General features: G+C 46.0%; 1 protein-coding gene across 1 annotated transcript; it reads left to right on the forward strand.

The window, feature by feature from the left end:
• Nucleotides 1-12357: 12357 nt before the first annotated feature.
• On the forward strand, nucleotides 12358-54115 carry LOC139268372 (di-N-acetylchitobiase-like). Its single transcript, XM_070886442.1, has 6 exons — nucleotides 12358-12403; nucleotides 16162-16310; nucleotides 17876-18014; nucleotides 22008-22216; nucleotides 31928-32089; nucleotides 53810-54115. Exons 1-6 carry the CDS (start codon nucleotides 12358-12360, stop codon nucleotides 54020-54022), a joined length of 918 nt encoding a protein of 305 aa, XP_070742543.1. The 3' UTR covers nucleotides 54023-54115.
• The last annotated feature ends 90064 nt before the right edge of the window (nucleotides 54116-144179 follow it).

Consider the following 144179-nt stretch of genomic DNA (forward strand, 5'->3'; position numbering starts at 1 on the left):
TACTAGTTACATCCTCAAAAAATTCCAGAAGATTTGTCAAGCATGATTTCCCTTTCACAAATCCATGCTGACGTGGACCAATCCAGTCACTGCTTTCCAAATGCGCTGCTATTTCATCCTTAATAATTGATTCTAACATTTTCCCCACTACTGATGTCAGGCTAACCGGTCTATAATTACCCATTTTCTCTCTCCCTCCTTTTTTAAAAATTGGTGTTACATTAGCTACCCTCCAGTCCATAGGAACTGATCCAGAATCGATAGACTGTTGGAAAATGATCACCAATGCATCCACTATTTCTAGTGCCACCTCCTTAAGTACTCTGGGATGCAGACAATCAGGTCCCGGGGATTTGTCGGCCTTCAATTTCCCCAACACAATTTCCCACCGAATAAGGATATCCTTCAGTTCCTCATTCTCACTAGACCCTCGGTCCCCCAGTACATCCGAAAGGTCATTTGTGTCTTCCTTCGTGAAGACAGAACCAAAACATTTGTTCAATTGGTCTGCCATTTCTTTGTTCCCCATTATTAATTCACCTGAGTCTGACTGCAAGGGACCTACATTTGTCTTCACGAATCTTTTTCTCTTATCTATAGAAGCTTTTGCAGTCAGTTTTTATGTTCCCAGCAAGCTTCCTCTCATACTCTATTTTCCCCCGCCTAATTAAACCCTTTGTCCTCCTCTGCTGAATTCTAAATTTCTCCCAGTCCTCAGGTTCGCTGCTTTTTCTGGCCAATTTCTATACCTCTTCCTTGGATCTAACACTATCCTTAATTTCTCTTGTTAGCCACGGTTGTGCCACCTTCCCTGTTTTATTTTTACTCCAGACAGGGATATACAGCTGTTGAAGTTCATCCATGTGATCTATAAATGTTTGCCATTGCCTATCTACCGTCAACCCTTTAAGTATCATTTGCCAGTCTATTCTAGCCAATTGACGCCTCATGCCATCGAAGTTAGCTTTCCCCAAGTTTCGGACCCTAGTTTCTGAATTGACTGTGTCACTCTCCATCTTAATAAAGAATTCTACCATATTATGGTCACTCTTCCCCAAGGGGCCTCACACAACAAGATTGCTAATTAGTCCCTTCTCATTACACATCACCCAGTCTCGGATGGCCAGCTCTCTAGTTGATTCCTCGACATATTGGTCAAAAAAACCATCCCTAATACACTCCAGGAAATCCTCCTCTACCGTACTGCTACTAGTTTGGTTAGCCCAATCTATATGTAAATTAAAGTCGCCCATGATAACTGCTGTACCTTTATTGCACACATCCCTTATTTCTTGTTTGATGCTGTCCCCAACCTCACTACTACTGTTTGGTGGCCTGTACACAACTCCCACCAGTGTTTTGTGCTCTTTGGTATTTCGCAGCTGCACCCATACCGATTCCACGTCATCCAAGCTAATGTCCTTCCTTACTATAGCATTAATTTCCTCTTTAACCAGCAATGCCATCCCACCTCCTTTTCCTCTCTGTCTATCCTTCCTCAATGTTGAATACCCCTGGATGTTGCATTCTCAGCCTTGGTCAACCTGGAGCCATGTCTCTGTGATTCAGGAAGGATAGAATAAAAGGAAAAGGAGGTGGGGTAGCATAGCTGGTTAAAGAGGAGATTAATGCAATAGTTAGGAAGGACATTAGCTTGGATGATGTGGAATCTATATGGGTAGAGCTGCAGAACACCAAAGTGCAAAAAACGTTAGTGGGAGTTGTGCACAGACCTCCAAACAGTAGTAGTGATGTTGGGGAGGGCATCAAACAGGAAATTAGGGGTGCATGCAATAAAGGTGCAGCAGTTATAATGGGTGACTTTAATATGCACATAGCTTGGGCGAGCCAAACTGGAAGCAATACGGTAGAGGAGGATTTCCTGGAGTGCATAAGGGATGGTTTTCTAGACCAATATGTCGAGGAACCAACCAGGGGGGAGGCAATCTTAGACTGCGTGTTGTGTAATGAGAGAGGATTAATTAGCAATCTCATTGTGCGAGGCCCCTTGGGGAAGAGTGACCATAATGTGGTGGAATTCTACATTAGGATGGAAAATGAAACAGTTAATTCAGAGACCATGGTCCAGAACTTAAAGAAGGGTAACTTTGAAGGTATGAGGTGTGAATTGGCTAGGATAGATTGGCGAATGATACTTAAGGGGTTGACTGTGGATGGGCAATGGCAGACATTTAGAGACCGCATGGATGAAATACAACAATTGTACATTCCTGTCTGGCATAAAAATAAAAAAGGGAAGGTGGCTCAACCGTGGCTATCAAGCGAAATCAAGGATAGTATTAAAGTCAAGGAAGTGGCATACAAATTGGCCAGAAATAGCAGCGAACCCGGGGACTGGGAGAAATTTAGAACTCAGCAGAGGAGGACAAAGGGTTTGATTAGGGCAGGGAAAATGGAGTACGAGAAGAAGCTTGCAGGGAACATTAAGACGGATTGCAAAAGTTTCTACAGATATGTAAAGAGAAAAAGGTTAGTAAAGACAAACAAAGTCAGAATCAGGGGAAGTCATAACGGGGAACAAAGAAATAGCAGACCAATTGAACAAGTACTTTGGTTCGGTATTCACTAAAGAGGACAAACAACGTTCCGGATATAAAAGGGGTCAGAGGGTCTAGTAAGGAGGAGGAACTGAGGGAGATCTTTATTAGTCGGAAAATTGTGTTGGGGAAATTGATGGGATTAAAGGCCGATAAATCCCCAGGGCCTGATGGACTGCATCCCAGAGTACTTGAGGAGGTGGCCTTGGAAATAGCGGATGCATTGACAGTGATTTTCCAACATTCCATTGATTCTGGATCAGTTCCTATCGAATGGAGGGTAGCCAATGTAACCCCACTTTTTAAAAAATGAGGGAGAGAGAAAACAGGGAATTATAGACCGGTCAGCCTGACCTCAGTAGTGGGTAAAATGATGGAATCAATTATTAAGGATGTCATAGCAGCGCATTTGGAAAGAGGTGACATGATAGGTCCAAGTCAGCATGGATTTGTGAAAGGGAAATCATGCTTGACAAATCTTCTGGAATTTTCTGAGGATGTTTCCAGTAGAGTGGACAAGGGAGAACCAGTTGATGTGGTATATTTGGACTTTCAGAAGGCTTTCGACAAGGTCCCACACAAGAGATTAATGTGCAAAGTTAAAGCACATGGGATTGGGGGTAGTGTGCTGACATGGATTGAGAACTAGTTGTCAGACAGGAAGCAAAGAGTAGGAGTAAATGGGTACTTTTCAGAATGGCAGGCAGTGACTAGTGGGGTACCGCAAGGTTCTGTGTTGGGGCCTCAGCTGTTTACACTGAACATTAATGATTTAGACAAGGGGATTAAATGTAGTATCTCCAAATTTGCGGATGACACTAAGTTGGGTGGCAGTGTGAGCTGCGCCGAGGATGCTATGAGGCTGCAGTGTGACTTGGATAGGTTAGGTGAGTGGGCAAATGCGTGGCAGATGAAGTATAATGTGGATAAATGTGAGGTTATTCACTTCGGTGGTAAAAATAGAGAGACAGACTATTATCTGAATGGTGACAGATTAGGAAAAGGAGAGGTGCAATGAGACCTGGGTGTCATGGTACATCAGTCATTGAACGTTGGCATGCAGGTACAGCAGGCGGTTAAGAAAGCAAATGGCATGTTGGCCTTTATAGCGAGGGGATTTGAGTACAGGGCCAGGGAGGTGTTGCTGCAGTTGTACAGGGCCTTGGTGAGGCCACACCTGGAGTATTGTGTACAGTTTTTGTCTCCTAACTTGCGGAAGGACATTCTTGCTATTGAGGGAGTGCAGCGAAGGTTCACCAGACTGATTCCCAGGATGGTGGGACTGACCTATCAAGAAAGATTGGATCAACTGGGCTTGTATTCACTGGAGTTCAGAAGAATGAGAGGGGACCTCATAGAAACGTTTAAAATTCTGACGGGTTTAAACAGGTTAGATGCAGGAAGAATGTTCCCAATGTTGGGGAAGTCCAGAACCAGGGGTCACATTCTAAGGATAAGGTGTAAGCCATTTAGGACTGAGATGAGGGAACTTTTTCACCCAGAGAGTGGTGAACCTGTGGAAGTCTCTACCACAGAAAGTAGTTAAGGCCAATTCACTAAATATATTCAAAAGGGAGTTAGATGAAGTCCTTACTGCTAGGGGGATCAAGGGGTATGGCGAGAAAGCAGGAAGGGGGTACTGAAGTTGCATGTTCAGCCATGAACTCATTGAATGGCGGTGCAGGCTAGAAGGGCCGAATGGCCTACTCCTGCACCTATTGTTCTATGTTTCTATGTTTCTATGTGATGCCAATTACATCATATCCATTAACAGCTATCTGCGCAGTTAATTCGTCAACCTTATTTCGAATACTCTTCGCATGGAGGCACAGAGCCTTCAGGCTTGACTTTTTAACACACCTTGCCCCTTTAGAATTTTACTGTAATGTGGCCCTTTTTGTTTTTTGCCTTGGGATTCCCTGCCCTCCACTTTTACTATTCTCCTTTCTGTCTTTTGCCTCTTTCTCCCTTTTTAATTTCCGTCTGCCCCCCTACATAGGTTCCCCTCCCTCTGCCATATTATTTTAACTCCTCCCCAACAGCACTAGCAAACACTCCCCCTAGGACATTGGTTCCGGTCCTGCCCAGGTGCAGACCGTCCGGTTTGTACTGGTCCCACCTCCCCCAGAACTGGTTCCAATGCACCAGCAATTTCAATCCCTCCCTTCTGCACCACTCCTCAAGCCACGTATTCATCTGAGCTATCCTGTGATTCCTACTCTGACTAGCACGTGGCACTGGTAGCAATCCTGAGATTACTACTTTTGAGGTCCTAAGTTTTAATTTAGCTCCTAGCTTCCTAAATTCATCTCGTAGGAACTCATTCTGTTTTTTGCCTCTATCATTGGTACCTATATGCACCACGACAACTGGCTGTTCATCCTCCCTTTTCAGAATGTCCTGCACCCGCTCCGAGACATCCTTGACCCTTGCACCAGGGAGGCAACATACCATACTGGAGTCTCGGTTGCTATCGCAGAAACGCCTATCTATTCCCCTTACAATTGAATCCCCTACCACTATAGCGCTCCCACTCTTTTTCCTGCCCTCCTGTGCAGCAGAGCCGCCCACAGTGCCATGAACTTGGCTGCTGCTGCCCTCTCCTGATGAGTCATCCCCCTCAACAGTACCAAAAGTGAGGTATCTGTTTTGCAGGGGGATGTCCGCAGGGGACCTCTGCACTACCTTCCTTGCACTGCTCTTCCTGTTGGTCACCCATTTACTATCTGGCTGTGTACCCTTTACCTGCGGTGAGACCAACTCGCTAAATGTGCTAGTCACGTCATTCTCAGCATCGTGGCTGCTCCAGAGTGAATCCACCCGCAGCTCCAGTGCCGCAATGCATTCCGTCAGGAGCTGGAGGCGGACACACTTCCTGCACACATAGTCGTCAGGGAGACCAGAAGCGTCCCTGACTTCCCACATAGTACAGGAGGAGCACAACACATGTCCGAGCTCTCCTGCCATGACTTAATCCTTAGATAAACTTAATTGGGCAACAACGATGCTAAATGTTACTTACTGATAAAGAAAGAGAAAGAAAAACTACTGACCAATCACCAGCCAATCACTTACCCCCTTGGTTGTGACGTCACCTTTCGTTTTCTTTCTACTTCTTTTTTGCCTCCCTGATGCAAGCTGGGCCTTTATAGGCCCCGGCCGGATTCCCCAGACTCACGCCTCAGCGACTACGAACTCCCGCTGTCTCTCGCGGCCTTTATAGGCCTTGCCCGGATTCCCCGGACTCACACCTCAGCGACTACGAACTCCACCTGGCTCTCGCGGCCTTGATAGGCCTCGGACGCTCCCCGGACTCACGACTCAGCAACTCATGCCACGTTTAGAATTAGTCTCTGCAAACACTTTGCAGACTTTGGATAATCATTTCCCACATTCTTTAGTTAATCATTTCCCCTTTTGGACTTGGTCTCTGGTTAATGGTTTCCTATTCTTCCAGTATTTTTTTCATTCACCGTTTCACCTTCCCTTGCTTTCCTATGAGCCATCCCCGGATGAATTCGGACACGGGACTCTGGAGCAAAACGCATCCGACCAGACCGCCCCAATAGCGCCGATCACACAACGGAAAACTAACCACCGAGGCAAGGTGACTTTTCCACCCGCAGACAGCAGGCTCCATCCCCACGGTTTTAACAGGTCCGCCTCCATAGGTTTCCGGGACTCGTGCTATGCATCCCGGTGTGCGACCCGCCTGGTTCCTGTACCGCTGGACACACCTTCGTTGTCAGAGGCTGACCTGTGTATTTATCAGTTGGAAATCAGTCTGCCGCTTTACTGCTGTCACTCCTTCCAGCCAAGGCGCGGCCACACATGCTCAGTACTGCCCTGTTCAGCCCCACAAGCCCTTTCACCGACCATTGATATGGATCAGATCCGATGTTCCCTCCCGAAGTTTTCCCCGACATCCTACTCCGGTTATTGCCCGACGGGAGCAGAAGTGCCCTTTCAGCACCTTCCCTTGCTCGCTCGGGACCGGTGCACCGATATAGTTAGCGCCAGCGCCGGGGCTTTCCAACGGCGATAATGCTCGAGCGCACCGTTAGTGATATCCGCTGTCGCTAAGGTTTGGAATTTCCTGCCCATAATGTTTTAACCATTTTATTCAGTAAAAAGAAACCAAAGACTTTAATCACGACGAGGGTATCTTACACCCATGGAGCTTGAATCTCTGTGTTCTGCATCTGTACCATAATTGTTAAGTATATTACATTTCTGTTCTGTCAGGGTCAGTAGAGCACTGTTCTTTATTGGTTGGATGGTTGACAATGTCAGTAAGGGAGTGAAGGGGATGGGAGAGAAGAACTTATGCATGTGGCTCAAGGTCTAAGTAATTCATACTCTTATCTGCTGCCGTCACTGAAGCTTTTCACAAACATTTCATTCATTATGCTAGATACAGAATATACCAGTACACTTTTCATTCAGTATCTAATGCCTTTTTGCATCAATGTGAAACATTTTCAAGTACAAATCAACAAGATATTACATGCTTAGAATGTACGGCACAGAAAGAGGCCGATCGGCCCATCGGGTCCATGTCACTATCTATGTTCCACATGAGCCTCAACGCACCCCTCTTCATCTAACCCTATCAACATATTCATATATTCTTTCTCCTTCATGCCCTTATCTAGCTTCCCCTTAAATTAATCTGTTATTGGCCTCAACTACTCCTTGTGGTAGGAGTCTCGCAGAAGTAGCCGTATAACTCCGATGTCAGGCCAGCAATCTAACTGGCAATGGTACTAAAGACAAGTAACGTGAGACACTGTGTTCCCCTCTTCCCCAGTCCTGGAGGCTGTTCCGCACCAGCTTGAGATCGTACCGGCTGCACTATCATATCCGCCTGATGCAAAGCAACATTTTAAAATCCCCGAGAACTATACAAACTTGCTCTGAAATGTTTTTATTGTTAGGTGAAGTCAGGTGCTCCCATTCTCTCTCTCATTGTCATTAAATAATAGCTGGCAGAAAGTGTAGCTCTGCACCAGCATCCATCCAGACATGCACAGTATTCATTCGCCACTGATCTCAGTATAACTTTGGGGTGCCCACTCTGTATCAGACACGGCAGAGACTGGGAGCTCCAGCATCATTGCAGCCTGAGAAATGTGATGTAAAGTAAATTTAACACTGATATCGGGGAATTGGGCTAGTAATTCGGTACCGCCCATTTTGAGAGGTTAATCCTGCCGGGGCGGTAACTATAGCAACCCCTGAAAGTTTGCGCCGCCTGCCACAAAATTAGGTTTCAGCGCCCCAAGTGGGAAAGGGAGCGTTAAATCAGTCATTGCACAATTCTCTAACGGTGGTGGAACCGAAAATCTCAACAATAAATTTCCAGAGCGAATGCAAATGCTGCGAAAGCCGCTATACATCCTGTGGACAGTCAATTCTTAAAGACGTGGTAAGATAAGTATGCGCATGCGCAGTTCCAACTTCTCCGTTTGCTCAGAGTGGGAAAATGGAGCAGGAAACAGGTCGCCAGCGTGACCACCGCATCTCGCCCACGGTCGTCGAGGCATTCGTGGAGGGAGTGGAGAGGCGGTGGATTCTGCTGCAACCTTCCAGTGGAAAGAGGCCTGCTCCCAGAGTCTTCAGGAGACTATGGAGGGAGGTGGCCCAGCACGTCTCCGCCAGGAACACAGTCGCCAGAACTGCGACGCCATGTCACAAGAAGTTCAACAACCTCACTAGGGCAGTCAGGGTGAGTACCCTTTCTATTCACGTTGCAATGCCTTAATGTGAAGCTCACTGTCTCACACAATGTCAAGACTTTGCAGTACCTGCTCCTGCACTATGTGTACCGAGGCGATGGTCTTCATTGGTGAAGACACCATTAAAGTTCAGGCTCAGTTCATCAGCCATGGCCTGGCCATCCAATCGTCGCTGACCTTCGTATTCCCTACTCAGCCTGACTCCAATTCGCACTACCGTTTCACTCTTGATATGCGTTCACAACACTTCAACCTTATCCTTCATCTTAGGTGGTAATCACCTAATCCCACTGTTCACCCAGCCACTCTGTACAGCCACACAGATTCAAATGGAGATCTGCACACTTCCACACAGTAGCCACTATTCAACGAAGGTAGGCACATGTGGCACACGATGAGCTGCACACTCACTCACACCTTCTTGTGTTTGTTATTGCAGTCGAAACTAACACAACAGGCACGAGCAGAGGTGCACCAGAGGAGGGGAGCCTGACATCGAGGACCTCACGGAGGTGTAGGAGTGAGTGTCCGCCCTCGTGGGCAAACCAGTTGGTGCAGTAGCAATTAGTGAAGACGAGCCCCCTGGCAGTATGTTAATGCCCTTTCTTTTTTATGTGAGGCCCTTTACCCTTGAGACCACACGCCCTACCCCCTTTACATATAAATATCCAATGCCAGCTCTTTCTTCCCTTCCTGCCCCTCACCTGCTGCTAACCACAATTCTGTTGCTTTGTGCTTACAGATGATGAGCCAGAAGCACAGCAGCCTCACCGTGAGCCCTCCACATCGAACAGTGGGGGAGACGAGGAGGAAGGGGACGAAAATGTTGCGGCAGAATGAGACCCTCCATCAGCTGCACCAAGTGGGGACACCAGCTCGGTGGAAGACACGCCATTATTGGGCTTTGAAGAGCCTGAGGCTCCTGGCCCGAGTGGCCTGCAACAACGCACAGCACGAGGGGTATCTCAAGGCAAGCTCCCCGGAGGGTGAGTCTGTCCATGAGTCCTGCTCGGAGACACTCAGATGTGGACATGGACTTGGAGGCTATGTCAAGAGAGTCCATGGTAATTCACCGTCAGCTTATGGGTGCATTGGAAAGCATCCCGCAGAGCATGGATGCACTTGCTCTGAGGTTGGAGGAGGCCGCCTCAAGCATTGGCCGAGTCTCCCAGCAGCCTGTCGAGTCCATCCTTGACTGGCTCCAGAGGGAGATAGGTTTAACGAGTGACAGTGGAATCCCAGAGGTGTGCCATGGCTGGCATGGCAGTAGCTATCACATCACAGGCCGAAGCCACGCAAGGCCTTCGTGATGTGACGCAGTCATTGGTGACTGGCATCAACTCTCAGACTGCAGCGTTTCAGACTCTGTGATCTGTGAGTCAGTCTCAGATTGATGCCATGCAAACACCAACTGCTTCCATCCTCTCTGGGGAAGTGATGGTGCCGAAGCAGGTCAGCAATCTAGCTCCGGATGCTGAGGCTCTGCTGGAAATGGAAGGCGCTGTCCTTGCTCAGGATGACAGCATTCCGGCTCCCACCACTGCCACTCCACCTTTGCACCTGCCGCGGTCTATACCCCAGCCATCCAAGACTGCTGCCGCCGATACTGAGGCAGTGCAGTCCGCTGCAGGTCCTTCCGGTCTCAGAGCTGGTCCAGGGCATCCTGCTAGGCCGTCTGTAGTGTCTGCCTTACAGACACAGCAGCCTTAAAGCAGTCTTGCTGAGGCACTGTGCCCCATTAAGGAGGAGCAGTAGGCGTGGGAGGAGGGGTTAAGGAAAGGGTGGGAAATAAAGATTTTGACCACCATGGACAGATGTCTTCATCCTGTAAATATCATTGTAAATATATTGTTGCTGTTGTTTGATGCCTGCTATTGGTGTATGGGTCTGGTCCTAATATGGCACATTGAAGCTGGTGTGGAATTACAAATGGCAGGGGCGTTTGAACACATATTGCTCAAGTTGATTGTGTGTTATGCTGTTTCAAGGAGCATTTGTTACATTTTTTTTATTCGTTGCTGGAGAGGGTTTGTTTGGTGTGCTGTTTGAGGCAAAACTTTTGACCAAGTTATTAAAATAATAATTTGAACATTTGCATTCCCCTCTTGTCTATTAATGTGGAATTTCACTGAGCCATTATCATAGTGCACAGCACGGTCAATATTAGCTGCATCTGTCAGCTTCCTCCATTGAAGAGAAACGATGCATTATGAGCCGCTGATGATTGGCTCTTGCAGTGGCAGCATTGCCACGGTGCTTCCTCTATGGCTGCTGTTCCTCCTCCTCGTCTAGTTGGCCATTCGGAGCCTTGGCAGGCTCCTCTTCCTCTTTGTCCATCTCCTGAGGTGGGGTTGCAATCCCCACTGCCAATGCCTGCACTTTCATTATAGCCAAGTTGTGCAGCCTGCAGCACACCACAATGAATCACCTCAGAGACGAGGTGGAGTGTTGTCTGAGGCATTCTGCATCGTTTCCAAGGCCCTCCCGGGGCAGTAACAGGGCTTGCAGCTCTGCACCATGCTGATTACATCAATGCTACATGGCCTTTCCGCGTAGTGCTGACACGACACAACGCCCCTCCCCTTCATTTACAGGGGAGGGCCGTTGTGAACACTGCAGCCCCTTTGGTGGGCACCACCGGAGAAGTTTTAGGCTGGGACAGCGGCCCGGCCCCTAAGAGGGGGTGGTGGGCTTCATGATGGCAGACCGGCCGCCATTGTTGGGCCGACTGTAAAACATGGCGGCCGTGGCACAAAGGCCTTCCCCTTCAAGTAACGACCCGGCGGCTCCTGTACGGCAGCATCGCGCCCCACAAAGCTGGTGTTGGCATTGCCCCACGCCAGCCTCGCGTCCCGCAGACCAATTTCCCCCACGGGGCTCAAAGCGGTCAGCCTGGGACGATAAGAGGTCGGTGCGCACAGCAATGGCATCATCACCGTGTACACCCCGACCCGAGGCTGATCGGGAGGTGCAGCACAAAGCCACTATAGTCCCCACAATAATGGGTGCAATTCCGGGGGTGGCGTTTCTGCCGCCCGCCCCGGGGTGAGAAGGGGTTTGCAATTTTATGCTCAACGTCTTGGAGTGCAGTCACCATCATTATGTGGGCAAACTAATCTGAAGATGTGAGTTCAAATCCCACCACGGCATCTGTGGAATTTAATTTCAGTTAATTAAATAAATTGGCAATAAAAGGCTAGTATCAGTTACGATGACCATTAAAGTACCGGGTTTTCTTTAAAATCCATCTGGTCCTTTGGGGAAGGAAATCTGCCGCCCTTACCTGGTCTGCACGATATGTGACTCCAGACCCACAGCAATGTGGTTGACTCTTACTGCCCTCTATAATGGTCGAGGAAGTTACTCAGTTGTAATAACCAGCTACAACAAACAATCATCAGAATAAAACCGGATGGACCACTTGGCACCAACCTCGGCACCGGCATCGGACAAGACAAAGGCACACCCAGCCCAGTCGACCCTGCAATGTCCTCCACACTAACATCTGGGGACTTGCACTAAAATTGGGAGAGCTGTCCTACACACTAGTCAGGCAAAAGCCTGATATAGTCATACCAACAGAATCATGCCTTTTTGCCAATGTCCCCGACTCCTCCATCACCATCACTGTCCTGTCCTGTCCTGTCCCACCGGCAGGAGAGAGCCACCAAATGTGTCATCCTAGTGGTCTACAGTTGGGAGGGAGTGGCTCTGGGAGTGCTCAACATTGACGCCATGAAGTCTCATGGCTTCAGGTCAAGCATGAGCAAGTAAACCTCATGCTGGTTATCACCTATCTCCCTCCCTCAGCTGCCGAATCAGTATTCCTTCGTGTTGAACACCACTTGAAAGAAGCACTGAGGGTAGCAAGGGCACAGAATGTACGCAACATGAGGGAAAAACTGATCTGGCCTCATTCTCACCAATCTACCTGTTGCAGATGCATCTGTCCATGATAGTATTGGTAGCTGTGACCACCGCACAGTCTTTGTAGAGCTGAAGGTCTATCTTCACACTGAGGGCATCCTCCATCGTGTTGTGCAGCACTACCAGTGTGCTAAATGGGAGAGATTCAGAATGGATCTAGCAGCTCAAAGCCGGGCATCCGTGAGGAGCTGTGGGCCATCAGCAGCAGGAGAATTTTATTCTACCACAATTTATAACCTCATGGCCCGGCATATCCCTCACTCTACCATTATCATCAAGCCAGGCGTTGATGCCAGTTCATTGGATGTATTCAAGAGGGAGTTAAAGGTGGCCCTCACGGCTAAAGGGATCAAGCGGTATGGAGAGAAAGCAGGAAAGGGGTACTGAGAGAATGATCAGCCATGATCTTATTGAATGGCGGTGCAGGCTCAAAGGGCCGAATGGCCTACTCCTGCACCTATTTTCTATGTTTCTATGTTTCTATGTAACCATGATTCAATGAGAAGTTTAAAAGAGCAGACCAGGAGCAGCATCAGGATACTGAAAAATGAGCTGCCAACCAGGGGAAGCTGCAACACAGGACTGCATGTATGCTAAACAATGGAAGCAGCATGGGAGTCAGGGGAACGGCTCTCCACTGGCTGGAGCCATACCTAGTACAAAGGAAGATGGATGTGGTTGGCAGAGGCCAATCATCTCAGCCCCAGGACACCACTGCATGTGTTCCTCAGGGCAGTGTCCGAGGCCCACTCATCTTCAGCTGCTTCATCAATGAACTTCCCTCCATCAAATTCCTGGAATTCCCTCTCGAACAGCACTATGGGACTACCATTACCATGTGGAAAGCAGTGGTTCAGGAAGGTGGCTCACCACCACCTTCTCAAGGGCAATTAGGGATGGGCAATAAATACTGGCCTTGTCAACACGCCCACATCCCAGGAACGAATGAAAAAAAAGACATGGAAATAGTGGGAAGAGAGGTTTGAGGGTGACAGTTGAACAAAACATGAAGGAAGTGTGGTAAAGATTCGAAGATAAATGTTGGTCCCAACAGAGAGGAAGGTGGGAGTGTAGGGGATGGTGTGGGGCATCAGTTTACCTTCCCTGACCCAGAGCGGTTGTGAGTTGCTCCCACTCCCTGGTTTTTTGAGCCTGGATTTATTAATCAGGGTGTGATAAAGTACAGCAGACAACTGCTTTGTACAAAGAAATGTATGGTTTTTATTCAAGAAGAATGAATACACCTTTTATTAAAACTGAGAAAACTTATCACTCTAAAGGAGGGAAAACTTATCACTCTAATGGGGAATCCTTTATTCAAACACAAGGGAATACACCGCAGTACAAGACCTCCCACCTCCCAATTCCCCGATCTAACTAGGTTAGGTTCTGGAGCTTCAGGGACTATGCTCACCAATCCTTCCTTGACAGTCGGTAATGGGTCGCGGTTTCGGGGTGCGTTAGATTTTGTTGATTCTGCTAGCCGTACCCTGAACGTAGGAGAGGACTTCTTGCTGTGTGTTCCTCAGTTGGGTGGTGTCCGCTGATGCGGTAGGGCACGTATTGGATTTATGGGGTAAATACCCACTTTCTTCCTTCAGCAGTAGGTTTTAAAGTTCTTTTAGGTCATGTTTTACCCGTTGGTAGCTCAGGGATAGCTTGTAGAGTAGCTTGCGAATCTTCAGGTTTTCGTCGAGTTGACTTCGGTTTGGAAATCGTTGGTCGCGGTGGCTCAATATTACCAATTTGGTTGCTGGTAATATCTTGGTGGTTGTTCCGTGAGCCTCTTGCTGCCGCGGCATGTTTGGTGTCCTGGTCGTTTGCAATGATGTCTTGGTTGATGTTCTGAAGAACCAGGTTAACAACGCTGGTGTGCTGATCTTGAAGTCTGTCAGGTCTGAAGCATACGAAGTTGGTGTAGAAGCAAAGTGTTTCCCTGGCTGTAAAAACAGGCCTTAATTATACTTTGAGAGACTTCCTTATCTGTGCCCCAAATCAACCTTTGTTCTTTTTTAAGTTTTGCAGCCCAGCTAACTGAAACTTGATTAAGTTTTATTCTGGCATTGATAGACTTTCCTGAGTTGGTGAGATCTTGTCCATTGTGATAGCACCGTTTTTTCTTGCTTCCGGAAGTCTGGCCTGAGCCAGATATTTCGATGCCTGTTGAAAGGTGTTGGAATAAGTATGTGACATTTGGGTCCTCTGGGTGGGGTGGATAATGTTTCTACCGTGGTCGGTTATAAAATGTAAATGTCTTCTCGGGGCAGGTTACTGGGGTAAACAGTTCCCAGACAATTTGATTAGCTCCAATGTCCAAACTGGCCTTTTAAAGATTGACCCCACCCCTTTTCTTGCAGACCCAACATTCACCTTTTAAAAATCCCAAACTTGGTTAAAACTCGTAGATTTTTTCCATAAGCATTTTAGGATCCCAAACTTTCTGATTGATAGTCCCAAATCGAATTTCCTTTTCAATGAGTCCAAACACTGAGGGGTTTCCACGAATTTTGCAATCCTATAGGAGAGAGATTTAGAGATAAATGTTGATAAAGACACACAATAAGTGCAGGATAGGGGTTCAGCGATGAATATTGGTCAAGGCAGGGAGGATGAGGGGATGGGGGATAGAGGTGCAGGGTTGAATAGTGTTAAAGTTAAGGAGGAAAGAGGAGGGAATGGAGAGAGTTTCAGGAATGAATTTTGCCCATATTAGGGAGAAAGTGAGGGACATCGGTTCAGGAATGAAGGTTTCTCAATGTTAAGGAGGAAGTGGGTGGAGACAGGTTCAGGGATTAATGTTGGCCAATGTTAGTTGGAGTACTGCGTGCAATTCTAATCACCGTATTATAGGAAGGACGAGATTGCACTAGAGAGGGTGCAGAGGAGATTTACTAGGATGCTGCCTGGAATGGAGAATCTTAGCTATGAGGACAGAGCGGATAGGCTGGGTTTGTTCTCATTGGAACAGAGGAGGTTGAGAGGAGACCTCATTGAGGTGTACAAAATTTTGAGGGGCCTGGATAGAGTGGATAGCATGGGCCTATTTCCCTTTGTGGAGGGGAAAATTACGAGGGGGCATAGTTTTAAGGTGGTTGGTAGAAGGTTCAGAGGGGATCTGAGGGGAGACTTCTTCAAGCAGAGTGTTGTGGGGATCTGAAACTCACTGCCTGGAAGGGTGATGGATGCAGAAACCCTCACCACATTTAAAAGGTGCTTGGATGGGCACTTAAAGTGCCGTAACCTGAAGGGTTACAGAACTAGAGCAGGTAAATGGGATTAGACTGGAGAAACTCTTGTTGGCTGGCGCAGATATGATGGTAAGTACTGCAGAGAATCGAATATGTCCAATGTGATTTACTGGACTAGTTTTGATCGCCTGGATAGGTCAGAGAGGAATCTTCCCAGATTTTTTTTCCCCAATTGGCCTGGGTTTTTATCTGGGTCTTGCCTCTCCCAGGAGATCACATGGCTCCGGTTGGGGTGGTGTACAGAATGTTTCGGTGCAAGGAGTGTAGCAGTTGTGTGGGGCGGACTGGTTGGGCAGTGGTTACCTTTCCGCTGTTGTTCATTGTTCATAGGTTTATATGTAACCTTCAGGGCTGCTGACCGAGAGCCATGTGGCTCTTTGTTGGCCGGTGCAGAGACGATGGGCCGAAATGGCCTCCTTCTGCACTGTATATTTCTTTGTTTCTATGTTTCGATGTTAAGGAGGAAGTAGGGGAGACGGGTTCAGGGATGAATCTTGCCCAAGAGAGGTAGGGAGGGAGAGAAGAGAACGTCCCAACAAAGTTACATTTGACAGTATGAAGCTTGCGTCAACATTTCACGATTACCACACATACCAAGAGATAGAGAGATCCAGGAGGTGTCATCAGTCACATGCCGGTCAGTATAAATACATTGTCGCACAGTGTCTGATAAGTTTTCATCTCTGGCAGAGAGGATGCGATCGAGTTTGGCATTGGCGCAGGTTCTGGCCCTGGCCGCGCTGTGGGTCGCCGGTGAATCTGACACCAGTATCGAGTGTCAATGCTCGAATCCGTCTCTGTGCCAACCCGTGGCCGCACACATTCAGCACCAAGTCGAGGTGGGTGTCGAGGGCCATTAAATTCCCTCGTGTAAAAGTTATTTTACTTTAAGTTGTCTGTTGAAGTGTATTGAGCAACAGCCCTTGGAATGGACATTGGGATGTGAGCTCCTCCCTTTTTCATTTTGTTCCTCTCACCTGCACTGTTGTGGAAGATTTGAGAGATCCTCCTCTTTAGGTTGTTCTTCCCGGGGTCGGGGGTCGTTCTTCACCCCCTGGCACTTTCCCCCTAGGGAACCGAGATGAGGGGCTCGGGCTGGGTTGTACTGGGGACTCAGGCTCTGCTGGGTTATGACAGAGGGCACTGGTTGGGTTTGTTTGGGAGGCTCGGGCTGGGTTGAATTGGGTTGGGGGCACAGGCTGCAATAGGTTGAGTTGGGTGGGTCGGGCTGGGAGGGGTTAGGTTGGGGGGCATTGGGTTAGTTTGTTTCGGGGGGCTTGGGATGAGTTGTGTTGGGGGACACAGGCTGTACCGGGTTGAGTTGGGGGCATTAGCTGGGTTAGTTTGGTTTGGGGGACTCGGGCAGGGTGTGGCTGGGTGGAGACACTCGGACTTGGCTGGGTTAGGTTGGGGGCATGGCTGGTTTGGGCTGAAGCTGACAGGTTCGGGCTGGGCTGGGCTGGGTGAGCTTGGGCTGGGCTGGGTTGGGGGGGCTCGGGCTGGGCTGGGTTGCTGGGCTGGGTTGGGGGGGCTCGGGCTGGGCTGGGTTGGTGGGTTCGGGCTGGGCTGGGTTGGGGATCTCAGGCTGAACTGTGCTGAGCTGGATGGCAGTCACGGGCTGGGGACAACATGCACGTGCTGGGATTGGGTGCACGGGCTGGATTGGGGCAGAGAAAGAGATGGCACCGGTCAAGCTCCAGCCTATGTCACGGGGGAGAGGGATCGCTGGCCAAGTATCCGGAAAAGGCTGAGGGGTGTGTGTTGGGATCGGGAACTGGTGAAGCTCGTGGAATAGTGCAAGGGTCAAGCTCGAATATGATAGAAATGCAGAGTATCATATTATAATTCGTCTGTTAAAATGTTAATGTTGGTATAGTTGCAGCCTGTATAAAATAGGACAATCGATTGAACTGTACAAAGATATTTTCGCATGTGCAACATCAATAAAATGTGTTTTTTTTTAACGTGAAATGTCTTAAATGACGTGATCTCCCTCTTACTGCCTAATGCCATGGTTAAGGTTTGCGGTTTGCACAGAATCTTGACCCCAAAACACCTGTTTAAAAATTCTGGAATCTCATGTAATAAAAATGGGATTTGACTTAATCAGTCAATGTAAAGTGTGACCCTGGCCATGATTAAACTGCATATAACTTATCATATCTTTGAAAACAAAACATTGGTGGCAAATGACTATGTAACTTATGTAGCTGATGAGGTTAGCATTTACTCCAGAGTAATGTTACTAAGTGGGCAGTGTGACAGCAACAAGAGCACCACCAATATAACCTGCAGGATAGATGTGTTCACCAGCCCTCCCTGATCACACAGCCTGGGGACAGTTATATTGATTGGGAAAATCTATATTTTTAAACAGCGGTTGACAGCTTTATTTTTGTACTAGGTTGTTGTCTTTGATATTGGTGGAAAGGATTGGAAGCATTATGACTGGTCTAAGGTCACGACTATTATACCCGTGAGAGCGTATGACCCTGAGATTTTGTGTCGCGCTCATGCAAATGACGTTCGAGTTCTCCTGATAGGTAACTAATTTTATCACCGACAAAACCACAACGATATATTGGTAGATCAAGGGCTAAAAATTGATTACCGCCCCGTTTGGCGGCGGAACACTCGCTCGGCAGGATATTTTGCAGCGAGCACAGAAGTCCCGACCCGCTCTCTAAATTGGGGTTACCGCCCCCGAAAGGAAGTGGAGCATTAAATCCAGCACTCCACTTGCTTTTTGGGGCAGTATTGGGGCACATGCACTGGGCCGCATAGCTCTGCCATGTAGGTGGGGCTCATCTCTAAAGTAAAGAGAAGGACCAAAGCTGCAAAGTCTGCAGTAAAAAAATAGTCCTACCTTGAACACCGGGTTGCAGGAGCCCCACGCTAATAGCCCGGCACTCAAACAGAATGCCTGAATGACCAATCACGGTGTGGACCCACGTCCAAAGTGGCAAAGGGCTGCACAAGACAATTGGATAATTTTAATTGACCCACCCACCACCTCCCTTTTAACTCGTGCCCCGCTAGCGGCAGGCCGCCCGGTATGTATCCTCTGTCGCTGTCATCGCTTGAGGGCTCGAGATAGAGTGCGTGGGAAGGACCTATTTCCCTTAGCAGAGAGATCAATAACCAGGGAGCATAGATTTAAATTAATTGGTAGAATGATTAGAGGGGAATTGAAGAGAAACGTCTTCAGCCAGAGAGTGGTGGGGGTCTGGAACTCACTGCCTGAAAGGATGGTAGAGGCAGAAACCTTCATCACATTTACAAAGTACTTAGATATTCGCTTGAAGTGCCATAACCTACAAGGCTATGGGCCAAGAGCTGGTCTTTTTCGGCAGGCACAGACATGATGGGCCAAATGGTCTCCTTCTCTGGCATGAACTTCTCTAATTCTAGGATTATGTGCAAACTCCTGTTAATAAGATGACAGGACAGGCATTACTAGATTTGAACACATTAGAATTGGTAAATTGGTAAATTGGTAAATCGTTGACACAGAACTTTGAATAGAAAGCTGAAAGGACATACGTGGATTTTAAAGTCTTATAAATAGATAGTTGGTACATTTATTCCCTGGCACTGCAGCAGTATGCCACGTATTCTGAAATTAGGATGCAGTTAAATGAAAGCCCTCCCCAATTGTGTCCCGAGCCTTGGCCCAGCACACACGTTACACTCTACTGTCTCTGGCCGACTGAGATTTCTCCTCATGCACCATCAATGGCAGAGACTTCAGCTGTTATTGACTTCAACGCTATCTGAACCTCTGTGCCTTGGTATTTCTCTATCTTCGCAAGCCCCCTTAAAACCTAGCTCATTGACTGTGCTTTTGGTTACTTCCCTCAAGTGTCTGCCTGGCTCCGTGGCAGAACTCTCTCGCTCTCCTCTGGCTCAGGAGGTTTTGCTGTTCTTCAGGACTTGACACATTTGGGCAGTACTGAGAGAGGGCTGCATTTCCAGAGCTGCTGTGTTTCAGATGATACATTAAACAAAGGCTCCACTTGCCTATTCAGGTGAATGTAAAATACCCCATTGTCACAATTCGAAGGATAATGGTCAGTTCTCGTGGTGTCCTTGGCAACATTTATTCCTCAATCAACATTATCTGGCCATTTGATAGTATCATAGAATGATAGAATGATTACAACATGAAAGGCCATTCAGCCCGTCGACCCCATGCCGGCTCTCTGCAAGACCACCTCAGCTATGTCACTTTTGATTATTTTGCCATTCACCTAAAATCTGTGTTCTCTGGTTCTCGACCCTTCTGCCAGTGGGAACAGTTTCTCTGTATCTATTCAGTCTAGACCTCTCATGATTTTGAACATCTTTAATAAATCTCCTCTCAATCTTCTCTGCTCAAAGGAGAACAGCTCCAGTTTTTCCAGTCTATCCACGTAACTGGAGTCCCTCATTCCTGGAATTATTCTCATAAATCTTTTCTGCACCCTCTCTAAGGCCTTCACATCCTTCCTAAAGTATGTTACCCTGAATTGGACACAATACTTAAGTTGGGGCCGAACTAGTGATTTATACAGGTAGATCATAATCTCCACGCTTTTGAACTCTACGCCTCTATTCAGGAAGCTCAGTATCCTGTAAGCTTTTCTAACTGCCTTTTCAACCTTCAACAAATTATGCACATATACCCCTAGATCTCTCTGTTCATGCACCCCCTTTAGGATTGTACCATTTAGTTTGTATTTCCTCTCCTCATTCTTTTGACAAAAAGAATCACTTCACACCTTTCTGCTTTAAATTTCATCTGACACGTGTCCGTCCATTCCACCAGCCTGCCTATGTCATCTTGAAGTCTATCTTTAGTCTCCACACTGTTCACTATACTTCCAAGTTTTGTATCATCTTCAAATTTTGGAATTGTGCCCCGTACACCCACATCCAAGTCGTTAATATATATATAAAAAAAGCAGTGGTCCTAGAACCGACGCCAAGGGAACACCACTGTATACCTTAACGTCCAGTTCACTAAACAAATGTTCACCACTACTCTCTGTTTCCTGACTCTTAGCCAATTTCATATCCATACTGCCACTTCCCTTTTATTCCATGGGTTTCAACTTTGCTCACAAGCCTATTATGTGGCACTTTGTCACACGCTTTTTAGAAATCTGTGTACACCACATCAACAGCATCAGCATAGGCAGTCCCTCGAAAGCAAGGAAGACTTGCTTCCACTCTAAAAGTGAGTTCTTAGGTGACTGAACAGTCCAATATGGGAACCACAGTTTCTGTCACAGGTTGAAGGAAAGGGTGGGTGGGGAGGCTGGTTTGTCGCACGCTCCTTCCGCTGCCTGTGCCTGTTTTCTGCATGCTCTCGGTGATGAGACTCGAGGCGCTTAGCGCCCTCCCGGATACACCTCCTCCACCAAGGGTGGCCTTTGGCCAGGGACTCCCAAATGTCGTTGGGGATGTTGCATTTTATCAAGGATGCTTTGAATATGTCCTTGAAATGTTTCCTCTGCCCATCTTGGGCTCACTTGCTGTGTAGGAGTTCGGGGTAAAGTGCTTGCTTTGGGAATCTTGTGTCAGGCATGCGAACAATGTGGCCCGCCCATTGGAGCTGGTCGAGTGTGGTCAGTGCTTCGATGCTGGGGATGTTGGCCTGATCAGCATTGCCCTCATCAAAAAAACTCGATCAAGTTGGTTAAACATAATTTGTTTTCAACAAATCCACGCAGGCTTTACTTAATTAATCAACACTTGTCCAAGTGACTGTTAATTTTGTCTCTGATTATTGTTTCTCAAATCTTCCCCAGTACCAAGGTTAAACTGACTGCCCTATAGTTGCTGGCTTTATCATTACACCCTTTTTTGAACAAGGGTGTATCATTTGCAATTCTCCAGTCCTGGAGCTCCAACCCAATTTCTAAGGAGGGTTGGAAGATTATGACTAATACCTCTGCGATTTCTTCCTTCACTTCCCTCAGTGTTCTAGCATCCATCCCATCCCATCCTGGTGACTTATTTACTTTACGTACAGCTAGCCTTTCTAGTACCTCATCTTAATCAATTTATATCCCATTCATTATCTCTTTTACCCCCTCTTTCATTATGTCTATGGCAGCATCTTGTTCCTTGGACAGATGCACTGTATTCATTTAGTAACTCAGCCATACCTTCTGCCTCCATGCGTAGGTCTCCTTTTGGATCCCTAAATGCCCCCACCCCTCCTCTTACTATCAGTTTACTATTTATATGCCTATAGAAGACTTTAGAATTACCTTTTATGTTCATTTCCTATTTATGGTTCATTAATTGGGTACAAATTAGCGACCACCTCTGCTTATACAACAGTGATTTCACTTCAAACATAATTATTTGGCTCTGAGTCACTTAAGGACATCCTGAGGATGTGAAAGGCACTATGTAAATGCAAGTTCCAGCTAAATCTTCCTCTCCTACTTACTACTTGTTGCACTTCTGTCCTGTAAAATGCCTTGGGCTCGATGTTCTACAAATGATGCTGTAAAGATGTCAGTTGTTTCTTCTTTCTTCATTAGGACGTATAACACAACCGCTTTTACGCAGCCCTGCAAAGCGAGCAGCTTGGATGAATGAACAAATACAGGTGGCAAAAAGGCAATTTATGGATGGAATCTCTTTGAATTACCAGCAAAGTTTATCAGATCAATCAATGTATCATACCGGACTAATTGAGCTGATTCGCAATACCGCACAAATCTTCCACCGTGAAATACCTGGATCTCAGGTAAACAACAACAACTTGTATTTATATAGCGTCTTTAACGTAGTAAAATATCCCAAGGTACTTCACAGCAGTGTTATAAGAAAAAACAAATAAATTTGACACCAAGCCACGTAAGAAGAAATTACAGCAGATGACCAAAAGCTTGGTCAAAGAGTTAAGTTTTAAGGAGCGTTCTGAAGGAGGAAAGAGTGGAGAGAGGGGGAGAGGTTAGCTTGGATTATAATCAGGGTTGCTCAAGAGGGCTGAATTTGAGGAGCACAGACATCTCGGGGGGGTGTGCCTGAAGAAGATTGCAGAGATAGGGAGGGGTGAGGACATGGAGAGAATAGTAAACAAGGATGAGAATTTTGAAATCAAGGCATTGCTTAACCGGGGGACAATTTAGGTCAGCGAGCACAGGGGTGATGGGTGAGTGGGACTTGGTGCGACTTAGGATACGGGCTGCCGTGTTTTTGATGACCTCTAGTTTACGTAGGGTAGAATGTGGGAGGCCATCCAGGAGTGCCTTGGAGTAATCAAGTCTAGAGGTAACAAAGGCATGGATGAGGGTTTCAGCAGCAGATGAGCTGAGGCAGGGGCGGAGATAAGCGATGTTACGGAGGTGGAAATAGGCGATTGAAGTTATGCTGTGGATATGTGGCCGGAAGCTGAGTTCAGGATCAAATATGACACCTAGGTTGTGAACATTCTGGTTCAGCCTCGGACACATGCTAGGGAGAGGGATGGAGTCGGTGGCTAGGGAACGTAGTTTGCAGCAGGGACCAAAGACAATGCCTTAGTTCTTACCAATATTTAACTGGAGAACATTTCTTCTCATCCAGTACTGGATGTCGCACAAGCAGTCTGACAATTTACAGACCATGGAAGGGTCGAGAGAGGTGGTGGTCAGGTAGAGCTGGGTGTAATCAGCGTACATGTGGAAACTGATGGCGTGTTTTCGGAAGATGTCGCCGAGGGGCAGCTTATAAATGAGAAATAGGAAGGTCAAGGATAGATCCTTGGGGGACACCAGAGGAAATGATGTGGGAGTGGGAAGAGAAACCATTGCAGGTGATTTTCTGACTATGATTAGATAGATAAAATGGAACCAGGCGAATGTCCCACCCAGCTGGACGGTGACAGAGAGGCATTGGAGGAGGGTGGAATGGTCAACCGTGTCACAGGCTGCAGACAGGTCGAGAAGGATGAGGAGGGATAGTTTGCCTTTGTCACAGTCACAAAGGATGTCATTTATGACTTTGATGTGAGCTATTTCGGTCCTGTGGCGGGGGAGTAACCAGATTGAAGGGATTCAAACAAGGTTTTGGAGGCGACAACACGCTTAAGGAATTTGGAGAGGAAAGGGAAGTTAGGTGATCAGCAGTTTAGTGGGAATAGGGTCAAAGGAGCAGGAAGTGGGGCTCATGTACAATATGAGCATGGAGGGGTCAAGAGGGGCTATCAGAGAGAAACTGGGGAGAGATGTGAATTCAGGGCTAGGGCAGGGGGGAACCTCAGAGGAAATTTGGCCCGGTGGGTCAGGGGAAGGAAGGGAAGTGGCAGAGGCAGCTGATCGGATGGTCTCCAAAGAACAAATTGCAGAGGCTTTGACGATCGTTTTCCAATCCTTCCCCCGGCTTCAGGTGTGGTGACAGAGGACGGGAGGACTGCTAATGTGGTACCTATGTTTAAGAAGGGAGAAAGGGACAGGCCAAGTAATTGCAGGCCAGTCAGCCTAACCTCAGTGGTGGGAAAATTATTGGAACAATACTGAAGGACAGGATAAATCTTCATAGGCCGTCCCTCGAAGCGAGGATGACTTGCTTCCACGCCAAAAATGGATGAGTTCACAGGTGTTTCAATGAAGGACCTAATATTCCAGGTCCCGAACTACATGTTGAAGGGTGGAAGATGCCTGTGCGTGGATTTTTTTAATGTGTGGTGGCCATTGCACCCCAGCCACCACACGGGCTTGACAGAGGTCTTGGTCCAGTGGCAAGGATTACCCAAGATGACTGGAGACCAGCTCTGCTGCACGGACCTAGTACGCACACATATCGCAATGTGGGCTGGCCCGTGCTGCCCCTGGGCACCTTGTCTCTCCTGGGCCACGAACTCACGCCTCTCCTACACTACACTGGGTCTTTCTTTAATATTCTTTTTAGGGATGGACCTGGTGTAGGATACGGACAGGACCATTTAACCTATGATATGTCGGATTCTTTGTCTCAACTCTTGGGTGAAACCCCCCTCTTCACATCCTCCCAAGGTTGGAGTCAGACATTCCATTCTTGGCCTTCAGATGTTTGGAGCTGCCTGTTATCAGTTATTGATGTTCACGCTGTTCAAGTCGCTTGGCTATTGAACCAGGGAATGAATCCTTTATTCTAACACCAGTCTGAAGGGACATCTTGGTCTCAAGTTATTTCTTCCAATTCACAATTTCTTACTTCACTTTGATCAGGTATTGGAGCGTGGCCGGTAGTTTTGCAATTGCAATTTGCTCACAACTTGCCGCATTTAGGAGAGGAGGAGAGAAAATTGACAGAAAAATTGGAGGAAGGAGTTGGGGGAACGATGAGGTTTTCAACATGATTAATATTTTGTTAACCTAAAGTGCAACTAATTAACTTCTTTGTGTTATTCTTTGGCCTTTAGATCACATTTACTGTGCCTTGGGCTCCAAACTGCATAGAGGGCCAATGCTATGACTTTGCTACAATTGCAAAACATTGTGACTTTTTGTTTGTGAGATCCTATAATATGCATGATCAAACGATGAACGAGTGTTTTGCAATGTCAAATGCTCCTTATCACCAGGTTGTATCAGGTATGTACAATAGAAACATAGAAACATAGAAAATAGGTGCAGGAGCAGGCCATTCGGCCCTTCTAGCCTGCACCGCCATTCAATGAGTTCATGGCTGAACATACAACTTCAGTACCCCATTCCTGCTTTCTCGCCATACCCCTTGATCTCCCTAGTAGTAAGGACTTCATCTAACTCCCTTTTGAATATATTTAGTGAATTGGCCTCAACAACTTTCTGTGGTAGAGAATTCCACAGGTTCACCACTCTCTGGGTGAAGAAGTTTCTCCTCCTCTCGGTCCTAAATGGCTTACCCCTTATCCTTAGACTGTGACCGCTGGTTCTGGACTTCCCCAACATTGGGAACATTCTTCCTGCATCTAACCTGTCTAAACCCGTCAGAATTTTAAACGTTTCTATGAGGTCCCCTCTCATTCTTCTGAACTCCAGTGAATACAAGCCCAGTTGATCCAGTCTTTCTTGATAGGTCAGTCCCACCATCCCGGGAATCAGTCTGGTGAACCTTCGCTGCACTCCCTCAATAGCAAGAATGTCCTTCCTCTGAACATAACAGCCCCCAGCAGATTCAATAAGATGTTTAGGTTCAAGGTCGACCTGCCCTATATCAATGTTAATCTCAGAACCTCATTGTTGTTTTTTGCCCATTTAGGTCTGTCCACTTATATCAATCTGGGTATTGAATCCAGAAAGCTCGTGTTGGGACTTGCATGGTCTGGTTATGACTATACTTGCAAGCACTTGTTTGAGGTAAGGCAAAATGGTCAGTTTGCATTGCACAAGAAATGGGAGTAGAATCAATTCACCTGGAACTCATCCATCTGGTACATTAATTGTCTGATCAGGATATCGAATTGTGTTTTTGTCTCTGTTAGTTTACTTTGTAGACAATTTCAAAAACTCTTTTTGAACAAAAGGTTTTTAATTTCTGTTCCATGTTTACTTTTCACCAATTTCCATTTACATTCATTGGCTTAGTCTCTGGGCTGATCTTATCCATGTTATTTAATATTGTATTCCATTGAAGCCGCCCCTAAGTGCATTGTTCACGACTTCACCCTCCAGTGCAATTACTTTCTCTCTATCTAACCAATCAACTCCTTTGATCATGTTAAACTCATCAATTAGATCAGCCCTTAATCTGCTACATTCAGTCACCAGGAGTATCTGACGAACGTCTTTGTGGCCTTCTGTGCATGCTCGCGGTATCCCAATGTGCACTCGATCCCCTTCTGTACATGCACGCTGTTAACCGAAACCGCGAAAGCACAGTACCCAATCGTTGCGGCCTGCACTGTGGGCCGTTTTTTACTTCACTCCTCAAGGAGAAGGTCGCTGTATCCGTTGGTGGCCAGGGGCAAGGTGGGGGCAGCGGCTGAAAGACAGAGAGAGAGAGAGAGAGGGTAAGTGAGAGAGAAGGAGAAGGTCATTGGATCTGTTAGGGGCTGTTATATTCAGAATAACTCCACAAGACTGCATATTGTACGCTCAAACTGTTGTGACCTTGGTCTCTTTAATGTAACTCCAGAATGAGAAAGCAGTATGGTAGACTGCCTTTTATACCTACTTTTCACGAGTGTGCAGATGGCCATTGGGTCTCCCACAGGTGCGCCCCCTGGTGGTAAGTCTTACACATTGGTAATGTTTACATATATAACATCATTACCCCCCCAAAGTCTAAGATACAAGTTATTTACAAGCTGAGGCGATCCGGGGCTCTGCACTCCTGGGTTGATCACCTGAGTTGAAGTCCTGGCATGGGTGAGTCGGTCAGATCATTGCTGCACTGCGGTGTGGCTGGTCTGATTGGACTGTTGGGCATGGTGGGTTCATCCTCTTGGTTGACCACAAGGTCGATTGCTGGTTGGGTGTGTGTTTGGATCATTGCTGGTAATGTCCTCTTTAAACTGTTCTTGGTTGTCAGTGAACTGCAATTTTGTCCATTCAAAAGTTTGACAACAAACACTCTATTCCCCTCCTTGGCTAACACAGTGCCAGCAACTTGGGTCTCCTAGAGGTGCGCCCCCTGGTGGCAAGTCTTACACATTGGTAATGTTTACATACATAACAGGGGCAGGATGGGGGGATGTCGGTGGAAGAGAGAGAGAGGGGGAGGGGGAGAGGGAGAAAGAGAGAGCGAGAGGGGGGAGCGAAGAGTGATAGGGCAAAAGGGAGCGAGAGAGGGTAAAGATAGGGAGAGGGAGATGGGGAGAGAGAGAGGGGGAGAGATAGAGAGGGACAGATGGAGAGAGTGGGGAAGGGTAGAGAGAGGGAGAGAGAGAGGGAGGGAGAGTGAGAGGAAGAGAGAAGGGGAGACAGGAAGAGGGGAGTGAAGAGAGAGAGGGATGTAGAGAGAGAGGGAAGAGAGATGGGTGTAGGGAGAGAGAGAGGGGAGGAGAGAGAGAGGGGAGAGAGAATGGTAGAGTGGGAGAGAGAGAGGGAGAGAGAGAGAGGGTAGAGGATTTAAGGGGAGGAGAGAGGATTGGAGCGAAGGAAGTGGGTTCTGAAATTTGGCGGGGAGAGGAGATCAGGACCTCAATGATGAGAGCAGTTCAGGAATTCGGGGACGGGGAGGTTAAATAGCACGGAGAGCACAGTGGGGATGGGGGAAGAATGTGATTCAGGTCGAAAGCTGAGGGGGACTTATTTTCTGTTTTTATATTTCTTGCTATTTACTCTCATAATCTATCTTCCCTCTCTTTATTACTTTTTAAGTCGTCCTTTGCTGTTTTTTTCAAAATTCCCAATCCTCTGGCCTCCCACTAATCTTGACAACTTTGTATGCCATTGTTTTCAATTTAATACCATCCTTTACTTCCTTAATAAGCCATGGATGGTTCTCCCTTCTGGTAAAGTCTTTCCTTCTCACTGGAATATATTTTTGTTGAGAGTTATGAAATATCTCCTAAATTATCTGCCACTACTTATAAATGTCTTACATTTTAATCTATTTTCCCAGTCCACGTTAGCCAACTCTGCTTTCATACCTTTCTAATCACCTTTATTTACGACACTGGTTTGAGATCTGACTTTCTCATCCTCCAACTGAATTTGAAATTCAATCATGATATGATTACTCTTTCCTAGAGGATCCTTTACTAGGAGACCACTTATTAATCCTGCCTCATTACACAGTACCAGATCTAAGATAGCCTGCTCCCTGGTTGTTTCCGCAAGGTATTGTTCAAGGAAACCATCCCGGGTAAACTCTGTGAACTCTTCCTCAATTTGATTTGTCCAATCAATGTGAAGATTAAAATTATCCATGATTATTGCCATACCTTTCTTACAAGCCTCCATTATTTCTTGAATTATACTCCATCCAACAATGTAGCTACTGTTAGGGTGTCTATAGACTACCCCCACCAGTGACTTCTTCCCCTTATTATTTCTTATCTCCACCCAAACTGATTCTATATCTTGATCTTCTGAGCCAATATAATTTATCTCTACTGCACTGAACTCATCCTTTATTAATGGAGCTACCCCATCTCCTTTTCCTTTCAGTCTATCCTTCTCAATTGTCAAATACACCTGAATATTCAGTTCCCAGCCTTGGTCACCTTGCAACCTTGTCTCTGTAATGGCTATCAAATCATACCCATTTACATTTATTTGCGCCGTTAACTCATCTATCTTCTTACGAATGCTGCGTGCATTCAGATAAAAAGCTTTTCATTTTGTCTTTTTGGCCAAGAGGAAAGATTGGAGATGCAGGGTCTGTTTTCTTTGGAAAGGGTGTTAAGGGGAGGCCTGATTGAGGTGTATAAAATTATGAGAGGCCTGGACAGAGTGGATAGGAAGGACCTGTTTCCCTTGGCAGAGGGTCAACAGCCAAGTGGCATAGGTTTAAATTACAGGCAACTCTCGATTATCCGGGGCACTCGGGGATCGGGCTATTCCGGGTGAACGATTTTGCTGCTCGGACGAGTACAATAGAGTACATTTTCTATCAGTCTTGCTTGCTTCCTGCAATCTTTTTTCTTTCTTATTTCCTTTCTGCACAACCAACATGTTATGACTGGTGTTATCAACTTGTATAGATGTGTATCTCTGTAAATGCATTTTATGAAAAAGTGAGACCATCATCGATCGGCGGAGAAAGAGCACAGACAAGCCGGACGGTGCCAGCATGCAGGGTCCCCACCCGAGCCATGCATGTTTATTTAGCAACACAACAGAAACAGCAACGGCCCCATTCCTGTCCCGTTGACTACTATTAAGAAATATTCCTTTAACATTTCAATGCATTTCATTTAAACTTTGGCGAGAGTGCAAACAGGATCGCTTCTGGTGTCCGAAAATCGGGAGAGATGTGTAACAGCCGTTCGACCACGCATTGTCTGACTTACACTCTGGCCAAGAGTTAAAATATCCCCGATAAGCACACGGTTTCAGATGTGCAAAGATGAGATAAACACAAGTCAATAAAATTCAACTTGGGTGCGGGGGGAACGGGAGGTGGGGAGGGGGGTTGGGGGGGTTTGTGGGGGGCAGGGTTGGGGGGGGGAATGGTCAATAAAACGGGCAGTATCAGACTTCAGTGGAAAAACAAATCCGGCTGGGTCGGGCGTGTGGTCGGACGTGTGCCGTTGAAGCGGGTTCTCCGTTGGATCTGTGTACGGATAATCGAGAGTTGCCTGTAATTGGGGGGAGGTTTTGGGAAGATATGAGTGGAAATTTCTTCACCCAGAGGGTAGTGGTGGTCTGGAACTGCCTGAAAGGGTGGTAGAGACAGGAACCCTCACCAAATTTAAAACATTCTTGGGTGTGCACTTAAAGTGCCGTAACCTACAGGGCTACGAACCAAGAGCTGGAAAGTGGGATTAGGCTGGAGAGCTCTTGGTTGGCTGGCACAGACTCGATGCACCAAAATGGCCTCCTTCCGTGCTGTAAATTTCTGTGTTACTATGAGTCTATGATTTTTCCATTTTGTCCTGCTTTGACCACACTTTCTGATACACTCTGATTTTTATACATTCTGTCCCTTCCTGTCACACTTTGGTTATCATTTCCCCCACCGCTGCCTTGCCCTATTACCTTCACAGAGGAAGTTATTACTTCAATGGAGAAAGATTGCAAAGTGCCGCAGTACAGCGGGACCTGGAGGTACATGTGAATGAAACACAAAAGAATAGTATACAAGTACAGCAAGTGATCAGGAAGGCCAATGGTATCTTGGCTTTTATTGCAAAGGGGATGGAGTATAAAAGCAGGGAAGTCTTGCTACAGCTACATTAGGTCTTGGTGAGGCCACACCTGGAGGCCACTGTGTGCAGTTATGTTTTCCATATTTACAAAAGGATATACTTGCTTTGGAGGCAGTTCAGAGAAGGTTCATTAGGTTGATTTCGAGGAAGAGGGGGTTGACTTATGAGGAAAGGTTGAGTAAGTTGGGCCTCCACTCATTGCAATTCAGAAGAATGAGAGGTGATCTTATCGAAACATATAAGATTATGAGGGGGCTTGACAAGATGGATGCAGAGAGGATGTTTCCACTGATGGGGGAGACTAGAACTAGAGGGCATAATCTTAGAATAAGGGACCATCCATTTAAAACAGAGATGAGGAGAAATTTCTTCTGTCAGAGTTGTAAATCTGTGGAATTTGCTGCCTCAGAGAGCTGTGGAAGCTGGGACATTGAATAAATTTAAGACAGAAATAGACAGTTTCTTAGACGATAAGGGCTAAGGGGTGATGGGGAGCGGGCGGGGAAGTGGAGCTGAGTCCATGATCAGATCAGCCATGATCTTATTGAATGGCGGAGCAGGCTCGAGGGGCCATATGGCCTACTCCTGTTCCTATTTCTTATGTTCTTATGTTCATCTTGCTCTTTGACTTTTATAAATTTCTGCTCACCTGAGCCCTCCCCTCTCTACAGCCCTAGTTATTCAATTCCCCAGGACACTAGCCCCAGCATGGTTCAAGTGAAACCTGTCCCAACGGAACAGTTCCCTCTTACCCCTGTACTGGTACCCGTGCCCCATGAATTGAAACCCATTTCTTCCACACCAGTCTTTGAGCCATGCTGGGTTACTGTTCACTTCATAGCCAATAAACCTGTTAACAATCTGTGACCCACACACAATGCCCCATCTGAAGGGGGCAAAATTTGTTGGAAACCCCCCCCCGCCAAGTGTTTGGACTAATTGGAAAGGAAATTTAATTTGGCATATCTACCAGAAAGTTTGAGATTCTAAAGTGCACATGGAAGAAACTATGAACTTTAATCGAATTTGGGATTTTATAAAGCGGATTGAACCTGTGGGGCAGGGCTAAAGAACGAGACCACCCCTTACACACCTATGGGTGGTGGGGGCTGGGAAGGAACTAGTTGGGGGGAGAAGGTAAAGAGCCCAGAGGGGTAAAGAAGGTCAGGAACTTGGGCATTAGGTGAAGGTCAGGACCTTTGGTGGGGGGAGGTCAGATATTTGGGTGGGGGGTGGTGCTGCTCAGGAACCTGGGTAGGGAGAGAAAATGTCAGGATTTCGGGGGGAAGGGGGGAGGGTGAAAGGCAGGAAATTGAGTGGGGAGAGGATGACAGAAACGTGGAGGGGAAGGTCAGGAACTTGTTGATTGGCAAAAATCAGAAACTCAGGGGGTGAACTGAATGTTAGAAACATGTTTGGGGGGTAGGAGTAGGTCTTCAGACACAAGGGTGAGCCCAATCTCTTCGATGTGAGCTCTGTTCCGACTGGAGCCTGGCAGTCAGAATCGCTCAAATTACAATTTGTAAAGTACTTGATTACTTAGGCAGGCAGGATCTAGTTACGCATTCCAGATAAACCACTGGGTGTGTCTTGTCCTTTATAATTGGAGATCATTCAGGCTGTTCTTGTGTTTTTGAAGTTAACAATTAAATATATTCACAAGTATTATTTTCTCATCCTTTTTGTACTTTCCAGCCTGGTAGATGTGAATTGGAACAGAACGATTTGATACGTGCCCCTTGCAGTTATCACGCGGCAAGACCGGTCCCATACAAAGATATCATGAAGCTCTTGCCTAAATCGTTTACCGGCAAATATTGGGATGAAGTTTCGAGAGTTCCATATTTTAACTATATGGTAAGATTATCAATCAAAGCATAATAGCGATTGGTGCATTTAATGTTCTTTACACAATGTGAATATTACAGCCTTTCATGATTCAATATTCTCTGTGTACAGGATTTGGCAATTGAGATTTGTTATATATGTGGACTTGTATTTACTCTGTACTGCCACCAGAGGGCTCATCCCGTGGAGTCCCAAGGGATCCCATAATCCCTGAGGAGCACAGATATTTAAGGTGGCTTCACAGGTTGGAGAAGCACTCTGGAGACCTGCAATAAAAGACTAAGTTCACACTTTACTTTGAGCTTACAGTGTTCAGTCTGACTCTTTCTCCATACACAACAACTGGCGACGAGATACAGATAGCGAGTCCAAAGATGCAGAGAACAGTGGGCATCCTGGAGAAATTTTCGGTGGGGGATGATTGGGAAACTTTTGTGGAGCGACTCGACCAATACTTTGTGGCCAATGAGCTCGATGGGGAAGAGAGAGCTGCCAAATGAAGGGCAATCCTCCTCACCCTCTGTGGGGCACCAAGGTATGGCCTCATGAAGAATCTGCTCACTCCAGCGAAACCCACGGAGAAATCGTATGACGATTTGTGCACGCTGGTCCAAGAGCATTTGAACCCGAAGGAAAGCGTTCTGATGGCAAAGTACCAGTTCTACACCTACAAAAGGTCTGAAGGTCAGGAAGTGGCGAGTTATGTCGCTGAGCTAAGATGCCTTGCAGGACATTGCAAATTTGAAGGACATTTGGAGCACATGCTCAGAGACTTTTTCGTACTTGGCATTGGCCACGAAACCATACTTCACAAACTTTTGACTGTGGAGACCCCAACCTTGTGTAAGGCAATAACGACAGCCCAGGTGTTCATTGCCACCAGTGACAAAACGAAGCAAATCTCTCAGCACACAAGTGCAGCTACAAGTACTGTGAACAAAGTGATGTTGTGTTCGAATCATAACATACAGGGCAGGTCACATAATTGCAGCCGCAGGTCCGCAGATGACTCAGAGTCCACCATCAAGGGTGATGAATGCAAGGCCATTAACATCTTGTTGGCGCTGCGGGGGTGATCATCGTTTCCGTTCATGCTGATTCAAAGAGTACGTTTGCAAGGGCTATGGAACAATGGGGCACCTCCAATGAGTGTGCAGGCGAGCTGCTTAGCTTGTTAAACCTGCAATCCACCATGTTGCAGACGAGGACAGATCCACGAAGGATCACGACGAACCAGAGCCTCAGGTAGAGGAGACAGAGGTACATGAGGTACACACATTCACCACGAATTGTCCCCCGATAATGCTGAATGTTGAACTAAATGGACTCCTGGTGTTAATGGAGATGGACACGGGCACAAGCCAGTCCATCATGGGCAAAAAGACTTTCGAAAGGTTGTGATTGCAACAAGGCCTCAAGGCCAGTCTTAACTCCAGTTCACACGAAACGAAGAACTTACACAAAACAACAGATTCCTGTAATCGGCAGTGCTACCGTAAAGGTCTCCTATGATGAAACGGTAAACAAGCTAACACTCTGGGTGGTACCGGGCGATGGTCCCACGCTGCTCGGCAGGAGCTGGCTGGGAAAGATACGCTGAAACTGGGATGACGTCCGAGTTCTATCACTCGCTGACGACACTTCATGTGCCCAGGTCTTAAACAAATTTCCTTCGCTGTTCGAACCAGGCATCGGGAAATTCCAAGAAGCAAAAGTGCAGATCCACCTAATTCCGGGGGCACGAGCCGTCCATCACAAGGCGAGAGCAGTACCGTACATGATGGGAGAAAGGGTAGAGATCGAGCTAGACCAGCTGCAAAGAGAGGGCATCATTTCACCAATCGAGTTCAACGAGAGGGCCAGTCCTATTGTCCCAATCCTCAAGGGCGAAGGCACAGTCAGAATCTGTGGCAATTACAAAGTAACTATCAATCGTTTCTCCCTGCATCACCCCTTCTATCAACGACTGTCTGTTCCACCTGTAACAGGATCTGTGGCTCTCGTATCGGACTGTTCAGCCATCAAAGAACTCACATTGGGAGTGGAAGCAAGTCCTCCTCGATTCCGAGGGACTGCCTATGATGATGAGGACCAATACCCACTACCAAAGGCCGGCGAACTCTTTGCAACGCTGGCGGGAGGAAAGATGTTAACGAAGCTGGATCTGACTTCAGCCTACATGACGTAGGAACTGGAGGAATCATCGAAGGCCCTCAACTGCCTCAACTTTCACAAAGGTCTTTTTGTTTATAACAGATGCCTGTTTGGAATCCGATCAGCGGCGGCGATATTCCAGAGAAACATGGAAAGTTTACTGAAGTCGGTCCTGCACACCGTGGTCTTCCAGGACAACATCTTGGTCACAGGTCGGAACACAGTCAAGCACCTGCAGAACCTGGAGGAGATTCTTCGTCGACTCAAACGCATGGGGCTCAGGTTAAAACGCTCGAAGTGCGTTTTCCTGGCGCCTGAAGTGGAGTTCCTGGGAAGGAGGATTGCAGCGGACGGCATCAGGCCCACCAACGCGAAGACGGAGGCAATCGAGAACGCACCAAGGCCACAGAACGTGCCGGAGCTGCGGTCGTTTCTGGGACTCTTGAACAACTTTGGTAACTTCTTACCGGGTCTCAGCACAATGCTAGAACTACGAAAAGGGGGAGAATGGGTTTGGGGCAAAAGCCAAGAAAATGTCTTTGTAAAAGCGAGACAATTGTTATGCTCAAACAAATTGCTTGCGTTGTATGATCCATTATAAGCGTTTTGTACTAGCATGTGATGCGTTGTCATATAGTGTCGGGTGTGTATTGCAACAAGCTAATGATTTTGGGAAACTGCAACCGGTTGCTTATGCATCCAGGAGTCTGTCTAAGGCTGAGAGAGCCTACAGCATGATTGAAAAAGAAGCGTTAGCGTGTGTCTATGGGGTAAAGAAAATGCATCAATACCTGTTTGGGCTAAAATTCAAATTGGAAACTGACCATAAGCCAGTTATATCCCTGTTTTCCGAGAGTAATGGGATAAATACCAACGCATCGGCCCGCATCCAGAGATGGGCGCTCACCTTGTCTGCATACAACTACGCCATCCGCCACAGAAAACTACGCCGAAGCTCTCAGCCGGCTGCCATTGCCCACCACAGGGATAGAAATGGCGCAGCCCACAGATCTAGCAATGGTTATGGAAGCATTTAAGAGTGAGCAATCACCTGTCACTGCCCGGCAGACCAAAATCTGGACAAGCCAGGACCCCTTATTATCTCTAGTCAAACGCTGTGTGCTTCACAGGAGCTGGTCCAGTGTCCCAGTGGAAATGCAGGAAGAGATAAAGCCGTTCCAACGGCGCAAAGATGAAATGTCTATACAGGCAGACTACCTTCTGTGGGGCAATTGAGCAGTGGTCCCCAAGAAGGGCAGAGACACCTTCATTAATGACCTCCACAGTACCCACCCAGGCATCGTAATGATGAAAGCGATAGCCAGATCCCACGTGTGGTGGCCTGGTATCGATGCGGACTTAGAGTCCTGCATTCACAGATGCTCGCAGTTAAGCAATGTACCCAGGATGGCGCCGCTAAGTTTATGGTCTTGGCCCTCCAAACCGTGGTCTTGGGTACACGTCAACTATGCAGGCCCGTTCTTTGGTAAAATGTTCCTTGTGATTGTAGACGCATACTCCAAGTGGATTGAATGTGAGATAATGTCGGCTAGTACGTCCGCTGCCATTACTGAAAGCCTGCGGGCCATGTTTGCCACACACGGCTTACCCGTCGTCCTGGTGAGCGACAACGGGCCATATTTTACTAGTGCTGAGTTCAAAGAATTCATGACCCGTAATGGGATCAAACGTGTCAGATCTGCCCCATTTAAACCAGCGTCCAATGGTCAGACAGAGAGAGCAGTGCAAACCATCAAGCAAGGCTTGAAGAGGGCAACTGAAGGCTCACTGCAGACTCGCCTATGCCAAGTCCTGCTTTGCTACCGCACAAGACCCCACTCACTCACTGGGATCCCACCTGCTGAACTGCTCATGAAAAGAGCACTTAAGACAAGGCTCTCGTTAGTTCACTCTGATCTACATGAACAGGTAGAGAGCAGGCGGCTTCAACAAAGTGCATACCATGATAGCGCAAATGTGTCACGCAAGTTTGAAATCAATGATCCTGTATTTGTATTAAATTATGGACAAGGTTCCAGTGGCTTCCCGGCACTGTCGTGGCCAAAGAAGGGAGCAGGGTGTTTCGGATCAAACTTTCAAATGGACTCATTCACCGGAAACACTTGGACCAAATCAAACTCAGATTCACGGACTATCCTGAGCAACCCACCTTTTTTGATCCCCCAACATACACACCAGTGGCAACCGGCACCGCGGTTGACCACGAAGCAGAACCCATCATCCACAGCAGCCCTGCAGGGCCCAACAAATCATTCAACAATACCAGCTTTCACACCGAGACGATCAACCAGGCAAAAAGGGCCCCAGATTGACTCACATTGTAGATAGTTACACTATTGACTTTGGGGGCGGGGGGGAGATGTTGTTATATATGTGGACTTGCATTTACTCTGTACAGCCACCCTGGAGTCCACGGGGATCGCATAATCCCTTGGGAGCACAGGTATTTAAGGAGGCTTCACAGGTCAGACATGCACTCTGGAGATCTGCAATAAAAGACTAAGGTCACACTTTACTTTGCGCTCACAGCGTTCAGTCTGACTCTTTCTCCATACACAACAAGATTCATATTTGATTCCTTACCCGATCTGACCTCTATGTAACCTCGGTCACACACCAATGTGGCTGATCATTAACTGCCCTCTGAAATACCTCGCAAGACACGCAGTCGCTTTGGGCAACTCGAGATGGGCAGCAACACACACATTCCAACAATTATTTTTTTAGAGAGATGAAACTGAAACAAAATGATATTAGATTTGAAAGTTTGTTCCATATTGTTGATCCCGATATTAATCTGAAGGCAGGTTGTGTGCTCCGGTGTGGAGTTACATGGGGGAAACACGGAAATCAACTGAGCGGGCTGAATTTTGCAATCTGAACTCAATTGTAGCAATTCATTTTGACTTCAAGGTTTTGTGTCTCCAAGCTGCACAGTGGGCGTGATGTACATCCACATGACATAATCTCAGCTGTATTTAAAGCGACAGTGCCCTCGTGTAAATTGGAGATGTTCAGTATGGATGGTGGACATAGAGCAAGGGCAGCACCCAGATTCAATGATGCCTCACTGGAATTACTGCTGGGTGCAGTCAGGAGGTGGAGGAGAGACATATTTTCCCCCAGCCATTGGAGGAAGAAACCTGCTGCTCTCATCAAGGAGGTGCAGTTGGAGTTAGTTCAGGAGGAGAGCAGCAGGAGCATTGTGCCCAGGTCATGGATGCAATGCAGAAAGCAGTTTAATTATCTCACTGGATCAGGAAAAATGAGTACTTTTGCTGATTCAACTACATTCTATGCTTTAAGCCAAACCGTTTTCACTCTGTCTTACTAAGTATTCTTCACCACACACCTAACACCAACTCAACTTTGAACAGCACCCTACCCTCACTTTCTGTGCACTGCATCACCTTCCCACATATCCATACTCATCCCAATCAGGTAATATGATGCATGTGTCTCATAGTCACGCTTATCATATGTACCTTCATCTGCACCTGCATCTCAGAATAAACTGAGATGAGGAGAAATTTCTTCTCTCAGAAGGTTGTAAATCTAAGGAAATCTCTGCCCCAGAGAGCTGTGGAGGCTGGGTCTTTGAATATACCTAAGGTTGAGATAGACAGATTTTTGAGTGATAAGAGAGTAAGGAGTGATGGGGAGCGGGCAGGAAAGTGGAACTGAGTCCCTGATCAGATCAGCGATGATCTTTTGAATGGCGGAGCAGGCTCGAAGGGCCAAATGGCCTCATCCTGTTCCTATTTCTTATGTTCTTATGTCTTATGTTCTTCACTCACTCACAGGTCTGTTTTTGCACCTATTGTTGGAGAAGAGAGCGCAAAACACAAGGGAGAGAAATAGGACTGGAATTGGGGCGCCATAAATAGTGCAGCTCACAGATAGAAAAGAGGATGCACTGGAGATATGTGGCACATCTGTGCCCTCTCAGTTGAAGATGGAGACACAGGGAGCTCACAGATAGCTGGTGACAGAATTACAAATATCTCTGACACATATATTGTTGTCTTAAAACAAACTTCCGTTTGTTCACTTAAGTAGTATGAATTCAGTTCTCTGGTTATAATCATTTTATTCTTTAATTTCAACATAAAATGCGATTTGCAAGTGAAGTGTAGTCACAGATGGAGCAAGGTATACCTCGGCCTGGGTATCACCGTGCTCTCGAACAAGGGAAAATACTTACATTGATACACTATTTTCTTATCAAACTGGAGCTTACATTACCTAATATGGTAGTTTCTGGCGACTGCATAATCCAGAGACACAAGTCTACATCAACAAAACACAGAGAAACATTTTGGACTTGCTGTGTAAGCATAAACCCCAAGTCTCTTAACTTTTCTGATCCGAACATAATATTTCTAATCTAGAAACATATTCTATTATGAATATCGACGGCTGGTTGGTGGCAAAACACCAGCGGTTGCTCAGTGAAATCTGTTTGTCTCTCTCTCTCTCTCATGATGCAAATCATATTTATCCCTCTATCGAATGAATTAATCATGAACCCCTTTCAGAAGCTGAATTACCTGGGTCCATACGCTGGCTTCTTTTCATTGATGGCTGAACTATGAGAAGACTGAGTATGGATTGTCAACATTGTGACTTTGTCACAACTAAATCCTATCTCTTTCTTTTGTCTTCCAGGGACTTCACGTGTACAGCAAGTGTGACAGGACATCCATGAGCACATTTCCTCAGAGGACCTCACTCCTTCTGAGGGTGCACTGTCACAGGATCTACAGCCATGCACCAGCACAGAGACTCACACTTAAATGGGTTCACTTCGAGAGTTAGTTGTATTTTCACCTGGTGACTCACATCTCACGAGTGAGCACAAGCAGACACTGGTGGTAGAGACAGCTATGTGGAGGTCACGTTGAGGGGCGCAGTACTTTCCAAGCTCTAATCAGCTGGATACAGATACTAAACTCCGGGGCTGATTGTTGAGAACGAGATTGCAAGAGGTGCATCGGCAACTTAGGCAGGTACTGAGAGAAGTGCCACACACACTCTCCATAATAGCAGAGAGGATGGAGGAGACCAACTTGTTCGCTAGTGGATTGGTACTGCAGCGAATTGTAAGAATGTCTTCAATGGAGACAGAGTCTGTCTCTATGGAGCTTGAAGCAAGGATCTCAAATGAGTCCATGCAGGGACCACTGCGGCCTTTGAAAAAAACTGTATGCATACAAGAACATTTTCTATGTTTCTATAGGAATGGGGTACTGAAATTGCACGTTCAGCCATGAACTCATTGAATGGCGGTGCAGACTCCTGCACCTATTTTCTATGTTTCTATGATTCGAAGAACTTTCTGCCAAACATTTGCCAGAGAAACCAGAGAAAGCAGCTGTAATAAGTGAGGTTTTATTGGGGCTGAAATTGCGGTTGGAGGTTTCCCGCGGGCAATTGCCTCCGACCTGAAATATTTCTACGGATTTGCCTGGTGGTCCGAGAGCAGCCTGCGATTCCGGTGGGGAGGCATTCTCTTGCTGCACTGCGAAGCCTGCTCCCATCCATAGATTCCCACACAGAAGATGCAGTCATGTATGACTGCTCAGCCAATCAGGTACAGTATTCTCAATTAACAGCAATGGGAACCCCGTATCTACAAGTTCTCATTGCTATTAATTGAGAAAAATACCCAAACACAATAACACCAAATTAAAAAATAAAAACCACACCTAACATAATTAAAATTGATTGAAATTAAAATTAATAAATATCTTAGAGAAAAAAACATTTCTGAGTTTTTAAAGGTATTTTAATTATGGTTTTAAATAAACTTAAAGTAGTAGGCAGGGTTTTAAAAAATAAAATGTGTATTTTTAATTTTATTTTTTATGTTTTATGTGTGTTTTAAGATTCTTACGCCTGGTACAAGAGTTTTGAGGAAATTTGCTGGGCAAGATATGGGAAAATACCTCAATCTTGCCCTTGAAAATGTCCTCGCTCCCGATATGCGGATGATGTGTCAAGCTGGAGCTTGACAGATCGGCAAAGCCAGTTTTCAGCGCACACGCATTGTGCGATGCCTTCCCTGGTCTGTCGAACCTCCATATGGACCCGGAATTTCTGGGCCAATGCTCCCCAATGTGACTGAATGTCAGGTGGAGTTCAATTTCTTTCACCCGGATGAAGCTGGAGGAATACTTCAATCATTTTATATCTAATGTTTCAAACAAGTTTTTCTTTGTAACATTTTATTGTGAGTGTACAGCACAAATGTATTGTAAATTGTACAAGGTTTGCGACTGTTTTGGGTTTTCTACCTACTGGACAAACTGAACTGAAGTTCATGCCCTGGAAAGTTGCAAGTGATGAGAGCAGTTGAGGAGTTATCTTTTTGTCTGAAGGATGCTGAGTAATGGTTCATTGTAATGTTCTCATTTCTGGTTCAAACAAAAGTTCCAAGACCGTAAACATTTGTTACTTGGGTCTCAAATTTATAGTATCTGGAAAGTGCAACATTATCTTGTTTTATTTAAAATCAGATATTTTATATTGAGACCAAGTATGACTTGCTCTGAAAGAATTTATCTTGGGCACAGCAAGGATTACACTTGCTAAACTATGAGCAGTGTGAAAATCTCTTCAACCAGCGCTCCACTTCGTTCCGGGGGTGGTAACCCAGATTTTGTGAGATGAGCAAAACATAGAAACATAGAAACATAGAAACATAGAAACAGGTGCAGGAGTAGGCCATTCGGCCCTTCGAGCCTGCACTGCCATTCAATGAGTTCATGGCTGAACATTCAACTTCAGTACCCCATTCCTGCTTTCTCGCCATACCCCTTGATCCCCCTAGTAGTAAGGACTACATCTAACTCCTTTTTGAATATATTTAGTGAATTGGCCTCAACAACTTTCTGTGGTAGAGAATTCCACAGGTTCACCACTCTCTGGGTGAAGAAGTTTCTCCTCATCTCAGTCCTAAATGGCTTACCCCTTATCCTTAGACTGTGACCCCTGGTTCTGGACTTCCCCAACATTGGGAACATTCTTCCTGCATCTCACCTGCCTGAACCCATCAGAATTTTAAACGTTTCGATGAGGTCCTCTCTCATTCTTCAGAACGCCAGTGAATACAAGCCCAGTTGATCCAGTCTTTCTTGATATGTCCGTCCCGCCATCCCGGGAATCAGTCTGGTGAACCTTCGCTGCACTCCCTCAATAGCAGTGTGTCCTTCCTCAAGTTAGGAGACCAAAACTGTACACAATACTCCAGGTGTGGCCTCACCAAGGCCCTGTTCAATTTAGTAACACCTCCCTGCCCCTGTACTCAAATCCCCTCGCTATGAAAGCCAACATGCCATTTGCTTTCTTAACCGCCTGCTGTACCTGCATGCCAACCTTCAATGACTGATGTACCATGACACCCAGGTCTCATAGCACCTCCCCTTTTTCTAATCTGTCACCATTCAGATAATAGTCTGTCTCTCTGTTTTTACCACCAAAGTGGATAACCTCACACTTATCCACATTATACTTCATCTGCCATGCATTTTCCCACTCACCAAACCTATCCAAGTCACTCTGCAGCCTCATAGCATCCTTCTCGCAGCTCACACTGCCACACAACTTAGTGTCATCCGCAAATTTGGAGATACTACATTTAATCCCCTCGTCTAAATCATTAATGTACAGTGTAAACAGCTGGGGCCCCAGCACAGAACCTTGCGGTACCCCACTAGTCACTGCCTGCCATTCTGAAAAGTACCCATTTATTCCTGCTCTTTGCTTCCTGTCTGACAAATGGTTCTCAATCCATGTCAGCACACTACGCCCAATCCCATGTGCGTTAAATTTGCACATTAATCTCTTGTGTGGGACCTTGTCGAAAGCCTTCTGAAAGTCCAAATATACCACATCAACTGGTTCTCCCTTGTCCACTCTACTGGAAACATCCTCAAAAAATTTTAGAAGATTTGTCAAACATGATTTCCCTTTCACAAATCCATGCTGACTTGGACCTATCATGTCACCTCGTTCCAAATGCGCTGCTATGACATCCTTCATAATTGATTCCATCATTTTACTCACTACTGAGGTCAGGCTGACCGGTCTATAATTCTGTTTTCTCTCTCCCTCCTTTTTTATAAAGTGGGGTTACATTGGCTACCCTCCACTCGATAGGAACTGATCCAGAGTCAATAGAATGTTGGAAAATGACTGTCAATGCATCCACTATTTCCAAGGCCACCTCCTTAAGTACTCTGGGATGCAGTCCATCAGGCCCTGGGGATTTCTCGGCCTTCAATCCCATCAATTTCCCCAACACAATTTCCCGACTAATAAGGATTTCCCTCAGTTCCTCCTCCTTACTAGACCCTCTGACCCCTTTTATATCCGGAGGTTGTTTGTGTCCTCCTTAGTGAATACCAAACCAAAGTACTTGTTCAATTGGTCTGCCATTTCTTTGTTCCCCGTTATGACTTCCCCTGATTCTGACTGCAGGGGACCTACGTTTGTCTTTACTAACCTTTTTCTCTTTACATATCTATAGAAACTTTTGCAATCCGTCTTAATGTTCCCTGCAAGCTTCTTCTCATACTCCATTTTCCCTGCCCTAATCAAACCCTTTGTCCTCCTCTGCTGAGTTCTAAATTTCTCCCAGTCCCCGGGTTCGCTGCTATTTCTGGCCAATTTGTATGCCACTTCCTTGGCTTTAATACTATCCCTGATTTCCCTTGATAGCCACGGTTGAGCCACCTTCCCTTTTTTATTTTTATGCCAGACAGGAATGTACAATTGTTGTAGTTCATCCATGCGGTCTCTAAATGTCTGCCATTGCTCATCCACAGTCAACCCCTTAAGTATCATTCGCCAATCTATCCTAGCCAATTCATGCCTCATACCTTCAAAGTTAGCCTTCTTTAAGTTCTGGACCATGGTCTCTGAATTAACTGTTTCATTCTCCATCCTAATGCAGAATTCCACCATATTATGGTCACTCTTCCCTAAGGGGCCTTGCACAATGAGATTGCTAATTAATCCTCTCTCATTACACAACACCCAGTCTAAGATGGCCTCCCCCCAGTTGGTTCCTCAACATATTGGTCTAGAAAACCATCCCTTATGCACTCCAGGAAATCCTCCTCCACCGTATTGCTTCCAGTTTGGTTAGCCCAATCTATGTGCATATTAAAGTCACCCGTTGTTGCATGCACCCCTAATTTCCTGTTTGATGCCCTCCCCAACATCACAACTACTGTTTGGAGGTCTGTACACAACTCCCACTAACGTTTTTTGCACTTTGGTGTTCTGCAGCTCTACCCATATAGATTCCACATCATCCAAGCTAATGTCCTTCCCAACTATTGCATTAATCTCCTCTTTAACCAGCAATGCTACCCCACCTCCTTTTCCTTTTATTCTATCCTTCCTGATGTTGAATACCCCTGGATGTTGAGTTCCCAGCCCTGATCATCCTGGAGCCACGTCTCTGTAATCCCAATCACATCATATTTGTTAACATCTATTTGCAAACTTTAGGGCTTGGCACTGAGTTTCACACCTCCCAACTGTTATCACCACCAAATGGGGCAATAATGAATTTCACCCCCATAGAATCATAGAATGTTTCCAGCATGGAAGAGGGCCATTTGGCCCATTGAGCCCTTGCTGGCTCTCTGAAAGAGCATCTCAGTTAGTCCCACACCCCTGTCCTTTCGCCTTGGCCCTGCAAATTTTTTTCTTTCAGGTACTTATCCAACTCCCTTTTGAAAGCCGTGATTGAGTCTGTCTCCTCGACGCTTTCAGGCAGAGGATTCCAGATCCGAACCGCTCGCTGTGTAAATGTTTTTTTCCTTCTGTCACGTTTGGTTCTTTTGCCAATCACCTTAAATCTGTGTCCTCTTGTTCTCAACCCCTCATGATTTTGAACATCTCTATCAAATCGCCTCTCAATCATCTCTGCTCCAGATTCTCCTGACTGTCCATGTAACTGAAGTCCCTCATCCCTAGAATCATTCTCATAAATCTGTTCTGCACTCGCTCTAATACCTTCACTAAATTCCTAAAGTGCGGTGCCCAGAATTGGACACAATATTCCAGCTGAGGCTGAAAAAGTGTTTTATACAGGTTCATCATAATAGCCATACTTTTGTACCCGATACCTCTATTCAGGAAGCCAGGATCCCCTCAACTTTTGTTAATCTGCTGTTTCCATTCCCCCAGTCCGAAAAACAACCGTTCATAACTATTCTCTGTTCCTGTCATACAGCTAATTTTGCATCCACTCTGCCAGTGTCCCTTTTATTCTATGGGCTTCAGTTTTGCTGGCAAGCCTATTATGTGGCACTTTGTCAAATGCCTTTTGGAAATCCATGTACACCACGTCATCCACATTGCCCTCATCTACGATCTCCGTTACCTCGTCAAAAAACTAGATCAAGTTGGTTAAACATGATTTGCCTTTAACAAATCAATGCTGGCTTTCCTTAATTAATCCATACTTGTCCAAGTGACTGTTAATTTTGTCCCTGATTATTGTTTCTAAAAGCTTCCGCACTACCGAGGTTAAACTGACCGGTCTATAGTTGCAGGGTTTAACTTTACACCCTTTATTGAACAAGGGTGTAATATTTGCAATTCTTCAGTCCTCTGGCATTACTTCTGTTTCTAAAGAGGATTGAAAGATTATGGTCAGTACCTCCGTGCTTTCTTCCTTCACTTCCCTCAGCATCCGAGGATGCATCCCATCCGGTCCTGGTGACTTAATTACTTTATGTATGGGCAGCCTTTCTAGTATCTCGTCTTTATCAATTCTAATCCCATCCAGTATTTCCTCTATCTCCCCCTTTATTGGGCTCAATTTTCCCCAATTATCTGCGCCGTTTTATTGGTGTGCGCCGTTTTTTTGGAGTAAATTGAAATCTGTAAGTTTCCTCAAAGTTTCTGCACTAACGTAATTCACTTAGGTAGGATTTTTTTCGGCTACCATTTTTTTACCTCATTGGGGGCGTAACCTGCCACCCGCGCCAATTCTGGCCATTAAAGCAAGTTTGGCCAGCTCTGATTGACTGCAATTTTTCTGAGGATGGGATATGTGACCACTCTGGAACAACCTTCTGGGCAGTTAACAAATTCAGCTCAGGTAAGAGAATCAGTGCATCAGGTGCAGTTCCACGGCCTGGACAGCAGCAGCAGAGAGGGAGAGAGAGTGGGAGGAGAGAGAGGGAGGGGAGGGGAGGGGAGAGGGGAGAGGGGCGAGGGAGAGAGGCCTTTCAGCCAGGGTTAGGACTGGCATCGGCACCGTGAGGAAGGGCGGGGTGAAGCGTTTCGGCCAGGGTTAGGAGCTTCACCGGCACCCAAATTTCCCCTGGAGTTGCTCTGGTTTTTTTTGGAGCAACTAGATTTTTTTGGGGTAACTTAAAAATCGCAATTCTCCCCATTTAAGTTGCTCCAGTGTAAGTGAGTTAGTTAGGTTTTTTTTAGTTCAGTTTTTTTTTGAAAAGGGGGCATTACATAGAAACAAAGAAACATAGAAGATGTTTGCAGGAATAGGCCATTCGGCCCTTCGAGCCTGTACCACCATTCAATAAGATCATGGCTAATCATTCACCTCAGTAGCCCTTTCCTGCTTTCTCTCCATACTCCTTGATTCCTTTAGCCATAAGGGCCACATCTAACTCCCTCTTGAATATATCCAATAAACTAGCATCAACAAATCTCTGCGGTCGGGAATTCCACAGGTTAACAACTCTCTGAGTGAAGATGTTTCTCCTCATCTCAGTCCTAAATGGCTTACCCCTTATCCTTAGACTGTGTCGCCTGGTTCTGGACTTCCCCAACATCGGGAACATTCTTCCTGCATCTAACCTGTCCGGTCCCGTCAGAATTTTATATGTTTCTATGAGATCTCCTCTCATTCTTCTAAATTCCAGTGAATACAGGCCCAGTCGATCCCGTCTCTCCTCCTATGTCAGTCCTGCCATCCTGGGAATCAGTCTGGCGTACTTTCGCTGCACTCCCTCAATAGCAAGAACGTCCTTCCTCAGATTAGGAGAACAAAACTGAACACAATATTCCAGGTGAGGCCTCACCAAGGCCCTGTACAACTACAGTAAGACCTCCCTGCTCCTATACTCAAATCCCTTAGCTATGAAGGCCAACATACCATTTGCCTTCTTCACCACCTGCTGTACCTGCATTCCAACTTTCAATGACTGATGTACCATGACACCCAGGTCTCATTGCACCTCCCCTTTTCCCAATCTGCCGCCATTCAGAAAATATTCTGCCTTCGTGTTTTTGCCACCTAAGTGGATAACCTCATATTTATACACATTATACTGCATCTGCCATGCATTTGCCCACTCACTTAACCTGTCCAAGTCACCCTACAGCCTCTTAGCATCCTCCGCACAGCTCACATCACCACCCAGCTTAGTGTCATCTGCAAACTTGGAGATATTACACTTAATTCCTTAATCTAAATCATTAATGTATATTGCAAATATCTGGGGTCCCAGCACTGAACCCTGCGGCACCCCACTAGTCACTGCCTGCCATTCTGAAATGGACATGTTTATCCCAACTCTCTGCTTCCTGACTGCCAACCAGTTCTCTATCCATGTCAGTACATTACCCCCAATACCACGTGCTTTGATTTTGCACACCAATCTCTTGTGCGGGGCCTTGTCAAAAGCCTTTTGAAAGTCAAAATGCACCACATCCATTGGTTCTCCCTTGTCCACTCTACCAGTTACATCCTCAAAAAATTCCAGAAGATTTGTCAAGCATGATTTCCCTTTCATAAATGCATGCTGACTTGGACCGATCCCGTCACTGCTTTCCAAATGCGCTGCGATTTCATCTTTAATAATTGATTCCAACATTTTCCCCACTACTGATGTCAGGCTAACCGGTCTATAATTAATGGACTATCAGACCCCGGGGATTTATCGGCCTTCAATCCCATCAATTTCCCTCACACAATTTCCCGCCTAATAAGGATTTCCTTCAGTTCCTCCTTCTCACTCGATCCTCGGTCCCCTAGTATTTCCTGAAGGTTATTTGTGTCTTCCTTCGTGAAGACAGAATCAAAGTATTTGTTCAACTGGTCTGCCATTTCTTTGTTCCCCATTATAAATTCCGCTGAATCGGACTGCAAGGGACCTTCGTTTGTCTTCACTAATCTTCTTCTCTTCACATATCTACAGAAGCTTTTGCAGTCAGTTTTTATGTTCCCAGTAAGCTTCCTCTCATACTCTATTTTCCCCCTCCTAATTAAACCCTTTGTCCTCCTCTGCTGAATTCTAAATTTCTCTCAGTCCTCAGGTTTGCTGCTTTTTCTGACCAATTTATGTGCCTCTTCCTTGGATTTAACACTATTCTTAATTTCCCTTGTTAACCACGGTTGAGCCACCTTCCCCGTTTTATTTTTACTCCAGGGATGTACAATTGTTGAAGTTCATCCATGTGATCTTTAGATGTTTGCCATTGCCTATCCACCATCGACCCTTTAATTATCATTCGCCAGTCTATTCCAGCCAATTCACGTCTCATACCATCCAAGTTACCTTTCCTTAAGTTCAGGACCCTAGTCTCTGAATTAACTGTATCACTCTCCATCATAATAAAGAATTCTACCATATTATGGTCACTCTTCCCCAAGGGGCCTCGCATAACAAGATTGCTAAGAGTCCTTTCTCATTACACATCACCCAGTCTAGGATGGCCAGCCCTCTATATTGGTCGAGAAAATTATCCCGAATACACTCCAGGAAATCTTCCTCCACCGTATTGCTTCGCCCAATCTATATGTAGATTAAAGTTGCCCATGATAACTGCTGCACCTTTATTGCACGCATCCCTAATTTCTTGTTTGATGCTGTCTTCAACCTCACTACTACTGTTTGGTGGTCTGTACACAACTCCCACTAGTGTTTTCTGCCCTTTAGTATTCAGCAGTTCCACCCATACAGATTCCACTTCATCCAAGCTAACGTCCTTCCTTACTATTGCGTTAATTTCCTCTTTAACGAGCAACGCTACCCCACCTCCTTTTCCTTTCTGTCTATCCTTCCTAAATGTTGAATACCCCTGGATGTTGAATTCTCAGCCTTGGTCACCCTGGAGCAATGTCTCCGTGATGCCAATTATATCATATTCATGAATTGCTGCCTGCACAGTTAATTCATCCACCTTACCATGAATACTTCTTGCATTGAGGCACAGAGCCTTGAGGCTTGTCTTTTTAACACACTTTGCCCCTTTAGAATTTTGCTGTAATGTGGCCCTTTTTGATTTTTACCTTGGGTTTCTCTGCCCTTCACTTTTACTTTTCTTCTTTCTATCTTTTGCTTCTGCCCCAATTCTACTTTCCTCTGTCTCCCTGCATAGGTTCCCATCCCCCTGTCATATTAGTTTAACCCCTCCCCAACAGCACTCGCAAACACTCCCCCTGGGACATTGGTTCCGGTCCTGCCCAGGTGCAGACCGTCCGGTTTGTACTGGTCCAACCTCCCCCAGAACCAGTTCCAATGTCCCAGGAATTTGAATCCCTCCCTTCTGCACCACTCCTCAAACCACGTATTCATCTGAGCCATCCTGTGATTCCTACTCTGACTAGCACGTGGCACTGGTCGCAATCGTGAGATTACTACCTTTGAGACCCTACTTTTTAATTTAACACCTAGCTCCCTAAATTCAGCTTGTAGGACCTCATCCTGTTTTTTACCTATCTCGTTGGTACCTATATGCACCACGAGAACTGGCTGCCACTGCTGTTTATATAAGATCACCCCTCATCCTTCTGAACTCCAACGAGTAAAGACCCAGTCTACTCAATCTATCATCATAAGGTGACCCCCTCATCTCCGGAATCAGCCTAGTGAATCGTCTCTGTACCCCCTCTAAAGCTAGTATATCCTTCCTTAAGTAAGGTGACCAAAACTGCATACAGTACTCCAGGTGCAGCCTCACTAATACCGTGTACAGTTGCAGCAGGACCTCCCTGCTTTTGTACTCCATCCCTCTTGCAATGAAGGCCAACATTCCATTCGCCTTCCTGATTACCTGCTGCACCTGCAAACTAACTTTTTGGGATTCATGCACAAGGACCCCCAGGTCCCTCTGCACCGAGCATGTTGTAATTTCTCCCCATTCAAATAATATTCCCTTTTACTGTTTTCTTTTCCAAGGTGGATGACCTCACATTTTCCTACATTGTATTCCATCTGCCAAATCTTACCCCTTTCACTTAACCTATCGAAATCTCTTTGCAGCCTCTCTGTGTCCTCTACACAACCCGCTTCCCCACTAATCTTTGTGTCATCTGCAAATGTTGTTGCACTACACTCTGTCCCCTCCTCCAGGTCATCTATGTATATTGTAAACAGTTGTGGTCCCAGCACTGATCCCTGTGGCACACCACTAACCACCAATTTCCAACCTGAAAAGGACCCATTTATCCCAACTCTCTGCTTTCTGTTAGCCAGCCAATTCTCTGTCCATGCTAATACATTTCCGCTGACTCCGCATACCTTTATCTTCTGCAGTAACCTTTTGTGTGGCACCTTATCGAATGCCTTTTGGAAATCTAAATACACCACATCCATCGGTACACCTCTATCCACCATGCTCGTTATATCTTCAAAGAATTCCAGTAAATTAGTTAAACATGATTTCCCCTTCATGAATCCATGTTGCGTCTGCTTGATTGCATTATTCCTATCTAGATGTCCCGCTATTTCTTCCTTAATGATAGCTTCAAGCATTTTCCCCTCTACAGATGTTAAACTAACTAGCCTATAGTTACCTGTCTTTTGTCTGCCCCCTTTTTTAAACAGAGGCGTTACATTAGCTGATTTCCAATCCACTGGTACGTCCCCAGAGTCCAGAGAATTTTGGTCGATTATAACCAATGCATCTGCTATAATTTCTGCCATCTCTTTTAATACCCTGGGATGCATTTCATCAGGACCAGGGGACTTGTCTACCTTCAGTCCATTAGCCTATCCAGCACTACCTCCCTAGTGATAGTGATTGTCTCAAGGTCCTCCCTTCCGACATTCCCGTGACCAGCAATTTTTGGCATGGTTTTTGTCTCTTCCACTGTGAAGACCGAAGCAAAATAATTGTTTAAGGTCTCAGCCATTTCCACATTCCCCATTACTAAATCCCCCTTCTCATCTTCTAAAGGACCAACATTTACTTTAGTTACACTTTTCCTTTTTATATATCGGTAAAAGCATCCTGACACAATGGTGGTTCAGACCAAGCTCGGGCAGCCATCATCGAGAGAATGCGAGACTCGGCTGACATAAAGAGATGGCCCAGGGCGGTGGTGCCCTCCCCTTTAAGCACTGCCCTGAGAGCAGATGTTGGCCAGCTTCGCGACCCACGAAGTTGCCGTTGACACTTGCTTGCTCCGGCCTCGCGGCCTGCATGGCAATTTCCCATGTGGGGTGGTAATAGGTCGGTATGGGGTAGTGATGGGTCGCCTTGCAACACAATGATGTCATCGCCCTTGTGTAGCACCCTGGGGTGCTAACCATGAGGCACAGCACATCCATGGTCGTGCCCACCTCCCTGGACAAAAACTGTCTTGCTCCCCATTGGCGCTGCCCCAGAGGCGCTAATGGAGCCATAAAAAAGGGCAATTTCACCCCCAATGTCTCTCATTCCTGGTACCATTATAACCAATCTCTTTTACACCCACTTTAAGGCCTTGACATTCTTTTTGAAGTGTGTTATCCAGAATTAAAGACAATGCTCCTAATAGGCACAACAAGTGTTTTGTAAAAGTTTGGCAAAAATGGCTTTCGTACCATTTATAAAGCAATGCAAGTCTGTTACTATCGTTCTCATCGTTGACCACATTTCTGAGTTTTGAATCATCTGGAAAGTATAAAATAAAGTGTTTTCTGGTTTTAGCACAGACATAGGCCATTCAGCCTGCTGAGCCCGTGCCGGCTCTTTGCAAGAGTACTCCAGCTAGTCCCACGATCGTGTGCTTTCCCCGTAGTCCTGCATTTTTTTGCCTTTCGGTACTGATCCAATTCCCTTTTGAAAGCCAAGATTGTGTCTGGCTGCACCAACTGTTCAGGCAGTGCTTTCCAAATCTGAACCACTCCCTGCTTAAAATAAGTTTTTCCTCATGTTGACTTAGGTTCTTTTGCCAATCACCATAAATCTGTGACATCTGGTTCACGATCCTTCCACCAATGGGAACAGTTTCTCTCGATATACTCTGTCGAGACCCCTCATTATTTTGAACAGCTCCATCAAATCTCCTCTCAACCTTGTCTGCTCCAAGAAATGCAACACCAGCTTCTCTCATCCATCCATGTAACTGAAGTCCCTCATCCCTGGAACCACTCTTGTAAATCTTTTGTGCACCCTCTCTAAAGCCCTCGGAACTCTCCTAACGTGCAGTGCCCAGAATTGGACACAATATTCCAGGTGATGCCTAAACAGTGTTTGATAAAGGTTCATCATAAATTCCTTGCTTTTGTACTCGTTGTCTCTATTTATCAAGCCCAGGATCCCGTATGCTTTTTTAACGGCTTTTTCCATCTGCCCTGCCACCTTCAATGATTTGTGCACATATACCCCCAGGTCTTTCTGTTCATATACCTCTTTTAGTTTTTTACCCTTTAGTGTATATTACCTTTCCTCGTTCTTCCTACCAAAATGTTTCACTTCACATTTTCTGCGTTAAATTTCACCTGCCACGTGTCCGCCCATTTCACCAGCCTGTTTATGTCTTTTTGAAGTCTATCACTATCCTCCTCACTGTTCACTATACTTCCAAGTTTTGTGTCATCCGCAAATTTTGAAATTGTGCCTTGTACACCCAAGTCCAAGTCATCAATATACATCAAGAAAAGTAGTGGTCCTAGTATCGACCCCTGGGGACACACAGTATACCTACCTCCAGTCTGAAAAACAACCGTTCACCACTACTCTCTGTTTCCTGTCTCTTAGCCAATTTTGTATCCATACTGCTACTGTCCCTTTTATTCGATGGGCTTCAACTTTTCTGGCAAGCCTATTATGTGGCACTTTATCAAACGCCTTTTTTGAAAGTCCATGCACACCACGTCAACCGCATTGCCCTCATAAACCCTCCCTGTTACCTCATCAATAAACTCGATCAAGTTAGTTAAACACGATTTGTCTTTAACAAATCTTTGCTGGCTTTTCTTAATTAATCCACGCGTGTCCAAGTAACTGTTAATTTTGTCCATGATTATTGTTTCTAAAAGCTTCTCCAATACCGAGGTTAAGCTGACAGGCCTATAGTTGTTGGATTTATCCTTACACACTTTTTTGAACAAGGATGTAACATTTGAAATTCTCCAGTCCTCTGGCACCACTCCTGTATCTAAGGAGAATTGAAAGATTATGGCCAGTATCTGTGCGATTCCGTCCTTAACTTCCCTCAGCATCCCACGATGCATCCCATTCAGTCCTGGTGATTAACCTACTTTAAGTACAGCCCGCCTTACTGGTAGTACCTGTTCTTTATCAATTTTTATCCCATCCAGTATCCCCACTATCTCCTCTTTCACTATGAATTGAGCAGCAACTTCTTCCTTGGTGAAGATAGATGCAAAGTACTCATGTAGTACCTCAGCCATACCCTCAGCCTCCATTCATAAGTTTCCTTTATTGTCCCACCCCTCCTCTTACCCGTATAATACCTGTATGCCTATAGAAGACTTTTGAATTCCCTTTTATGAAGGCCATTGGTAGCATTCAAACTGCCGAGGCCCTCAGCTCTTGAATTCCCCTCCTCAACGTCCCTACCTCTCCTCCTTCAAGACCTTCCTTAAAACCCACGTCTTTGGCCAAGCATGTGGTCACCTGTCCAATATCTCCCGATGTGCCTCTGTGTCAGATTTTATTTGATAACGCCCCTGTGAAACACCTTAGGATGCTCTACTACATTAAAGGTGCAATATAAATGTTGTTGTTCTTGTTGTAATAGATGTTAAGAATGGCATTCGTATTGTACTTGATTGTGTCTATTTAAAGCTCAATGTGCATCACACAAAAAGTTTCTTTGAAGTGCTGTAGCATAGTTATGTAATTGGCTTGAAATTATGCTGTGGAGTGTTAGCGGATGAACACTTAATTCAATCAATTGATCAGCCTGGCGCTATTTTAACAGCATCAGTAACCTATCAAATTATTTGTACTGTATCCCACGGTGTAATTTCAAGGTCAGTACTTGCATTGACTTTGCCAACTTTAGTATCATAAAGAACTAAAAATTTGAAATTAATTAATTTTGAGATTCTGTGCTCTCAATGAAGGATCAGTAACCAGACTTTCTCTAAAGTTAGCTTCTATTAGTTTGCAGTGATTTTCATAATCCATTTCAACTAAGGTTTGGAACAATCCACCCTTTCACCTTTCTTTAGCTCAGCCGACCTAACCTCACCTTTTAATGCAAGTACAAGTTTAATGTATTGTGCATATTGCTGCTAAAGATGTTCAGTATTTTGTCTGGAACTGTGTACTGAGTCAAACCTTGTTCCTACTTGTTTAACTCTCTTTGTTTTTTAATGGCAGGTCAATATTACATACCATGAGGTCTGGTTTGACGATCCAGAGAGCATTTCAATAAAGGCATCTATCTTGAGGAAATTAAAACTCCATGGCATTGGCATGTGGAATGCAAATTACCTAAATTACAGTGCTGTTCCTATAGCAGCGATGCAAACTGAAGACATGTGGAATGCAATGTGCCCTTTCAGAGGAAAATGGCGAGCTCGAATCATTTAATATTTTCATAATGTGATCATTTAGTTTTGCAAATAAACTCAGCCAAAAGTGAGCAAGCTTCCAACATTAGAAATGACACGAATATAGATCGAGGGAACAGCTTTAACCTTTTATCTAATCAGCAAATTTCTATTCAATGAAAAGCAAATGTACTAATGCAATTTGCACTACAAGATCTGGTCACTTCAGCACCTTAATTATTTATAAGATGCAACAAACTTATATTAACTTCATAATGTTTAATGATAGCACAGGCTAAAACTTCTTGCTAAATACTTACAATTCAGGCCACAATTCATCTTTCCCATTGGATGATAATCCACTTCTCACATTCACATGTGTGATGTCCATTTTATGCACATCGTAATTCTTGATGGGCTTTTTTCACGATTTTCTTTTTCCTCAGGTTATCATTTTGAACCGAGAAAACATTTTAATTTTCAGTTTCCTCCTTTAATGGGTGTGAATGGTCCAGCAAATAGTGTTGTGGTCAGCAAATAGGGTCCAGTATACTGCTACTGTGTTATTTTGAATTGTAATATACAATGATTAGAGCATAGAAGGTGGCCATTCGGCCCATCGAGCCCATGCTGGCTCTCTGCAAAAGCCCTTTAATTACTCCCACTCCACCACCCTTTCCCCGTAGCCCTGCAATTTTTTTCCCTTCAGGTACTTATCCAGTTCCATTTTCAAAGTCACGATTGAATCTGCCTCCACCACCTAAGGCAGTGCATTCCAGATCCTAACCACTTGATGCATAATAAAATTTCTCCTCATGTCACCTTTGGTTCTTTTGCCAATCACCTTAAATCTGTGTCCTCTGGTTCTCGACCCTTTCGCCAATGGGAACAGCTTCTCTCTATCTACTCTGCCTCGATGTTTAACACCACGATCAAATCTCCTTAACCATCTCTGTTCTAAGGAGAACAACCCCAGCTTCTCCAATCTATCCATGTAACGGAACCATTCTTTTAAATCTTTTCTGCACCCACTCTTCGGTCTTCACATCCTTCCGACAGTGCGATACCCACAATTGGACACAATATTCCATGTAGTCAAGAGCCTCATATAGTCATACTCACAGAATCATACATTTCAGCTAATGTCCCCGACTCCTCCATTACTATCCCTGGACATGTTCTATCCCACCGGCAGGACAGACTGACATTCTGTCATTGTGGTGGTGGCACAGTGGTTTACATTCGGGTCGAATGCCCCTGGGAGTCCTCAACATTGACTCCAGAACACATGAATTCTGATGGATTCAGGTCAAGCATGGGCAAGTAAACCTCCTGATTACCATCTAACGCCCTCCCTCAGCTGATCAATCCGTACTCCTCCATGTTGATCACCACTTGGAAGAAGCACTGAGGGAAGCAAGGACACAGAATATACTGTGGGTGGGAGACTTCAATGTCCATCACCAAGAGCACCTCGGTATCTCCACTACTGACCGAGCTGGCCAAGTCCTGATGCACATAGCTGATAGACTGAGAGTGCGGCAGGTGTTGAGAGAACCAACACGGGGGAAAAACATACGTTAATTTGTCCTCACCAATCTACCTGTCGCAGATGCATCTGTCCATGACAACTTTGTAGCCGGTAACAGTTATTGTGGAGACAAAGACCCATCTTCAGACTGAGGACATCATTCATCATGTTTTATGACACTACCACACTGCTAAATGCGATAGATTCAGGACAGATCTAGCAGCTCACAACTGGGCACCCATGAGGCATTGTGCACCATCAGCAGCAGCAAAATTGTATTTCACCACAATCTGTCATCTCATGGCCGGGCATATCCCTCAATCTACCATTACCATTAAGCCAGCGGACCAACCCTGGTTCAATAAGGTGTGCAGAAGAGAATGCCAACAACAGCACTAGGCATCCCTAAGAGTGAGGTGCCAACCTGGGGAAGCTGCAACACAGGACTATATGTACACTAAACCGTGGAAGCAGCATGCTATAGACAAAGCTAAGTGATCTCACAATAAGTGGACCAGATCAAAGCTCTGCATTCCAGCCACATCCAGTTGTAAATGGTGGTGGACCATTAAACAACTAACGGGAGGAGGAGGTTCCATGAATATCCCCATCCTCAATGATAGCGGAGCCCAGCACATGAGTGCAAAAGAGAAGGTTGAAGTGCTTGCAATCATTGTGAGATTACAAAATGTATTAACATTTGTGAACCTTGCTTTTGAGATTGTAAAATGAATTAAGCTTGATTATAAAATGTATCTTGCTTTATTGGTGACAAGACATTATCGTGCAAAGTCCAAACAAGTTTTTACAGAAATGGTCAGACCAAGCAAGGTCCAGACAAGTTATTTATATAGAAATTATCAGACCATGCATGATTCAAGTCCGGTTTTGCAGAGAGGGAATGGGATACAGCGAGCTTTTGCAACAGCAACCATTACAGCTGCGTACTGTTATTGTAAAAGTAATGTTACAGGTTAAAATGAGATAATGGCTACATAATTGAACATACAAAGACAGCATCAGAGAGACCACTTTTGGATTAACCAGATATGGAACTGTCCCCAGAACAAGAGAATGGGGAAATATCTAGAAGTCTTGCATTTGCCACAAATGATTGGATAAGAGGACTCAACTGACCTTAAAAAAGAATGATAAAAAATGTACTGTTTGACCTGGGATGTACAGATGTAGAGAAGAGGACGATGGTACCTGACGAGATGGAGTTACACAAGCCTAATGCACTTCACGTCTCTCTGGTACAGTGGTATTGAGGAGTGAATCCATTCTGGGGAAAGCCTAACGCTCTAATTTGCCAGACCGGATCAAAGAAATAACGGTGACATTGCATGCGACACTGTCCAGTGACTGAATTTGGGAATATCCTTCGGAACTGTAATTACTGTCGGTTAAAATTAGTCTTTGCCGGTTGAATTGACTTCTACTTTATAACAATAAAAATCTAACGATACCAATATGTAGTCATGTCCAAAACATTAAGTTTGAGGTTAAAACCTCCTACAAATCTGGCGACCACGAAGGATTATGACTAATGTTTATTTTGGTGTACAGAGGACCTCTGTGTCTGTTGTGGTGCACAACCACAGACCTTAGGGAGGTAACCCAATGTACCTGTAGGAGATCTAATCACCCACCAGTAATCAAAAGTACACAAAGATGTCAAAATGAGTTCGTGTTCAAGAAGCATTAGACCAAGAGTTAAGTAAGTTGAATGTTGAGGGGACTCAAATGTTCATGTCAGAATGTCTGACGAGTGAGATATCGTTTTATGAAGAGGTGGTGAAGTTTATTCAGGGACACGTAGATGATAAATTAAGGTAGAGAAAGGAAGGGGATTACTTGCCTATGTGTCCGAGTTCTGTACAGAAGGTGCAGATGAACGTTATAGGAAAGGTGAGGTGAGAGAGGAGAAGCAGAAAGAGCAGGAGAGACAGTGGGAGATGGAGAGGGAAGAAGATCTAAGCTGCAGGCAACTCCATCTGAAAAATCAGCAAAAGGAGAAAAAACAGGGAATTGTGGAGTCAGGAAAAGCTGCTGAGACGATAGTTTAAAAGGCGAAGGAAAAAAATGAAACTTAAAGTTGAAAGCGACACTGAACCGACCAGTTTCTGTGCCGAGAAAAATAAATCTCAAGTTTACTGAGTGAAAGGAACCTTAAAGGATATTGCAATTTCAGTTTGTGTGAAAGTGTACAAGTTTTCCTGACTGTGAATGTTTAACAAGTTACAATATTCCTTTTGTCTGAAAGTCTACCTTTGAAAGAAAGTGGGTGCGAAATTCAGGGCCACCAGAAAGCTGGCGCACTTCCTTTTACTTTAAGATTTTTCCGCCGGGATCGTTGAGGCGGCCTCTCCGTTGATTTTCAGTACTTTGTTTTTTTTTAAGTTGGACCGAAAGGCGGTCATAGTGGGGGCGGAGTTCGGCCATAAGGCAAGCTGAGGGGTCTATTAAAGACCAGGAGGGTAATCTGTATGTGGAGGCGGAAGATGTGGGTATGGTTCTCAATGAATACTTTGCATCTCTTTTCACATAAGAGAGAGGGGCAATGTAGACACTGCTATCGAGGAGCAGTGTGAAATATTAGATGAAATAAACATAATGAGAGAAGAGATATTACGGGATTTAGCAGCTTTGAAAGTGAAATAGTCCCCAGGCCCCGATGAAATATATCCCAGGCTATGAAGCGAAGCAAAAGATGAAATGGCAGAGGCTTTGACCATCATTTTCCAGCCCTGTCTGGCTTCAGGTGTGGTGCCAGAGGACTGGAAGACTGCTTGTTTATGAGGTACCCTTGTTTAAGAAGGGAGAAAGGGATAGACCAAGTAATTACAGGCCAGTCAGCCTAATCTCAGTTGTGGGAAAATTATTGGAAAAAGCCCTGAAGGACAGGATAAATCTACATTTAGAAAGACATGGATTAATCAGGGACAGTCAGCATGGATTTGTCAAGGGAAGGTCGTGTCTGACTAACTTGATCGAATTTAGATGAGATAACGAGGAAGGACGATGAGGGCAGTGCGTGTGATGTAGTGTATTTGGATTTTAGCAAAGCTTTTGATAAGGTCTCACATGGCAGACTGGTCACAAAAGTAAAAGCCCATGGGATCCAGAGCAAAGTGGTAAGTTGGATCCAAAATTGGCTCAGAGGCAGGAAACAAAGCGTAATGGTTGATGGGTGTTTTTGTGACTGGAAGGATGTTTCCATTGGTGTTCTGCAGTGCTCAGTACTAGGTACTTTGCTTACTGTGCTATATATCAATGATCTAAACTTGAATATAGGGGATATTATTAAGAAGTTTGCAGATAATACAAAAATAGGCTGTGTGGTTGATAATGAAGAAGAAAGCTGTGGACTGCAGGAAGATATCAATCAACTGGTCAGGTGTGCAGAACAGTGGCAAATGGTATTTAATATGGAGAAATGTGAGGTAATGCATTTGGGGAGGGATAAAAGGAAAGGGAAGACACATTAAATGATAGGACACTGAGGTGTAGAGGAACAAAGATACCTTGAAGTGCATGTTCACAGATCCCTGAAGGTAGCAGGCCAGGTAGATAAGGTGGTTCAGAAGGGATATGGAATGCTTGCCTTTATTAGCCAAGGTATAGAATATAAGAAAAGGGGTGTTATGCTTGAACTGTGTAAAACACTGGTTTAAGCCACAGCTGGAGTACTGCATGCAGTTCTGGTCGCCGTCTTATCGGAAGGACTTAACTGCACTGGAAAGGGTACAGAGTAGATTTATGAGGATGTTGCCGGGCATGGACAATCTTAGCTATGAGGACAGATTGGATAAGCTGGATTTGTTTTCCTTGGAACAGAGGAGGCTGAGGGGAGACCTCATTGAGGTGTATAAAATTATGAGGGGCATAGATACTCTGAATAGAAAGGCCTATGTCCCTTAGCATAGGGGTCAACAAGCAGGGGGCATTAAGTCAAAGTAATTGGTAGAAGCTTTAGAGGGGATTTACATAGAAACATAGACAATAGGTGCAGGAGTAGGCCATTCAGCCCTTCGAGCCTGCACCACCATTCAATAAGATTGTTGTGGAGTATTAAAAATATAACATTCACAAGAAAGGTCTTTTATAGAGAAAAGAGTTGTTTATTAAAACCTGATGAATCAAGGGAGATCTGACTGCATCAGTACCGTTACTGAGTGCTCTCCACACCTATCTCACAGGACAGGCGGTACAATTACATGTTTATAGAGTCGAAATACAGAAACTAGGCGGGGAAGTGTTCCATTGGTTATTTGCCACCAGTCCCCGCCACTCCTACTACTAATACATTGGTCAGGTGGTAACCCCCTAATACCCACCATGAACAACAATTTCTCCTTTCCCTGCCTTTTCCTGTCTTGATTCGTGTGTCTTCCGCCTCGGTTTCGTTGATCAGGCGATAGGATTGGGACACTCACGACTCATGTCAGATATTCATGCGTCTTTGTGTTTGATTACCCGTCTTTGGATCTGGCAAAGGCTTTCTGTGTTCTTGGTTACAAGCCTTGGCCAACTTCGTCATTCTGAGTCTTTTGTATCTGCCTGCACATTCTCCCAGGATCATCAGCACCACGATAGCTGCACTGGGACTAACACATGGGATATAATTCTAATCCTTATCTTGTAACTTTACTTGGGTATACCTCTCCTGCCTTTGCATTTGCTACATAACATCACCAACCAACTCAAGGCTATTACTATCTGTACTGCCACTAGGGTACGTGAAAGGATCCTTATCCACGGATGTATAATCTCAAGTATCAAGGCGGGTTTTTCAGGGTATCCTTTATTTCGCTTCCAGTTATTTGCCTTTATCCTTTAGCTCATAATATCTTTTAATGTTATTTCTTAATAGTCCTTTGAGCTCAGTTAAACCTTCAAGTAACAAGGGAATTGCTGGTGCTTGCTTTTCCATGCAATCATCAATATTTTACTTAATCTCATCGCTTATATTTAATGTCATAATGTCATTGTCTTCCTGGCATGTAACAGAGAAACATAGACACATAGAAAATAGGTGCAGGAGTAGGCTATTTGGCCCTTCTAGCCTGCCCCACCATTCAATAAGATCATGGCTGATCATTCACCTCAGTACACATTTCCTGCTTTCTCTCCATATCCCTTGATCCGCCATATCTAACTCCCTCTGGAATATATCCAATGAACTGGCATCAACAACTCTCTGCGCTAGGGAATTCCATTCCCTCCACCCGGATGTATCAGAAAATATGGGGCGAGATCGCCGATGTAGTGTTGTCAGTGTCCCACAATAGGCGTGAATCCGACCAATGCCGCAAGAGTTGGAACAGCCTAGTTGCGTCCGCAAGAGTAAGTATTAAATAGATTTTAAATTGTAATGATCCAATGAATATGTAAATCTGCTGGATTGTAATGAAGCTGGGTAATCTTACGTAGCTTCCCTGCTAACATTTGGACTGGGGTCGGAACCTGCGCCCTTCAAGTCAATTTGTTCACCGTCTCCTTTTGTGTTATGTTGATGGATGGGGCACGACTGAGCAATGAGGGGTCCGGTCACATTTACCCAGACTGTGTCAGTCTCTCCGGCTGCTGTCAGTCACACAGTGACCCAGCCTGGACTGGGGGAGAGCTGCCCTGGCTCACTGTCTGCCCTGGGACACTTTGGGACATTAGCTCCGGCCACACGGAGGTCTCCGGGCACAGCCCACGGACACGCTGCTCCCTCCTGTCATTGGCAAGCTCACCAGCGGTCCTGATTCCCCCCCCGGAGGAACATCCATCGTTCAAATAAAACGCCGACCTCCCTACAGGCGCCAAATGCAACGGCCCGTGGATAGGGTCCTTCCTGGAGATTGTACGCGAGATGTTTGGTGACAAGCATTAGTTCCTAAACACGTTGTTATTAACATAGAAACATAGAAAACGTAGAAAATAGGGGCAGGAGTAAGCCATTCGTCCCTTTGAGCCTGCACCACCATTCAATATGATCATGGCTGATCATGCAACTTCAGTACTCCATTCCTGCTTTCTCTCCATACCACTTGATCCTTTAGCCGTAAGGGCCACATCTAACTCCCTTTTGAATATATCTAATGAACTGGCCTCAATAACTTTCTGTGGGAGACAATTCAACAGGTTCATAATTCTCTGAGTGAAGAAGTTTCTCCTCATCTTGGTCCTAAATGGCTTACCCCTTATCCTGAGACTGTGGCCCCTGGTTCTGGACTTCCCCAACATCGGGAGCATTCTTCCTGCATCTAACCTGTCCAATCCCGTCAGAATGTTATATGTTTCTATGAGATCCTCTCTCATTCTTCTAACTTCCAGTGAAATTCTAGTTGATCCAGTCATTCTTCATATGTCAGTCCTGCCATCCCGGAAATCAGTCTGGTGAACCTTCGCTGCACTCACTCAATAGCAAGAATGTCCTTCCTCAGATTAGGAGACCAAAACTGTCCACAATATTCATGGTGTGGCCTCACCAAGGCCCTGTACAATTGCAGTAAGACCTCCCTGGTCCTATACTCAAATCCTCTCGCTATGAAGGCCAACATGCCATTTGCCTTCTTCACTGCCTGCTGTACTTGCAGGCCAACTTGCAATGAACTGATGTACTATGACACCCAGATCTCGTTGCACCTCCCCTTTTCCTAACCTGTCACCATTCAGATAATATTCTGCCTTCCTGTTTTTGCCACCAAAGTGGATAACCTCACATTTATTTACATTATACTGCATCTGCCATGCATTTGCGCACTCACCTAACCTGTCCAAGTCACCCTGCAGCCTCTTAGCATCCTCCTCACAGCTCACACTGCTATCCAGCTTAATGTCATCTGCAAACTTGGAGATATTACATTCAATTCCTTCACGTAAATCATTAGCAGCTGGAGTCCCAGCACTAAACCTTGCAGTACCCCACTAGGCACTGCCTGCCATTCTGAAAAGGACTTGTTGATTCCTAATCTTTGTTTCCTGTCTGCCAACCAGTTCTCGATCCACATCAATACATTACCCCCAATACTATGTGCTTTAATTTTGCACACTAATCTCTTGTGTGGGACTTTGTCAGAAGCCTTTTGAAAGTCCAAATATTTTCGCTGAACGTAGATGTTATAACCATGCATCCATTGTGGATACAAATCACATTAGCATATAATATTAGAATCTGTTGTCTTTCCGTAATAGTACCGAGTCAATTAGCTTATTCCATCCTCTTCTCACGTTTGCAGAGGAAGATATCCAAGAATCAGGCGGAGTAGAGGTGCACTAGGGGAGGCCCTGCTGATATACAGACCTGACTTGACAGAATGTACTGCAGCACTAGTGGGCAGCCACAGTTGCTCTACCACCCGTAGTGGTGCAGGACCCGTTGTTGCACCATGTGAGTAATGTGTAAAGCAGTGGTAATCCAGTGGTAATTTAAAGTAATTTAATGGCATTTCATTATAATATAATAATGATGCCATGTTATGCATGCAGCTTCTGTAGTACTCTCAGGTTAAGAACATAAGGACATCAGAAATAGGAGCAGGCGTCAGCCATTTAGCCCCTTGAGCCTGCTCCGCCATTCAATAAGATCATGGCTAATCTGATCTTGGACTCAGCTCCACTTCCCTGCCTGCTCCACATAAACCGGTACTCCCTTATTGCTCAAAAATCTGTCTATCTCCACCTTAAATATATTCAATGACCCAGTCTCCACAGCTCTCTGGGGCAGAGAATTCCATAGATGTGCAACCATATGATGTAATCATATATAACGTCTCTTGTTCACATTTATTGCAGCAGTGTTGCTCCTCGTGCATATGCCAGCGCAGCACAAGCATTCTAATGTCTACCCTTCTGTTCTAATAACCTCAATTATGTTTTGCAGGTCCCGAGACTCCCAAGGCACAAAGGGAGGCCCCTCCACGAATGCCTGTGCCATTGTAGGTGGTCATCACCACGGGTCCACAGGAGACTACTGAGGAGGAGGAAGATGACCAATTGTCATCTGTTGTACCTGTGGCCACGTCTTCATCGACGAATGAAGTAGCGGGGCCAAGCGGCTTGCAGCAGGCCACGCCAAGGCGTCCAGTGCCCACGCTGACCCCACGGAGGTTGAGTCGGTGAGGTAGGCACGCGCTGCGATGGGTAGATTCTAATAAGGACATGGTCGCACTGTCAAAGTCGAGCGCGACATCGGTCGAGAGCTCCTCCAGGTGATTGGTGGGTTGACCGGAGACATTGCTGCAATGTCCACACAAATAACGGAGGGCATAGAAAACATAGAAAATAGGTGCAGGAGTAGGCCATTCGGCCCTTCTAGCCTGCACCGCCATTCAATGAGTTCATGGCTGAACATGCAACTTCAGTACCCCATTCCTGCTTTCTCACCATACCCCTTGATTCCCCTAGTAGTAAGGGCTTCATCCAACTCCTTTTTGAATATATTTAGTGAATTGGCCTCAACAACTTTCTGTGGTAGAGAATTCCACAGGTTCACCACTCTCTGGGTGAAGAAATTCCTCCTCATCTCGGTCCTAAATGGCTTCCCCCTTATCCTTAGACTGTGTCCCCTGGTTCTGGACTTCCCCAACATTGGGAACATTCTTCCTGCATCTAACCTGTCTAACCCCGTCAGAATTTTAAACGTTTCTATGAGGTCCCCTCTCATTCTTCTGAACTCCAGTGAATACAAGCCCAGTTGATCCAGTCTTTCTTGATAGGTCAGTCCCGCCATCCCGGGAATCAGTCTGGTGAACCTTCGCTGCACTCCCTCAATAGCAAGAATGTCCTTCCTCAGGTTAGGAGACCAAAACTGTACACAATACTCCAGGTGTGGCCTCACCAAGGCCCTGTACAATTGTAGCAACACCTCCCTGCCCCTGTACTCAAATCCCCTCGCTATGAAGGCCAACATGCCATTTGCTTTCTTAACCGCCTGCCGTACCTGCATGCCAACTTTCAATGACTGATGTACCATGACACCCAGGTCTCTTTGCACCTCCCCTTTTCCTAATCTGTCACCATTCAGATAATAGTCTGTCTCTCTGTTTTTACCACCAAAGTGGATAACCTCACATTTATCCACATTATACTTCATCTGCCATGCATTTGCCCACTCACCTAACCTATCCAAGTCGCTCTGCAGCCTCATAGCATCCTCCTCGCAGCTCACACAGCCACCCAACTTAGTGTCATCCGCAAATTTGGAGATATTACATTTAATCCCCTCGTCTAAATCATTAATGTACAGTGTAAACAGCTGGGGCCCCAGCACAGAACCTTGCGGTACCCCACTAGTCACTGCCTGCCATTCTGAAAAGTACCTATTTACTCCTAATCTTTGCTTCCTGTCTGTCAATCCACGTCAGCACACTACCCCCAATCCCATGTGCTTTAACTTTGCACATTAATCTCTTGTGTGGGACCTTGTCGAAAGCCTTCTGAAAGTCCAAATATACCACATCAACTGGTTCTCCCTTGTCCACTCTACTGGAAACATCCTCAAAAAATTCCAGAAGATTTGTCAAGCATGATTTCCCTTTCACAAATCCATGCTGACTTGGACCTATTATATTATCTCTTTCCAAATGCACTGCTATGACATCCTTAATAATTGATTCCATCATTTTACCCACTAACGATGTCAGGCTGACCAGTCTATAATTCCCTATTTTTTCTCTCCCTCCTTTTTTAAAAAGTGGAGTTACATAGGCTACCCTCCACTCCATATGAACTGATCCAGAGTCAATGGAATGTTGGAAAATGACTGTCAATGCATCCACTTTTTCCAAGGCCATCTCCTTAAGTACTCTGGGATGCAGTCCATCAGGCACTGGGGATTTATCGGCCTTCAATCCCATCAATTTCCCCAACACAGTTTCCCAACTAATAAGGATTTCCCTCAGTTCCTCCTCCTTACTAGACCCTCCGACCACTTTTATATCCGGAAGGTTGTTTGTGTCCTCCTCAGTGAATACCGAACCAAAGTACTTGTTCAATTGGTCCGCCATTTCTTTGTTCCCCGTTATGACTTCCCCTGATTCTGACTGCATGGAGCAGATAGTTGTGGCACTGGGTCAAACGACCGACACTGTCCATGCCTTGTGGTACCGCAAGGTGTCGTCCCACCAACTACCTGGAGAGGTGTGAGTCAGGAGGAAGAACTTCTTTCTGACTCGGAAAACATTTCTTCCGAAACATCTCCTCCTCCAGCCACTGAGGAGATTCTGCCAACATCACCCTCCCACACAACCCCCGCCCCCTCGCACCCACACCTCCCCCCCCACACCTCCCCCCGCCACCTCCACCCCCACAGCAGCAGGCCTTGCGATCCCCTGCTTCAAGATGTGTTGGTCCCATTACTCAGGGATTGAAACAGGGGCTTATTAGAAGGGGGTCAAGGTTCAGGAGGGAAGTGTGGCCGAAGGTAGGGACGGGTGGCTGTTGTATATTGTTGCTACTTCTTGTTCAAAAGACTTTTTGTTAAATGTTCACTGTTATGTTATTGTTGTGTTAAAAATATTCTTGAATGTTCGGGGTTGCGGGGGGAGCGGGTGTTATATCCCTTGATCCCTTTAGCCGCAAGGGCCACATCTAACTCCCCTTTGAATATATCTAATAAACTGGCCTCAACAACTTTCTGTGGTAGAGAATTCCACAATTCTCTGACTGAAGAAGTTTCTCCTCATTTCGGTCCGAAATGGCTTACCCCTTATCCTTAGACTGTGACCCCTGGTTCTGGACTTCCCCAACATCAGGATCATTCTTCCTGCATCTAACCTGTCCAATCCCATCAGAATTTTATCTGTTTCTATGAGCTCCCCTCTCATTCTTCTAAATTACAATAACTTTTGCCTAGTCGACACGTTCTTCATATGTCAGTCCTGCCATCCCGGGAATCAGTCTGGTGAACATTCGCTGCACTCCCTCAATAGTAAGAATGTCCTTCCTCAGATTAGGAGACCAAAACTGTACACAATATTCAAGGTGTGGCCTCACCAAGGCCCTGTACAACTGTAGTAAGACCTCCCTGCTCCTATACTCAAATCCTCTCGCTATGAAAGCCAACATGCCATTTGCCTTCTTCACCGCCTGCTGTACCTGTATGCCAAATTTCAATGATGATGTACCATGACACCCAGGTTTCGTTGCACTTCCCCTTTTACTAATCTGTCACCATTCAGAAAATAATCTGCCTTCCTGTTTTTACCACCAAAGTGGATAACCTCACATTTATCTATATTATACCACATCTGCCATGTATTTGCCCAGTCACCTAACCTGTCCAAGTCACCCTGCGGCCTCTTAGCAACCTCCTCACAGCTCACACTGCCATCCAGCTTCATGTCATCTGCAAACTTGAAGATATTACATTCAATTCCTTTGTCCAAATCATGAATGTATATTGTAAATAGCTGGAGTCCCAGCACTGAACCTTGCGGTAGCCCACTAGTCACTGCCTGCCATTCTGAAAAAGACCCTTTTATTCCTACTCTTTGCTTCCTGTCTGCCAACCAGTTCTCTATCTCCGTCAATACATTACGCCTAACACCATGTGCTTTAATTTTGCACACTAATCTCTTATGTGGGACCTTGTCAAAAGCCTTTTGAAAGTCTAAATATACCACATCCACTGGCTCCCCCTTGTCCATCTTCTAGTTACATCCTCAAAAAATTCTAGAAGATTTGTCAAGCATGATTTCCCTTTCATAAATCCATGCTGACTTGGACTGATCCTATCACTGTTTTCCAAATACGCTGCAATTACATCTTTAATAATTGATTCCAACATTTTCCCTACGCCCGATGTCAGGCTAAACGGCCTATAATTCCCTGTTTTCTCTCTTCCTCCTTTTTTAAAAACTGCGGTTACATTAGCTACCCTGCAGTCCATAGGAACTGATCCAGAGTGTATAGAATTTTGGAAAATGACCACCAATGCATCCACTATTTCTCTGGACACTCCCTTAAGTACTCTGGGATGCAGACTATCAGGCCCTCGGGATTTATCAGCCTTCAATCCCATCAATTTTCCGAACACAATTTGCTGACTAATAAGGATTTCCTTTAGTTCCTCCTTCTCGCTAGACCCTCGGTCCCTAGTTTTTCCGGAAGGTTATTTGTGTCTTCCTTAGTGAAGACAGAACCAAATTATTTATCCAATTGGTCTGCCATTTCTTTGTTCCCCATTATAAATTCACCTGATTCTGACTGTAAGGACCCTCATTTATCTTCACTAATCTTTTTCTCTTCACATATTTGTAGAAGCTTTTGCAGTCAGTTTTTATGTGTCCTGCAAGCTTACTCTCATATTCTATTTTCCCCCTCCTAATTAAACCCTTTGTCCTCTTCTGTTGAATTCTAAATTGCTCCCAGTCCTCAGGTTTGCTGTTTGTTTTGGCCACTTTATTTGCTTCTTCTTTAGATTTAACACTATCGCTAATTTCCCTTGTAAGCCACGATTGAGCCACCTTCCCCGTTTTATTTTTATACCAGACAGGGATGTACAATTGTTGAAGTTCACACATGTGATCTTTAAATGTCTGCCATTGCCTATCCACCGTCAACCCTTTAAGTATCATGCACCAGTCTATCCTAGCCAATTCACGTCTCATACCATCAAAGTTACCTTTCTTTAAGTTCAGGACTCAGGTCTTTGAATTAACTGTGTCACTCTCCATCTTAATGAAGAATTCTACCATATTATGGTCACTTTTCCCCAAGGGGCCTCGCACAACAAGATTGCTAATTAATCCTCTCTCATTACGCAACTCCCTGTTTAGGATGGCCAGCTCTCTCGTTGGTTCCTCGACATATTGGACTAGAAAACCATCCCTTATATACTCCAGGAAATCCTCCTCCACCGTATTGCTACCAGTTTGTTTCACCCAATCTGTATGTAGATTAAAGTCACCCATGATAACTGCTGTACCTTTATTGCACGCATCCCTAATTTCCTGTTTGATGCCCAACCTCACTATTACTGTTTGGTGGTCTGTACACAACTCCCACTAGCGTTTTCTGCCCTTTGGTGTTCCGCAGCTCTACCCATACAAATTCCACCTCATCCACGCTAATGTCCTTCCTTACTATTGTGTTAATCTCCTCTTTAACCAGTAATGCTACCGCACCTCCTTTTCCTTTCTGTCTATCTTTCCTGAATATTGAATATCCTTGAATGTTGAGTTCCCAGCCTTGGTCACCCTGAAGCCATATCTCCGTAACCCCAATTGCATCATATCCGTTAACAGCTATCTGCGCAGGTAATTCATCCACCTTATTACGAATGCTCTTCGCATTGAGACACATCGCTTTCAGGCTTGTTTTTTTAACACACTTTGTCCTTTTAGAATTATGTTGTAATGTGGCCCTTTTTGATTTTTGCCTTTGATTTTTCTGCCCTCCAATTTTACTTTTCTCCTTTATATATTTGGCTTCTGACCCCATTTTACTTCCCTCTGTCCCTGCATAGGTTCCCATCCCCCTGCCCTATTAATTTAAATCCTCCCCAACAGCACTAACAAACACTCCCCCTCGGACATTGGTTCCAGTCCTGCCCAGGTGGAAACCGTCCAGTTTGTACTGGTCCCACCTCCCCTAGTACTGGTTCCAATGTTCCAGGAATTTGAATCCCTCCCTCTTGCACCATTCCTCAAGCCACGTATTCATCTTAACTATCCTACGATTCTTACTCTGACTAGCATGTGGCACTGGTTGCAATCCTGAGATTACCTTAGAGATCCTACTTTTTAAATTAACTCCTAGCTCCCTAAATTCAGGGATCTCATCCCGCTTTTTACCTATATCGTTGGTAACTATATGCACCACGACAACTAGCTTTTCACCCTCTCCCTCCAAAATGCCCTGCAACTGTTCCAAGACATCCTTGACCCTTGCACCAGAGAGGCAATGTACCATCCTGGAGTCTCATTTGTTGCTGCAGAAACACCTATCTATTCTTCTTATATAGAATCCCCTTTCACTATAGCTCTCCCACTCTTTTTCCTGCCCTCCTGCGCAGCAAAGCCACCCATGGTGCCATGAAATTGGATGCTGCTGCCTTCCCTTGATGAGCCATCTCCCCCAACAGTACCCAAAACGGTACATTTGTTTTGGAGCGAGATGACCACAGGAGATCCCTGCGCTACCTTCCTACTCCTGCTCTGCCTGATGGTCACCCATTCCCTATCTGCTTGTGTAACCTTTACCTGTGGTGTGACCAACTCACTAAGCATGCTATTCACGACATCCTCAGCATCACGGATGCTCCAGAGTGAATCCATGCGCAGCTCAGTGCTGCAATGTGGTCTGTCAGGTGCTGCAGTTGGATACACTTCCCGCACACATAGTAGTCAGGGGTACTGGAAGTGTGGTGTCCCTGCACCTTGCTACTGAATCACACGAGCCATGTACTGCAGACACAGTCACTGCATGACCTTTCTTTATTCCCAGGACCAAGAAATGATGACCCTGCGTGGGACCTTCCTTTAAATACCTGAGTGTCCAGGTGAGGAGTGTCTCCCAAAAGTTCACCCCCTGTGGTCAAGGTGTGCATTTCCAGGACATATATACAGTGTACAGTGTGGTTGCATGAAGGTTACAGTTACATGAAGGTTACAGTTGTATGAAAGTTGCATACATGACATCACCTCCCCCCTCACGTCTTTTTGTGTCAAAGTTTAAGTCTTTCAGGTGGTCGACTCTCTCTCGTGGAGCGCCGTAGTTGAGGCTCTGGTGGCTGAGCCTTGGCATGCATCTCTGTCACCTGAGGTGATTCCGGCCTGTCCGGGCTGGCCCCAGGGACTGTGCATGTTGGTGAATGTCCTTGTTGCTCATCCACTGGCAGTGGTGTGGGTAACATCTCATGCTCTTCCTCAGGTTCCTCCGTGTCTATGCTGAACCTTTTCTTTACTTGGTCCAAGTGTTTGCGGCCGATCCCCTTTCCATTGTCCCTGTTGCGGGCCCACCCTAGCGTCTGTTGCTGCCTGGCCGGTTTCAACATGCCCTTGCCTGCCTGCGGGGTCCTGAGCCGTGTTCTCAATGTTAACTCACTGGTCCATCGCCACGTTGGAACCAGGGCTGCGTGTGTAAATTAGCTTGGTCTCCTCTTCCCCTGCCATAAAGGTCTGAGCTATCAACGCCGCCCTTTCTAAAGTCAAGTCCTTGGTCACTTTGAGCTTCCTGAAAATCCCGGCATGACTAATGCCCTCAATGAAAAAGTCACTTAACATCTCCCCGCTGCAGGCGTCTGGGAACTTACAGAGACTGGCCAAGCGCCGCAGGTCTGCAACGAAGTCCGAGATGTTTTGTCCCTCCCGACGCCGGTGTATGTACGCTACTCGCTGGTTTGAGATGCTCAATGATCAGCTGGCTGAGCTCTACGAAGGACTTGTCCGCCGGATTTGCGGGTGCGAGCAGGTCTTTCATCAGCGCATACGGCTTTGGTCCGCAGCTGGTCAGTAGATGCGCCCTCCGCTTGTCAGCCGCTGTCGCTCTCAGCCAGTCCTTCGCGACGAAACTCTGCTGGTGTCTCTCACCGAAGTCGTCCCAGTCCTCACCCACACAATAACGTTCCTATGTGCTACCGGTGGTGATCCTCTTGGTTCGGTGATTCCCATTTCTCATCGCCAAATGCGGAGTCCCTGCACCTTGCTACTGAATCACACGAGGCATGTACTGCAGACACAGTCACTGTGTGACCTTTCTTTATTCCCAGGACCAAGAAGTGATCAATCCACGTGGGATCTCCCTTTAAATACCTGAGTGCCCAGGTGAGGAGTGCCTCCTAAAGGTTCACGCCCTGTGGTCAAGGTGTGCATTTCCAGGACATATAGAAACATAGAAACATAGAAAAATAGAAAATAGGTGCAGCAGTAGGCCATTCGGCCCTTCTAGCCTGCACCGCCATTCAATGAGTTCATGGCTGAACATGAAACTTCAATAGCCCTTCCTGCTTTCTCGCCATACCCCTTGATCCCCCTAGTAGTAAGGACTTCATCTAACTCCCTTTTGAATATATTTAGTGAATTGGCCTCAACAACTTTCTGTGGTAGAGAATTCCACAGGTTCACCACTCTCTGGGTGAAGAAGTTTCTCTTCATCTCGGTCCTAAATGGCTTACCCCTTATCATTAGACTGTGTCCCCTGGTTCTGGACTTCCCCAACATTGGGAACATTCTTCCTGCATCTAACCTGTCTAAACCCGTCAGAATTTTAAACGTTTCTATGAGGTCCCCTCTCATTCTTCTGAACTCCAGTGAATACAAGCCGAGTTGATCCAGTCTTTCTTGATAGGTCAGTCCCACCATTCCGGGAATCAGTCTGGTGAAGCTTCGCTGCACTCCCTCAATAGCAAGAATGTCCTTCCTCAAGTTAGGAGACCAAAACTGTACACAATACTCCAGGTGTGGCCTCACCAAGGCCCTGTAAAACTGTAGCAACACCTCCCTGCCCCTGTACTCAAATTCCCTCGCTATGAAGGCCAACATGCCATTTGCTTTCTTAACTGCCTGCTGTGCCTGCTGTACCTGCATGCCAACCTTCAATGACTGATGTACCATGACACCCAGGTCTCGTTGCACCTCCGCTTTTCCTAATCTGTCACCATTCAGATAATCGTCTGTCTCTCAGTTTTTACCAGCAAAGTGGATAACCTCACATTTATCCACATTATACTTCATCTGCCATGCATTTGCTCACTCAACATACTATCCAAGTCGCTCTGCAGCCTCATAGCATCCTCCTCGCAGCTCACACTGCCACCCAACTTAGTGTCATCCGCAAATTTGGAGATACGACATTTAATCCCCTTGTCTAAATCATTAATGTACAGTGTGGGGCCCCAGCACAGAACCTTGCGGTACCCCACGGGTCACTGCCTGCCGTTCTGAAAAGTGCCCATTTACTCCTACTCTTTGCTTCCTGTCTGACAACCGGTTCTCAATCCATGTCAGCACACTACCCTCAATCACATGTGGTTTAATTTTGCACATTAATCTCTTGTGTGGGACCTTGTCGAAAGCCTTCTGAAAGTCCAAATATACCACATCAACTGGTTCTCCCTTGTCCACTCTACTGGAAACATCCTCAAAAAATTCCAGAAGATTTGTCAAGCATGATTTCCCTTTCACAAATCCATGCTGACTTGGACCCATCATGTCACCCCTTTCCAAATGCGCTGCTATGACATCCTTAATAATTGATTCCATCATTTTACCTACTACTGAGGTCAGGCTGACCGGTCTATAATTCCCTGTTTTCTCTCTCCCTCCTTTTTTAAAAAGTTGGTTTACATTGGCTACCCTCCACTCGATAGGAACTGATCCAGAATCAATGGAATGTTGGAAAATGACTGTCAATGCATCCACTATTTCCAAGGCCACCTCCTTAAGTACTCTGGGATGCAGTCCATCAGGCCCTGGGGATTTATCGGCCTTCAATCCCATCAATTTCCCCAACACAATTTCCCGATTAATAAGGATTTCCCTCAGTTCCTCCTCCTTACTAGACCCTCTGACCCCTTTTATCTCCGGAAGGTTGTTTGTGTCCTCCTTAGTGAATACTGAACTAAAGTACTTGTTCAATTGGTCTGCCATTTCTTTGTTCCCAGTTATGACTTCCTCTGATTCTGACTGCAGGGGACCTACGTTTGTCTTTACTAACCTTTTTCTCTTTACATACCTATAGAAAATTTTGCAATCCGCCTTAATGTTCCCTGCAAGCTTCTTCCCGTACTCCATTTTCCTTGCCCTAATCAAACCTTTATCCTCCTCTGCTGAGTTCTAAATTTCTCCCAGTCCCCGGATTCTCTGCTATTTCTGGCCAATTTGTATGCCACTTCCTTGGCTTTTATACTATCCCTGATTTCCCTTGATAGCCACGGTTGAGCCACCTTCCCTTTTTTATTTTTACGCCAGACAGGAATGTACAATTGTTGTAGTTCATCCATGCGGTCTCTAAATGTCTGCCATTGCCCATCCACAGTCAATCCCTTAAGTATCATTCACCAATCTATCCTAGCCAATTCACGCCTCATACCTTCAAAGTTACCCTTCTTTAAGTTCTGGACCATGGTCTCTGAATTAACTGTTTCATTCTCCATCCTAATGCAGAATTCCACCATATTATGGTCATTCTTTCCCAAGGGGCCTTGCACAAAGAGATTGCTAATTAATCCTCTCTCATAAACAACATCCAATCTAAGATGGCCTCCCCCCTAGTTGGTTCTTTGACATATTGGTCTAGAAAACCATCCCTTATGCACTCCAGGAAATCCTCCTCCACCGTATTGCTTCCAGTTTGGTTAGCCCAATCTATGTGCATTGTCGAAATCTCGACCTCCGAAAAGAATGACTCCGACACTTACAGCTCCGGTAGAAGTTTCTTTAATTTACTTGCTAGCAAGGGGCAGGTTACACTCAGTCAAGGGCTAAGTGAACACCTCCGAAACGGTTCAGTTTAACAAGATATTTATACAGTAAAACCCAAGTTATGGCCTCTCCCTGTGTATTGCTCTGTCTCACAGTCAGTGAATACAGATAAAGAGTTAATTACTATATCCTGGTCCTGACATGGTATCCAGATATTTCCTTTTGTCAGGGTTATCAGTTGGCCAGCCGGCCATTACTCCATGAGTCATAGGTAATGGGCTATCACCTGTCTTGTATTGTGTCAGGAAAGTTCAATTTCCTGGTCAGTTTATCTGTTTGCATCAAATGGATGAGGTCTCTGCAAGAGATAATGGCTAGAAGATAAGGGTGGGGTGACATGGAACTCCTGTAGTGTAGCCAATAGGAAAGCACCATGGGGGGGTACTTGTCTCAGCATGACTTGTCTCCTAGCTGTCTGATGGCCATCAGCCATCTCAAACCAGGTTTAGCTGTTTATGCAAGCTGACTGCTAAAATGCAGAAAGTTCTGGAAGGGCCAGGACTCCATTTTGATATATATATATTGCAAAGGGCACACAAATACCGTATGGTATCAGCTTAGATAAAAATACATTTCCACATTCCCCCATTTTGTCCTTCACACGGACAACTTAATCCATTCTGATCTTGTACAGTCTCTCCATTTCCATTTCCACACAAGAGCCCTCAGCAGTTGTTGCTACCATAACTCTAGCCGTGGTCTCGGTAGGTAACATAGTTTCTCCCACCCTGGCACAGCAACACTTAACGACGACAAATAATAGATACAGGGCGAAGGCTATCAGCAGGAATATGATCAAACCCTGTACCACAGATTTCCCCAGGGCTCACAACCATCCTGATGCCCAACCCCACAAGGTGATACCGTCCTGGCCAACTGTCTGTTTATACTCTATTACCTTTTTCCTGATGTTTTCAGCTAGACTGCCGATATCTTCTGATTTATCCGGGATATGCGTACAGCATTCTTCACCTATTAATGCGCATGTCCCTCCCTCCTTGGCTAGGAGATAATGTAAGGCCATACGATTTTGGAGAGCCACTGTTCGAATAGCTACCATTTCGTCATTTATCCCTTCAAAGGCTTGGGAAGTTGCGTTGGATTCTGATTCGACTAAGTTAGCCAGTTCCCGTAACTGCCATTCGGTCGATGCTATTCCATAGGGTGGCACCATTACCTTGAATATTCCGTTTAGCCACGTCAAATCCCGTTTAAATCTGTGGCTTCCATAGGCATCCCTTAGAGTCTTTATTGATCTGATAAAGGGTACCACATATCCTAAGTAATAGGACCCTGTCCAGTTGGCTGGTAACCATGGGTAGGCTTTATGGCCACAAATAAAGTAGGTGCAATTATAGGACGTCAGCTCCTGGTCCTTTCGCACTATCCATACTCGAGTGGTCTCACCTTCCCACCCTTTACCTGGGGCTTTGTTATGGACCATTGTCCAGCCAACAGTTGCTATCTTTCTCTCAGTGGGATTAGTTGTGGCTTGTCATTTAGTAATTTGGGAACACTTGCTGCGCCCCATTTCTGGTCCTGCAGTCTCATTACTCACTAGGCATATTATACCTTCAGGATTTCCTATTCTGGGAGTAATGCTTAGGAAGGGAGGCTGATGGTTATTATCATAATTGGGCTAGTACCATCCCTGGAAGGCTGTAAGTTTATACCTTGCCGACCTCCATTCTATTTGCTCCTTCGTTTCTGGCCCCTTAGTTAGTTTTGTCCTATTTGGCACTGTCAACCATTCTACCATTTCTGATTCGTTAAAGGGGACAGATCTCAGGGGAATACCCACTTCGGAGTGGACAGGTACATGGGAACATATCCAACAACTCGACAAGTTTCTTTCTTAAGCATACTTATGATTCAGTGCCATAAATACATTTACTTGCAATTCCCTTCGGTGGCGGGTCTGTACCCCTGGTGTAATCAATAATGCAAAATAAAACCCTGTCAAGCCCAGCACCATCAGTCCCCATAGTCCATACAGTTCCTTATTCAGTCTTCCTTTTTCTGTTCCTCTGGTTCCTTCTTCCCTTCCTCCTGGTCGGGTGCCCGTTTGCAATGGGATGCGTGGATCCATGTTGGTCTTTCCTTTACCTTGATTGCAGTATTGGTCGCCAGCAAGACCTGGTATGGTCCTTCGAATCTTGGCTGTAGACTGCTTTTTCTTTTAAAAATCTTGATGTAAACGAATTCCCCTGGCTCCAGGTTATGACACTTCCCTTCCGCTGGCTTGACTTGGGCTTCCTTTACCTGTGAATGAAAGCTGGAAATACATTTGGTTAGTGCAATACAATAATTCAACATATTTTCCTCCATTTTGTGGATGTCCATCTGTTTTGCAGTAAATGGTGCTGTAAAGGGTAGTCGTTGGGGACGTCCCATAACTATCTCATGCGGTGACAGGCCTGTTGTTCTGTTGGTTGTAGATCGCATTACCATCAAAGCCAAGGGCAGCAGTTCTGTCCATTTCAGTCCAGTGTCATTGCATAGTTTTGCCAGCTTATTTTTAAGCATTCCATTATATCTTTCAACAAGTCCAGCTGATTGTGGATGATAACTGCAATGAAAACGTTGATTAATCTGCAAAGCTTTACACATTTCTCTTATAACAGTTCCCGTGAAATGTGACCCGTTATCACTAGAAAGCTTAGCAGGGATTCCGAAGCGCGGTACAATTTCTTTTAACAAACATTTAGCAACAGCAGTGGCATCGGCCTTTTTACATGGAAAGGCTTCAATCCATCTAGAGAACACATCTACAATAACTAATACATACTTGAATCCCATACACATAGGTAATTCAATAAAATCCATTTGTAAATGTACAAAAGGCCCGACTGGATTTGGGTGGGAGGCAGATTCTATTTTTTCCGTCTTACCCGGATTCATTGTCTGACAGGTAACACAATTTTCACAGATTTGTTTTGCAATTGCCGAAATACCTGGTGCATACCAAGTTGCCAAAATATAATCTGCCAATCCCCCTTTGCCTACATGTGTGAATGTATGAACACATCGGGCAATCCATGGAAGTAAGGATCTGGATTTTTATAACATTGATCCTTCGTCCAGGTCACCACCTCCTCCGTACTGGCCTGTGTCTGAAAGGCCAGCACGTCATTAATAGTGGGTGGCGGGTCTGAGCAATTATTTTTCCTTAGTGGGAACAATGACACCTGCATCCCCCCTTTTGACAGAGCTGCTGACTTAGCTGCATTATCAGCTCTGGCATTCCCAAGTGCCACCTCATTCGACTGGCCTGTATGTGCTTGGCATTTGATATTGGCAAGTTTCAAGGGGCATTGAATGGCTCGCAGGAGATTTTCCACTTGTTCTGCATTTTTGATAGGGGTTCCTGAAGAAGTCAGGTACCCGCGAATCTTCCAAATTTGTCCATAGTCATGTGATACCCCAAAAGCATACCTGGAGTCAGTGTAGATATTAACTGTGTGTCCTTCAGCTAGAATACAGGCTCAAGTTAACGCAAACAATTCGGCTTGTTGGGCTGAAAAGGAGTCTGGAAGAGAGGCTGTTTCGACAACATTAAACTGAGTTACAATTGCATAAGCCGCTCTAGGTTGGCCCCTATCATTTCATAGGGCTGATCCGTTAACATAGTACATTAGATCAGGGTTACACATTGGTACATCTGTTAGATTGATACGTGGTTTAGTCACTACTTCGGTTACCATTTCACATGAATGGGGTTCGCCGTCGTCTTCCGTGGGGAGTAGAGTGGCTGGATTTAAGGTAGTGCATCTTTTGATGATAAGGTTCGGATTTGATAACAGTTCGACCTCGTATTTAGTGGTTCTTGCGGAGGTTAGGTGTTGGGTGGCACATTTAGTAAGTAAAATCTTGACAGAGTGTGGGATATACAAAATGGTCTGATGATTTAGAGTTATTGTCTGAGCCTGTTGCATAGCATAATAAGCTGCTGCCAACGAAGGAAGACATCCTGGTAGTCCGCGTGCCACTGGGTCTAGTTGGGTACTGAAATATGCTATCGGTCGCTGCCTGTCCCCATGTAACTGAGTCAAAACAGATTGTGCAAAACCCGACTTGTGATGCACAAATAAGTTGAATAGCTCAGTGTAATCTGGCAATCCCAAGGCTGGTGCTGAAGTAAGGGGCTGCTTAAGACTCTGGAAAGCATTCCGGGATACTTCATTCCAAATCCTTCTTTAAGCATTGTGAGAATATAGCAGATTCATTCACAGCTCGTAGGTCATTGACAAACCTCCATTTGTCACTATTGGGCTTCTGAACCGGAAGAATCGGTGTGTTACACGGACTTATCATTTATGCTTATAGTGATTCCCAGATCACAGAATGTAAAGTACTTGTTTTATAATTAAAAGGCTTCCAAACCCAAGATTTTTCCAATGCACTCAAAATGTTGATCAAGGAGATCACCTGAAATATCTCAAAATCCCAATTCAACTATTGTACTGCCACTCTTTATCAAAAACAAATCCTCTTACTGAGCTAGAAGCTTTTGTACCAAGATTTTACACCAAGGACAATGATGTGTACTCCCCCAGCCTGCACCTCGAGAGACCCACAAAGGCTTTTTTTAAAAAAAAACATAACAACTTTTAACCACCGGGACCATGTCTCAACAAACCTATCCTTTGTGCATTTCCTAGCTCCGTAACTTCTCATCCGAATAAATCCACACCTGCGCTTCTAACTTAAAATGTCTTAAACTTCCCACATACAGGACAACACTATGAAGGGTTAAAAAACTTCACTTTGTTTGAAAAAGTGGGTGGAGCTAAAACAAACAGGCAGCTCCACAACCTTTCCAAACAGGTTTCCAGACACAAGGAAAAAACACAGAAGCACTCTCATTCAAAGACAAGACATTCACAAAAGTCTCTCCATTCAATAAAGCTTTTTTTTTTTGCGAGCTTTATTTTTTTTTTGAATCCATAAGTCACTATCAGGTTCTCTTTTTTTTTACATTTGATTTACTTCCTCTGTTAATTTTACATGGGCTTGAAGAATCGGAACCCAGGCCTTTTCTATTACTTTCCTTTTTTTTTCGACCTGGATCTCTGTTTATAATTCACTCCTCGAGACATGTTGTTCTCTCTAAATTAAATGAACCATCGGGTGGAAATGGCCTGTTTTCACCCTTAGTCCACTTTACCGGTTTTTGTTTCTTTGGTCAATTGAAGACTGACCACAATTCTGGAGCATGACATAGGCTGGTGTGCCTTTTGTGGTGTTTTAACTTGCTCCGGCACCTTTTCTGGATGATTTCAGATTTTCCACAGTTTCTGACCTCACAATCCTTTCAGCCAACTGAGTTCTCTACGCTCACTTCTCCTGGCCGTTACGTGGCCTGAAAAGGCTCTTAATTCGGGCTCAGTCTGGGTGTGTGAGATATGTTGGAACGAACCAACCGTAGTTGATCAATCAGTTACTGTTTCTTTTCTTAATCAATCCTTGTGTTTTTTTTTCCGAATCACAATTTTCCCTAGTGACTCTTCCCGTTTCTCTAATGGCAATCTCTCACAAAGGTATTGCACACAACAGTATAACAAGGACAACAAACAATATTCTCAGTCTGCGTTGTACGCCACTACAGACCTAGTCCTTAACTTATCCTAATAAAAAACTGATAAAACTTATGGTTCCATACCCAAACTCTTATAACATAAGAACCTTTGATCGATTGCGCTTTCTTTTTTTTTTTCCTGTACTCTTATCACATAAGAACCCCTTCCGAATTAAAAACAATAAAAATCTTATCACATAAGAACCTTCGATCGATTAGCGCTTTCTTTTTTTTTTAGGCTTATCACATAAGAACCCCTTCCGAATTAAAAACAATAAAAATCTTATCACATAAGAACCTGGAACCCTTTTCGATCAACTAGCGCTCCCTTACCTACTGAAACCTTCCCCGGGCTGTTTCGAGATTTTTCCAGAACCTGTTCTCTTCTGCTGGCGAGCTGAGAAAGAAATGGTTATAAAAAATACCTTTAGCTTTTAAATGCCGAGTCTTGTAGATTGCAGTACCTCCCCTGTGGACAACAGATTACATATGCGATTCAACAGTGAAGAAACCTCTTGTGAGCAAAAGGCTCACCTTGTTTGGCCACTGAAGCCTTTCACTGGAGAGGCACTATGCCTGTATCCGTTTTACTCACAGGACAGAGAGTATGCATCTCAGTGGAACCTCCAAGTTATAACTGTCGAAATCTCGACCTCCGAAAAGAATGACTCCGACACTTACAGCTCCGGTAGAAGTTTCTTTAATTTACTTGCTAGCAAGGGGCAGGTTACACTCAGTCAAGGGCTAAGCGAACACCTCCGAAATGGTTCAGTTTAACAAGATATTTATACAGTAAAACCCAAGTTATGGCCTCTCCCTGTGTATTGCTCTGTCTCACAGTCAGTGAATACAGATAAAGAGTTAATTACTATATCCTGGTCCTGACATGGTATCCAGATATTTCCTTTTGTCAGGGTTATCAGTTGGCCAGCCGGCCATTACTCCATGAGTCATAGGTAATGGGCTATCACCTGTCTTGTATTGTGTCAGGAAAGTTCAATTTCCTGGTCAGTTTATCTGTTTGCATCAAATGGATGAGGTCTCTGCAAGAGATAATGGCTAGAAGATAAGGGTGGGGTGACATGGAACTCCTGTAGTGTAGACAATAGGAAAGCACCATGGGGGGGTACTTGTCTCAGCATGACTTGTCTCCTAGCTGTCTGATGGCCATCAGCCATCTCAAACCAGGTTTAGCTGTTTATGCAAGCTGACTGCTAAAATGCAGAAAGTTCTGGAAGGGCCAGGACTCCATTTTGATATATATATATTGCAAAGGGCACACAAATACCGTATGGTATCAGCTTAGATAAAAATACATTTCCACAGCATATTAAAGTCACCCATTATAACTGCTGCACCTTTATTGCATGCACTCCTAATTTACTGTTTGATGCCCTCCCCAACATCACTACTACTGTTTGGAGGTCTGTACACAACTCCCACTAACGTTTTTTGCCCTTTGGTGTTCTGCAGCTCTAACCATATAGATTCCACATCATCCAAGCTAATGTCCTTCCTAACTATTGCATTAATCTCCTCTTTAACCAGCAATGCTACCCCACCTCCTTTTCCTTTCATTCTATCCTTCCTGAATGTTGAATACCCCTGGATGTTGAGTTCCCAGCCCTGATCATCCTGGAGCCACGTCTCCGTAATCCCAATCACATCATATTTGTTAACATCGATTTGCACAGTTAATTCATCCACCTTATTGCGGATACTCCTTGCATTAAGAAACAAAGCCTTCAGGCTTGTTTTTTTAACACCCTTTGTCCTTTTAGAATTTTGCTGTACAGTGGCCCTTTTTGTTCTTTTTCTTGGGTTTCTCTGCCCTCCACTTTTCCTCATCTCCTTTCTGTCTTTTGCTTTTGTCTCCTTTTTGTTTCCCTCTGTCTCCCTGCATTGGTTCCCATCCCCTTGCAATATTAGTTTAACTCCTCCCCAACAGCACTAGCAAACACTCCCCCCAGGACATTGGTTCCGGTCCTGCCCAGGTGCAGACCGTCCGGTTTGTACTGGTCCCACCTCCCCCAGAACCGGTTCCAATGCCCCAGGAATTTGAATCCCTCCCTGCTGCACCACTGCTCAAGTCATGTATTCATCTGCACTATCCTGCGATTCCTACTCTGACTAGCACGTGGCACTGGTAGCAATCCCGAGATTATTACTTTTGAGGTCCTACTTTTTAATTTAGCTCTCAGCTCCTTAAATTCGTTTCGTAGGACCTCATCCCTTTTTTTACCTATGTCATTGGTACCAATGTGCACCACGACAACTGGCTGTTCTCCCTCCCTTTTTAGAATGTCCTGCACCCGCTCCGAGACATCCTTGACCCTTGCACCAGGGAGGCAACATACCATCCTGGAGTCTCGGTTGCGGCCGCAGAAACGCCTATCTATTCCCCTCACAATTGAATCCCCTATCACTATTGCTCTCCCACTCTTTTTCCTGCCCTCCTGTGCAGCAGAGCCAGCCACGGTGCCATGAACTTGGCTGCTGCTGCCCGCCCCTGATGAGTCATCCCCCCCAACAGTACCCAAAGCGGTGTATCTGTTTTGCAGGGGGATGACTACAGGGCTCACCTGTACTACCTTCGTTGCACTACTCTTCCTGCTGGTCTTCCATTCCCTAGCTGGCTGTGGACCCATCTCCTGCGGTAAGACCAACTCGCTACACGTGCTACTCACATCGTTCTCAGCATCGTGGATGCTCCAGAGTGAATCCACCCTCAGCTCCAATTCCGCAACGCGGTCCGTCAGGAGCTGGAGGTGGATAAACGTCCCGCACACGTAATCGTCAGGGACACCGGAAGTGTCCCTGAGTTCCCACATGGTACAGGAGGAGCATATCACGTGACCGAGCTCCCCTGTCATGAATTCACCCTTAGATACACTTAAATTGGCAACAACAATATTAAAAGTTACTGACTGTTATAGAAGAGAAAAAAGAAAAACTACTCACCAATCACCAGCCAATCACTTACCCACTTGGCTGTGACGTCACCTTTCTGTTTCTTTATACTTCTTTTTTGCCTTCTCCCTGTAGCTGCACAAGCCCCGCCTCTCGCCGACTCCGGACTCGCGCTGCTCCGAGTTCCCACCTCCTCGACTGACTGCTCGAACTGCTCGACTCCCGCTGGCCTTTATAGGCCTCTCGCCGAACCCGGACTCGCGCTGCTCCGAGTTCCCACCTCCTCGACTGACTGCTCGAACTGCTCGACTCCCGCTGGCCTTTATAGGCCTCTCGCCGACCCTGGACTCGCACTGCTCCGAGTTCCCGCCTCCTCGACTGACTGCTCGACCTGCTCGACTCCCGCTGGCCTTTATAGGCCTCTCGCCGACCCCGGACTCGCACTGCTCCGAGTTCCCGCCTCCTCGACTGACTGCTCGAACTGCTCGACTCCCGCTGGCCTTTATAGGCCTCTCGCCGACCCCGGACTCGCGCTGCTCCGAGTTCCCGCCTCCTCGACTGACTGCAGTGTACAGTGTGGTTGCATGAAGGTTACAGTTACATGAAGGTTACATGAAGTTGTATGAAGGTTGCATACATGACAGGAAGTGTCCCTGATTTCCCACACAGCACACGAGGAGCATTTCAGGGGTCTGGGCTCTCCTGCCATGACTTAACCCTTAAATTACTTCATTTGGCAACCACGACAAGGTTTACGACTGATAAGAAAAAGAAAAAAGATAAACATAGAAACATAGAAAATAGGTGCAGGAGCAGGCCATTCAGCCCTTCTAGCCTGCACCACCATTCAATGAGTTCATGGCTGAACATGAAACTTCAGTACCCCATTCCTGCTTTTACGCCATACCCCTTGATCCCCCGAGTAGTAAGGACTTCATCTAACTCCCTTTTGAATATATTTAGTGAATTGGCCTCAACTACTTTCTGTGGTAGAGAATTCCACAGGTTCACCACTCTCTGGGTGAAGAAGTTTCTCCTCATCTCGGTCCTAAATGGCTTACCACTTATCCTGAGACTGTGACGCCTGGTTCTGGACTTCCCCAACATTGGGAACATTCTTCCTGCATCCAACCTGTCCAAACCCGTCAGAATTTTAAACGTTTCTATGAGGTCCCCTCTCATTCTTCTGAACTCCAGTGAATACAAGCCCAGTTGATCCAGTCTTTTTTGATAGGTCAGTCCCACCATCCCGGGAATCAGTCTGGTGAATCTTCGCTGCACTCCCTCAATAGCAAGAATGTCCTTCGTCAAGTTAGGAGACCAAAACTGTACACAATACTCCAGGTGTGGCCTCACCAAGGCCCTGTACAACTGTAGCAACAGCTCCCTGGCCCTGTACTCAAATCCCCTCGCTATGAAGGCCAACATGCCATTTGCTTTCTTAACCGCCTGCTGTACCTGCATGCCAACCTTCAATGACTGATGTACCATGACACCCAGGTCTCGTTGCACCTCCCCTTTTCCTAAACTGTCACCATTCAGATAATAGTCTGTCTCTATGTTTTTACCACCAAAGTGGATAACCTCACATTTATCCACATTATACTTCATCTGCCACGCATTTGCGCACTCACCTAACCTATCCAAGTCACTCTGCAGCCTCATAGCATCCTCCTCGCAGCTCACACTGCCACCCAACTTAGTGTCATCCGCAAATTTGGAGATACTACATTTAATCCCCTCACCTAAATCATTAATGTACAATGTAAACAGCTGGGGCCCCAGCACAGAACCCTGCGGTACCCCACAAGTCACAGCCTGCTATTCTGAAAAGTATCCATTTACTCCTACTCTTTGCTTCCTGTCTGACAACCAGTTCTCAATCCACGTCAGCACACTACCCCCAATCCCATGTGCTTTAACTTTGCATATTAATCTCTTGTGTGGGACCTTGTCGAAAGCCTTCTGAAAGTCCAAATATACCACATCAACTGGTTCTCCTTTGTCCACTTTACTGGAAACATCCTCAAAAAATTCCAGAAGATTTGTCAAGCATGATCTCCCTTTCACAAATCCATGCTGACTTGGACCTATCATGTCACCATTTTCCAAATGCGCTGCTATGACATCCTTAATAATTGATTCCATCATTTTACCCACAACTGAGGTCAGGCTGACCGGTCTATAATTCCCTGCTTTCTCTCTCCCTCCTTTTTTAAAAAGTGGGGTTACATTGGCTACCCTCCACTCGATAGGAACTGATCCAGAATCAATGCAATGTTGGAAAATGACAGTCAATGCATCCGCTATTTCCAAGGCCACCTCCTTAAGTACTCTGGGATGCAGTCCATCAGGCCCTGGGGATTTATCGGCCTTCAATCCCATCAATTTCCCCTTTGTCCTCCTCTGCTGAGTTCAAAATTTCTCCCAGTCCCCGGGTTCGCTGCTATTTCTGGCCAATTTGTATGCCACTTCCTTGGCTTTAATACTATCCCTGATTTCCCTTGATAGCCACGGTTGAGCCACCTTCCTTTTTTTATTTTTACGCCAGACAGGAATGTACAATTGTTGTAATTCATCCATGCGGTCTCTAAATGTCTGCCATTGCCCATCCACAGTCAACCCCTTAAATATCATTCACCAATCTATCTTAGCCAATTCACGCCTCATACCCTCAAAGTTGCCCTTCTTTCAGTTCTGGACCATGGTCTCTGAATTAACTGTTTCATTCTCCATCCTAATGCAGAATTCCACCATATTATGATCACTCTTCCCCAAGGGGCCTCGCACAATGAGATTGTTAATTAATCCTCTCTCATTACACAGCACGCAGTCTAAGATGGCCTCCCCTCTAGTTGGTTCCTCGACATATTGGTCTCGAAAACCATCCCTTGTGCACTCCAGGAAATCCTCCTCCACCGTATTGCTTCCAGTTTTGCTTGCCCAATCTATGTGCATATTAAAGTCACCCATTATAACTGCTGCACCTTTATTGCATGCACTCCTAATTTCCTGTTTGATGCCCTCCCCAACATCACTCCTACTGTTTGGAGGTCTGTACACAACTCTCACGAACGTTTTTTGCCCTTTAGTGTTCTGCAGCTCTACCCATATAGATTCCACATCATCCAAGCTAATGTCTTTCCTAACTATTGCATTAATCTCCTCTTTAACCAGCAATCCTACCCCACCTCCTTTTCCTTTTATTCTATCCTTCCTGAATATTGAATACCCCTGGATGTTGAGTTCCCAGCCCTGATCATCCTGGAGCCACGTCTCCGTAATCCCAATCACATCATATTTGTTAACATCTATTTGCACAGTTAATTCATCCACCTTATTGCGGATACTCCTTGCATTAAGACACAAAGCCTTCAGGCTTTCTTTTTTAACACCCTTTGTCCTTTTAGAATTTTGCTGTACAGTGGCCCTTTTTGTTCTTTGCCTTGGGTTTCTCTGCCCTCCACTTTTCCTCATCTCCTTTCTGTATTTTGCTTTTGCCTCATTTTTGTTTCCCTCTGGCTCCCTGCATAGGTTCCCATCCCCCTGCAATATTAGTTTAACTCCTCCCCAACAGCACTAGCAAACACTCCCCCTAGGACATTGGTTCCGGTCCTGCCCAGGTGCAGACCGTCCGGTTTGTACTGGTCCCACCTGCCCCAGAACCGGTTCCAATGCCCCAGGAATTTGAATCCCTCCCTGCTCCACCACTGCTCAAGCCACATATTCATCTGTGCTATCCTGCGATTCCTACTCTGACTAGCACGTGGCACTGGTAGCAATCCCGAGATTACTACTTTTGAGGTCCTACTTTTTAATTTAGCTCCTAGCTCCTTAAATTCTTTTCGTAGGACCTCATCCCTTTTTTTACCTATGTCGTTGGTACCAATGTGCACCACGACAACTGGCTGTTCTCCCTCCCATTTCAGAATGTCCTGCACCCGCTCCATGACATCCTTGACCCTTGCACCAGGGAGGCAACATACCATCCTGGAGTCTCGGTTGCAGCCGCAGAAACGCCTATCTATTCCCCTCACCATCGAATCCCCTATCACTGTCGCGCTCCCAATCTTTTTCCTGCCCTCCTGTGCAGCAGAGCCAGCCACGGTGCCATGAACTTGGCTGCTGCTGCCCTCCCCTGATGAGTCATCCCCCCCAACAGTACCCAAAGCAGTGTATCTGTTTTGCAGGGGGATGACCACAGGGGACCCCTGCACTATCTTCCTTGCACTGCCCTTCCTGCTGGTCTTCCATTCCCTAGCTGGCTGTGGACCCTTCTCCTGCGGTAAGACCAACTCACTACACGTGATACGTAAAGAAAAAGAAAACTACTCACCAATCAACCAGCTAATCACTTACCCTCTCGGCTGTGACATCACACTTCGATTATTTTTTACTTCTGTCTTACTTTAGACTCTGCTGCAGCAGCAGCTAGCTCCCCGACTGCCGCTGACCCCGGACTGCCACTGGGCCTTTATAGGCCGCCGCTGCTCCTCCAACTGCTCCCCCCCGACTCCACGATGAAGGGCACTGAGAAAATAATAAGAGGATTGGGCAGAGTCAACATGGATTTATGAAAGGGAAAACACGTTTGACAGAAAGATTAGTGGGAAAGCTGGTTGTATAGAGGACACAGAGAGGCTGCAAAGAGATTTGGATAGGTTAAGCGAATGGGCTAAGGTTTGGCAGATGGAATACAATGTCGGAAAATGTGAGGTCATCCACCTTAGGAAAAAAAAACAGTAAAAGGGAATATTATTTGAATGGGGAGAAATTACAACATGCTGCAGTGCAGAGGGACCTGGGGGTTCTTGTGCATGAAATGAATCCCAAAAAGTTAGTTTGCAGGTTCAGCAGGTAATCAGGAAGGCGAATGGAATGTTGGCTTTCATTGCGAGAGGGATGGAGTACAAAAGCAGGGAGGTCCTGCTGCAACTGTACAGGGTATTGGTGAGGCCGCACCTGGAGTACTGCGTGCAGTTTTGGTCACCTTACTTAAGGAAGGATATATTAGCTTTGGAGGGGGTACAGAGACGATTCACTCGGCTGATTCCGGAGATGAGGGGGTTACCTTATGATGATAGATTGAGTAGACTGGGTCTTTACTCGTTGGAGTTCAGAAGGATGAGGGGTGATCTTGCAGAAACATTTAAAATAATGAAAAGGATAGACAAGATAGAGGCGGAGAGGTTGTTTCCACTGGTCGGGGAGACTAGAACTAGGGGGCACAGCCTCAAAATACAGGGGAGCCAATTTAAAACAGAGTTGAGAAGGAATTTCTTCTCCCAGAGGGTTGTGAATCTGTGGAATTCTCTGCCCAGGGAAGCAGTTGAGGCTAGCTCATTAAATATATTCAAATCACAGATAGATAGATTTTTTAACCAATAAGGGAATTAAGGGTTATGGGGAGCGGGCAGGTAAGTGGAACTGAGTCCACATCCAGATCAGCCATGATCTTGTTGAGTGGCGGAGCAGGCTCGAGGGGCTAGATGGCCTACTCCTGTTCCTAATTCTTATGTTCTTATGTTCTAAATCTGTTTTAAGTTTTTTGAGCTGGTAACTAGCAGAATAGATCGGGGGAACCAGTGGATGTGGTCCATTTGGATTTTCAGAACGCATTCGATAAGGTGCCACACAAGAGATTATTAAACAAAATTAGGGTTCATGGGATTAGGGGTAATATACTAACATGGATTGAGGATTGGTATAAAAGCAGGGAAGTCTTGCTACAGCTGTACAGGTTATTGGTGAGGCCACACCCGGAATACTGCTTACAGTTTTGGTTTCGATATTTATAAGAACATAAGAATTAGGAACAGGAGTAGGCCATCTAGCCCCTCGAGCCTGCTCCACCATTCAATAAGATCATGGCTGATCTGGCCGTGGACTCAGCTCCACTTACCTGCCCGCTCCCCGTAACCCTTAATTCCCTTATTGGTTAAAAATCTATCTATCTGTGACTTGAATACATTCAATGAGCTAGCCTCAACTGCTTCCTTGGGCAGAGAATTCCACAGATTCACAACCCTCTGGGAGAAGAAATTCCTTCTCAACTCGGTTTTAAATTGGCTCCCCCGTATTTTGAGGCTGTGCCCCCTAGTTCTAGTCTCCCCGACCAGTGGAAACAACATCTCCGCCTCTATCTTGTCTATCTCTTTCATTATTGTAAATGTTTCTATAAGATCACCCCTCATCCTTCTGAACTCCAACGAGTAAAGACCCAGTCTACTCAATCTATCATCATAAGGTAACCCCCTCATCTCCGGAATCAGCCTAGTGAGTCGTCTCTGTACTCACTCCAAAGCCAGTATATCCTTCCTTAAGTAAGGTGACCAAAACTGCATGCAGTACTCCAGGTGCGGCCTCACCAATACCCTATACAGTTGCAGCAGGACCTCCCTGCTTTTGTACTCCATCCCTTTCGCAATGAAGGCCAACATTCCATTCGCCTTCCTGGTTAACTGCTGCACCTGCAAACTAACTTTTGGGGATTCATGACCCCTCCCCCTGCGTTTGTCGCCAAGATACAGAAGAAGCTGGTGGACTTCTTCTGGAACAACAGGAAGCACTGGGTCTCTGCTGCGGTCTTGAGTCTCCCGCTTGAGGAGGGCGGTCAGTCGTTGGTGTGCGTCAGCGCCCAGCTCGCAACTTTCCGTCTTCAGACCCTGCAGAGATACCTTTACGTCGAGCCCCCTCCTAGGTGGTGTGCTCTGGCAAGGTATTTCTTCCGCCAGCAGCGCGACCTCAATTATGACACGCAGCTCCTGTTTGTGAACTTGGGGGGGTGCCAGGACCGCCCTCCGGGAGCTGCCTGTCTTTTACAGGGAACTCATCAGGGTCTGGAACAAAGTCTCCACCAAGCGCAGCTCTCCGCCGGCTGGAGTGGCGGCCGTCCTGCAGGAGCCGCTGCTCGGGAATCCGTACCTCCACGACCGAGGTTTTATGTGGCGGTCGGAAGAGAGGGCTGTGGCTGGTGAGGTGACCAGGGTCAGGGACCTGCTCGATGGCGGAGGAGCGGGCTGGATGGCGCCAGACACGCTGGCGCGGCGCCTAAACTCTGCCAACGTCCTCCACGCGGCCGATGCCATCGAGTCGCTAAAAACAGCTCTGGGCCCTGACTCCGTTAGGTGCATCGAGGAGGCTCAAGCACGTGGGGAGATCCCGTCCGAACTGACCCCCGTCCGGACGGAATTCCTCATCGGCGCCAAACCCCGGAACCTCCCTCGGGGGCCGGCGCCTCACAACTTGAGCCGCCTCGGGGAAATCCCCTCCGTGCCTTTCAGTTCCGCGCGGAGGGGTTTCCTGTACGGGCTGCTCCTGCACACTCTCAACTTTGCCATCCTCGCCGGCCGTCCGGACACGCCATGGCGTACCATCTTGCCGTCCGGAGGAGGCGGGGGTCCCCGATGGAGGGCACTCTACGCAGGGATCCTCCCACTATTCATCGGGGACTTGGCCTGGAGGAGTGCCGTGCAATAAATTTTTAAGCCGATTCACGGACTCCCAGGCCGCCTGCAATTTCTGCGGTCTGGAAGAGTCCGTGTTCCATGTTTTTATGGAGTGCACAAGGTTGCAGCCCCTGTTCCATTATTTGAAGAGGCTGCTCCTGAAATTCTGGCTGCACTTCAGTCCCACTCTCCTGATCTTTGGGCACCCTGTGCGGAGGGGAGCGGGTAGGTCCGAAGGCCTCCTCGTAGGACTGCTCCTGGGCACGGCCAAGGGTGCCATCAGCCGGTCCAGGCAGCGGGCGGTCGAGGGGGTCATTCAACCTGACTGCCTGCCTCTCTTCCGCTCTTACATCTGGTCCAGGGTGTCCTTGGAGATGGAGCACGCGGTGTCCACCGGTACGCTCGCGGCCTTCCGCGAGAGGTGGGCACCGGAGGGACTGGAGTGCATCATCACGCCCGGCAACCAAATTTTAATTTGATTTTATGTTTTAAAGTTTAATTTGTTTTAATTGCCGGTGCTTTTAGTGTCCCCTTCCCTTTTATAGGGGGCACTGGAAAAATGTGATTTTAGCGCCTAAAAAAAAAAAAAAGAAAAACACAAAAAAGAAAAAAAAAAAAAAGGAAAAAAGGGCCTTGTAAATGTCTGGTGTGTCACCCAGGTCGGGTGGCACGGTTTAATGTTTTATGTTTTTGCAGGTGAACTCCAAAAAGAGTTTCATGCACAAAGACCCCCAGGTCCCTCTGCACCTCAGCATATTGTAATTTCTCCCCATTCAAATAATATTCCCTTTTACTGTTTTTTTTCCCAACGTGGATGACCTCACACTTTCCGACATTGTATTCCATCTGCCAAACCTTAGCCCATTCACTTAACCTATCCAAATCTCTTTACAGCCTCTCTGTGTCCTCTACACAACCCGCTTTCCCACTAATATTAACTAAAGGATATACTTGTTTTGGATAGAAAGCTTCACGAGTTTGGTTCAGGAGATGAGAGGGTTGACATATGAGGAAAGGTTGAGGAGGTTGAGCCTCTACTCATTGGAATTTAGAAGATTGAGAGGTGATCTTATCGAAATGTATAAGATTATGAGGGGGCTTGACAAGGTCGATGCGGAGAGGATGTTTCCACTGATAGGGGAGACGAGAACTAGAGGGCATGATCTTAGAATAAGGGGCCGCCCATTTTAAACTGAGATGAGGAGGATTTTCTTCTCTCAGAGGGTTGTGAATCTGTGGAATTCGCTGTCTCAGAGTGCTTTGGTAGCTGGGACATTGAAGGGATTTAAGACAATTTCTTAACTGATAAGGGATTAAGGGTTTATGCGGAGCAGGCAGCGAAGTGGACCTAAGTTCCTGGTCGGACCAGCCATGATCATATTACGTGGCGGAGCAGGCTCAAGGGGCCACATGGCCTACTCCCACTCCTATTTCTTATGTTCTTATGTTCTTATGACTCCTGCACCACCATTGATCTGTGCATCCAGTGCTCCAAACCCAAGAAACACAAACGCTGTTTCAGAAGGACATTGGAGTGCTAGAATCATCCTCCACCCAGAGATGGGGGCATGGAGATGGCAAACGAGCTTATCATTGTCCATCGCCCGTGCACCCTCTTCTCTGGGTCATAACCAAGTGTAAAACTGTTATTGCATTCTAGCGCATCGAGTCATTGTAATCTAAAGCCCAGGGGGTTTTGGCCAAACACAGTTACATCAAGGTGAGGCCCTTTCACTGGACAGGTCAAACCGTGACATCACAGGGCAAGCCTGACCCCACTCTCTGCATCACAGTGAGATCAGACATCACAATAGGTTTGTAACCTGGGGCAACCTGAGAAACAACCAGTTTCAGTGAAGGAAAGCACTGACTGTGAGTAACTGCTGATCTCTCTAGGAGTGAATGTGGCCGTTTACAATATCTCACCTTCTTTGCTTTATGAAGAGAACATGATAAAAACATCATCAACCAGCAGATTAGAGAGAAGGTTGTGAGCTTTGAAAGGTTGGTATTAACCTATTGATTTTGTATCATCATTTGTGAAAGTCAGAATGAGCAACATTAAGAGTTTAATAGATATAGTAATACTGATGCACATTAGGTTATTGGAACAGTTCATGTTGTTAGATCTTCTTTGGTGTTGTTAATAGGTAGTCTGGAGCCTGCAGCCTGCTCACAGATGGTTACTGAGCCTCACTCTCAGCTCCCTCACTGACCAGCCCCTCCCAGCCCTTGAGTTTGGTGCTCACTCCATGTTCTGTAAATGTAGACAGCTACTTATGTTTGGTAGATCTCCCATGGCATTGCTCAGGACAGTGTGCAGGGTGAGCAACAGTCACACATGTAACTGGGCCCCACTAAGAAAAAGGGGCACGGAGAAGGCAAACAATCCCATCATTGCCCATTGCCCGCACACCCGACTCTCTGGTTCATAACCAAGTGCAAAGCTGTTTTTGCATTCGAGCAATCCAACCGAAGGCCCAAGGCTTTTTGGCCAAGCACAGTTGCATCAAGGTGAGGCCCTTTAACTAGACAGGTCAAACTGTGACATCACCAGGCAAGCCTGACCCTACCCTGTGCATCACGTGATCACTGACATCACGATAGGGGCAACATGAGGCAGAAGAGGCTGCACAAGGAGTTTAAGTGAAGGAAAGGGAGCTGTACTGACTGTGACTAACTGGCTGATCTCTCTAGGAGTGAATGTGGTCGGCGAGAAGACCTGGTGAAGGGAGCGTGAACAATGGAATCATCACTAACCAGCTGACAGTCGGAAGGGTGTTGTTGTAGAAGGTTTGTTTATTCCAGCTAGAGCTAGGGGGCATAAGCTTAGAATAAGGGGCTGCCCATTTAAAACTGATATGAGGATGAATTTCTTCTCTCAGAGGGTTGTAAATCTGTGGAATTCACTGCCTCAGAGGGCTTTGGATGCTGGGTCATTGAATGGATTTAAGACAGAGATAGACAGTTTCTTAACTGATAAGGGATTAAGGATTTATGGGGAGCAGGTCGGGAAGTGGACCTGAGTCCATGATCGGATCAGCAATGATTGTATTAAATGGCGGAGCAGGTTCCAGGGGTGATATGGCCTGCTCCTGCTCCTATTTCTTATGTTCTTATGTTCTTATGACTGCTGCACCATTGATCTGAGCACGCAGCACTCCAAACCCAAGAAACACAAACGCTGTTTCAGAAGGATATTGGGGTGCTAGCATCATCCTCCACCCAGAGATGGGGGCAAGGAGAAGGCAAACAACTTCATCATTGTCCATCATCCGTGCACTCTCTTCTCTGGGTCATAACCAAGTGTAAAGCTGTTATTGCATTCTAGCGCATCTAGTCATTGTAATCTAAAGCCCAGGGATATTTGGCCAAACAAAATTACATCAAGGTGAGACTCTTTCACTGGATGGGTCAAACCGTGACATCACAGGGCAAGCCTGCCCCTATCCTGTGCATCACAGTGAGATCAGACATAATAGGTTTGTAACCTGTTTAATATGCAGACTATTGATATACTCTCTGTGTAGTCACTGTATAGTTGCATAAGATGGAGATTTGTTACCTGATGTACTGTCAATAAGGTTTACACTGTGTATATACTATGCTGACACCACTAGAGGGTGCAACTGGTGGAGACCGGGGTTTCCTGCCCCTCTGGCAGAGGCTGTCCACCAGAGGGCACTGCAGTGGGGGACCTGAGGGAAACCTGCATCGGTGTGCAGGGCCGAATATAAAAGGCTGCCCACCATGCTCGTGCCTCACTCTGGAGTTACGTATAATGGACTCAGGTCACTGCAGTTTGAGTACAATACATTGCCTCATGGAGTCATTCATAAGTGCATTACAGACATAACATAACCTGGGGCAACCCGAGACACAACCAGTTTCAGTGAAAGAAAGCACTGACTGTGACTAACTGTTGATCTCTCGAGGAGTGAATGTGGCCGGATACAATATCTCACCTTGTTTGCTTTATGAAGAGAACACGATACAAAACATCATCAACCAGCAGATTAGAGAGAAGGTTGTGAGCTTTGAAAGGTTGGTATTAACCTATTGATCTTGTATCATCATTTGTGAAAGTCAGAATGAGCAACATAAAGAGTTTAATAGATACAGTAATACTGATGCACATTAGGTTATTGGAACAGTTCATGTTGTTAGATCTTCTTTGGTGTTGTTAATAGGTAGTCTGGAGCCTGCAGCCTGCTCACAGATGGTTACTGAGCCTCACTCTCAGCTCCCTCACTGACCAGCCCCTCCCAGCCCTTGAATTTGGTGCTCACTCCATGTTCTATAAATATAGACAACTACTTATGTTTGGTAGATCTCCCATGGTATTGCTTGGGACAGTGTGCAGGGTGAGCAACAGTCACACATGTAACTGGGCCCCACTAAGAGAAGTAGGCACGGAGCAGGCAAACAATCCCATCACTGCCCATTGCCCGCACACCCGACTCCCTGGTTCATAACCAAGTGCAAAGCTGTTTTTGCATTCTTGCACATCCAACCTAAGGCCCAAGGCTTTTTGGCCAAACACAGTTGCATCAAGGTGAGGCCCTTTAACTGGACGGGTCAAACTGTGATATCACCAGGCAAGCCTGACCCTTCCCTGTGCATCACGTGATCACTGACATCACGATAGGTTTGTAAACAGGGGCAACATGAGGCAGAAGAGGCTGCACAAGCAGTTTAAGTGAAGGAAAGGGAGCTGTACTGACTGTGACTAACTGGCTGATCTCTCTAGGAGTGAATGTGGCCGGCGAGAAGACCTGGTGAAGGGAGCGTGAACAATGGAGTCATCACTAACCAGCTGACAGTCGGAAGGGTGTTGTTGTAGAAGGTTTGTTTATTCCAGCTAGAGCTAGGGGGCATAAGCTTAGAATAAGGGGCTGCCCATTTAAAACTGATATGAGGATGAATTTCTTCTCTCAGAGGGTTGTAAATCTGTGGAATTCACTGTCTCAGAGGGCTTTGGATGCTGGGTCATTGAATGGATTTAAGACAGAGATAGACAGTTTCTTAACTGATAAGGGATTAAGGATTTATTGGGAGTGGGTCGGGAAGTGGACCTGAGTCCATGATCGGATCAGCAATGATTGTATTAAATGGCGGAGCAGATTCCAGGGGTGATATAGCCTGCTCCTGCTCCTATTTCTTATGTTCTTACGTTCTTATGACTGCTGCACCATTGATCTGAGCACGCAGCACTCCAAACCCAAGAAACACAAACGCTGTTTCAGAAGGATATTGGAGTGCTAGAATCATCCTCCACCCAGAGATGGGGGCAAGGAGAAGGCAAACAACTTCATCATTGTCCATCATCCGTGCACCCTCTTCTCTGGGTCATAACCAAGTGTAAAGCTGTTATTGCATTCTAGCGCATCTAGTCATTGTAATCTAAAGCCCAGGGATATTTGGCCAAACAAAATTACATCAAGATGAGACTCTTTCACTGGATGGGTCAAACCGTGCCATCACAGGGCAAGCCTGCCCCTATCCTGTGCATCACAGTGAGATCAGACATAATAGGTTTGTAACCTGTTTAATATGCAGACTATTGATATACTCTCTGTGTAGTCACTGTATAGTTGCATAAGATGGAGATTTGTTACCTGATGTACTGTCAATAAGGTTTACACTGTGTATATACTATGCTGACACCACTAGAGGGTGCAACTGGTGGAGACCGGGGTTTCCTGCCCCTCTGGCAGAGACTGTCCACCAGAGGGCACTGCAGTGGGGGACCTGAGGGAAACCTGCATCGGTGTGCAGGGCGAATATAAAAGGCTGCCCACCATGCTCATGCCTCACTCTGGAGTTACGTATAATGGACTCAGGTCACTGCAGTTTGAGTACAACACATTGCCTCATGGAGTCATTCATAAGTGCATTACAGACATAACATAACCTGGGGCAACCCGAGACACAACCAGTTTCAGTGAAAGAAAGCACTGACTGTGACTAACTGTTGATCTCTCCAGGAGTGAATGTGGCCGGATACAATATCTCACCTTCTTTGCTTTATGAAGAGAACACGATACAAAACATCATCAACCAGCAGATTAGAGAGAAGGTTGTGAGCTTTGAAAGGTTGGTATTAACCTATTGATCTTGTATCATCATTTATGAAAGTCAGAATGAGCAACATAAAGAGTTTAATAGATACAGTAATACTGATGCACGTTAGGTTATTGGAACAGTTCATGTTGCGAGATCTTCTTTGGTGTTGTTAATAGGTAGTCTGGAGCCTGCAGCCTGCTCACAGATGGTTACTGAGCCTCACTCTCAGCTCCCTCACTGACCAGCCCCTCCCAGCCCTTGAGTTTGGTGCTCACTCCATGTTCTGTAAATGTAGACAGCTACTTATGTTTGGTAGATCTCCAATGGCATTGCTCAGGACAGTGTGCAGGGTGAGCAACAGTCACACATGTAACTGGGCCCCACTAAGAGAAGGGGGCACGGAGAAGGCAAACAATCCCATCACTGCCCATTGCCCGCACACCCGACTCTCTGGTTCATAACCAAGTGCAAAGCTGTTTTTGCATTCTAGCACATCCAACCTAAGGCCCAAGGCTTTTTGGCCAAACACAGTTGCATCAAGGTGAGGCCCTTTAACTGGACGGGTCAAACTGTGACATCACCAGGCAAGCCTGACCCTTCCCTGTGCATCATGTGATCACTGACATCACGATAGTTTTGTAAACAGGGGCAACACGAGGCAGAAGAGGCTGCACAAGCAGTTTAAGTGAAGGAAAGGGAGCTGTACTGACTGTGACTAACTGGCTGATCTCTCTAGGTGTGAATGTGGCCGGCGAGAAGACCTGGTGAAGGGAGTGTGAACAATGGAATCATCACTAACCAGCTGACAGTCGGAAGGGTGTTGCTGTAGGAGGTTTGTTTATTCCAGTTTGTATAATCCCCCGTGAAAGTCCGAATGGGTAACAGTATAATCCACTGCACTGACCATGCAGACATCAAAGCTCAAACCCTGGAAACTGAAACCAGATCAGTACTCGCTCGGTGTTCTGATCAACTGGGATAATCTGTGGGACAAGGAGTCGATGGGAAACTCTTGTCACAGCTGTTACTGGTGCCCTCTGACCTTGCCAATCCCTGGGTCCTTTTCGAGGACCTGCTCCCAGGTCAGCTGGCTCAGGGACTGCCACCAATTGCCCTCCGGTTGTGTCAGAGAAGTTCCTTGTCCCAGTCATCCTGGTTCAGCTGATGGCATTGCCGCCATTCTGGACCATCTCTCGGATTCTGAAGAAGGTGTACATTCCCCAACTCCACAATCTTTAATACTCAGGTGGCATCAGAATCGGTGGCCAGTAACATATAGATGAAAAGAAACAAGTTGATAGTTTTGCACCCAGAATCTGCATTGAGCATTTACAGCTTCAATGGTTTACTATACAAGGGTAGCTCTAAAGTAACTGTAGTTGTCTTGTTTCTATCCAGTGATTTAAAAACAAATCTTTAATTTCTTCTTCTGCTAGAGGTACACGGTTGGCGTCAGGATGAGAGAGAAAATGGGCAGTTTCACCAAAGTACCTACAGACTAAAGTTGTGAGTAACAAAACCACAAAGACAAGTGGATCAGACACACAAGAGAGAGCACATTGTGACAGAAATCAAAACAATGCCAGCAGAGAAACCACAGAAGGAGTGGGGCGGTCCAACTGAAATTCTCCTGATGCCATCGCTCTGTGTCCCATCCATTTCTCAGTGACAACTGCACACCTTTCAATTTGTGTTTAATTTGACGGCCAGTAACCCCTCCCACCCCCCACAGAACCATCTAGCCCTCATGTCCCTGCATCGGCATCAAGCACCAACCCTGCTCCAACTCCAGGCTCAGTTCGGCACTGCTTGGGGTGAACTGCACTGGCACTGGGTAAAGCCCAGTCTGTACAGTCATCGCCAACCAGTGCCGGCCAGGGGTCCACCTTGGGACGAAACAGGAAAGTCTCAAGCGCGGACACTCTGGTTGTTGCCCCAAGACTTCCCAGAATTAAGAGGGAGTCCTCCCCTGGCACCAGCTGGCTCGGAGGAGTCCGTGACTGCTGGTGCCAAGATCTCTCCCAATTCCTATGGGGCATCTAGGTTCCAAGGGCTCTCACTCCAAGGGAGGATATGTGTGCCTCAGTGGTACCTCCCCCACGAGGCGGGGGCTCATGTCTGGAGGGTCTAACTCAATCAGCCTTTGTATTCATGAGCCTGTAGCTAATCTCTTCTGAAGGCAGGAAGCCTCCAGGTAGCTTCTTCGGGCTGAACCTGCAGGGAAAGCTGATCGTGAGACACTCATCTCTGTTCCCAGAGCCTCACTATCAACCTTCCCTGTCTCTTCAGCCCAAGGCAGCTTCCCAGAGCCATCCTGCCTTCGGAAACCAAGCTGGGAGCCTGAGTCGGACCACAATCTCCAGTCGGTTAGGCTTTTTCATGTGTTTAACCGAGTCTGAAACTGTGGGTTCCGGAGGTCCCTTCACTTGGGGAAGGGAGGGAGCACGGGGGTTTTAGTTTTTATTGGGCTCTTGCAAAGACCTCAGGCTATAGCTGTATTCATCCTACTAATTTTTTGGACAGTTTGGGTGGACTCCAGTTAAGGCCAAGGTAGACAGCATCCATAGTGCCTCCGCCACCCTGCTTTCACACCTTGCAGTTTATTGGTTTCTGGTGAACTTCAGTCATGGAAGGATTCAGAAGGAGGGTTACTGCCTCGTGAAACTAGTCCTGGTCCACCCATATTTGGGGTCTGGCGGACCTTCCTGCAGGGTTTAGCACATGTCCCGAATTCCCTGCCTCCAAATACATTGGGGCCGGCTTCACTGACCAGCAGCCTAATGCCTCGCAGGTGAGATGAGGGAGCAATCCCTGACACAGAGTGAGGACCACCTTCAGAGAGCATCTACTGCAGCAACAAGCTGTGTGGGTGCCCTCAATATTGGAGCAGGGCCCAGCATCTAGTGGGCCTTGCCTTGCCAATGAGCTTGGCCATGTAACTTTGGGTTCTTTCAGGTACTGCAGATGCCCTGTAGATTTTGGTGCTGAGGGTTTCTTTGGTGATCAAGTGGAGGAGCTGCTGTGGTAGAACGTTCAGCCATGCCCAGAATTGATGAACGAATCCCAGAGCCGCTCATCCTCCAGAACCCCACCAGCCATATGGAAGCCACCAGAATGCGGGAGACATACGCCCGGGAAATGTAAAGGCGGTTGTTCCTGGACCTTCCTCCTCTAGAAAATGTAGCACCATCACCAATCCATTCCTGTATTTAAGGGAGATAGAACATGTCCAGGGAACGAGAGACCAGTCGATAAGGTACCACAAAATAGACCAAGCACTGGGGTTTATTTCTAGCGAGGTCGAATCGAAAGATAGAGAAGTTATGCAGCACCTCCTCCACTTGCTCACCAAAGAAGACCTCAGCACCAATGGGCAACTGCAGTGCCTGAAAATCTTTACCCAGAGAATGTGGAAATCGCTACCCAAGGGAGTGGTTGAAGTGAGTAGTATCAATGTATATAAGGGGAAGCTAGACAAGCATATGAGGGAGAAGGGAATAGAGGGTTCTGCTGATAGATGAGTGGATGGAGAAAAAGCACCGGCATTGGCTGACTGGGCCAAATGGCCTGTTTCTGTGCCGTATGTCCTATGTAATCCTATGTAATCCTATGTAATCATTCACCTCCATAAGCCTTTGCAAGGCTTTATCCGGACCACAATGTCCTTTGTACCATGCGAGCCCATCATTCCAGAATAGGGATGCAGAGAGCTCGCAACAAGTAATCTTCGTTAACCTGTCCAGCTCCACCTCTCCAAGCAGTGACCGCTGATAGCCCACCACAGATCTGGGTGGGTGGGTCACTTCCAGTATTTCCCTGTGGAAGTAAATTACTCTGGAAGCTTGGGTTCAAGAGATCAGAGGTAGTGAGTATCCTCTGCATTAGCAGCTTGTTTTTCACAAAGTGGCTTGGTTTCCAATGTATCTGGAAGGATGTTTCCAGTGGGGTTCCGCAGGGCTCAGTACTGGGTCCCTTGCTTTTTGTGGTATATATCAACGATTTAGATTTGAATATAAGGATTATGATTCAGAAGTTTGCAGACAACACTAAAATTGGCTGTGTGGGTTGATAATGAAGAGGAAAGTCATGGGCTGCAGGAGGATATCAAACTACTGGTCAGGTGGGCAGAGCAGTAGCAAATGGAATTTAATTCAGCGAATTGTGAGGTGATAAGGAAAGTATATGCACATTAAACGATAGGCCACTTAATAGTGTAAATGCACAAAGGGACCTTGGAGTGCTTGTCCACAGATCTCTGAAAGTAGCAGGCCGGGTGGATAAAGTGGTTGAGAAGGCATATGGAATGCTTGCTTTTATTGGCCGAGGCATAGAATATAAGAGCAGGGAGGTTATGCTTAAATTGCATAATACTTTAATTAGTCCACAGCTGGAGTACTGTGTGCGGTTCTGGTCGCCGTATTGTAGGAAGCATGTGATTGCACTACAGAGGGTGCAAAGGAGATTTACTAGGATGCTGCCTGGATTGGAGATTCTTAGTTATGAGGACAGATTGGATAGGCTGGGTTTGTTCTCATTGGAACAGAGGAGGTTGAGTGGAGACCTCATCGAGGTGTACAAAATATTGAGGGGCCTGGACATAGTGGATAGTAAGGGTCTATTTCCATTGGTGGAGGGGCAAAGTTTTAAGGTTTAGAGTGGATTTGAGGGGGGCTTCTTTCAGCAGAGTGTTGTGGGGATCTGAAACTCACTGCCTGGAAGAGTGGTGGATGCAAAAACTCTCTCCACTTATAAGAGATGGTTGGATGGGCACTTAAAGTACAGTAACCTGCAGGGTCATGGACCTAGGGCTGGTAATTGGGATTAGACTGGATGACCTTTTGTTGGACGGCGCAGATGTAATGGTAAGTACTGCAGGGAATACTGGTCAAGTGGACAGAGCAGTAGCAAATGGAATTTAATTGAGAGAAGTGTGAGGTGCTGCACTTTAGGAGGGCTAATAAGAAAGGGTATACACATTAAGCGGTAGGCCACTTAATAGTGTAAACAAACAAAGTGACCTTGGAGTGTTTGTCCAGAGATTGCTGAAAGTAGCAGGCCAGGTGGATAAGGTGTGATCTCCTGGACTAGTGTCGATCGCCTGGATGGGTCGGAGAGGAATTTTCCCAGATTTTTTCTCCCTAAATTGGTCTAGGTTTTTATCTGGTTTTTGCCTCTTGCAGGAGCGGGTGGAGTGTAGATGATTTCAGTATCATGGGTGTCGCAGTTGTGTGAGGCGAACTGGTTGGGCTGGGTACTCTTTGCCTTTCCGTCATTGTTCATAGGTTTATATGTAACCTTTAGGGCTGCTGACCAAGACCGTGCGGCTCTTTGTCAGCCGGCGCAGACACGATGGGCCGAAATGGCTGCCTTCTACGCTGTAAATTTCTATGTTTCTATGTTTCTATGTTTGACCATCAGAGGAACTATCTACTAGTGAGCATACTGGTCACGATCCGCACTAAGGGTGAGAGATAGTCATCCAGAAGGCTCAACTGATGAAGATATGTCTCCAGTTCAGCATTTATGATGTCTATCACTCGGCCAGTAATGTTTCCACAGTTCTCCTTTGTCACAGCATCTGAACAAGAGATGGTGGTCTTGGGACACAGTGTCCTCCAGGCATTTGGGCCACAGCCATCAGGCTCTTGAAGTAATGTTGCGACATTCAGGAGGAATGGGCATCAAGGCCAATGGACATGGATGAGTTCACTTGTCATTTCAACAGGCTCAGGGTGTGAATGGTATAATAGGACATTGTACACTTTCAGACTCGGTGTGGGGGAAGTCAGCATGTCTATGGTTGATAATGATGAGGAAAGTCATGGGCAGCAGGAGGATATCAATCTCCTGGTCAAGTGGGCAGAGCAGTATCAAATGGAATTTAATTGAGAGAAGTGTGAGGTGCTGCACTTTAGGAGGGCTAATAAGAAAGGGTATACACATTAAGCGGTAGGCCACTTAATAGTGTAGACGAACAAAGAGACCTTGGAGTGCTTGTCCACAGATCCCTGAAAGTAGCAGGCCAGGTGGATAAGGTGGTTAAGAAAGCAGACGGAATACTTGTCTTTATTGGCCGAGGCATAGAATATAAGAGCAAGGAGGTTATGCTTAAATTGTTTTATACTTTGGTTAGGCCACAGCTGGAGTACTGCATGCAGTTCTGGTCACCGTATTGTAGGAAGGACGAGATTGCATTAGAGAGGGTGCAGTGGAGATTTACTAGGATGCTGCCTGGAATGGAGAATCTTAGTTATGAGGACAGATTGGATAGGCTGGGTTTGTTCTCATTGGAACAGAGTAGGTTGAGAGGAGGCCTCATCGAGGTGTACAAAATATTGAGGGGCCTGGACAGAGTGGATAATAAGGGTCTATTTCAATTGGTGGAGGGGTCTGTTATGAGGGGGAATTGTTTTAAAGTCTAGAGGGGATTTGAGGGGGGGGCTTCTTTACGCAGAGGATTGTGGGGATCTGGAACCTGCAGGGTTACGTACCTGGAGCTGGTAATTGGGATTAGACTGGATGATCTATTGTTGGACGCTGCAGATATAATGGTAAGTACTGCAGGGAATAGAATACAGCCAGGGTGATCTCCTGGACTAGTTTCGATCGCCTGGATGGGTCAGAGAGGAATTTTCCCAGATTTTTTATCCCTAAATTGACCTTGATTTTTGGCTGGTTTTTGCACCCCAGGAGATTACCTGGCTCCGGTTGGGGTGGAGTGTAGAATGTTTCAGTATAAGGGGTGTCGCAGTTGTGTGAGGCGGACTCGTTGGGCTGGGTGCTCTTTGCCTTTCCATCATTGTTCATAGGTTTATATGAGTTAGGGCAAAAAGGAGGCTTCTCTCCTTCCAGGTGGACTAACTCATATAGTTAATTGACACCTCGCCCAGCTTCCCAATAGATAATGACCACGGAAGAAAAGAAACGAAACATCAGGTTTACCGGTTTTATTACGAGCATGCACGGGAAGGTTCAGTCGTGGAACCTCCCAAATACAAGAGGTTTCAAGCATAATTTATACACGTTTTGGAGAGGAGCTATCCTCCTACAAATCATCGATAGGTCTATTGTTATCAGCGAAGTTACATTGATTTGTCGACTCTTATCAGACGGGCTCTGAGTGGGACATGCAACTGTCCATCTCTCATCAATGTTTTGTTCCATTTTGCCCTCTACCCCAGTCTATCCAGCACCTAGTGTGGCTGTACTGGCTTCCTTATCTCTTCCTCAGGGACTTTTAAACAAAACTGTTGACTTCGGCTGTTTAAGTGTTACGAAGGTTAAGCTATAGTTTAATGTGTATAAGTGTGCTATACCTATCCAAGCAAGTGTTACATACATAGGCAATTTATAAGTTCACTACCTTCAGCCTAATTCTGACCCCCTGTTTGCAACCTTACAATTTATCCCTTACAATTCCCCCCTTATGGTATACGCCCAGGATAGGCCACTTCCCAATTAATACCTCACGGGTGAGCTTCCAGGGTTGTCCTTTCGCTTGGGTAGCGCTACTTCCTGAGCTGCAGGATCTACCTGTTGGCTTTCCCATCAAGGTTATACTAAGTAAGTCCTTTCTGCCGGACTGTCCGATTTCCCTTTATTCAATGTTTAACTATTGAACAGGTTAGGACCTGCCTCTTACGTCGGTTACATCTTTTTAAGAATAATACCAGCAAGATGAGTTCCCTTGCACTACAACCAGCACATTTAGTGCAGCATTGTTCGTATATAAGTCCTTTTTAGCCAACATTTTCTCGGTTTTCGAATTATGCCCAGCCTGGGTTATCCTCTGATTCTTCTATCTTTCCTACACTTGGGATCTTCTCTATTCTGCCGAATTTACAGCCCGCCTCGGGTATCCTCTATGTTGTTGAATGGTGTCCAATTCAGTCGAGTTTGTTCCTCATTCAGTTCGAGTATCGGTTTTCCTTGTGCCCGATGGCCTTCACATAACCTCCCCAGGGAATGTCCATCATTGTCCCATCGATCGTTCCTCCTTTAGTTCAGGGGTTATAATAAACCCGTTTATATCTGTCTCATCAAGCGGAGTAAAGCAGAGGTCAATATCCATAATGAGGTGTTCCTTTCTTCATTTCAGTTGCCGCGGTGCTCACACATCAAACTCCATTTCCTCGTGGAACAGCGATAATTTAGTAGTCCTGTGTTAGCGGGGTGATACTCAAGGTGTACCCGTCCACTTGGTTATATCCACAGTCATCTTTGATCATTCGTAGTGGATCTCGACATAAAGCAACTTGGTTATTTTTATAACAATCATCTATGTTGAGACTCTTAGTACTGTTGTTCTCTTCAGTTACATTTTGGGTTTGTCATGGCACCGCACGCGAGTTTGATTTCTTATTTCTCCTGCATTGTTTGGTATAGAGGATCTCCCTTTGTCACATCATACTGTGGTATAGTTAATACAAAACCAAGTATATTCAAATATCCGGTTACACATCTGGCCTTTGGGACCCAAGCATGACTGTTTCTCCGCACCTCGCAGGCATGAGTCATGTTTTTGTCCAAGGTCCAGTTGGTAAATACATCAAGTGTTATCAAATCCGGCACCTTTCCATTTTGAAGCTGCTCTCGGTTATGTTGTATTCCATTGAGCAAACATGCTCCATATCCTATACATACTAGTTCTGTCTGCATGCTTTTACTTAAGATCCTCGATTCATTTATAGTTCTGGCGTGGTCTCGCAATGTGTGGGCCACTTGTAATAATTCCCTTTCTGCGCCATTACCCGGTTGTGCCTGTAACTTTTCATCATCCTCATCCTTTTCCAGAAATCACTGTGAGGTTCGTGTTAGAGCATTAACTCGATTATCTATCGTGTGTCGGTCTATAGTGTTCACCGTCGCAACTCCCGCCGTGTATCCTTCCGTGTATCCCGCCGCATACCATTTCTAGTATCCCTCTTTTTACTCAGTCCTGTTTTTTACATGACCCTCTTTCCACGTTAAACTTCATGGTTTTTGATTCTGGGCCTTATGTGCTCACAGGGTCAGGTTTCTATGCAGGCTTATAGTGTTTAACCCGCAGAAGTTGAGGGTGGTTATCGTATTTAAATTTAGGAATACAGTAATTATTCGCTGTCGTACCTCGAAGTGTATCTTATCGTTGGTCTGGTTAATCAATCGCCCTTTTGCCCCAGCATTCATAGTTGAACACGTTTGTGGTGCTGGGGGTGTGATGGTCGGGGCTCTGGTAGTACTCACTGTTGTTAAAGTAGTGGTTGGGGCCATGTTGGTGGGTCTATCTCGGGAGATATCCCTCCATCACCATTCATAGATGTTGAGTGAAATCTGCACCCCATTCCCCCGGGTACAGTATCTCTGTCCCTCCTGATTATAAAACACACCCTGGTCTTATTCCCACAAATTATTGGTCCCATATTACTGACCCATCCCCAATGTTGTTTAATTTCCTCGTTACATTGTTTTATGTCTGTTTTTTAAGTCTACTGTTGCTCCGTCCGTCACCATCAGTGTTTTTGATTCTTTATTAAACTTGTTATGTCTCAGATAAAGCAATGTAACTGAGTACTGTAGACGTGAGTAAGTGTGACATTAATCTCTTTATTCCAACTCCAGAGTGCTGGTACAGCATGGGAGACCTGATTGTATACAGTGCTCCCAAGGCATGCTGGGATCCCTTGGGACTCCAACAGATATGCCCTCTGGTGGAGGTAGAATGCTGGTTACATAGTGTTGCATACAAAACATCACTCCCTCCCAAAATCAACAGTTCACTTGTTAACAGGGTGAGACGATCTGGGGCTTTCCACTCCCTAGTCGATCATTTCGGTACAAATGCAGGTGCAGGTGAGTTGGTTGGGCCTTCGCTGGGCTGCTGCGCAGCTGACCTTGCTGGGTTGCTGGGGATGATGAGTTCAGCTTCATGGTCAACCGTGATGTCAGTTGCCACTTGGGTGTGTGTCGGAGAGTCGAAGCTGGTGGTGTCCTCTTCAGGTTGCTCGTGGCTGTCTATGAATCGCAGTTTGGTTTGGTCTAAATGCTTTCTGCAAGTTAGTCCATTTGCGAGTTTGATCTGAAACACTCTACTCCCTTCTTTGGCTGTGACAGTGCCAGCAAGCCATTTGGGACCATGTCCATAGTTGAGTACAAATACAGGATCATTGACTTCAATATCGCGTGACAAATTTGCGCGATCATGGTACATGCTTTATTGATGGCGCCTGCCCTCGACATCTATCTGCGAGTTTTCCCAGGGTCCTTTCGGTTAGGGCTGATATCCCATTCTGATCTTTACTTTCCCCCATGGGTTGTATTTTGCACATATCACGCACCTTCTACAGTGGTCCTCTATATCTCTACCCATTCCCTTCCACCACCAGCATCTGGACATCGAGCTTATCATGTTGGTTCTACCTTTATGGACATACACATGGTATAAATTTAATAGGCTCCCCTGGATGCATTCCGGGGCCACCACATTCCCATCATTCTTCCATATCCCGTTGCTCCCTTGTTGGGCCCCTCTCTGCTTCCACCCCTCCTTTTCCTGTGGAGTGGCTTCTCCCTGTACCTTAAGCATGTTTATTTCCTCAGGCCCGATTGTACATGCTCCGACCTGGGCTTCCCCGGCCACTGTACCCATCTCTGCCACTCACTTGCCTGCCTCGTCTGCCCATGCATTCCCCTGTTGATACTGATCATTAATTTTTATGTGCGCTTTGACCTTTATTATCGCACACTCCTGGGGTAGGAGGGAGGCTTCCACTAGGTGTTTAACAATCCCCTCATGTTTAATTGGCTCTCCTCCTGAGGTCATGTATCCCCGTCTGCTCCAGGCTATCATATAATCATGGACTTCTCCAAAACCATACCGACTGTCTGTATAGATGTTTACTCTTTTTCCCCTAGCCAGCCTCAGAGCCTCACTGAGAGCCACTAATTCTGCCACTTGAGCCGATAGGCCCCCTTCTAACTGTCCTTCCCTTCTAACCTGTCCGCTGCTATCTACCACGACCCATCCCATCCGTGGTGTCCCATTGATATAGCACCGAGACCCATCTACATATAGATCCATGTCTGCCTCCTCAAGCGGGGTTTCACTGACTACTTCCCTTGTCTTCTCCTGTTGGGCTACACTGATGCTCCTCTCCCTCCATAATGATCCACCCTGCAGGGTTGTTACAGTTGTCTTTTATTATTGTTACCGTCCCATTGGGGGGTAAGAGCATTGCTTCCCACCCTGCCCTTCGTGCATCGGATACCGTTTTTAGCCTTCCAGTGTTCAGTAATTCTACTAAGGTATGCTGGGTATGTAGGGTAATGAGTCCTGACATTATTATTGGTTCACTAACACTGATGGCCCTTGCCGCACAGTCTAGGGCAGCAAAGCACCTGGACAGTCCTGCGGCTACGGGTTGCGGTTTACCTGAGTAATATGCCACTGGACTATGCCTGTCCCCATGTAATTGAGTCACTACGTGTTATAATGATTGTTACTATGGTAGGTATAGATGTGAAAGGGCCTATTCTGGTCTGGTAGTACCAAGACTGGAGTACGTGTGACAGCTTGTTTTAACCACACAAATGCAGTTTCTTGATCTGGGCCCCAGTTTACGGGCTCTTGGGAGGGTTTCCCCCTTTAACCAGGTCCTGTATAGGTTGGGCCATCTTGGCATATTGTGGAATAAAATTTCTGCAGTGGTTGAATAGCCCTAGTACCTGCCTGACCCCTTTCATGGTTCCTGGCCTGGGCATTGATTGAATTGCCTCCTTTCTGTCCTCGGGCATCTGTCTCTTCCCTTGTGATATTATGTATCCTACATATGTTACTTCGCTCCTTCCCATCTGCACTTTCCTTGGATTTATTTTAATCCTGCGCTCTGTAGAGCTCCTAGCTCTGTAGTTAAAGCCAGTACGTGTTGTTGTTCTGTGCTGGAGGCAATCAGGATATCATCCACATACTGCAAAAGGGTGCTTCCTTCTCCTACGTCTATTGGTTCCAAAATCCCTGTCAATACTCGATGAAATATGCTCAGGCTATTATGGAATCCCTATGGCACTCTGGTCCAAGTGTATTGTTTTCCCTTTACGGTGAAGGCAAATTTCCTTTGGGACTCTTTATCTAAAGGTATGGCCCAAAATCAATTTGCTATATCCAGCACGGTGAATATCTTATGTTCTGGATCCAGGCCATTAAAAATTGTGGTCGGACTTACCACTATTGGGTGTTCTCGGGGAGTCACCTTATTCAGGGCGGTGTAATCGATAGTTAGTTGGTAAGACCTGTCGGGTTTCTTTACCGGCCACACAGGTGAATTAGTGGAGTCTATTAACTGTTTCACTCCCCCGTGCTTCTCTAATTCCTGCACTATCTGACAGACCGGTGCCTCAGCTTCGGGTCTTAATGGGTACTGTCGGTGAGCTTTGTGTTCGGGTCCAGGAATTTTGATGGATGGTGTCTCTGCGCTAATCCACAATCTTGCCTGTATTGTGCCCACAGAGTCGGGTATAATTGACACACACTACCCCACACATCCTTTGTTTCCCACTCGGGTTGGATTGGGGTTATTCTGGCCACTCGTTGCTGCTGGTGTCCCGGGTGTTCGAACATAATTCGGTTTCCTTGCTTATCCCCCAATATTATCCGGTTACGCTGGGGATCTATCAGTACCCCTATCTCCGTTACGGTATCGATGCCCAATATGGTGCCCTCTGTGTTCTGACAGCAGCAAAACTGAGTAGGTAACATTACTCCCTGCACCTCTAATAACACCATCTCACGTAGGGTTGCTTTCTGATATCCCCCACCCACTCCTTGTATGTTTACGGTCCGGGGCGAATCTAACTTGGTAATGGAAACGGACGCTCCTGTGTCTACAAGCATATCGCAGTGCCGGCCTCCAAACACTGCACGAATAAACATCCTTGGATGCCCTAGCTGTGATCCCATACATCCACCGGGGGCCGGCAACCCCTAGCGTGTACTGGCTAATCGGAGCTTGTTGATAATATCCTCGTTGCAGGGGTCTCAGGTTGGGGCGGTGGTGGCAGTGGTGCTGGTACCTGTCTGAGCCTGTCCATCAGCTCTTCCCTGGTTAATGGTGTTCCCTTCTTTACCTGTTGGGGGCCTCGCCTTCCTGCGCCCCCTCCCTTACTCCAACAATCTTTGGCCAAATGTCCAAGTTTACCACAATTGTGACATTTCCCTTTAGAATTTCTGTAACCTTTCCTTTTCTGCGGACAATCCCTACTGAAGTGACCTCCCTGATTGCAGTTAAAACATATCAGTGGAGCTGTGCGGGGTGTGTCTCCTCCTCCTTCATCTCTGCTGCTACCGCTGTTGCTGCTATTTTTGCTATTTTCTCCCTTTGTTCTAACTTTAACTCCGCTACATGTTCTGCGCATTCCAAAGTTTCATCATAATCATCTCCTATATTAAATACTATCTTTTGATTTGCCTCTCCTAGTCCGTCTTTAAACGTTTTCAAGGATGCTGCACATTTATGTCAGGGTCATCAGCCCCAGAATGGTTTTTGTATTCAATCCACTTTCATTCCCCGTACTCCCCTACCCTTTCCCTGCCTTCTGAATCACATTCAGATTACCTCCTTCCCCGTCAATGCTACAGCTGCAGGTGGTACAAAACATACTCACTGTCATTCAGGTCACATCATCCAGGTCAGAGGGTCTGCATCCTGTTCGTGGGGTAAAAAGGAGGCTTCTCTCCCTCAAGGTGGACTAACTGATATAGTTAATCGATACCTCGGTATAATAACCACGGAAGTAAACAAACAAAACCTCAGGTTTACTGGTTTTATTACGAGCAATGCAAGAGAAGGTTCAGTCGTGGAACCTCCGAAATACAAGAGTTTTCAAGCATAATTTATACAGGTTTAGGAGAGGAGCTATCCTCCTCCAAAATCTTCGATAGGTCTATTGTTATCAGCGAAGTTACATTGATTTGTCGACTCTTATCAGACGGGCTCTGAGTGGTACATGGAACTGTCCATCTCTCATCAATGTTTTGTTCCTTATGGCCAAAGGGACCAAGGAGCATGGAGAGAAAGCAGGAAAGGGATACTGAGGTTGAAAAATCAGCCATGATCTTATTGAATGGTGGTGCAGGCTCGAAGGGCCGAATGGCCTGCTCCTGCACCTAATTTCTGAGTTTTTATGTTTCTATGTTTTGCCCTCTACCCCAGACTATCCGACACTTAGTGTGGATGTACTGGCTTCCTCTTTTCTCTTCCTCAGGGACTTTAAATAAAACTGCTGACTTTGGCTGTTTAAGTATTACTCAGGTTAAGCTATAGTTTAATGTGCATAAGTGTACTATACCTAAAAAGCAAGTGTTACATACATCGGCAATTTATAAGTTCACTACCTTCAGTTTAATTCTGACCACCTATTGGCAACCTTACAATTTATCCCTTACAATATGTAACCTTGAGGGCTGCTGACCAAGGGCCGTGCGGCTCTTTGTCGGGCGGCGCGGACACGGTGGGCCGAAATGGCCTCCTTTTGCGCTGTAAATTTCTATGTTTCTATGTTTCTATGTTTCTATGTTTGACCATCAGAGGAACTACTGGTCACTATCCAAACTGAGAGTGAGAGATATTCATCCAGAAGGCTCAACAGATGAAGATATGTCTCCAGTTGAGCATTCTTGATGTCTATCTCTCGGCCAGGAATGTTTCCACAGTTGTCCTTTGTCACATCATCTGAACAAGAGATGGTGGTCTTGGGGCACAGTGTCCTCCAGGCATTTGGGCTACAGCCATTAGGCTCTTCAGGTAATGCTGCGACATTCAGGAGGAATGGGCTCCTGGCCAGTGGACATGGATGAGTTCACTTGTCATTTCAGCAGGCTCGGGGTGTGAACGGTATAATAGGACATTGTACACTTTCAGACTCAGTGCGGGATAAGTCAGCATGTCTATGGTTGAAAATGAAGAGGAAAGTCATGGGCTGCAGGTGGATATCAATCTAGTGGTCAGGTGGGCAGAGCAGTAGAAAATGGAATTTCAATCAGAGAGTGTGAGGTGATGCACTTTGGGAGGGCTATTAAGGAAAGGGTAGATACTTTAAGCGGTAAGTCACTTAATAGTGTAGATGAACAAAGAGACCTTGGAGTGCTTGTCCACAGATACCTGAAAGTAGCAGGCCAGATGGATAAGGTGGTTAAGAAGGCATAGGGAATGCTTGTCTTTATGGAATATAAGAGCAGGGAGGTTATGCTTAAATTGTACAATACTTTGGTGAGACCACAGCTGGAGTACTGAGCGCAGTTTTGGTCGCCGTATTATAGGAAGGACGTGATTGCACTGGAGAGGGCGCAGAGGAGATTTAAAGGGATGCTGCCTGGAATCGAGAATCTTATTAACGAGGACAATTGGATAGACTGGGCTTGTTCTCATTGGAACAGAGGAGGTTGAGAGCAGAACTCATTGAGGTGTACAAAATATTGAGGGGCCTGGACATAGTGGATAATAAGGGTCTATTTCCATTGGTGGAGAGGTCTATTACGAGGTTGCATAGTTTTAAGGTGGTTGGTGGAAGGTTTAGAGGGTATTTGAGGGGGGGGGGCTCCTTTATGCAGAGGTTTGTGGAGATCTGGCACTCGCTGCCTGGAAGAGTGGTGGATGCAGAAACCCTCAGCACTTTTAAGAAATAAAGTGCAGTAACCTGCAGGGTTACGGACGTAGAGCTGGTAATTGGAGTTAGACTGGATGAACTTTTGTTGGACGGCACAGATATAATGGTAAGTAGAGCAGGGAATAGAATACGGCCACAGTGTGATCTCCTGGACTAGTGTACCGATCACCTGGATGGGTCGGAGAGGAATTTTCCCAGATTTTTTCTCCCTAAATTGGCCTGGGTTTTTATCTGGTTTTTGCCTCTTGCAGGAGATCACATCGCTCCAGTTGGGGTGGAGTGTAGATGTTTTCAGTATAAGGGGTGTCGCAGTTGTGTGAGGCGAACTGGTTGGGCTGGGTACTCTTTGCCTTTCTGTCATTGTTCATAGGTTTATATGTAACCTTTAGGGCTGCTGACCAAGACGGTGTGGCTCTTTGTCAGCCGGCGCGGACACGATGGGCCGAAATGGCCTTCTTCTACGCTGTAAATTTCTATATTTCTATGTTTGACCATCAGAGGAACTATCTGCTAGTGTGCATACTGGTCACCATCCACACTGAGAGTGAGAGATAGTCATCCAGAAGGCTCAACTGATGAAGATATGTCTCCAGTTGAGCATTTATGATGTCTATCACTCGGCCAGTAATGTTTCCACAGTTCTCCTTTGTCGCAGCATCTGAACAAGAGATGGTGGTCTTGGGGCACAGTGTCCTCCAGGCATTTGGGCGATAGCCATCAGGCTCTTGAAGCAATGCTGCGACATTCAGGAGGAATGGGCATCAAGGCCAATGGACATGGATGAGTTCACTTGTCATTTCAGCAGGGTCAGGGTGTGAACGGTATAATAGGACATTTTACACTTTCAGACTCGGTGTGGGGTAAGTCAGCATGTCTATGGTTGATAATGATGAGGAAAGTCTTGGGCAGCAGGAGGATATCAATCTAGTGGTCAAGTGGGCAGAGCAGTATCAAATGGAATTTATTTGAGAGAAGTGTGAGGGGCTGCACTTTAGGAGGGCTATAAGAAAGGGTATACACATTGAGCGGTAGGCCACTTAATAGTGTAGATGAACAAAGTGACCTTGGAGTGCTTGTCCACAGATCCCTGAAAGTAGCAGGCCAGGTGGATAAGGTGGTTAAGAAAGCATACGGAATGCTTGTCTTTATTGGCCGAGGCATAGAATATAAGAGCAAGGTGGTTATGCTTAAATTGTTTTGTACTTTGGTTAGGCCACAGCTGGAGTACTGCATGCAGTTCTGCTCGTCGTATTGTAGGAAGGACGAGATTGCATTAGAGAGGGTGCAGAGGAGATTTACTAGGATGCTGTCTGGAATGGAGAATCTTAGTTATGAGGACAGATTGGATAGGCTGGGTTTGTTCTCATTGGAACAGAGTAGGTTGAGAGGAGGCCTCATCGAGGTGTACAAAATATTGAGGGGCCTGGACAGAGTGGATAATAAGGGTCTATTTCGATTGTTGGAGGGGTCTATTATGAGGGGGCATTGTTTTAAAGTTTAGAGGCGATTTGAGGGGGGGCTTCTTTATGCAGAGGATTGTGGGGATCTGGAACTCGCTGCCTGGAAGAGTGGTGGATGCAGAAACACTCTCCACTTTTAAGAGATGGTTGGATGGGCACTTAAGGTGCCGTAACCTGCAGGGTGACGTACCTAGAGCTGGTAATTGGGATTAGACTGGATGATCTATTGTTGGACGCTGCAGATATAATGGTAAGTACTGCAGGGAATAGAATACAGCCAGGGTGATCTCCTGGACTAGTTTCGATCGCCTGGATGGGTCGGAGAGGAATTTTCCCAGATTTTTTATCCCTAAATTGGCCTGGATCTTTAGCTGATTTTTGCACTCCAGGAGATCACATGGCTCCGGTTGGGGTGGAGTGTAGAATGTTTCAGTATAAGGGGTGTCGCAGTTGTGTGAGGCGGACTGGTTGGGCTGGGTGCTCTATGCCTTTCCGTCAGTGTTCATAGGTTTATATGTGTTAGGGTAAAAAGGAGGCTTCTCTCCTTCCAGGCGGACGAACTGATATAGTTAATTGACACCTCGCCCAGCTTCCCAATATATAACGACCACGGAAGTAAAGAAACGAAACCTCAGGTTTACCGGTTTTATTACGAGCATGCACGGGAAGGTTCAGTCGTAGAACCTCCCACATACAAGCGGTTTCAAGCATAATTTATAAAGGTTTTGGAGAGGAGCTATTCTCCTACAAATCATCGATAGGTCTATTGTTATCAGCGAAGTTACATTGATTTGTCCACTCTTATCAGACGGGCTCTGAGTGGTACATGCAACTGTCCATCTCTCATCAATGTTGTGTTCCATTTTGCCCTCTACCCTAGTCTATCCGACGCCTAGTGTGGCTGTACTGGCTTCCTTATCTCTTCCTCAGGGACTTTTAAACAAAACTGCTGACTTCGGCTGTTTAAGTGTTCCGAAGGTTAAGCTATAGTTTAATGTGTATAAGTGTGCTATACCAATACAAACAAGTGTTACATACACAGGCAATTTATAAGTTCACTACCTTCAGCCTAATTCTGACCCCCTGTTTGCAACCTTACAATTTATCCCTTACAATTCCCCCCTTATGTTATACTCCCAGGATAGTCCACTTCCCAATTAATACCTCACGGGTGAGCTTCCAGGGTTGTCCTTTCGCTTGGGTAGCGCTACTTCCCGAGCTGCAGGATCTACCTGTTGGCTTTCCCATCAAGGTTATACTAAGTAAGTCCTTTATGACGGACTGTACGATTTCCCTTTATTCAATGTTTAACTATTGTACGGGTTAGGACCTGCCTCTTCCGTCGGTTACATCTTTTTAAAGAATAATATTAGCAAGATTAGCTCCCTTGCACTATAACCAGTACATTTAGTGCAGCATAGTTCGTATATAAGTCCTTTTTAGCCAACATTTTCTCGGTTTTTGAATTATGCCCCGCCTGGGGTATCCTCTGTTTCTTCTATGTTTCCTCACTTGGGGTCTTCTCTATTCTGCCGAATTTACAGCCCACCTGGGGTATCCTTTATGTTGTTGAATGGTGTCCAATTCAGTCGAGTTTTTTCCTCATTCAGTTCAAGTATCGGTTTTCCTTGTGCCCGATGGCCTTCACATGACCTCCCCAGGGAATGTCCATCATTGTCGCATCGATCGTTCCTCCTTTAGTTCAGGGGTTATAATAAACCTGTTTATATCTGTCTCGTCAAGCGGAGTAAAGCGGAAGTCATATCCATAATGAGGTGTTCCTTTCTTCATTTCAGTTGCCATGGCGCTCAAACATCAAACTCCATTTCCTCGTGGAACAGCGATAATTTAGTAGTCCTGTGTTAGCGGGGTGATACTCAAGGTGTACTCGTCCACATGGTTATATCCACAGTCATCTTTGATCATTCGTAGTGGATCTCGACAAAAAGCAACTTGGTTATTTTTATAACAATCATCTATGTTGAGACTCTTCGTAATGTTGTTCTCTTCAGTTACATTTCGGGTTTGTCATGGTACAGCACGCGAGTTTGATTTCTTATTTCTCCTGCATGGTTTGGTATAGAGGATCTCCCTATGTCACATCATACTGTGGTATAGTTAATACAAAACCGAGTATATTCATAGTCCGGTTACACATCTGGCCTTTGGGACCCAAGCATGACTGTTTCTCCGCACCTCGCAGGCATGAGTCACGTTTTTGTCCAAGTTCTAGTTGATTAATACATCAAGTGTTAGCCAATCCGGCACCTTTCCATTCTGAAACTGCTCTCGGTTATGTTGTATTCCATTGAGCAAACATGCTCCATATCCTGTACATACTAGTTCTGTCTGTATGGTTTTACTTAAGATCCTCGATTCATTTATAGTTCTCGCAATGTGTGGGCCACTTGTAATAATTCCCTTTCTGCGCCATCACCCAGTTGTGCCTCTAACTTTTCATTATCCTCATCCCTTTCCAGAAATCCCTGAAAGGTTCGTGTTAGAGCATTAACTCGATTATCTATTGTGCGTAGCTCTATAGTGTTTACCATTGTAACTCCTGCCGCGTATCCTTCTGTGTATCCCGCCTCGTACCATTTCTAGTATCCCTCTTTTTCCTCAGTCCCGTTTTTTACATGACCATCTTTCCACGTAAAACTTCATGGTTTTTGATTCCGGGTCTTACGTGCTCACAGGGTCAGGTTTCTATACAGGCTTATAGTGTTTAACTCGCAGAAGTTGAGGGTGGTTATAGTGTTTAAATTTAGGAATACAGTAATTATTCGCTGTCGTACCCCGAAGTGTATCTTATCCTTGGTCTGATTAATCAATCCCCCTTTTGCCCCAGCGTTCATAGTTGGACACGTTTGTGACATTGGGGGTGTGATGGTCGGGGCTCTGGTAGTACTCACTGTTGTTAAAGTAGTGGGTGGGGCCGTGTTGGTGGGTCTATCTCGGGAGATATCCCTCCATCACCATTCATAGATGTTGAGTGAAATCTGCACCCCCTTCCCCCGGGTACAGTATCTCTGTCCCTCCTGATTATAAAACACACCCTGGTCTTATTCCCACTAATTATTGGTCCCATATTACTGGCCCATCCCCAATGTTGTTTCGTTTCCTCGTTGCATTGTTTTATGTCTGTTATTTAAGTCTACTGTTTCTCCGTCCGTCACCATCAGTGTTTTAGATTCTTTATTCAACTTGTTACGTCTCGAATAAAGCAATGTAACTGAGTACTGAAGACGTGCGTAAGTGTGACATTAATCTCTTTATTCCAACTCCAGAATGCTGGTTCAGCATGGGAGGCCTGCTTATATACAGTGCTCCCAAGGGATGCTGGGATCCCTTGGGACTCCAACAGATCCGCCCTCTGGTGGCGGTAGAATGCTGGTTACATAGTGTTGCATATATTATAACATCACTCCCTCCCAAAGTCAATAGTTCACTTGTTTACAGGGTGAGACGATCTGGGGTTTTCCGTTCCCTAGTCGATCGTTTCGGTACAAATGCAGGTGCAGGTGAGTTGGTTGGGCCTTCGCTGGGCTGCTGCACAGCTGACCTTGCTGGGCTGCTGGGGATGATGAGTTCAGCTTCCTGGTCAACCGTGATGTCGGTTGCCACTTGGGTGTGTGTCGGAGAGTCGAAGCTGGTGGTGCCCTCTTCAGGTTTTGCTCGTGGCTGTCTATGAATCGCAGTTTGGTTTGGTCTAAATGCTTTCTGCAAGTTAGTCCATTTGCGAGTTTGATCTGAAACACTCTACTCCCTTCTTTTGCTATGACAGTGCCAGCAAGCCATTTGGGACCATGTCCATCGTTGAGTCCAAATACAGGATCATTGGCTTCAATATCACGTGACAAATTTGTGCGATTGTGGCACATGCTATATTGATTGCGCCTGCCCTCGACATCTATCTGCGAGTTTTCCCAGGGTCCTTTCGGTCGGGGCTGATGTCCCAATCTGACCTTTACTTTCCCCCATGGGTTGTATTTTGCACATATCACGCACCTTCTGCAGTGGTCCTCTATATCTCGACCCATTCCCTTCCACCACCAGCATCTGGACATCGAGCTTATCATGTTGGTTCTACCTTTATTGCAATACACATGGTATAAATTTAATAGGCTCCCCTGGATGCATTCCGGGGCCACCACTTTCCCATCATTCTTCCATATCCCGTTGATCCCTTGTTGGGCCCCTCTCTGCTTCCACCCCTCCTTTTCCTGTGGAGTGGCTTCTCCCTGTACCTTAAGCATGTTTATTTCCTCAGGCCCGATTGTACATGCTCCGACCTGGGCTTCCCCGGCCACTGTACCCATCTCTGCCACCCACTTGGCTGCCTCGTCTGCCCATGCATTCCCCTGTTGATACTGAGCATTAATTTTTATGTGCACTTTGACCTTTATTATCGCACACTCCTGGGGTAGGAGGGAGGCTTCCACTCGGTGTTTAACAATCTCCTCATGTTTAATTGGCCCTCCTCCTGAGGTCATGTATCCCCGTCTGCTCCAGGCTAACATATAATCATGGACTACTCCAAAACCATACCGACTGTCTGTATAGATGTTTACTCTTTTTCCCCTAGCCAGCCTCAGAGCCTCAGTGAGAGTCACTAATTCAGCCACTTGAGCTGATAGGCCCCCTTCTAACCGTCCTTCCCTTCTAACCTGTCCGCTGCTATCTACCACGACCCATCCCGTCCGTGGTGTCCCATTGATATAGCACCGAGACCCATCTACATATAGATCCATGTCTGCCTCCTCAAGCGGGGTTTCACTTGCCTGACTACTTCCCTTGTCTTCTCCTGTTGGGCTACACTGATGCTCCTCTCCCTCCGTAATGATCCACCCTGCAGGGTTGTTACAGTTGTCTTTTATTATTGTTACCGTCCCATTGTGGGGTAAGAGCATTGCTTCCCACCCTGCCCTTCATGCGTCAGATACCGTTTTTAGCCTTCCAGTGTTCAGTAATTCTACTAAGGTATGCTGGGTATGTAGGATAATGCGTCCTGACATTATTATTGTTTCACTAACTCTGATGGCCCTTGCCGCACAGTCTAGGGCAGCAACGCACCTGGACAGTCCTGTGGCTACGGGTTGCGGTTTACCTGAGTAATATGCCACTGGTCTATGCCTGTCCCCATGTAATTGAGTCACTATGTGTTATAATGATTGTTACTATGGTAGGTATAGATGTGAAAGGGCCTATTCTGGTCTGGTAGTCGCAAGACTGGAGTACTTGTGAGAGCTTGTGTTAACCGCACAAATGCAGTTTCCTGATCTGGGCCCCAGTTTACGGGCTCTTGGGAGGGTTTTCCCCTTTGACCAGGTCCTGTATAGGTTGGGCCATCCTGGCATATTGGGGAATAAAATTTCTGCAGTGGTTGAATAGCCCTAGTACCTGCCTGACCCGTTTCATGGTTCCTGGCCTGGGCATTGATTGAATTGCCTCCTTTCTGTCCTCGGGCATCTGTCTCTTCCCTTGTGATATTATGTATCCTACATATGTTACTTCACTCCTTCCCACCTGCACTTTCCTCGGATTTATTTTAATCCTGCGCTCTGTCGAGCTCCTAGAACTGTAGTTAAAGCCAGTACGTGTTGTTGTTCTGTGCTGGAGGCAATCAGGATATCATCCACATACTGCAAAAGGGTGCTTCCTTCTCCTACGTCTACTGGTTCCAAAATCCCTGACAATACTCGATGAAATATGCTCGGGCTATTATGGAATCCCTGTGGCACTCTGGTCCATGTGTATTGTTTTCCCTTTACGGTGAAGGCAAATTTCCTTTGGGAATCTTTGTCCAAAGGTATGACCCAAAATCAATTTGCGATATCCAGCACGGTGAATGTCTTATGTTCTCGATCCAGGTCATTAACAATTGTGGTCGGACTTACCACTATTGGGTGTTCTCGGGGAGTCACCTTATTCAGGGCGGTGTAATCGATAGTTAGTCGGTAAGATTTGTCAGGTTTCCTTACCGGCCACACAGGTGAATTAGTGGAGGCTATTAACTGTTTCACTAACCCTTGCTTCTCTAATTCTTGCACTATCTGACAGACCGGTGCCTCAGCTTCAGGTCTTAATGGGTACTGTCAGTGAGCTTTGTGTTCGGGTCCAGGAATTTTGATGGGTGGTGTCTCTGCTAATCCACAATCTTGCCTGTATTGTGCCCACAGAGTCGGGTATAATTGACACACACTACCCCACACACCCTTTGTTTCCCACTCGGGTTGGATTGGGGTTATTCCGGCCAGTCGTTGCTGCTGGTGTCCCGGGTGTTCGAACTTAATTCAGTTTCCGTGCTTATCCCCCAAAATTATCTAGTTAAGCTGGGGATCTATCAGTACCCCTATCTCCGTTACGGTATCGATGCCCAATATGGTGCCCTCTGTGTTCTGACAGCAGCAAAACTGAGTAGGTAACATTACTCCCTGCACTTCTAATAACACCATCTCACGTAGGGTTGCTTTCTGATGTCCCCCACCCACTGCTTGTATGTTTACAGTCCTGCCGGTCCAGGGCAAATCTACCTTGGTAATGGAAACGGATGCTCTTGTGTCTACAAGCATATCGCAGTGCTGGCCCCCAAACACTGCACTAATAAACATCCTTGAATGCCCTAGCTGTGATCCCATACATCCGCCGGGGGCCGGCAACCCCTAGCGTGTACTGGCTAATCGGAGCTTGTTGATAATATCCTCGTTGGAGGGGTCTCTGGTGGGGGCAGTGGCAGCAGTGGTGCTGGTACCTGTCTGAGCCTGTCCATCAGCTCTTCCCTGGTTAATGGTGTTCCCTTCTTTACCTGTTGGGGGCCTCGCCTTCCTGCGCCTCCCCCTTACTCCAACAATCTTTGGCCAAATGTCCAAGTTTACCACAATTGTGACATTTCCCTTTAGAATTTCTGTAACCTTTCCTTTTCTGCGGACAATCCCGACTGAAGTGACCTCCCTGATTGCAGTTAAAACATATCAGTGGAGCTGTGCGGGGTGTGTCTCCTCCTCCTTCATCTCTGCTGCTACCGCTGTTGCTGCTATTTTTGCTATTTTCTCCCTTTGTTCTAACTTTAACTCCGCTACATGTTCTGCCCATTCCAAAGTTTAATCGTAATCATCTCCTATCTTAAATCCGAACTTAATTATCTTTTGATGTGCCTCTCCAAGTCCGTCTTTAAACGTTTTCAAGGATGCTGCACATTTCTGTCAGGATCATCAGCCCCAGAATGGTTTTTGTATTCAATCCACTTTCGTTCCCCGTACTCCCCTACCCTTTCCCTGCCTTCTGAATCACATTCAGTATTCTACTCCAATCTTTTGTCAGAATTCTGTATTCCTACTATTTGCCTTCGGGGTTGGGAACATATTCAATCGAATTTGTCTCTCCTGTGGGCTGAGGGGTACCTCCTGTATGGTAATGTGTGCTGCACTACGTCCGTTGGAGGGAATGGTGGTAGTGCGTATCGGTGCTGCTGATAAATAGCCATTATCATGTGCCGGGGCCCACTCTACTCCGCACTCGTTATCCCAGTCTGGTTTACTGTTAGGGTGGGTTTGTGGACAACACTTACCCACCGTGGGGCACATTGGCTCTATTACCGTAGGTGATGATGCACTGGCTGTGCACTGCACTATCCATCTGGTCTTGTCTTTATCTCTTCCAGCTTATTTATCTTAGCTTCCAACTCTTGAATTTGTTTTGTTTGAGTATCTATCTGGCCTCTGGTGAGTATTATTACATAGGCTTTCTTCGTTTTATTTTTATTCTGACTATCCCACCATTTCCTCTGTCTCTCAGGTGAGTCTTCTTTCTTTTATTAAGAAATCCAAATTAATAATGTCCAATATAAAACAGCTCTCAATGGAAAGGGTTAACTCCTTTCCAGGTTTGCAAGGAGGCCTGACATCATTACGTGACTTCGTGTATCATCCGTAAATTTTTTCCCAAATCTTTGTGCCTTCAAAACTTGCTTAGGAATTAGGAATCCGTTAAGACAGCAGAAATCATTCGTAAAGTTGTCATAATAAAACCTTCTCATTGGGAAAGTCAGCATTTTAGATTAAACTCCAATTTCTCTGAACTTCCAATTCAAATACTTGCCAAAGATGGTTTCATTGATTTAAGACGAGACCACACATTTTTAATAACTAGTTTGTTTCCGAAAATCCAATTTTCCCACAAGCTATATACATTCCAGCATTTTGTTTTTACGGTCCCATTCACTGAGCAAATCTTGTGTTTTATTTCTCTCGGCACAAAATTTAAACTTGCGTGCCGGTTCCATCTTTTCAAAGAATTCTCTAATTCCCAGTTTTTTTCCTTCCTTTGCTGAGTCACATAACTTGGATTTTTTTCCCCTTTTGAATCCGAACTTAATAATTTTTTTTTGATGACTTCCTCTAGTCCATCGTTAAACATCTTTGTTTCTCTCTCTCAGCACAAAGCTGTGTCAGGTTTAACTCGTAAGTTTTTATATTTTAACCAACATCTTTTTCACAGACAATTTAAATCTCCTTTCTTCAAATGAGGTTTTGTATTTTGATGATCTTCCTCCAGTCCATTTTCCTAAACATCTTTGTTTCTCATTCTAGCAGCTGCAGCTTTCAAGGTCGCATTTTTATCTTTTGATAAAAACACGCTGTCCTTTGTAAATTCAACGTGTTTTTCCAGCATTTTTCTTTGTTTTTAATAATTTTCCATTTTTCTCAGCCGGCATTTTATCCCACTGGCCAGTTTACGCGGATCCTGGGGTCTAATCCCACTTTTTAGGTTGTATTCCTTCTTTGTTTGCGCAGCACACGATCAATACCGGCTTCTCCGTGTTATTACCGTGTCACACTTCGGGACATACACCTTACTGTTCCTCCAACGATCGCTGGGTCCTCTCCCCCTTAGGTTGTGGTCCTTCTTTTTCAGGCAATACACCTATCCCACCCTTGGTTTTCGTCCTTCCGTGGTTCGCTATAACTTGTTCTACAGATTACCCCTTCTAATTCTTTATGCAGATTACCTCCTTCCCCGTCAATGCTACAGCTGCAGGTGGTACAAAACATACTCACTGTCATTCAGGTCACATAATCCAGGTCAGAGGGTCTGCATCCTGTTCGTGGGGTAAAAAGGAAGCTTCTCTCCCTCAAGGTGGACTAACTGATATAGTTAATCGATACCTCGGTATAATAACCACGGAAGTAAACAAACAAAACCTCAGGTTTACTGGTTTTATTACGAGCAATGCAAGAGAAGGTTCAGTCGTGGAACCTCCGAAATACAAGAGTTTTCAAGCATACATTATACAGATTTAGGAGAGGAGCAATCCTCCCACAAAATCTTCAATAGGTCCATTGTTATCAGCGAAGTTACATTGATTTGTCGACTCTTATCAGACGGGCTCTGAGTGGTACATGCAACTGTCCATCCCTCATCATTCTTTTGTTCCTTACGGTCAAAGGGACCAAGGAGCATGGAGAGAAAGCAGAAAAGGGATACTGAGGTTGAATGATCAGCCATGATCTTATTGAATGGCGGTGCAGGCTCGAAGGGCCGAATGGCCTGCTCCTGCACATAATTTCTAAGTTTTTATGTTTCTATGTTTTGCCCTCTACCCCAGACTATCCGACACTTTGTGTGGATGTACAGGCTTCCTCTTTTCTCTTCCTCAGGGACTTTAAATAAAACTGCTGACTTTGGCTGTTTAAGTATTACTCAGGTTAAGCTATAGTTTAATGTGCATAAGTGTACTATACCTAAAAAGCAAGTGTTACATACATCGGCAATTTATAAGTTCACTACCTTCAGTTTAATTCTGACCACCTATTTGCAACCTTACAATTTATCCCTTACAATATGTAACCTTGAGGGCTGCTGACCAAGGGCCGTGCGGCTCTTTGTCGGCCGGCGCGGACACGGTGGGCCGAAATGGCCTCCTTTTGCGCTGTAAATTTCTATGTTTCTATGTTTCTATGTTTGACCATCAGAGGAACTACTGGTCACTATCCACACTGAGAGTGAGAGATATTCATCCAGAAGGCTCAACAGATGAAGATATGTCTCCAGTTGAGCATTCTTGATGTCTATCACTCGGCCAGGAATGTTTCTACAGTTGTCCTTTGTCGCATCATCTGAACGAGAGATGGTGGTCTTGGGGCACAGTGTCCTCCAGGCATTTGGGCTACAGCCATCAGGCTCTTCAGGTAATGCTGTGACATTCAGGAGGAATGGGCTCCTGGCCAGTGGACATGGATGAGTTCACTTGTCATTTCAGCAGGCTCGGGGTGTGAACGGTATAATAGGACATTGTACACTTTCAGACTCAGTGCGGGATAAGTCAGCATGTCTATGGTTGAAAATGAAGAGGAAAGTCATGGGCTGTAGGTGGATATCAATCTAGTGGTCAGGTGGGCAGAGCAGTAGAAAATGGAATTTCAATCAGAGAGTGTGAGGTGATGCACTTTGGGAGGACTAATAAGGAAAGGGTAGACACTTTAAGCGGTAAGCCACTTAATAGTGTCGATGAACAAAGAGACCTTGGAGTGCTTGTCCATAGATCCCTGAAAGTAGCAGGCCAGCTGGATAAGGTGGTTAAGAAGGCATAGGGAATGCTTGTCTTTATGGAATATAAGAGCAGGGAGGTTATGCTTAAATTGTACAATACTTTGGTGAGACCACAGCTGGAGTACTGAGCGCAGTTTTGGTCGCCGTATTATAGGAAGGACGTGATTGCACTGGAGAGGGTGCAGAGGAGATTTAAAGGGATGCTGCCTGGAATCGAGAATCTTATTAACGAGGACAATTGGATAGACTGGGCTTGTTCTCATTGGAACAGAGGAGGTTGAGAGCAGAACTCATTGAGGTGTACAAAATATTGAGGGGCCAGGACATAGTGGATAGTAAGGGTCTATTTCCATTGGTGGAGAGGTCTATTACGAGGGGGCATAGTTTTAAGGTGGTTGGTGGAAGGTTTAGAGGGTATTTGAGGGGGGGGTGCTCCTTTATGCAGAGGTTTGTGGAGATCTGGCACTCGCTGCCTGGAAGAGTGGTGGATGCAGAAACCCTCAGCACTTTTAAGAGATATTTGGATTGTCACTTAAAGTGCAGTAACCTGCGGGGTTACGGACGTCGAGCTGGTAATTGGAGTTAGACTGGATGAACTTTTGTTGGACGGCACAGATATAATGGTAAGTAGAGCAGGGAATAGAATACGGCCACGGTGTGATCTCCTGGACTAGTGTACCGATCACCTGGATGGGTCGGAGAGGAATTTTCCCAGATTTTTTCTCCCTAAATTGGCCTGGGTTTTTATCTGGTTTTTGCCTCTTGCAGGAGATCACATCGCTCCAGTTGGGGTGGAGTGTAGATGTTTTCAGTATAAGGGGTGTCGCAGTTGTGTGAGGCCAACTGGTTGGGCTGGGTACTCTTTGCCTTTCTGTCATTGTTCATAGGTTTATATGTAACCTTTAGGGCTGCTGACCAAGACGGTGTGGCTCTTTGTCAGCCGGCGCGGACACGATGGGCCGAAATGGCCTTCTTCTACGCTGTAAATTTCTATGTTTCTATGTTTGACCATCAGAGGAACTATCTACTAGTGTGCATACTGGTCACCATCCACACTGAGAGTGAGAGATAGTCATCCAGAAGGCTCAACTGATGAAGATATGTCTCCAGTTGAGCATTTATGATGTCTATCACTTGGCCAGTAATGTTTCCACAGTTCTCCTTTGTCGCAGCATCTGAACAAGAGATGGTGGTCTTGGGGCACAGTGTCCTCCAGGCATTTGGGCTTCAGCCATCAGGCTCTTGAAGTAATGCTGCAACATTCAGGAGGAATGGGCATCAAGGCCAATGGACATGGATGAGTTCACTTGTCATTTCAGCAGGCTCAGGGTGTGAACGGTATAATAGGACATTGTACACTTTCAGACTCGGTGTGGGGTAAGTCAGCATGTCTATGGTTGATAATGATGAGGAAAGTCTTGGGCAGCAGGAGGATATCAATCTAGTGGTCAAGTGGGCAGAGCAGTATCAAATGGAATTTATTTGAGAGAAGTGTGAGGGGCTGCACTTTAGGAGGGCTATAAGAAAGGGTATACACATTCAGCGGTAGGCCACTTAATAGTGTAGACGAACAAAGTGACCTTGGAGTGCTTGTCCACAGATCCCTGAAAGTAGCAGGCCAGGTGGATAAGGTGGTGAAGAAAGCATACGGAATGCTTGTCTTTATTGGCCGAGGCATAGAATATAAGAGCAAGGTGGTTATGCTTAAATTGTTTTGTACTTTGTTAGGCCACAGCTGGAGTACTGCATGCAGTTCTGCTCGTCGTATTGTAGGAAGGACGAGATTGCATTAGAGAGGGTGCAGAGGAGATTTACTAGGATGCTGTCTGGAATGGAGAATCTTAGTTATGAGGACAGATTGGATAGGCTGGGTTTTTTCTCATTGGAACAGAGTAGGTTGAGAGGAGGCCTCATCGAGGTGTACAAAATATTGAGGGGCCTGGACAGAGTGGATAATAAGGGTCTATTTCGATTGGTCGAGGGGTCTATTATGAGGGGGCATTGTTTTAAAGTTTAGAGGCGATTTGAGGGGGGGCTTCTTTATGCAGAGGATTGTGGGGATCTGGAACTCGCTGCCTGGAAGAGTGGTGGATGCAGAAACACTCTCCACTTTTAAGAGATGGTTGGATGGGCACTTAAGGTGCCGTAACCTGCAGGGTGACGTACCTAGAGCTGGTAATTGGGATTAGACTGGATGATCTATTGTTGGACGCTGCAGATATAATGGTAAGTACTGCAGGGAATAGAATACAGCCAGGGTGATCTCCTGGACTAGTTTCGATCGCCTGGATGGGTCGGAGAGGAATTTTCCCAGATTTTTTATCCCTAAATTGGCCTGGATCTTTAGCTGATTTTTGCACTCCAGGAGATCACATGGCTCCGGTTGGGGTGGAGTGTAGAATGTTTCAGTATAAGGGGTGTCGCAGTTGTGTGAGGCGGACTGGTTGGGCTGGGTGCTCTATGCCTTTCCGTCAGTGTTCATAGGTTTATATGTGTTACTGCAAAAAGGAGGCTTCTCTCCTTCCAGGCGGACGAACTGATGTAGTTAATTGACACCTCGCCCAGCTTCCCAATATATAACGACCACGGAAGTAAAGAAACGAAACCTCAGGTTTACCGGTTTTATTACGAGCATGCACGGGAAGGTTCAGTCGTAGAACCTCCCAAATACAAGCGGTTTCAAGCATAATTTATAAAGGTTTTGGAGAGGAGCTATTCTCCTACAAATCATCGATAGGTCTATTGTTATCAGCGAAGTTACATTGATTTGTCCACTCTTATCAGACGGGCTCTGAGTGGTACATGCAACTGTCCATCTCTCATCAATGTTGTGTTCCATTTTGCCCTCTACCCCAGTCTATCCGACGCCTAGTGTGGCTGTACTGGCTTCCTTATCTCTTCCTCAGGGACTTTTAAACAAAACTGCTGACTTCGGCTGTTTAAGTGTTCCGAAGGTTAAGCAAAAGTTTAATGTGTATAAGTGTGCTATACCTATACAAACAAGTGTTACATACACAGGCAATTTATAAACTCACTACCTTCAGCCTAATTCTGACCCCCTGTTTGCAACCTTACAATTTATCCCTTACAATTCCCCCCTTATGGTATACGCCCAGGATAGGCCACTTCCCAATTAATACCTCACGGGTGAGCTTCCAGGGTTGTCCTTTCGCTTGGGTAGCGCTACTTCCCGAGCTGCAGGATCTACCTGTTGGCTTTCCCATCAAGGTTATACTAAGTAAGTCCTTTATGACGGACTGTACGATTTCCCTTTATTCAATGTTTAACTATTGTACGGGTTAGGACCTGCCTCTTACGTCGGTTACATCTTTTTAAAGAATAATACTAGCAAGATGAGCTCCCTTGCACTACAACCAGTACATTTAGTGTAGCATAGTTCGTATATAAGTCCTTTTTAGCCAACATTTTCTCGGTTTTCGAATTATGCCCCGCCTGGGGTATCCTCTGTTTCTTCTATGTTTCCTCACTTGGGGTCTTCTCTATTCTGCCGAATTTACAGCCCACCTGGGGTATCCTTTATGTTGTTGAATGGTGTCCAATTCAGTCGAGTTTGTTCCTCATTCAGTTCGAGTATCGGTTTTCCTTGTGCCCAATGGCCTTCACATAACCTCCCCAGGGAATGTCCATCATTGTCCCATCGATCGTTCCTCCTTTAGTTCAGGGGTTATAATAAACCCGTTTATATCTGTCTCGTCAAGCGGAGTAAAGCGGAAGTCATATCCATAATGAGGTATTCCTTTCTTCATTTCAGTTGCCATGGCGCTCAAACATCAAACTCCATTTCCTCGTGGAACAGCGATAATTTAGTAGTCCTGTGTTAGCGGGGTGATACTCAAGGTGCACCCGTCCACATGGTTATATCCACAGTCATCTTTGATCATTCGTAGTGGATCTCGACATAAAACAACTTGGTTATTTTTATAACAATCATCTTTGTTGAGACTCTTAGTAATGTTGTTCTCTTCAGTTACATTTCGGGTTTGTCATGGTACCACACGCGAGTTTGATTTCTTATTTCTCCTGCATTGTTTGGTATAGAGGATATCCCTATGTCACATCATACTGTGGTATAGTTAATACAAAACCTAGTATATTCATAGTCCGGTTACACATCTGGCCTTTGGGACCCAAGCATGACTGTTTCTCCGCACCTCGCAGGCATGAGTCACGTTTTTGTCCAAGTTCTAGTTGGTTAATACATCAAGTGTTATCCAATCCGGCACCTTTCCATTCTGAAGCTGCTCTCGGTTATGTTGTATTCCATTGAGCAAACATGCTCCATATCCTGTACATACTAGTTCTGTCTGTATGGTTTTACTTAAGATCCTCGATTCATTTATAGTTCTCGCAATGTGTGGGCCACTTGTAATAATTCCCTTTCTGCGCCATCACCCAGTTGTGCCTCTAACTTTTCATTATCCTCATCCCTTTCCAGAAATCCCTGAAAGCTTTGTGTTAGAGCATTAACTCGATTATCTATTGTGCGTAGCTCTACAGTGTTTACCATTGTAGCTCCTGCCGCGTATCCTTCTGTGTATCCCGCCTCGTACCATTTCTAGTATCCCTCTTTTTCCTCAGTCCCATTTTTTACATGACCATCTTTCCACGTAAAACTTCATGGTTTTTGATTCCGGGCCTTACGTGCTCATAGGGTCTGGTTTCTATACAGGCTTATAGTGTTTAACTCGCAGAAGTTGAGGGTGGTTATAGTGTTTAAATTTAGGAATACAGTAATTATTCGCTGTCGTACCCCGAAGTGTATCTTATCCTTGGTCTGATTAATCAATCCCCCTTTTGCCCCACTGTTCATAGTTGGACACGTTTGTGATGTTGGTGGTGTGATGGTCGGGGCTCTGGTAGTACTCACTGTTGTTAAAGTAGTGGGTGGGGCCGTGTTGGTGGGTCTATCTCGGGAGGTATCCCTCCATCACCATTCATAGATGTTGAGTGAAATCTGCACCCCCTTCCCCCGGGTACAGTATCTCTGTCCCTTCTGATTATAAAACACACCCTGGTCTTATTCCCACTAATTATTGGTCCCATATTACTGGCCCATCCCCAATGTTGTTTTGTTTCCTCGTTGCATTGTTTTATGTCTGTTATTTAAGTCTACTGTTGCTCCGTCCGTCACCATCAGTGTTTTAGATTCTTTATTCAACTTGTTACGTCTCGAATAAAGAAATGTAACTGAGTACTGAAGACGTGAGTAAGTGTGACATTAATCTCTTTATTCCAACTCCAGAATGTTGGTTCAGCATGGGAGGCCTGCTTATATACAGTGCTCCCAAGGGATGCTGGGATCCCTTGGGACTCCAACAGATACGCCCTCTGGTGGCGGTAGAATGCTGGTTACATAGTGTTGCATATATAACATCACTCCCTCCCAAAGTCAATAGTTCACTTGTTTACAGGGTGAGACGATCTGGGGCTTTCCGCTCCCTAGTCGATCGTTTCGGTACAAATGCAGGTGCAGGTGAGTTGGTTGGGCCTTCGCTGGGCTGCTGTGCAGCTGACCTTGCTGGGCTGCTGGGGATGATGAGTTCAGCTTCCTGGTCAACCGTGATGTCGGTTGCCACTTGGGTGTGTGTCGGAGAGTCGAAGCTGGTTGTGTCCTCTTCAGGTTGCTCGTGGCTGTCTATGAATCGCAGTTTGGTTTGGTCGAAATGCTTTCTGCAAGTTAGTCCATTTGCGAGTTTGACCTGAAACACTCTACTCCCTTCTTTGGCTCTGACAGTGCCAGCAAGCCATTTGGGACCATGTCCATAGTTGAGTACAAATATAGGATCATTGACTTCAATATCACGTGACAAATTTGCGTGATCATGGTACTTGCTTTATTGATGGCGCCTGCCCTCGACATCTATCTGCAAGTTTTCCCAGGGTCCTTTCGGTCGTTGCTGGTGTCCCATTCTGAACTTTACTTTCCCCCATGGGTTGTATTTTGCACATATCACGCACCTTCTACAGTGGTCCTCTATATCTCGACCCATTCCCTTCCACCATCAGCATCTGGACATTGAGCTTATCATGTTGGTTCTACCTTTATGGACATACACATGATATGAATTTAATAGGCTCCCCTGGATGCATTCCGGGGCCACCACTTTCCCATCATTCCTCCATATCCCGTTGCTCCCTTGTTGGGCCCCTCTCTGCTTCCACCCCTCCTTTTCCTGTGGAGTGGCTTCTCCCTGTACCTTAAGCATGTTTATTTCCTCAGGCCCGATTGTACATGCTCCGACCTGGGCTTCCCCGGCCACTGTACCCATCTCTGCCACCCACTTGGCTGCCTCGTCTGCCCATGCATTCCCCTGTTGATACTGATCATTAATTTTTATGTGTGCTTTGACCTTTATTATCGCACACTCCTGGGGTAGGAGGGAGGCTTCCACTCGGTGTTTAACAATCTCCTCATGTTTAATTGGCCCTCCTCCTGAGGTCATGTATCCCCGTCTGCTCCAGGCTAACATATAATCACGCACTACTCCAAAACCATACCGACTGTCTGTATAGATGTTTACTCTTTTTCCCCGAGCCAGCCTCAGAGCCTCAGTGAGAGCCACTAATTCAGCCACTTGAGCCGATAGGCCCCCTTCTAACCGTCCTTCCCTTCTAACCTGTCCGCTGCTATCTACCACGACCCATCCCGTCCGTGGTGTCCCATTGATATAGCGCCAAGACCCATCTACATATAGATCCATGTCTGCCTCCTCAAGCGGGGTTTCACTTGCCTGACTACTTCCCTCGTCTTCTCCTGTTGGGCTACACTGATGCTCCTCTCCCTCCGTAATGATCCACCCTGCAGGGTTGTTACAATTGTCTTTTATTATTGTTACCGTCCCATTGGGGGGTAAGAGCATTGCTTCCCACCCTGCCCTTCGTGCATCGGATACCGTTTTTAGCCTTCCTGTGTTAAGTAATTCTACTAAGGTATGCTGGGTATGTAGGATAATGAGTCCTGACATTATTATTGGTTCACTAACTCTGATGGCCCTTGCCGCACCGTCTAGGGCAGCAACGCACCTGGACAGTCCTGTGGCTACGGGTTGCGGTTTACCTGAGCAATATGCCACTGGACTATGACTGTCCCCATGTAATTGAGTCACTACGTGTTATAATGATTGTTACTATGGTAGGTATAGATGTGAAAGGGCCTATTCTGGTCTGGTAGTCCAAAGACTGGAATACTTGTGAGAGCTTGTTTTAATCACACAAATGCAGTTTCCTGATCTGGGCCCCAGTTTACGGGCTCTTGGGAGAGTTTCCCCTTTGACCATGTCCTGTATAGGTTGGGCCATCTCGGCATATTGGGGAATAACATTTCTGCAGTGGTTTAATAGCCCTAGTACCTGCCTGACCTCTTTCATTTTTCCTGGCCTGGGCATTGATTGAATTGCCTCCTTTCTGTCCTCGGGCATCTGTCTCTTCCCTTGTGATATCATGTATCCTACATATGTTACTTAGCTCATTTCCCACCTGCACTTTCCTGGGATTTATTTTTAATCCTGCGCTCTGTAGAGCTCCTAGCTCTGTAGTTAAAGCTGGTACATGTTGTTGTTCTGTGCTGGAGGCAATCAGGATATCATCCACATATTGCAAAAGGATGCTTCCTTCTCCGATGTCTACTGCTTCCAAAATCCCTGTCAATACTCGATGAAAGATGCTCGGGCTATTATGGAATCCCTGTGGCACTCTGGTCCATGTGTATTGTTTTCCCTTTACGGTGAAGGCAAATTTCCTTTGGGCCTCTTTGTCTAAAGGTATGGCCCAAAATCAATTTGCTATATGCAGCACGGTGAATGTCTGATGTTCTGGATCCAGGCCATTTAAAATTGTGGCCGGACTTACCACTATTATGTGTTCTCGAGGAGTCACCTTATTCAGGGCGGTGTAATCGATAGTAAGACCTGTCGGGTTTCTTTACCGGCCACACAGGTGAATTAGTGGAGGCTATTAACTGTTTCACTACCCCGCGCTTCTCTAATTCCTGCACTATCTGACAGACCGGTGCCTCAGCTTCGGGTCTTAATGGGTACTGTCGGTGAGCTTTGTGTTCGGGTCCAGGAATTTTGATGGGTGGTGTCTCTGCTAATCCACAATCTTGCCTGTATTGTGCCCACAGAGTCGGGTATAATTGACACACACTACCCCACACACCCTTTGTTTCCCACTCGGGTTGGATTGGGGTTATTCCGGCCACTCGTTGCTGCTGGTGTCCCGGGTGTTCGAACTTAATTCGGTTTCCATGCTTATCCCCCAAAATTATCTAGTTACGCTGGGAATCTATCAGTACCCCTATCTCCGTTACGGTATCGATGCCCAATATGGTGCCCTCTGTGTTCTGACAGCAGCAAAACTGAGTAGGTAGCATTACTCCCTGTACTTCTAATAACACCATCTCACGTAGGGTTGCTTTCTGATATCCCCCACCCACTCCTTGTATGTTTACACTCCTGCCGGTCCGGGGCAAATCTAACTTGGTAATGGAAACGGACGCTCCTGTGTCGAGAAGCATATCGAAGTGCCGGCCCCCAAACACTGCACTAATAAACATCCTTGGATGCCCTAGCTGTGATCCCATACATCCGCCGGGGGCCGGCAACCCCTAGTGTGTACTGGCTAATCGGAGCTTGTTGATAATATCCTCGTTGCAGGGGTCTCAGGTGGGGGCAGTGCTGGCAGTGGTGCTGGTACCTGTCTGAGCCTGTCCATCAGCTCTTCCCTGGTTAATGGTGTTCCCTTCTTTACCTGTTGGGGGCCTAGCCTTCCTGCGCCCCCTCCCTTACTCCAACAATCTTTGGCCAAATGTCCAAGTTTACCACAATTGTGACATTTCCCTTTAGAATTTCTGTAACCTTTCCTTTTCTGCGGACAATCCCGACTGAAGTGACCTCCCTGATTGCAGTTAAAACATATCAGTGGAGCTGTGCGGGGTGTGTCTCCTCCTCCTTCATCTCTGCTGCTACTGCTGTTGCTGCTATTTTTGCTATTTTCTCCCTTTGTTCTAACTTTAACTCCGTTACATGTTCTGCCCTTTCCAAAGTTTCATCGTAATCATCTCCTATCTTAAATCCTAATTTAATTATCTTTTGATGTGCCTCTCCAAGTCCGTCTTTAAACATTTTCAAGGATGCTGTACATTTCTGTCAGGATCATCAGCCCCATAAATGTCTTTGTAGTCAATCCACTTTCATTCCCCGTACTCCCCTACCCTTTCCCTGCCTTCTGAATCACATTCAGTATTCTACTCCAATCTTTTGTCAGAATTCTGTATTCCTACTATTTGCCTCAGGGGTTGGGAACATATTCAATAGAATTTGTCTCTCCTGTGGGCTGAGGGGTACCTCCTGTATGGTAATGTGGGCTGCACTACGTCCGTTGGAGGGAATGGTGGTAGTGCGTATCGGTGCTGCTGATAAATAGCCATTATCATGTGCCGGGGCCCACTCTACTCCGCACTCGTTATCCCAGTCTGGTTTACTGTTAGGGTGGGTTTGTGGACTACACTTACCCACCGTGGGGTACATTGGCTCTATTACCGTAGGTGATGGTGCTATGGTTGTGCACTGCACTATCCGTCTGGTCTTGTCTTTATCTCTTCCAGCTTATTTATCATAGCTTCCAACTCTTGAATTTGTTTTGTTTGAGTATCTATCTGGCCTCTGGTGAGTATTATTACATCGGCTTTCTTCGTTTTATTTTTATTCTGGCTATCCCACCATTTCCTCTGTCTCTCAGGTGAGTCTACTTTCTTTTATTTAGAAATCCAAATTAATAATGTCCAATATAAAACAGCTCTGAATGGAAAGGGTTAACTCCTTTACAGGTTTGCAAGAAGGCCTGACGTCATTACGTGACTTCGTGTAATCATCCGAAAAATTTTTCCCAAATCTTTGTGCCTTCAAAACTTGCTTAGAAATTAGGAATCCGTTAAAACAGCAGAAATCATTCGTAAAGTTGTCATAATAAAACCTTCTCATTGGGAAAGTCAGCATTTTACATTAAACTCCAATTTCTCTAAACTTCCAATTCAAATACTTGCCAAAGATTGTTTCATTGATTTAAGACGAGACCACACATTTTTAATAACTATTTTGTTTCCTGAAATCCAATTTTCCCACAAGCTTTATACATTCCAGCATTTTGTTTTTACGGCCCCGTTCACTGAGCAAATCTTGTGTTTTATTTCTCTCGGCACAAAATCTAAACTTTCGTCCCGGTTCCATCTTTTTAAAGAATTCTCTAATTCCCAGGTTTCTTTCCTTCCTTTGCTGAAACCCTCAGCACTTTTAAGAGATAGTTGGATTTTCACTTAAAGTGCCGTAACCTGCAGGGTTACGGACGTAGAGCTGGTAATTGGAGTTAGACTGGATTACCTTTTGTTGGACGGCACAGATATAATGGTAAGTATTGCAGGGAATAGAATATGGCCACGGTGTGATCTCATGGACTAGTTTCGATCGCCTGGATGGGTCGGAGAGGAATTTTCCCAGATTTTTTATCCCTAAATTGGCCTGGGTTTTTATCTGGTTTTTGCCTCTCCCAGGAGATCACATGGCTCCAGTTAGGGTGGAGTGTCGATGTTTTCAGTATAAGGGGTGTCACAGTTGTGTGAGGCGGACGGGTTGGGCTGGGTGCTCTTTGCCTTTCCATCAATGTCCATAGGTTGATATGTAACCTTAGGGCTGCTGACTGAGGGCCGTGCGGCTCTTTGTCGGCCGGCGCGGACACAATGGGCCAAAATGGCCTCCTCCTGCGCTGTAAATATCTGTATTTCTATGTTTCTGTTTGACCATCAGAGAACTATCTACGAGTGGGTATATGGCATACTGGTCACCATCCGCACTGAGAGAGAGATAGTCATCCTGAAGGTCAATGAATGAAGATATATCTCCAGTTGAGCATTCTTGATGTCTATCACTCGGCCAGTCATGTTTCCACAGTTGCCCTTTGTCACATCATCTGAACGAGAGATGGTGGTCTTGGGGCACAGTGTCCTCCTGGCATTTGGGCTCCAGACATCAGGCTCTTCAGGTAATGCTGTGACATTCAGGAGGAATGGACTTCAAGGCCAGTGGACATGGATGAGCTCACTTTTCATTTCAGCAGGCTCGGGGTGTGAAAGATATAATAGGACATTGTACACTTTCAGACTCGGTGAGGGTAAGTCAGCATGTCTATGGTTGATAATGAAGAGGAAAGTCTTGGGCTGAAGCAGGATATCAATCTACCAGGCAGGGCTGTGGCAAATTGAATTTAATTCAGAGAAGTGTGATGCACTTTGGGAGGGCTAATAAGGAAAGGGTATACACATTAAGCGTTAGGCCACTTAATAGTGTAGCTGAACAAAGGGGCCTTGGAATGCTTGTCCACAGATCCCTGAAAGTAGCAGGCCAGATGGATAAGGTGGTTAAGAAGGCACATGGAATGCTTGCCTTTACTGGCCTAGATATAGAATATAAGAGCAGGGAGGTTATGCTTAAATTGTATAATACTTCGAGCCTGCACCACCATTCAATGAGTTCATGGCTGAACATGCAACTTCAGTACCCCATTCCTGCTTTCTCGCCATACCCCTTGATCCCTCTTACTACTAGGGGGATCAAGGGGTATGGCGAGAAAGCAGGAATGTGGTTCTGAAGTTGCATGTTCAGCCATGAACTCATTGAATGGCGGTGCAGGCTCGAAGGGCCGAATGGCCTACTCCTGCACCTATTTTCAATGTTTCTATGTTTCTATGAGGCCACAGCTGGAGTACTGCATGCAGTTCTGGTCGGGGTGTGGCCCTGGTATTATGGGAAGGATGTGATTATACTTGAGAGGGTGCTGAGGAGATTTACTAGGATGCTGGCTGAAATGGAGAATCTTAGTTAATGGACAGATTGGATAGGCTGGGTTTGTTCTCATTTGAATAGAGAAGGTAGAGAGGAGACCTCATTGAGGTGTACAAAATATTGAGGCCTGGACATGGTGGATAGCAAGGGTCTATTTCCATTGGTGGAGGGATATATTACGAGGGGCATAGTTTTAAGATGGTTGGTGGAAGGTTTTGAGGGGATTTGAGGGCGGGGCTTCTTTATGCAGAGGGCTGTGTGGATCTGGAACTCGCTGCCTGGAAGAGTGGTGGATGCAGAATCCCTCACCACTTTTAATATATGGTTGGATGGGCACTTAAAATGTTGTAACCTGCAGGGTTACGGACCTAGAGCTAGTAATTTGGATTAGACTGGATGACCTTTTGTTGGACGGCGCAAATATAATGGTAACTACTGCAGGGAATAGAATACGGCCAGGGTTTGATCTTCTGGACTAGTGTCGATCGCCTGGATGGGTCGGAGAGGAATTTTCCCAGATTTTTCTCCCTAAATTGGACTGGGTTTTTCCAGGAGATCACATGGCTCCGGTTGGGGTGGTGTGTAGAATGTTTCAGTATCAGGGGTGTCGCAGTTGTGTGAGGTGGACTGGTTGGTCTGGGTGCTCTTTGCCTTTCTGTTATTGTTCATAGGTTTGCATGTAACCTTTAGGGCTGCTGACTGAGGGCCGTGTGGCTCTTTTTCGGCTGACGCGAACACCATGGGCCGAAATGGCCTCCTTCTGCCCTGTAAATTTCTATGTTTCTATGTCTACAGACAGACAGTATGGCAGTAGTCGGGTAGTTCTACTGTCTGGGATCCCCTCCTGGGCACCTCTGTCAAGTTGACTTGTTCCTTCCCATTGGTGCTTGAATGACGGGGTGACAATCTTGCTGGTACATTAGGCCGGGGTGGACAATACTACAGTCAGCATACTCAGCTGCTCTGTGGTTCGCCCTGACCCGTGGATGATCCACACGGAGGTAGTGCAGAGTATCTTTTGGACTTTGGGGGTTACCAGGTCAATCGACTTGCTCCTATCAGCAGACAATCACCTCTCTGCTCGAGGACCTCAGGCAGTCAGAGTGGAGGCTGGACAGCCTTTCGTTCTTTCGTTTCTAGATTCTGTTGCTCAGGGTTGCTTGATCTCCAGGCTGTTACAGAACATCGCAGCAGAAGGTGGTTCTTTCTTAACCCATTACTTGCCTCACAAACCGTGCTTCTCATACACCCTGGTGTTAAATATTGCCGGTCTGACTTCACAGAGGAGTCATTTGAAGATTAAAGACAAGCCTGCTTTTCATTTAGGGAATCTTTATTTTTCATTCCAACATGTTCCAGACACTATTGGACATTGATCAACTGGTACTCAGGGTGAGAAGGGCAGATCCTGCAAGGGAACAGACTCTCCGGCTCCCAGGGATGAATTGATCAAAGTGAGTGTTATTCATGGGCACCGGCGTCAGATCGAAACAGTAAACTGAACCATCAGGACCTGGATTTGGATCTTGCCAGCTTCTGATTGGTGGGCTGGCTATTGAGATGGAATGCCCATCAGATTAGGGTATCCCAGTGTGAGGCATTCACGGGTAATGATCACTTTATCATGTCTATCCTGGTCACTTAAGCCGCTGTTCCCATCCTCCTCGGCTACTTGGTTAGCCGCCAGCAGTGTGTGGAGAATACCCAACTGAAGGTCAGCTCCCTTGTAAGCTGTTCCCTCGTAAGCTCCTCTTCATTCTTCAAGTGACGGCAACTTCAAGCCACCTGCTTGTCTCTCGTGTCTGGTGGGGAGGGAAGTGAATGGATTCTCCTCGTTCTGGGTTGTCTTTGGGTGTCAACAAGCTGAGTTCTGGAGTGTGCTAAAAGTTAACACAGCACGGGAGTCGGGGAGAGAGGTGAAAAACATTTTCCCAGACAAATTTTGCCGATGCATCCCGATAATTAGGTCCACATCCCCTACCACCCCCCACCCCCCCATCCCCATCCCTCAACCCTCCCCCTTCAGCCCGTTAATGTTTAGGAGATGATGTTTCATCCGAGCATTGCTGGCTCTGTAACTCAATTCCAATTCACTGGGTATGGCACGGCCTAACGGAATGGCAAATTAAAGGGTGTGACAGTTAACACTTTCACAAAGAAGATTGAGAACGGTTTCCGTGCGAGCTGGAACGACACAGAACGGAGAATTCAGGACAGTTCACCGAACGGTTTCAAGTCGTCGCCGAATGTTGTCTGCGGGTACAGAGCATCGCGGTTGTGTGGGACAAGCTGGATGGAGCAGCAGGTCTTTTCCTGTCCGTCGTTTATCAAGTCACCTTATTTCAACAACTTAAATGTGAGAAGTTTATCATCTGGAAATAAATGTGCAATGGAAATTAATAAACTTTCTCTGTGTTTCCTGAATTGTGGGGTTAAATAGCTGGTTGGAGATAAATTAAGTAATTTTGTAGTGCAGTCACTGTTGTAATGTAGGAAACACGGCAGCCAATTTTCACACAGCAAGCTGCCACAAACAGCAATGTGATAATGACCAGATAATGAGGGTGCAGACTTCCTAAAATACATTCAAGAGAAATTTTTTCCGCCAGTATGCAGCAAGCCTAACAAGGGAAGGGGTGGTTCTGGATAGTTTTAGGGAATGAAGCTGGGCAGGTGGAAGGGGTATCATTGGGAGAGCATTTAGGTACTAGTGATCATAATTCAGTTCGATTTAGGGTAGTTATGGAAAAGGACAATGATAGACCCGGAATAAAAGTTCTCAATTGGGGAAAAGCCAATTTTACTCAGCTGAGAGGTGATTTAGCCAAAGTGGACTGGAAACAGCTACTTGAAGGTAAATCAGTGTCAGAGCAGTGGGAGGTATTCAAGGAGGAGATTGTGAGGTTTCAAAGCAAGTATGTTCCCTTAAAAAAAAGGTGGGACTAACATTTCGGTCTGCGCGGACACGATGGGAGGTTCTACTGCAGTTCTACAGGGCCTTGGTGAGGCCACACCTTGAATATTGTGTACAGTTTTGGTCTCCTAATATGAGGAAGGACATTCTTGCTATTGAGGGAGTGCAGCGAAGGTTCACTAGACTGATTCCCGGGATGGCAGGAGTGACATATGGAGAAAGACTGCATCGACTAGGCTTATATTCACTGGAGTTTAGAAGAATGAGAGGGGATCTCACAGAAATATATATAAAATTCTGACTGGATTGAACAGGTTAGATGCAGGAAGCGTGTTCCCGATGTTGGCAAAGTCCAAAACCAGGGGTCACAGTCGAAGGATAAGGGGTAAGCCATTTAAGACCGAGATGAGGAGAAAATTCTTCACTCAGAATTGTGAACCTGTGGAATTCTCTACCACAAAAAGTTGTTGATGCCAGTTCATTAGATATATTCAAGAGGGAGTTAGATGTGGCCCTTATGGCTAAAGGGATAAAGGGATATGGAGAGAAAGCAGGAATGGGGAACTGAAGTTGCATGATCATATTGAATGGTGGTGCAGGCTCGAAGGGCCGAATGGCCTACTCCTGCACCTATTTTCCATGTTTCTATGTTTCTGTGCTGTAAATTTCTATGTTTCTATGTTTTTTCTATGCATTTGTTCCAATTAGGGAGAAGGAGTGTGAAATATTAGGTGAAATAAACAGAGTGAGAGAGTAAGTATTTAGGGGTTTAACATCTTTAAAAGCTGTTAAGAGAAGCAAGCGAGGAAATTGCAGAGGCTCTATCAGAGAAAGGGATAGACCGACTAATTACAGGTCAGTCAGCCTAACCTCGGTGATGTGAAAATTATTTGGAAAACATTATGAGGGACAGGATAAATCTTCATTTAGAAAGTCACGGATTAATCAGGGACAGTCAGCATGGATTTGTTAAGGGAAGACAATGTAACTAGTAGACTGGACAAGGGAGAACCAGTGGATGTGGTGTATTTGGACTTTCAAAAGGCTTTTGACAGGTTCCCACACAAGAGATTCATGTGCAAAGTTAAAGCACATGGTACTGGGGGGTAATGTATTGACGTGGATAGAGAACTGTTTGGCAGACAGGAAAAAGAGAGTAGGGATAAACGGGTCCTTCTCAGAATGGCAGACAGTGATTAGTGGGGTGTGGCAGGGCTCAGTGCTGGGACCCCAGCTATTTACAATATACATCAATGATTTAGATGAAAGAATTGAGTGTAATGTCTCCAAGTTTGCAGAGGACACTAAGCTGGGTGGCGGTGTGAGCTGTGAGGAGGACGCTAAGAGGCTGCAGGGTGACTTGGACAGGTTAGGTGAATGGGCAAATGCATGGCAGATACAGTAAAATGTGGATAAATGTGAGGTTATCCACTTTGTTGGCAAAAACATGAAGGCAGAATGGCGGCAGATTAGGAAAAGGGGAGGTGCAACGAGACCTGGGTGTCATGGTTCATCAATCATTGAAAGTTGGCATGCAGGTACAGCAGGCGGTGAAGAAGGCGAATGGCATGTTGGCCTTCATTGCTAGGGGATTTGAGTATAGGAGCAGGGAGGTCTTAATGCAGTTGTACAGGGCCTTGATGAGGCCTCACCTGGAATATTGTATTCAGTTTTGGTCTCCTAATCTGAGAAAGGACGTTCTTGCTATTGAGCGAGTGCAGCGAAGGTTCACCAAACTGATTACCCGGATGGCAGGACTGACATATGAGGAGAGACTGGATCGACTGGGCCTGTATTCACTGAAGTTTAGAAGAATAAGAGGGGATCTCATAGAAAGATATAAAATTATGACGGGACTGGACAGGTTAGATGCAGGAAGAATGTTCCCGATGTTGGGGAAGTCCAGAACCAGAAGGGTCACAGTCTAAGGATAAGGGGTAAGCCATTTGGAGATGTGGAGAAACTTCTTCACTCAGAGAGTTGTTAACCTGTGGAATTCTCTACCGCAGAGAGTTGTTGATGCCAGTTCGTTAGATATATTCAAGAGGGAGTTAGATATGGCCCTGGCAGCTAAAGGGATCAAGGGGTATGGAGAGAAAGCAGGAAGCGGGTACTGAGGTGAATGATCAGCCATGATCTTATTGAATGGTGGTGCACGCTCGAAGGGCCAAATGGCCTACTCCTGCACCTATTTCCTACGTTTCTATGTTTCTACATCAGGTTTCATTCAATACTTCTTTTGATAGTGAGACTGTTATTGGCGACATGACTTTTGTCCATCAAAATTGGTGAACTGAAGATTCACTCATGAAGGAATCCATCTGTGGGCCGACAGGTTTCATTGATGAATTATCGCACCAAGCTGTCTCTTTCACATCCAAGGAGGTGGCAGTGGTAATAAACGACACGGTTCCACCGCTGATCATTCCTCAGTATACCCAACGCATGCAGTTTGTCTACATTTCTAACTGCAAACCTCGGTCAACCTAACCCACAGTGAGGCATTGACCACTCTCGACCAGCTCCGATGGCCGGGCCACATTGTCCGCATGCCCGATACTGGACTCCCGAAACAAGCGCTCTACTCTGAGCTACATCATGGAAGGTGAGCCCCAGGAGCACAGAGAAAATGCTTCAAGGACACCCTCAAAGCCTCCGTGAAAAAATGTAACATCCCCACCGATTCTTGGGAATCCCTGGCCCAAGACCTCTCAAAGTGGAGGAGAAGCATCCGAGAAGGCACCGAAAACCTCGAGTCTCTTCACCGGGAGCACGCGGAAGCCAAGTACAAACAGCGGAAGGAGCGTACGATACATCAAGAACCCCACCCATCCGTCCCGCCAACCACTACCTACCCCACCTGTGACAGAGACTGTAGATCCCCCATTGGTCTCATCAGTCACCTTCGAACTGTAGTGTGGAAGCAAGTCATCCTCGACTCTGGGAGACAGTCTAAGAAGCAGAATGTTGTATATGTATGTCTGTTTACTGTGTGATGTCTGTAACACTGTTATGCAACACTGAATTCTCTACCACAGAAAGTTGTTGAGGCCAATTCACTAAATATATTCAAAAAGTAGTCCTTATTACTACGGGGATCAAGGGGTATGGCGAGAAAGCAGGAATGGGATACTGAAGTTGTATGTTCAGCCATGAACTCATTGAATGGCGGTGCAGGCTCAAAGGGCCGAATAGCCTACTCCTCCACCTATTTTCTATGTTTCTATGTTTCGATGAATGTACCCTGACACTGTACACACCTTACTTGTACACCAGAGGGTGCTGCTGTCGGAGACCTACGGGTTACCTGCACACTGCAGGTAACCCAGCATATAAAGGAGCTCACAGCTTGGTGTCCTCACTCGAGGAGCTGCAAATAAAGGACTGCAGGTCTACACAGTCTCAGTATCATACCCTGCCTTGTGGAGTCATTTGCTAAAGGTATCTACATACACTATAACTGGAGACGAGGATACGAGGTCACGAACTACATGCTCAAACATGTGTAACCTCAGCAACTTTCAGCAATTTACAGAGGGGGATGATTGGGACGCTTTTGTGGAAAGATTTGAACATTTTTTTGTAGCCAACGACCTGGATGGGAACATACCGGCTACATGACCGAACAAGCGCAGGACCATCCTGCTTAGCAGTTGTGGGCCCTCCATCCATTGTCTCGTCAGGGACTTGCTAGCCCCAGCGAAGACAACCACCAAAAGCTATGAGGAACTTGTAACACTCATACAGGAACAACTAAAACTGAAAGAAAGCATCCTCACAGCCAGGCACTGGTTCTACACTTACCGGCGACCTGAGGGCCAAGAAATTGCGAAGTATGCTGCACACCTAAGAAGACTAGTTGCTCCGTGTGACTTTGGAGACCATCTAAATGAAGCCCTAAGGGACATATTCATTATTGGAATCGGCCACAAGGGCCTCCTGCACAAGTTGCTCTCTGCTGACATCACGATCACCCTGCAGAAAGCAATCCAAGTGAGCCAGGCCTACATGGTTTCAGCCGGCGACTCCAAGCGAATACTGACCCACGACTCTAAACCGGTGAGCACAGTGCACCGCATGGATACTTCGAAATGCAGGGAGGCTGACCCGAGTCCAGGAACCCTGAGTCTGTCACATGGGGCAAACCGGATGGCCCCGTGCTGGCGCTGTGGAGGAAACCACAGGACCCACCACTGCAGCTACAAAGACTATGCATACAAAGGCTGCAAAGAGAAAGGGCACCTCCAAAGAATGTGCAGAAAAAGCTGTACTCACCGCGTCTCTGATGAGTTGGCTCATCACCCGGGCTCCGACACAGATGATGGTGAAGTTGTTCAAACCCTGGAAGAAGAGTATGGTATCTATACCTGCTCCACCGAAAGTTCTCCATGGAAGATGGAAGTGGGCATCGACGGGACGGGGTCCCAGTTTCCATGGAAATTGACACAGAGGCGAGTCAGTCTGTGATGAGCCAAACGACCTTTGAAAAACTTAGGATAAATCCCGCCAATCGACCGAAACTGTCTCCTGTCCAGGTGTAGCTGCTCACCTACAACAAAGATAAAATCCAAATCGTTAGCAGCGCAGACGTCCAGGTCTCCCAGGGCGGCGTGTTGAACAAACTCCCCCTGTGGATTGTAGCCGGCGACAGTCCCACGCTGCTGGGCAGGAATTGGATGAACCCAGTCCACATCAAGTGAAATGGCGTCTGCCTCTGGTCTCTGGCAATCGACCTCCAACGTGGATCCATCGCAGCATCCGGGGAGGCTCCACTGTCCAGCTCGACGGAGCAGTGACGACTCCACAGCACCCCGGCGAAATCTCCAGGACCGAGGATCCAAACTCCACTTTCCGGGCCGGGGCAGCACTCCAAGAGGTGAACATCGACGAAAGAAATGGATTCCCGACATCCAGGGCCGAACCTGTGGAAGAGAAGACCACCACAGCCCACCTGAGGGAGAGCCAGAAGATGGCAGTCGAACCACGAAGAGAAGAACCTGTAATCTAAATGCCCGTGGCCATACCACGAGGGGCAGCATTGGAGGAGCGACACGTGGCACCGAGCGGCCAATCGGATTGGGAGGCTCCCTTAAAGGAGACCGGTAACCAAAGAAATTTAAATGGACAGTTTCAACTATTTGAATACAAGGACTTTAAATCTAAAGATGCAATAAAAGGGTGCAAGTTTGAAAATGTATGCAATGTAACCATGAATTGTGATGCTGGTTTAACTAATGAGACTAATGAGAAGAATGCAGGTGTTAGTAAGGTTAAGAACAAGTTTATTATGCTTAACAATAATGATAGTGAGTTTGAAATGCCTAATGTAACCATGTTTGTTGAGACCAGGACACCCAAAAGTGATGCATATGCTAGAATGTAGAATGCAGGCTCGACTGTGTGTGATCAGAGCAAAGGTGTCGTGTATACTGGTCGGACACTGCTAAAGAACATTGGGTCCTAAAGGGACTATGCTGATGCCAATGGAATCCCTCTGTGAGAGACCCCCAGGTCCAGCAGGCTTGCTGATCATGTAGCCTGGACCTTTGGAACAAATGTGATGCCCTTGCAGGATGCACACACATCCAGTGAGAGCAGACCCACTACAGGGACAGTGATCAATGGGCACCCCAGCCACCACCAATGGCAACCTGCACCAGACCAGCTCTACAACCCCTGGTCACCAGGGCCAACATCAGGAGCGTGAGGCCAATACCCTCCAGCTTCCCTGGTAAAACCTGGGATGACCTGACCCTCATCCCAATTGGTGGACAAGGAGCCCACCCAGTCATGTGGCCCTGCCCACCACCCCACAACTACTCACATCAT

This window comes from Pristiophorus japonicus, chromosome 8 (assembly GCF_044704955.1).
Source record: "Pristiophorus japonicus isolate sPriJap1 chromosome 8, sPriJap1.hap1, whole genome shotgun sequence".
Taxonomy (NCBI): Eukaryota; Metazoa; Chordata; class Chondrichthyes; family Pristiophoridae; genus Pristiophorus; species Pristiophorus japonicus.

Coding starts and splice junctions, on each gene's coding strand:
- LOC139268372 (XM_070886442.1), top strand. CDS start 12,358: ATGGGAGAGATTCAGAATGGATCTAGCAGCTCAAAGCCGGGCATCC. Junction 12,404..16,161: donor CAGCTCAAAGCCGGGCATCC/GTGAGGAGCTGT, acceptor CATCTCTGGCAG/AGAGGATGCGATCGAGTTTG. Junction 18,015..22,007: donor CGTTCGAGTTCTCCTGATAG/GTAACTAATTTT, acceptor TTTCTTCATTAG/GACGTATAACACAACCGCTT.